The sequence below is a fragment of the Prionailurus viverrinus genome, chromosome B1, assembly GCF_022837055.1.
Source record: "Prionailurus viverrinus isolate Anna chromosome B1, UM_Priviv_1.0, whole genome shotgun sequence".
NCBI classification, from domain to species: domain Eukaryota; kingdom Metazoa; phylum Chordata; class Mammalia; order Carnivora; family Felidae; genus Prionailurus; species Prionailurus viverrinus.
In genome coordinates this window covers 195558357-195702535 of record NC_062564.1, presented here as the reverse complement: position 1 = coordinate 195702535, position 144179 = coordinate 195558357, and positions in this window count along the sequence as shown.

The following is a 144179-nucleotide window of genomic DNA, read 5'->3' as shown; positions in this document are numbered from 1 at the left end:
TATATATATATATATATATATATATATATATATATATACAATGGAGTATTACTCAGCAATCAAAAAGAATGAAATCTTTCCATTTGCAACTATGTGGATGGAACTAGAGGGTATTATGCTAAGCGAAATTAGTCAGAAAAAGACAAATATCATACGACTTCACTCATATGAGGACTTTAGGACACAGAACACATGAACGTGAGGGAAGGGAAGCAAAAATAATATAAAAAGAGAGAGGGGGACAAAACATAAGAGACTCTTAAATATGGAGAACAAACAGAGGGTTACTGGAGGGGTTGTGGGAGGAGGGATGAGCTAAATGGGTAAAAGGCATTAAGGAATCTACTCCTGAAATCATTGTCGCACTCTATGCTAACTAATTTGGACGTAAATTTAAAAAAATAAAATTTTAAAAATGTAAAAATAATAACAATAAAATAAAAATAAAATATCACTGTTGTCCAGTAGACCTCATTCTGTTCCACTAGTCTCCAAATGATCTTTCCCAGGCCACAGTGATTTGTTCAAGCATCGCCATGTTAATGAAGGCTAGCCAAGAGAAGTCCTCTCTGGGACTTTTTCTAAAGTTGCCAGCGAGGGTGTCTCTACTCTGAAACATGAGGTCTCTGTATCAGGTTGGCCACTGACTCTTGTTTTCGTGTGGGGGAAAGTCTACCCCAAAATAAAATGAAGCTAAACAAACAGAGCTAAGAGAGAGAAGGAAATGGAGAAAAAGAGAGTGATAGAGACAGAAACCTGAAAGCATCATTCCATGTGGGTGCCTCAGCCTAAATTTTCTTAAAGATAGCTCTGCCCAGTAGATTTCCTAGTTTTTCATGAACCAATAAATGCTCTTTCTGATTAAGATTGAGTGTCTGTCACTCACAATTGAAAGAAAACTGAATGATACTAGAATTGGTTGGTGTGTACAAGTGGCAGATGCTAAAACATGCAACTGGCTGGTTGAGATGGGGTGTGAAGCAGTGAGTGGGTGACAGTCCCCCAACTCGGAAGCAGAGTTCAACATCCTGTGCTAATGTAGACTCTATGTAGTCACTTCATGATATTTACATACAATTTGGTGTCCTGCTTTTTTCACTTAGCACAGTTATAGTGATAATGACAATAGTTGTAATTATTGAACATTGAGCATTGTGTATTATGCACTTTCCAGGCATATCTCAATTTATTGCTCAGCCCTTTCTATTGGGCAAGTGTTATTATGTTCAGCATTTGTAGGCCTAAATGAAGTTAAAAAACATACTGAAGTTCAGACAGCTAAAAGGATTCAAGCCCTATTGCATGACCCAGAATAAGAGTTCTTAACTATTGTTTATTTATATTTTTAAATTTTGTAACCCTGTGTCTATGGGTTGCTTCTTTCTTGTAAACATTTTTAACAAGAATATTATATTCAATTGAGAACATGTAATAATCTTTTCCCCCTTTTTGTAAAGGACATAACAATACATGGGTCATTGTTTCTGAGACAAGTTTTAAATCTTGGTGACAAAAATGTTGATCTCCCCAGCGAAAGTAGATTGGCTAAAAGTCTTCACAAGGGATTCATCCCCATCCTCCTTCCTACCAGGCCCCAGTAACTCGAACCATTTCTTTTTATCACCACTCCTTTTGTCCTCAACAGAGAATAAGATAGGTTGTAACAGCATAAGAGGCATTCTACAGCTTGAGGTAAGGAAAGGAGGCTACTTCTTCAACAAAGATGTGTTGACCTTACTCTGTGTGACTGGAATTATAACAGTGAACTAGAATAGAAATCCTTGTCCTCATAAAGCTAGCACTCTGCTTAGGGAAGACTGGCCAAACAAGCAATGAATCAACTGAACACACAACGTGAAAGATGCTAGCTAGTAAGTGCTATGAGAAAAATGAGACATGGAAAAGGAGCTGGGAAAGGTTGCAAGTGAACTGAGTCACTGGGGGAGGCCTTCAGTGTGGAGGTGACATTTAAGCAATAACTTGAAGGCTGTGAAGGGCCAAGTAATGTAGACGTATAGGGGTGCATTCCAGGAGTGTATTAAAGCCAACACAAAAGCTCTGAGGTAGTAGAATGTCTCATGTGTTTGAGGAAGAGCCAGGAGCCCAGTGGCGTAGAGGATAATATTAGGAGATGAGGGCAGAGAGGGCACAGGGTCAAAGGCAGAAACTATGGGGCATTGCATGGCATATAAGTACTTTGTTGTTAGCTCTCAATGGGATGAAAGACCATTTGAGCAAAGGAGTGAGATATCTAACCTAGACTTTAATAGGATCCCTTTGGTCTGTGTATGAGGAAGGGAGGAAGGGAGGAAGCTGGATATGAGGAGACTAACTAAGACAGATGATAATGGCTTGCACTAGAGTTGTATGTGTGCATGTGTTGAGAACTGACCAAGCCATGGACAAGTTGAACATAGAGCAGAAAAGATTTGATAATAGGGTAGATGTAGGGTGAGGGAATGAGGATGGCCACTGCGATACAAACACCTCCCAAAAGCATCTTTGTTTGGACTAGGATTGTTGGAAATTAGAAGTGGACCATGGCCATGGCCTTCATCTTACCTGGAAGAAGGAGGTGGGTCGCTGAAGATGGTCCATGCCACACCCCTGCTGCAGTCATTTAATGGAAAGGAAGGTCGTTTTGAAAATATCCCTAGTAACTGGCTTTTCTGATACATAATTGGTCATATTGGAACATTGTAAGGTTATTGGTCATTAAAAATGTGCCTTTCTTAGAATGCTCTGAGTTTTACTTTTCTGCTAGTCCATTTCTTTTTTTTTTTTTAATTTTATTTATTTAGTGTGTGTGTGTGTGTGTGTGTGTGTGTGTGTGTGAGAGAGAGAGAGAGAGAGAGAGAGAGAGAGAGAGAGAGAACCCCAAGTAGGCTCCATGCCCAGCACGGAACCTGATGTGGGGCTGAATCTCATGAACTGTGAGATTATGACCTGAACTGAAATCAAGAGTCAGACGCTTAACCAGCTGAGCCACCCAGGCGCCCCTCTACTTCTCCATTTCTAAATCAGGTTTTGCCAAGTTGTTCTGTTCTGTGTAATTTATGGAAATAACTTAAATGTCAAGGAGTTATTTAGAGGACTGACAAATTGTGGAAGATAACATGAGAGTATATTAAATATTATTGTTATAGTAAAATAATATATAGAGAAATATCTGGGAAGATCTTAGTTGCACATGGCAGTTTTAACAGTAGGTGTTGAAGTGGGGGAGATTATGAATGTTCTTTTTGATTTTACTTTAATGAGTTTCATTACTTTTTAATAAGAAAAAATAAGAGAAATGTAATTAGATGCAATAATAAGAGTATTAAAATAATTCTATTGAAGGTTATTTGGGGTGTTTCAACTAATCTCTTGCTATTGGGCATTAAATTCTTTCACTTTATTATTTTTAATGAATATAGAATCAATCACTGGCTAAAAATATTTTAGAATTGAAAAAGAAATAGAGTAGAAAAATACTCAAAATTCTAGGGAAAGAAAAGGACAAATTTATTAGGAAAGCATTAATATTGTTAACATATTCCATAGAACATGAAAATTACCAATATAGCACTTGGAAAGTAAAAGACTGGGGTTTTAATTTCAACCAAATCTTCATGTTGACCAAACTGTAATGATACTCATTTTGCTTTTAATAAACTTGTCATCTGTCACCTATACAAAAGAGAAACAAAAAACAAAAAACAAAAAAACAAAAAAACAAAACATGAAGGCATGTACAGCCTCATGGAGAAGCCAACAGGTGCTGTGGTCAGATCCCTAAGTTTTAACCAGACACAACATGTTGTTTCCCTATCAACTTTGGAAAGTGTATGATAAATGCATATATGCATGTATGTTTTTTCATCTTAACAGTGCTAATGCTAAGTTTCTCCCTCTTGAGATTATTGTTGTGAAAAATAATAATAATGCACCAAAAGTAGCTCTTCATGCTATTTGTCATAGGGTTAGTTCTCAATAAATGGTGACTGCTTTGTCCTTTCAGATTACTCTTGAACATCTTGAAATTCCCATCTGTCAATCTTCTAGCTTCCAACCTAGGTTGTACTGAGATACTGGGTCCCTGTAGGGGACGTCTTATGTGCTAAACACAGCTTTTTGTGTGTTTGCTGTGTTATAAGGGAATGAAGCAGAGTTGGAGCCAGAGAAGGGCTATTTCCTCACCACACCAGACCCAATGGAGTATTCTGCAATGCTCCCAGGGAGGCACTGCAAACTCTTTGCCCAAAAAACACTGTAAGTAGGGCTGCTATATATGCAGCACATGGCACATTGTGTTATAATTGGTTGTAATGTTTCTACACTTGGTCTGTCTTCCCAACTAGACTGACAGCTCTTGAAACAGGGACTATGGCTTATATCTGCTTTCTTCTTAGTTTCTGGGACAGAGTCTCTTACACAGAGATGCTTATTAAATGATGGATGAATGGGTAAATGGATATATCAATAAAGATACATAAAATCAGTCTTTCTTGGGTGAGTGAGTGAGTGAGTGAGTGTGTGTGTGTTTATTCCCTGGCTTATCTGTTTTTGTTTTTGTTTTTTTATGTAAAGCAAAGAACAAGTCCCAGCAATAGAGTAAAAATAGTCACCTTGATATCTTTCCAGTTCTATAAATGGGGCAAATTTAGCTTTCTCTCAGCGGTTACCAATAGTAATAAAAAGGCATAGAATTGATTTCCCAATTCTCTGACATAATACATCAGTTAATATTGTGTTCACTAGAGGGGAATATAGTCTATTTAAAACTCTAAAAATGTATTTAACTTTTTCTTAAGTGATGAGGGTTTTAATATTACTAGTGGGAAGGAAGGAAGGAAGGCAGAGAACAAAGAAAGAAGGAAGGCTTAGTAAATGCTTAGTAAGGAAAAATCTTTGAGCTCAGAAATATGCCTTTATTGATGCTTCCTTTAGAGTCTTCATCTTTTCTCTTTCAAGTACACATGCACATTTTATGAGGGTCAACCTTACTTGTTTTTGGCCCACCATTTTCAACTGACTAGCCCTCAAACCCCTTCCCTTTCCCAAGCAGATGACCTCACATCCTATCTCGTGAAGATGATGTAAGTAACAAAAACAAATCAACAAACAAAAACCTAGAAACTAACTCTTTTCATCTGCCCACTCTTCTCCCTTTCTCTAACAGTGGAATTGGTGCCTCTTCTTCCATCTGAAGTCCAATACCATTACATTCAACCTTCTTAGGGGTTGAGATCATCAATTATTCCTCCTTTTCTCTAACATACTTTCCAATCTCCTCTTCTACTTATACCCCACTCCCCATCGAGAGGGAAACATTTCAAGTTTGCCCAATTGAATTACAAGCTGTCCATTGTTCTTTAGCATCTTCCAGGCACCATTCTCTCTACATCTTCATATCCAAAGTCTTGAAATACTTGTCTACTTCCACTGAGAAGATATTTTCTGTCTTACTTTACTGATCACTTAGCAATCCATATATCTATCTGTATACACCTATATCTTCAGCCCAAGATATCCCCATAGGAGCACATCTGTGAAATCGTTGCACTTCTTTCCTTTCCAGTGAAGTGACCCCAGATGAGGTCACTTCCAAAACAGCTCCTCACAGGTCCACTTGCTTTCACAGTGTTCCCTCTGACTAATTGTCTATAATGCAACTAGATTTACAAATCTTATCAGGTCTCTGTTACTTACATCATCCAGGGACTTCCAGTTACTCTTTGGAAAAAGTCTATAACCATAATTACACGTGGTTAGTGGGAATGAGTGGGGGTTGGGGGTTCTTGACCAGGAAAGTAGCAATTTTACCCAGATTTATATTTAGTATTGGATGTGGGTCATACTTGCTAATATCTTTGCTAGAGAGTGCCTATTGTTGAATGTTAATAATCCCCATTTTCATCATGGAATCCGCAACAGACTTTAAAAATAACACACACATACTCATACACAAATATATTGATGTATTTCTCCTTTTCCTTCAAAAGGGCCCATAGCCATCTGTCTGCTTCACCCTAACCTTCTCATTTCCCTGTACTCCCCAGCTTGAAACAAACAATTTTTTGTTCTTGATCCTTCCAGCCTTTCATCTATCAGAAACTTTACATTTTTCCCTGAGTTTTCTCCCTTCAAAAGACCTTGTACATACTCAGTTTTATCAGATCTCCACATTTTAGCTTCCAGACTTAATTCAACTGAAACTTCCCCACTTTTCTATAGAACACATGGAATGGAAACCCATTTTCTTTCTTATTTATCTCCCAATCTAGCATAAGAGATGAGAATCTCAGAAAAATGAATAAATGATGTAAATAAAAGAATGAATGGATAGGTGGATGCATGGAAAGATGGGTGGGCAGAAAAACAATGGAAAAATAAAAAACAGATAAAATGAATGGATCTATTTCTTGGAAATCCCTCTAAATTGCAGTGGGGATGAGGGTAAATATTCCTGGTCTCATCTCATTGGTTGGTACATTAAATTTCAAAGATGTTATTATATGTACAAGTGATCCAACAACACGAATCAAAATGAGAGAAAGAATCTATTCTTCCAAATTCATATAAGGAATCTGTGTTCCAGACTGAGATGTACGGTTTTGGCCTGACAACACCACTGGCAGATACCCCTGACTAAACACAAACTTTTCTCACTCCAAATCCTATATATCCTCATACTTCTCCAAAGCACAGTGCTCTGGAAACTCTCTTCTGGGAATTGCCATTGAGTGGACATCTAGTCCTAATAGATCACCTCTCCACTGTGTCAGAATTGGGGCTTGACACCCTCTAAGATCATTCCGGAATTGAAGATTCTGTAATCTATTATAGGCCCTGAAAAGGACAATGGGAGCAATAAATCTCAGGGAGGTATCAGCCCCAATCAGGAAAACAGAAGCCACACTAGGTATTTCACCAGGAAAAAAAAAAAGGTGGTAGGAATTAGTGAAATAAGTGCTTAGGTAACAAAGCAGAAACATAGTTTGTAGGTTCCCAGCTCCAAAATTAAAAGGAAATGTACAGAAAGATGGATTTGGTATTGGGATACTAAGAAATGATAGCTTAATATGAGATAAATACAGTAATCTTGCTTTCTAAAAACTTTGACCCTTGTCAAGGGTTATATAGAAAAGAACAAAATATTCTTTAATAATACCAAGATCTTGTAGAAGAGCAGCTGAATAAGCAAAATGCAAATGGGAGATATGGAAAGAAAAATTAATTTTATATCTTTGGAATGGCTTTGGTAGCCAGTAGAAAGAGACCCAAGTGGAAGATACCAGATTTAGGCAAATTAAAATGTTCATATGACATAAGCTATGTGTGTACATAAAAAACTAATTTACATAAAAGAGAGTAGAAAGAATCTTATTCTTTCCCCAGTGAGGCAAAGCAGGCTTAACTCACTAGCAGGACATAAAGACTGTCAGTTAAGAGCCTGGCCTCTGGAGCCAGAAAACTCAAGTGTTAAATGCTGAGACTGACTACCTCTGTGACTTGCAGAATGTGCTTGACTCCCCTGGCTTGCATTTTCTAATCATTATAATGAAGACATAAGACTACCTTCCTCCTAGTATAAGTCAAATAAGATAATTTTGAGAAGTAAGTAAAATCTGCTTGTAAAGTGTATTACAAACACATTTGGCACATAGTAAGTATCCAATGCATGATAGCCATCATCACTGTGTCTCTCTCAGCCCCCCTACCTTCAGCAGGCCCTTCCCATATTTTCTCAAAAATTAAGAAGGTGACAGGTTAGGACACTTTTGTAGAAGACAATTTGCATGGGAAATTTTTAGAACTGAGGTTCTTGTTCATTCTTGTTCTCTGCCTATACATTTGAAAGTCCCAACTTCCCCCAACCCTTCTCATTAGACAAAGTTAGTCCAGATTCTTTTCACCAGCTCTGAACTGTGTTTACACCCAAGGCCCAAGAAATCACCATCCTTGTCCCCAGCCTGTCCAAAAGTTTCAGTCATGCCCTGCTTTTCCGATGTGACTTCTTCTCACCTCCAAATCAAGCTCATATTAAACCACCTGAATTCATCAAACAACACATGAGTTAAACAAAAATTAGAACAAAACAGAAGAGACTTATTTCCTTCATAAACGTAAAACAGTCTTCAGTTTAGAAGGGTACTACCATCAACATTTCTGTGTTTTCTCCATTGGTGAGCAGTATGAATCTTCCCTTTCTCTACTTGAATTTGAATCATTTTATTTTCTTCATGAGAGGGTTGAGAGTGGAGCAAATGAGCAATTTAGATAAAATGACTTTTGGCATTTGTGTCAAAAATGGACAAAAATTACATTTGTCATTAAAATAAACAATGAGAATATGTGATGAAAAGCTCTGTGAAACCAGATCCAACTATAGAATCTGATCAGAAAAAAATATTTTTTTCTTTTTTTTCTTTCTTTCTTTTTTTTTTGTTTAACAAAACTGAAGCAAAACAAAGCAAAATATGCATTTGGCCCATCTGTTCCTGGTCATTGGAAATAGTGTGGGGCTTACTCAAATTCAATTTGGTGACACAATCACACATTGGACAAAAGCAATCTAATTTTGTCTCCAAAATCAAGTAAGAGTTTGCCATACTAGATTCTTTCCACAAATTGCATTACTATTTTCCCTTATTTTAACTAATTACTGGAAAGTGTCCTTTTGAGGATGAACATTCTATAACGGGTACTTACAGTTGGTTAAATGGTAGACACATAAAATGTTTTCTGTTTTTAGGTTTTGTTTTGTTGTTATTTTTGTTGTTTGAGTTCTGATGACTCTTCTAACATAGACTCAGATTTGAATAACCACAAGTGAAGCCATAAATGGGAAGTATAAATTATATCTCCAGATATGGGGAGCATTTCTCATCACACACCAACATTCTCCTGCCTCTTAATCTAAAAACTACTAAGATGGTTCATGGTTTTAAAGTAAGCTTTTCCGTGCTTGGAAATCATATGAACATGATATGATAATAATTTTTAAAAGATTTGCACTGGAAAAGAAAAGATGATGAGGTGACAATTACTTGGGGATAAAATGTAAATGCCATGTCTTTTTCTAAGGTTAAGATTTTCTCAATTGTTTTTCCTGCAATTTATCCCAGTCCTGTATCTTAAATCCCATATGCAGGATGTTTTTCAGTTCACAGTGCACTCCTACTGTGATTTCATCATTTGGGTTTTATAATATCTGAGGAAGAAATTACTATTATCCCTTTCTTATGGTGAGGAAACTGAGGCCTAGAAATTGAGCAATTTCTGGACCAAGGTCAGACAGCTAGCAAGAAGCAGAGCTTGGATTGGAGTCCAAGGTGGCCTGGCACCAAAACTTATGCCTTTTCTAAAAGTCCTCACTCTCATAGGTCCCTACTCTTTGTCTCCTTGTTAACCTCATGAGCCCTCCTGGAGAATCTGCAATGAAAGGGAAAGGCTTCCTACTTTCATTTCCTGTTGGCTTGAAGGACAGAGACCCATTCTCATTACTGTCTACTCTGCAGAGCCGACAAAAGGTCTGACATCCATTGGCACACCTCTGACTGAGCAACTGAGTTCTCTATTTAACATACATTCATTGAGTCTTGTTGGAAGGGAACCAGGAAACAGAGATGCAGAACTATAGTCTAGTCCTGAGCCCCAGTGGAGAAAGCAAAGGGGAAAAGGGAAGAGGAAGGTATGGAGAATTGGGGGGGGGGGGTGGGCAGAGAACCCATGTGTCCCCAGTCATGACATATGGTGCCCATGAACCCCACTTAGGCTTTGGTTGACCTTGGAGAAGACTTTATGGGACGAGGATGAGAAGAGCTGGCCTAAAACAAAAAGTCATCAGGAGCAGAGTAGCTGGTGCAGAATATCCCTGGATATCAGCAGGAGAAACAGTTAGAGGCAGAGGAAACACAGGTTCTTAAAAATAACTTGTTCTACTCTCACACTGTGAAATTTTATATCTTTAAAGATAGAGAGAGGCAAAAGTGCCAGAGGTGAGGGCGGTGGGGAGATTGGTAAAAATGGGTGAAGGAGGGTGAAAGAAACAGGCTTTCAGGCATGAAATGAATAAGTCATGAGAATAAGAGGTACAGTGTAAGGAATACAGTCAATGATGTCATAGCATTGTATGGTGACAGATGGCAGCTACACTTGTGTGAGCATGGCGTAGTATACAAACTTGCCCAATTACTATGTTCTACACCTGAAACTAATGTAACATGTGTCAACTATACTTGAATTTATATATATATAAACATATACATAAATATTTATACATATGTAAATATTTATACATATGTAAATATAAATATAAATATTTATACACACACTCACACACACACACACCAGAATTTGCTGAGTTAATAATCTGGGGCAGGCATTGAGTTAGATATCTGCCTATCCTGCTTTATTTATTTATTTATTTATTTATTTATTTATTTAGAGAGTGGGGGAGGGGCAGAGAGAGAGGGGGAGAAAGAGACAATCCCAAGAGGGCTCTGCTGTCAGTGTGAATCCCAATGCCGGGCTCAAACTCACCAACCGTGAGATCATGACCTGAGCCTCAATCAAGAGTTGGACACTTAACCGACCGAGCCACCCAGGGGCCCCATATACTGCCTCATTTAATCCTCACAACAACCCTATGAAATAATTACTCTGATTTCCCCTTTTACAGATGAGTAGAATAATGCTCAGAGAGGTAGATAACTTGTCCAAAGTCACAAAACAGGAAGCTTTCTCAGCATAAATGTCCTCCTCTATAAACCAGGGTTTATAACAGCCCCCTCTTGGGGTTGATGGCAAAATGAAAAGAAAAAAATGTATATAGAAAAGAGTCCATCATACAACAAATAACAGGTCTTGAGTCTGTTACTGAAAGCAGAGGATCAGATGTGGTTTGGATGCAGGTGGCTAAATTCCCAGGTTTTATAGACAAATACAAGTGTTTAAATATGTGCTTGAAGATGGCATTTTCAGCTGTGTGGGTTGTCTTCACTCTGTAAGTTGTTCCTGCTTCCCTGTCTCTACCTGTTATACCAGCAATAGAATGTAACTTCCAGAGCTACTGGGAGAGTCAACTGGGGCTGCGTATTTGGTAGGTAGAACTCTACCAGGGCCTCATGATCTCTGCCCTCTGGTGTCATATCCTGTGCAATCCCTTCCCCTTGAGCGTGGGTGGGTCCTCTCACTTGCTTCTGTCCAAGAGAATATGTCAAAAGTGAGAGGCTGTCACTCCCATGATAAAGTTCTATTACATAAGACTTTGTTTTAGCACAGAAACAAACAGCCCAGTTGTGAACTACCTGGGGAGAGGGTTTGTGGGGGGTACATATGAGGGAACTATGGGTGGCATGTAGATTCTGAACATGGCCTTCAGCCCACAGCCAGTAATAATTGTGACCTTCAGTCATAAAGCCACAGTGAAATCATCCGAATGAGCTTGCGAGCAGATTCTTCCCCAACTGAGCCTCCAGTTGAGAACACAGCCCACCTGACACCTTGCCTGCAGTCCTGTGAGTCCCTGACCTACTCAGATTCCTGAAGCATAGAAACTAACAGATAATGTGTTGCTTTAAGCTGATAAGTTGTGGTGATTTTTTATGCAGCAATAAACAATTAATGCATGCATATAAAGCATTTGACACAGAGCCCTGTTTGTGTTAGCTGTTATCTTCTCTATATATCAATCAATAAACAAATGTTTATAAAGATTTTTATTTATGCATAATATATCCCTGCAAAATGATCTGAGTGTAGTTATTGGCTTCGTGCCTTCTATACAGTTAAGGAAAAAAGTATTTTTAGAATTTTAGTAGTTAACTTCTCCCGGATAAGGTATAAAGTTAAAGAATCATTCTTCAAGCCCTTTGCAGCTATCCTGTAACCAGGTCTCAGAGAGGCTGTGGGTGTATAAGATTCAACTACACCTGAAATATTAAGGGCCTCCAAAAAAAGAAGGACTCTGTGGAGTGAGTGGGTGAGAACAGACTTTATATAATAAGCCATGTCACTTCTTTTTAGCTTTTCATCATATTATTAAATTAAATGACAATTTTTGGCAGATTGGGTAATAGTAGCAAACATTCAGTTTAACAGCCATGATACAATGTGCACATGCTTTTAAAAGTCAATCTTACAGCCGGTTGGAATTCAGCCTGAGATGAATTCATAAACACATCTTTTATAACCTGGTTCATTAGCTGTTAAAGGATGAGGCTGGATATATCTAGAAATTATTTAATGAGTCAAAATAGAATACTTTCAGAGTAAAGACTACTCCTTCTCTAACACTGTCAATGTTTGGGGGCTTCTCCCTTAGACCCCAAATGTCATCAGAAAAGCTAATGTCATGATGCTGATCCCATCAACAGAAGCCCTGAATGGCAGGGGCACCTGGTTGGCTCAGTCGGTTGAGTGTCTTGGCTTCCACTCAGGTCATGTTCTTACAGTTCTTGGGTTCGAGCCCTGTGTCAGGCTCTGTGATAATAGCTTGGAGTCTGCTTGGGATTCTCTTTCTCCCCCTCTCTCTGCCCTTCCTCCACTCATGCTTTGTCTCTCTCAAAATAGATAAATAAACAACAACAACAACAAAAAGAAGCACTGAATGGCAAACTAAAAGGAATTCTGTCTTTCCATGCACAGAGCTCTCCTTGGATACAACACTGAGTAAGAACTCTATTTACATAGCCTTCCCATAGCCAGATTTGCCTTTGTTTTTTTTTTCTCATTATATCAACCCCAAGAAGCAGAAACTATTTTTTAATGAACTACCATCTATTTTTTCAACAAATAAATTGAGTACCTCCAATAAGCCAGAAAAAATAAACAGAGAAATCTAAAGAAGTTGAGAAATTCAACTGAGGATCCATGCTTGGAAAGCAGAAGGGTTAAGATTTGGAATCATGGCTCAGCTCTGTTGGGCTACTCTGGACATGCCCTTAGGACACAGCAACACTTACTTGTTTCTGTCATAGTGATGTAAGATACAACTTTAAAGGAAGCGAGATTCAATATGAAAGAGTTAGCTCCACATGACAAATGATGCCTTGTTGTTCTGAAGGGTTTGGTCTAGGACTATAATCATCACTGGGGAGATACAGAGGTTAATGTCCCCAGACAGTGTAGCAGGAAGGCACCAGACCCTTTACTGTCACAATCTTCAGACTGACGAGTCAATCATGTTGGAACTTTTGTTTGTAATTATATCAATCTATTATAACCTGTGCTCTGAGGTACACTTTCCAAATATACCTTCTTTTTATTTGTTTTTGAGAGCGCAAGTGGGAGAGGGGCAGAAAGAGGAGGGAACAGAGGATCTGAAGCAGGCTCTGAATGGACAGCAGAGAGCCTGATGTGGGGCTTGACCTCAGGAACCACGAGATCGTGACTTGAGCTGAAGTCGGACGCTCAACTGACTGAGCCACCCAGGTGCCCCCAAATAAACTTCTTAGAAGGCTATTGGGATGAACGATGGCAACAAAAATCCCACACCACTTATTTAAAGGTCTTTACCATATCCTACTCTCAGTGTTTGTAACCAGCTACATAAATTATTTATGCATTCATTTAACAAATAATGATAGAGCACATCCTATACGGTGGCAGAGTCAGGATGGAATTCATTTCCACTAAAAAAGGATAATCTTAATTATTTCCCCTTGCATCTCTCACCTCTTGCCCTCAGTCTTTGCTATGAATTGTGTCTAGCTTCTGCTGCAGTACCCTAACAAAACCATTCTGTTATTTCCAGATTTTGTACAGAGATTAGCATGCATGGTTACACTGGCCAGCTGAATAGGCTTGAAGAAGAAGCACAAAAGTAGGGATTCCTGAACCCATGGGATGTAAGGAGGGCTGTATAGACAGGTGACTAGGAGGATCCACTCTGTAGCCAGATTACATGGATTTGAAACGGGTGCTGCTAAATAGCTGTGCAGTCCTAGGTGAGCTATTTCACCTGTCAGTTACCTAGCTTTATCTGTAAAGGAGAATAATAATAATAGCAGTAAGTATTTCATAGGACTATTGGAAGGATAATAAGAGCTAACATAAGTAAAGAGCATAAAACAGTAATTGACATTTGGTTAGCACTCAAGAAGTGTTAGTTATTTTTATTAAAAATAATATTAAATATTTCCATCTGAACTCTAAATCCTTTTATACAGCATGTGATTTAGCTTTCCCTAGTACATTTAAAAAAAAAACATCTTATAAAACCCTCCATACCTTTTGGGGGAGTAATTCTAAAGTTGTTACCATGAACATGGATTATTGTTTTATTATTACGGTAAGAAGAAATGTTAGAAATGTTATTTTAGATATGTTATTTCTAAAACTATGATTTAAAACATGCATCGGTTCTCTTATCCTGACTCCTTCTCCTCTTCGGCATCATAGTTAAGATTTGCCGATTCTTTTGTATGTTCCAGGCCCTTGCTAACCACCCTCCCTTTTCACTCTGGTTACTTTTTTCTGGCTCTTGAGCCAGACTACCTGGGTTTGTGCTCTGGTTCTTCTACCTTCTCTCTATGGGAACTTGGAAATGTACTTAACTCTCTGTGCCTCAGTATTTCCATCAATCAACTGGGGGAGAATGTTTGGCTCACCCCTTAGTGTTGTTGGACCAGAATAACACTTTGCATATATAAGTTCCCAATAAATTCTAGCTGCTATTATCATCCTGAGATCTCAGGACAATTTTTATTTATTTATTTATTTATTTTACTTTATTTATTTTGAGAGAGACAGAATGAGCAAAGGAGCAGGGGAGAGGCAGAGAGAGAGGGAGAAAGAATCCCAAGCAGCCTCCACACCACCAGCATGGAGCCTGACACAGGGCTGAAACTCACGAACTGTGAAATCGTGACCTGAGCCCAGATCACGAGGCAGACACTTAATGGACTGAGCCACGCCATCGCCCCTCAGGACAATTTCTGGCCCTGTGGCTGTTCAGTTGGGACTTGCTGAATTTATGTTCTATGAGCAGCAGAAGAAAGACTCAGCAAGAAAAGTGTGAGGTGGCTTGTGAAAACTTCACAAAGCTCCGTGAGGCCAGAGCACAAGTTGCTCTAGCCAGGGAAGCCAAAACTCTCCCCCAGATGTCAGAGCACTCCTGCCCCCAGGCATAACCCGAAAGCCAGGCCTCCCCAGTTCGCTTGGCAACTAAGGCCAATAAGCTGCCTTAATTCGGAAAATTCCACTCACGTTCCTGGTCTCTGGCTCTCCACACGTCCCCAGGGGCTTTTATGCCAGCCTTGAATCTCCAACGTTGAACAGGAAGAAAGGAGGGAATGGAAAAACAAAGAAAAAGGTAGAGGAAAGGTCGGAAATTTAAACTGAATTGTTTGGTAATGGAAAGTCCCTTTCAAGTCCCTTTAATTCTTTATTTGGATTCCATTGAGTGTGTGCCAAGAGGGAAAAAGGAAAGGTTAAATCCTTCTATCAGATCTGGCAAAGGAGCTCAGTCAAGCAGCTTAAGAGACGGATTAGCTCGCCTGCAATGCAGAAGTGTTAATACACAGGATGCCAGCAGGCCCCACAGACGCCTCCACATGGCCTTGGCATCCACCCGCCCTGGGAGGGGGCCTGTGGAGGAAATTGGCCCACAAGGCAATAGTTAGATCCCCAAGGAAGTGCAAAATGGTCCCTCTGCCCAGGGGTGGACCGAGGCCTTAGGTAAATTCACCCTTTGAGAATGTGATAAAGCTTCCCATCCTCCCCCCCGAAAAATACTTACATCTCGGAGATTTTGCCAAAAACCTCAGGGGATTCAAGGATTTCATGTGTCCCACCCACAGACCTTGCCCTCCTGCCCTAAAACTTTGAGATTTTTTTTTTTTTTTTGCTTAGAGTCTTACTGTTTTTCACATGCTTCTTCCTGGCAGACTTCCCTAAAGTCAGACCCTTTTGTGTGTGTGTGTGTGTGTGTGTGTGTGTGTGTGTGTAAGATCAGATCCAAAATTCAAAATGTGCTTGTCTGTGGCCTGATATGTCTGTGCTTAATTCAACAAGCAGACGAATTTAGTGAAAAATACAAAAACTCGGTCCTTGGAGTAAATGCTGGATTCTGCTTTTGGTTCCAGCAGGCCACACTGGGTGACCCTGGGAAAGTCACTATGAATCAAATGGAGATTTACTAGTCACCTGCCAACCTCCTCTGATATTTGCTAGGTCGCATATCTTGTATGGCAAACTGATTTTCCAGGGATAAAAAGGACCATGTGAATAAGATAGGTTGGTGATCAGCTACAACACGACATACTCTGGAGATGCTAAGATAAGGGGACATAGCCCTTCCTTCCCCAAAGGAGCTTTCGTGGAATAAGGAGAGACTCCAAGAAATCAGTGACCACAGCTCACTGCAATGAAGTGTTCCCATAAAGGCTTTATGAGGACTCATGGGGGAAGGATCCACCCCCTCTGAGGAGATCAAGAGAGGCTTCCTGAGGGAGAGAAATATCAGAGCTGAATCTCCAAGGCGGTAAGAGTACCCCACTGGGAAAAGGAAGGATAGAATATTTCAGTCATAAGAATCCCCAAGTTCAAAATCAAAAAGGACAGGTGTGACAATAATTGTTGTGTCTCTCACATCACATGGGCCCAAGCTCATACTGTGTGGCTGAGAGTCTTGGATTAAAACACAAATACTTAGAGGTTAGTTCAGGGCCCAGGAATGGGATTAGAAGGGAGAGATTTTTCCCTCCCCTGACTTTCAGAAACGCAGAGGTTGGCTGTTGAGAATGTTCCTTTTCTCTGCCTCCATGACCCCCCACACCAATGTCTCCAGCTTCTGTGACTCTTTTGAGTGGATATGCTACAAAAGTCCATACTTCCCCTCACGTTTTAGATTCTTTCGCCTTCTTTTGGGCTCTTTCCCCCAATTTCAGATTGGAGGAAGTGCTTATTTCTTTGGGTTCTTTGGGAGCCTACCCCTAAGTGGGGGACCCAGGATGGACATTAAAAGAGACAGCCGAGTTCTCTGGGCAAAAGATGATGGGTTGGGTTTCAGCCTGAATAACATTCTCTGAAGTGCGTGCGTGAGTGTAAATGTATAAAAACATGTAGGATTTGGAAAAGCCAAGACAGCCCCTGCCTAGCACTTTTCCCATGAAGTTTTAAGCTTGTGTGTGTTATAAAGGAAATGCAATCCACATATTTCTGATGTACTTAGGTTGAAAACGCCCAAATACTCCATAATAATTTCTGCCATCCAACTTCTTAGAGCTTGGAGTTTCAGTCAAGTTTTCCCCTTAGAAACAAGAAACTTCAGGCTTTTCCAAGAGTAGAAAGAGCGTGTAAACAGGCACACAAAACTTCAGTTTTTTGTTTGATGCAAGAAAAAAAAATCCCCTAGAATAAGTCCTGCTTTTGAAGCCCTCAGCTGCCCTTTTCGTGTGGTGTTTATACTCACCTTATCCTTCACAGGGTGACCTCACACATTTGGTTGCCCTAGTTCTGGCTCATGCCCTTTTCTCTGGCCTTATAATCTACAGTGCCCACTTCTTCTCCCCAAATATCCTGGTTTGAGGAATGAATAGTACAGTTGCCCTGTACAGGGCAGGGCTTTGACATCCCATCATTCTCTCCATGCTTTCCCTTTGCTAGAGTCCAGACAGAACCACAATGCAAACCATATATGTGGTTTAAAATTTTCCAGGAACCACATCAGAAAGAGTAAAAACAGGCAAAATCAATATAAATAGTATACTTTGTTTGACCTAATATAACTAAGCTATTATAATTTGAAAATGTAATGAGTATGATAATATTCATGGGAGATTTTATATTGCTCCACTCATACTAAGTCTTCAAAACTTACTTACAGTGCATCTCAAAAGGGACTAGCTCTATTTCAAGTGCTCAACAGCCACATGTGGCAATGTCTACATACTAGACCATGCACTTCTCCATTGGGAGCAGACAGGCACAGAGTCCCTTCCAAGTGGTAGCTTACAATTCTGCCTTTAAAAACTTAATATAAGAAATAACATGCTATAGTTCCCACTGTTGAAGTCTAAAGGCAATAATTGAGATTTATTGTCACCTTCATCCATAACCCATTCTAATTTTCTCGTGAAATTGCAACTCAGTTCAATTAATGGACTCTCAGTCTTTGAAATAACTTACATTTTTAAACTGAATGAGATACCACAATTTTCTGTTGTAGGAAGGAAGGAAGGAAGGAAGGAAGGAAGGAAGGAAGAGGGAGGGAGGAAGGAAGGAGGAAGGAGGAAGGGAGGGAGGAGGAAAGGAAGGAAGGGAGGAAAGGAAGGAAGGAGGGAGGGAGGGAAGGAAAGAAGGAAGGAAGGAGGGAAGGAAAGAAGGAAAGAGGGAGGGAGGGAAGGAGGGATGGAGGGATGGAGTGAAGGAGGGAAGGAAGGAAGGAAAGAAGGAAAGGAAGAAAAGAGGGAGGGAGGGAGGAAAGGAAGGAAGGAAGGAAGGAGGGAGGGAAGGAGGGAGGGAAGGAGGGAGGGAAGGAAGGAAGAAAGGAAGGAAAGGAGGTAGGGAGGGAAGGAAGGAAGGAGGGAGGGAGGGAGGGAGGGAGGGAGGGAAGGAAGGAAGGAAGGAAGGGAGGAAGGAAGGAAGGAAGGAAGGAAGCAGGGAGGGAGGGAAGGAAGGAAGGAGGGAGGGAGGGAGGGAAAGAAGGAAGGAAGGAAGGAAGGAAGGAAGGAGGAAAGGAAGGAGGGATGGAGGGAGGGAGGGAAGGAAGGAAGGAAGGAAGGAAGGAAGGAAGGAAGGAAGGAGGGAGGGAAGGAAGGAAGGAGAGAAGGAAGGAAGGAAGGAAGGAAGGAAGGAAGGAAGGAAGGGAGGGAGGAAGGGAGGAAAGGAAGGAGGGAAGGAAGGAAAGAAAGAAGGAAAGGAAGAAAAGAGGGAAGGAGGGAGGAGGGACATAGGGATGGAAGGAAGGAAGAAAAGAAGGAAGAAAGGAAGGAAGGATGGAAAGAAAGAAGGAAGGGAGTAATTATTCATCCATGTGGCCTCTTGCAACAACACAATCATTTAGCCATTGAGTCTGTTGCACATTGTCCTGTGGGGCAAGGTATTCTGAGTACCACTCTGACTTTGATGCGCATATGGTCATGATGTCCACCTTGCTTCAGTAGTTAAGTGCTGCCACCTTGCCTTTGCTATTCCAGAAACCCATCATTTTATTTGATACTAGAGAACCCAGGCCTGTGACAAGATCTCTTGTATTCAACAGTGGCCTAAAGAGATCAGACTATGTTCAGCTTCTCAAAGTTCTCTCCCTTACTAAAACATGTCTTAGTGAGAAGAATGTCCTTAATTATTTGAAATGTAGTCTCACACTAAATTCTCTTAAACATTATATGTATTTAAAATACTAAATATGCTTAGAGCTCTTAACACACACACAAAAATAAGAAACTCAATTTTCCTCAGAACTTCTATAATTTTATTTACTTATTTGTTTGTGTTTTTGGGGGGACAGAGAGAGAGAAAGAGAGAGAGAGAGAGAGAGAGAGAGAGAGAGAGAGAGAGAATCTTAAACATGGTCCATGCCTAACCCAGAGCTCAATGTGGGGCTCAATCTCATCACCATGAGACCATGACCTGACCCGAAATCAAGAGTTCGACGCTTAACCGAGTGAGGCACCCAGGTGCCCCAGCACTTCCGATTTGTAAACTGAGATGTTCTCAGTCTCATACATGGTGTACAATGGGAGCTTCATAAATTAGAGAAGGGCCAGTCTCAAGGCCCTTGTCCTCAACACAAGGCCACTCTCTGATCTACTTTACCTAAGTCATCAGGCTAAGCTTATGATTACATTTTGCATTTATTAAGATAATAAAATGCATTTTTCTGCTAATTCTGTAGACCTTTGAACTTGGTGGGTCCCTACATTCTTTTCATGAGCAGCTGACATCTTGCTGAAATAAGATGATGGAAGTTTGGATCTCCCTTGTGATGTTACCTATTTACTTAAAACATCAAAGGCCATTCCCTGACATCTGCCACTAGAAATGACATATTTTCTCCACAACTGCCATATTTGATTAATAGTGAAGCCAGTTCTCATTTAGTGTCACTTTCTCATCAAAGCACATTCCTCCGTGGTGATGTTCATTACACACACATGTGTACACACACATACACATTCTATTACTAATTTATATGGGCTCTTGTGAATTCTTATAAAATATACATCTTACATGATTTTTTTCCTTCCTCTCCTCCTCTCTTCCTCTATTCTTTCCTTTCTTCCTTCTAAGTATGTACCACTGAGATTGGCATATGATAAACACCCAATAAGTACTTCTTGGCTAACTGATGTAGTGGACAAATTTAAAAAGGAAGCAAGATTTTTTTAATCCCTTAAGAAGAGTCACAGCTGAACATTTCAACACCACAAGAGCAGCTTTGAAACTCTATTTGTCATTACCACCCCGACCCAACAGCATCACACCATTTATAATCTGGAAAACTCTAACATAAAACTGATTCTGTTACATGGTTAATGGGACAAAAATTACAGTGACTGTGAAAACTTTAACACAGAGCCCCAAGATTTGAGGATAATTAAAATCACAGCTTGAATGCTTAGGAATAACTATTTGAATTTAATTTACTATTGTGAGCAATACCAGGGATGATTACTTTCCCCCCAGCATTTTCTGCTTTGATATAATTTCTGTTTTGTGAGTTAAATTGACTTAACTGTCCATATTTTGCAATTCAAAGTACAAATTAACTTTATGTGTGTGTTTTTTTTTCTAATAAAAGCAACATTCAACACAATTGTAAATGTTCTCTTGTTTTGCTTCTGTCAAACACTTTGGACTTGAGTTTTATTTTAAGAAATGTGTGTGTCAGCATTAGCAAACCCAGAGTGTTTCTAGAGTAAGAGCCTTAATTGTCAAGTGATTTCTATCATAACGTTGGGTTTCCTCTTAGACTCCTTGTCCTTTTTAATTTGAGAAGGCAGTGTGGAATAATCAAAAGAACATTGGGTCCATAGAAACTGTCTGTGGGACATTTGGTAAGATGTTTTACTCTAAGTCTCTCCAAAATAATAATAGTAATAATAACAATAATAATAAATAAGTCTTAAATGATTACTCTGTGCCAGGCACTGTTCTAAGTATTTTTGAAATATCTCACTTAAAAATGTTTTCATCTCCCTATTTTGGAAATAAGGCAAAATGAGGCTTAAAAGTGTCAAATAATGTGCTTAATATCACAGTTAGTAGACAGTAAAATCTTGATCCCAACTGATTCAGCAGAATTCCAGTTCCACTGCTACTCCTACTCATTGGACGCTGCAAACTGGAAATAGTAGCACTATCAGGACATAGCCTAGGAATGCTGATTCATGGACCCTAACCTTGAATGGAATGCAATGTTGACAGCGAATCTTTGTAGTCCAGACCTGTCCTAAACTCGTTCTCTTTCTGACCTGAGAGAGAATCACCCAAAACCAGAATGTCGGCTCCCTTTCAGTGGCCCAAACTCCCACAATCCTTCAAACTTAATGCTGTGCCAGCCACTTGGAGTGGTCTGCTTGCCAGGCTATCTCTTGGAAACTTTGCAGGCTCTGGGTCCCAGCTCAGCCCTGTGTGTCCAAGTCTAATTCACTCCACATACGGTTCAAAGAATCAGGGGGGTACATTGCAACCAGACAGCATGACTGGACCTGGAGACAAGGGCTCCAAAAGTTCAACAACCTGTAACGCTCAGGGCAGAACAGGGGCCCTTCTTGCCTGGGCATAGAGACAATACATTTTATTAGTCAGATGTCTAATCATGTAGAGCAGGTCGATCTGAGAAAGAGCGATGGAAAGTCTCGACAGCGTTCACATTCCCAGATTGCCCCCATGCCCTTATACACAGCATGAAACACCTTTGTAGCCTTCCACTAATTAAGCTCATCTATTTTTGCTTAAGCAAATCAAAGACCTTTCTCTTGAAACCAAAAAAATTTTCGAGAATGCACCAGTGAAAAAAGTCATGCTGGTGATTTATCCCGGGTTTGGCTTCAATGCAAAACTTCAGAGGGCTGAACTAATCAAATCAAGAGTGTGAGATCATGAGTTAGGGCAGAGAGGACAGGTTCCTTGTCTGCCTGCCACCTTTTAAAGGCATGACTGCTAGCAAATTATTCCACTTCTTTTTTTGCTCAGTTTACTCACTCTGTTTAAAATCACAAACATACACATCAGCCCTCCCTATCTTTCTTCCTCACTTTATTTCCCCCTAGTACTTTTCATTTCAAATATACTGAATAATTTACTTATTAATTTTGTTCACTGTCTTCCCTGCTTAAGTGCAAACTCCACATAGATGCAGCTAGATTTTCCTGGTCCAGAATTTAATCCAATACATAAGAATTCAAAACATATTTGTGGCAGTTGTTGAATGTATTATGTGAGTTGATTAGACCATACCAGGTGTTACCCTCTTGAGATCCTATGGACACTGCAAGTTCAAAAAGATTGGATTAGGAAAGCCTTAGACTAATTTGAATATTGTGAAAAACATAATGGGGATAATACATTCCAACCATCATGACACTCCTCTGGCTAACATATCTGCCATCTTGTTAAACAAGAGACTTGAATGCTGCTTAAAATTGCTATTTTTTTTATTGCTTTTCACTATTTTTATGAATTATCTTTATCTCTTGTTTAGTAAAAACGATGATGCCATTTGTATGATCAAAAGGGTAGTTTTTTGAATGAGTGAAATAAGGACACAAAGGAAGAAAAAAGCTATAAAAGAATTCTTTGATGTGTGACATTTCTCAAGTTAATTGACATTTCCAAACCATATTCCACTGCCTTAAAAAATGGTAATAACATAATATATAGCACATAAGTAGCCTAATGTGTGCTCAGTGTTAGATCTTTCTTCCCTTTACAGCATAGAAAGTTCTTCTCTAGCCCTGGATCAAGGATTCTGTGTTGCCCCAATTATGCAAGTGTGAGGCTATGCTTAAGTACAATATTAGTCTAGAATTTACAAAATGTTATATTTTCAACATAATTCTTCAATTAAAGACTTCAATGAAAAGCTACTAGAATTGATAAGTGAATTTAAAGTCACAGGTTACAAAATTAATATATAGAAATCTGTTGCATTTCTGTACACTAATAATGAAGTATCAGAAAGAGAAATTAAGAAAACAATACCCCTCAAAAAATTAAAAACAGAAATACCATGTAATCCAATAAATCCACTATTGGATATTTATCCTGGGGAAACAAAAACACTAACTTGAAAAGATATATATAACGAAATATTACACAGCCATAAAAAGGATAAGATCATACCATTTGAGACAGCATAAATGGACCTAGAGGGTACTTTGCTACGTGAAATAAGTCAGACAGAAATACAAATATCATATAATTACAGTCATAAACAGACTCTAAAAATTAATAAACAAACAAAAAGCAAAATTGGAACTATAAATAGAGAATAAACTGATGGTTTCCAGAGAAGGGAGTGAGATATTGGGCAAAGGGGGTGAAGGGGAGAGAGAGACACAGATTTCCAGTTATGGAACTAGCAAGTCATGGGAATAAAAAGTGAAGCATAGCAATAGTCAATGATATTGTAATAGCGACGTAATGGGACAGATGGTAGCTATATTTGTGGTGAATATAGCATAATGTATAACCTTATCAAATCATTAAGTGGTATATTGAAACTTACGTAACACTCTGTGTTAACTATACACAAATTAAAAACAAAAAAAAGATTTGAGCGTTTAGCTAAGTGAGTTGGATCTATCAGAATAATTTCTGACTTATGAAAGATTTTTTTGACTGAACTTAGTTTTTCTTTGATGTAATTCTGTTTTAATGTTTTTGAAAAGACAATCCCATTTCCATTTGAATCAAAAAACAAATAAAATACCTAGGAATAAACTTAACCAAGGGGGTGAAAGACCTGTACTCCATAACCTATAAAACATTGATAAAGAAAATTGAAAATAACACAAATTAAAAGATAGTCCATGCTCATGAACTGGGAGAGCCAATATTGTTATCATCTCCATACCACCAAAAGCAATCTGCTGATTTAATATAATCCCTATCAAAATACCAAAGGCATTTTCACAGAACTAGAAAAATAATTCTGAAGTTTTTATGGAACCACAAAATATCCTGAATAGCTAAAACCAAAAGACAAAAAAAAACTGGAGATATCACAATCCCAAATTTCAAGATACACTACAAAGCTGTATTGATCAAAACAGTATAGCACTGGTACAAAAATAGATACATATATCAATGAAACAAAACAGAGAGACTAGAAATAAACCAGCACTTTTCTGGTCAATTAATCTGCAACAAAGGAACCAAGAATATAAAATGAGAAAAAGACAGTCTCTCAGTCTCTCAGCACAAATAATGTTGGGAAAACTGGATAGCTACATGTAAAAGAATGAAACTAGACCACTTTCTCACATCACACCCAGAAATAAACTCAAATGGTTAAAGAACTAAATGTGAGACCTGAAGTCATAAAATCGCTAGAAGAAAACATAAGCAGCAATTTCTTTGACATCAGCCACAAAAATAATTTTCTGTATATGTCTCCTCTGGCAAAGGAAACACAACCAAAATTAACGTATTGGGACCACACAAAATAAAAAGCTTTTGTACAGTGAAGGACACCATCAACAAAACAAAAAGGCAACCTACTGAAGGAGAGAAGATATTTACAAATGATGTATTCAATAAGAGACTGATATCCAAAATATATAAAGAACTCATATTACTCAACACCAAAACAAAACAAATCATCCAATTAAAAATGGGAAGAGGACATAAATAGACGTTTGTCCAAAGAAGAGATACAGATGGCCAGCAGGCACATGAAAAGATGCTGAACGTCACTAATCATTAGGGAAACACAAATCAAAACAATGAGATATCACCTCACACCTATCAAAATGGCTAAAATCAAAAACACAAGAAATAGTGTGGGTGAGAATGTGGAGGAAAAGAATGCTTGTGCACTGGGAGTGGGAATGCAAACTTGTGCATCCATTGTGGAAAATATCAGACAGTTTCCTCAAAAATGTAAAAATAGGACTACCAAATGATCCAGTTATTCCACCACTGAATATTACCCAGAGGAAATGAAAACACTCATCCTGAAAGATATATGCACCCCTATGTTTATTTATTGCAGCATTATTTACAATAGTTAAGATATGGATGCAACCCAAGTGTCCATCATTAGATGAATGGATAAAGAAGTGATATACATGTACATGTATTTGTTTTGTATTTGTTTTACTTTGAGTGACTTATTTCACCTAGCCTTATACCTTCTACATCCATCCATGGTGTTGCAAATGGCAAGATTTTATTCTTTTTATAGCTGAGTAATATTCCATTATATGTGTGTGTGTGTATAATGTATATATATACACACTGTATGTCAATTATACTTGAAAAAAACTATATATATATATATATACGTATATATATATATATATATATATATATATATATACGTATATACGTATACACACACACACACACACATATAATGGAATATATATAATGTATATATTGTTTTTCCTTTGACTGACTTATTTCACCGGTGAAATAAGTCAGTCAAAGGAAAAACAATACAAAAAGATTTCACTCATATGTGGAATTTAAGAAACAAAACAAATAAACAAAGGAAAAAGAGACAAAGGGAAAAAAAGACTTAAATACAGAGAAAAAAAACTGGTGGTTGTTAGAGGGGAGGTGGGGAGGGGGGTAGGTGAAATAGGGGAAGGGGATTAAGAGTACACTTACTGTGAGGAGCACTGTGTAATGTATAACATTGTTGAATCATCATTTTGCACACCTGAAACTAATATAACACTGTTTGTCAACTATACATAAAAATAATAAAAACTAAAAAGAAAAAGTTTCAACAGCATGTAAGATTCAGTAAATTCCTACTAAATTAGCATGACCTTAACCCTCACAATAACTCTTCAAAATAGGCTGAGAAGATGGGAGCTCAGAAAAGCCCCATGGAGTTCGGTGACAAGTAATATAGGTGAGAATAAAGCTTACCTCTCTGGTTCTCAGAAAAAAACCAAAAAACCAAAACCAAAACAAAAACAGAAAAAAAAAAACCCAATGAGAGATTTTAACTTGACGGTTTGTGATTACAAAATGAACAGTAGATACAGGCGGAAGAATGGTATAGGGTCTTAGATGAAACAGGGAAAAAGGACATTGGAAGAAAGAGTGACAGGGAAGGTGGGTTACCAAGACTAATTTTTGCCTGGGCTGAGGACCCTGCTTATTGCCATCAGCATCTGAGGAGTACAAGAAAAATGCATATTACTTTTTTTCCCATTGGTTGCTAAATGACACCATGGAGGAGGTCAGAAGAGCCAAATACGAAATTGTTAGCTTTTAAAGTTCTCAACATTTCTCATGTTTCTTGAAGGCAGGGACCTTTTCATGTTTACCTTTGTCTAGAACCACGGAGGCTATGCGCTGGGTCTTAGACATAATAATATAACTTAGGAGCAATTATTTTATGCCCAGATGTTACCTTGAAGCTTTACACATATTACTTGTTTAATTTTACCTTTCCAAAATTCCACATTTTGTATAGTATTATTAGTCACACTTTTGGGATGAAGAAACTGAGACTCAGAAAGGTTAAGAGATACTATTAATCAAAGATAGGCTGGAGCTCAGCGCCTGCAGAGGATGGAGTTCTTTGCTGCAGAAGCCTCCCTCTCTTTATTATCAGCAGCCCAACTTAAGGCTCCCTGGCAGCTGTGATACAGCCATCTTTCTAGAGCACCCTCCTTCTCCGAACAGTTTTCATAGAGAGAAAAACAACAAAGTAAAATTACTTTACAAATAAATTCTCCAAATATAGCGGCTTTCGGGTCAAAGATGAGCAGTGATCACGTACCTTCTGAAGCTAGATCAGCACACCAGGAGCTCTAAGAACATATCAGAAGGATTCAGTGTCTTATCTTTCAGGCCCAGTCATATTCACAGTGAAAAGAACAGTAGACTCTTCTGCTCAAAAGACCAGATTTTCAGTTTGCTACCGATGGCCTCTCATGAGCTTATCAGTGGATCTCTGTCAAGAATGTTTGCTTAACGCCAGTGGCCTTGAACCCTTGTTAGCAAGAAGAGAAGCTTCAAGGTCCACCCAAAGTAGGGAGTCTGATAGGAGAGTCCCCTCATTTATAAAGTTGGGGTCTAATCTTAATTTAAGGATGAACACAAAATAATTCCACCCCCCAACCTCTCTCCAGTACCAATCTCTCTAGTATAACACTAGGGAAAGGGGAAAACATTCTTTCAACTGTTCCTTGAAAGGAACATTTCTTTCTTTCTTTCTTTCTTTCTTTCTTTCTTTCTTTCTTTCTTTTCTTTCTTTCTTTCTTTCTTTCTCTTTCTTTTCTTGCTTTCTTTTTTGTTTTAGAGAGAGAGAGCATGAGTGGGGGAGAGGGGCAGAGGGGGAGAGAGAAACAGGAGAGAGAATCTTAAGCAACCCCCATGCCCAGCATAGAGCATGACATGGGGCTCAGTCCCACGACCCTTGGGATCATCACCCAAGCTGAAATCAAGAGTTGGATGCTCAACCAACTGAGCAACCCAAGCACCCTGTCCTTGAAAGTTCTTTACCACAAGTTGGTCCCTAATCATACTTGCAACCCCAAATCTCAGTAACTATGTGGTCTGAACACTGCTAACTGAAAATTTGGTTTAAAGTATTCCCAGAGCAGCAGAACAAATCTTGCCTGGGGGAATCCAGCTTCAAATCAGCCCTCAAATAATTCTTCAGATCAGAAATAAGAAATCAAAGCTTACTATCACCTCTTTCAATCATTGTTTGTCAGAAATCTTAGAACAGAAAGTCAAGAAAAATAAACAGATGTCATGAGTTTATAAAAATAAAATAACAAAACTTATGATTTGTGTATGAAATGATTCACTGCACAGAAAAACTGAAACTGACAGGTTATTTAACACCACAGATATATTACCAGGTATTCTTTTTTTTTAATTTTTTAAATGTTTATTTATTTTTGAGACTGAGAGAGACAGAGTGTGAGCAGGGGAGGGGCAGAGAGAGAGAGGAAGACACAGAATCTGAAGCAGGCTCCAGGCTCCGAGCTGTCAGCACAGAGCCTGATGTGGGGCTCAAACTCACAAACCATGAAATCATGACCTGAGCCAAAGTTGGACGCTTAACCGACTGAGCTACCCAGGGACCCCTATCAGGGAATCTTGATACAAATTAATAGCAAAGAATTAATATATTTTTGGATGCCTGGCTGCCTCGATTAAGCCTCTGACTCTTCATTATGACTCAGGTCATGATCTCGCAGTTCGTGAGATCTAAACCCATGTGGGGCTCTGCGCTGACAGCACAGAACCTGATTGGTATTCTCTCTCTCCCTCTCTTTCTGCCCCTTCCCTGCCCCTCTCAAAATAAATAAGCGTTTTATATATATATATATATATACACACACACACATATGTGTGTATATATATTTAATACATATATTAACATGTTTTAATATACATTTTTACATATATATTTTTAAAGGAAATAATTTATAATGGCACAAATTATCAAGCACATAGGTATAAATATAACAGAGAGAGGAAAGAGCTTTATGGAAAATCTTATAAAATTTTATTGAAAAACATTAACGAATAAAATTAAAGACATGCTTACATCATGTTCATGGACAGTAAGACTGAATGTCATTTCTTAACTGATCTATAAATACATAAAGTCAATGTAATTCTAAGAAAATGCCAACAGGTTATTTTTTAAGAAACTTGACAAGTTGACTCAACCGTGTTATATGGTGCAACAAGGGCCAAGGAACTGTCCTGAGGAAAAGTAATCATGGGATTTGGCTTTCAAAATACCAAGCATCAGTATTATCTGATGGTAATTAAAGCAGGCTGGGGTTGGTGTGCACATGGATAAGTAAGTACATGAGAAGAAAAGAAAAGCCTAGAAGCGGGCCCCCGCATGTACAGAAATCTGATTTATGACAGGGCCAGCATGACATATCAATGGCACAAGATGAACTAGTCAATAAATGATGCTGGAACAACTGGTTATGGACAAGAATGAAATTTGACTCCTATTTCACACCATATATAAAATCAATTCCAGGTGGATTAAATATATAAACGTTAAAAATAAAACTATAAAACTTTTAGGAGAACACTGGAATATCTTTATGACTTTTGGATAGAGCAGGATTTATAAACAAGAAATAGAAAGTACAAATCATGAACAAATGATGATGTGCTCAGCAATATTAAGAACAGCTGCCCATCCAAAGGCATAATATGAAAACTGAAATGACAAACCACAAAGTAAAAGAAGATGTTTGGGCATATGTAATGACAAAATTAGTATTCATACAGTAAACATAATTTACATAATCAATAAATTAAAGACAAACAACTCAATAGGCAAAAAATGTACAAAGACTCCAATAAGCACTTTATGAAAGCAGAAACTCCAATGACCAGCAAACATTTTTAAATGTTCTCAATTTACCAGCAATCAAAGAAATGCAAACTAAAACCCCAAGAATTTACCATTTTTCATCCAATAGATTGGTTAAAATTAAAGAATAAGAGTATAAAGGATTGGCAAGGATTGGAGGCAACTATTAACCCTTATATACTGTAGGTAGGATTGTAAATGGTTATAGTTACTTTATAAAACAAGACAATAGTATCATATAGTAATGTCAAACGTGCTCCAGTCCTATAACCCATGTCTCATTCCCAATTATCTTTCCTTTAGATAATCCTGCCCACACACACCAAGAATTTATATAATAATGTTGATAGAGGCATGATATAATAATAAAAAAGCTTAAAAGGAAGCAACTGTAATGTCCATCAGGAGTAAAATGGATAAGTGAATTCTGTCATATCCATACACTAGTATACTCTACAGTACTGATGGGAATAAATTAAAACTACATGAACAACATGGATACATCTCAGAATACAATGTTTTGTTTGTTTTATTTTTTATTTTTAAATTTTAATTTACTTTGTTTACTTATTAGAATTCAAGTTAGTTAACTTACAGTGTGGTCTTGGCTTGAAGAGTAGAACCCAGTAATTCATCACTTCCATGCAACACCCAGTGCTCATCCCAACAGGCACGTTCCTTAATGTCCATCACCCTTTCAGTCCATCCCCCGACCCACCTCCCTTCCAGCAACCCTCAGTTTGTTCTCTGTATTTAAGAGTCTCTTATGGTTTGCCTCCCTCTGTTTTTATCTTATTTTTCCTTCCCTTGCTAAGCAAACAAAAGCAAATAACAGGATTAATGGCAATGTTATTCCATATACATAGTAAATGTATAGTAAAACCTTGGTTTGTGAGCATAATTCATCAATTCATTCCAGACACATGCTTGTAATCCAAAGCACTTGTATATTTAAACGAGTTTCCCCATAAGAAATAATGGAAGGAAACTCAGATGATTTGTTCCACAACCCAAAAATATTCATATAAAAATGATTACAATATTGTAATATAATACAAAATAATAAAGAAAATACAAGAAATAAAGAAAAATAAACAGAGGGAGGAGCCAAGATGGCAGAACAGCATGGAAGCTTTTTGTGTGTCTCGCATCCATGAAATAGAGCCAGACCAACACTAAACCATCCTACACGCCTAGAAAACTGATTGGAGGATTAACACAACAAGCTGCACAACCTGAACCACAGAATTCAGCAGGTACGCGGCGCGGAGAGCTGAACTTGGGGAGCAAGAAGCCTCGAAAGGTAAGGAACCGCTTTTGCTGGCGGAGAGAGGACGGAGACTGGGGAGGAGGGGAGAATACGGGAAAAGCACCCCTCCCCAAAAGCAGCTGGAGAAAAAGTGGAAAATTGGAAACAGCCGCAGGGACTAAACTAAAAAGGGAGAAAGGAGAAAGGAGAGGGTTTAAATTCCATTAAGACTGTAAACAAGGGGAACGCAAAGGCTGCAACTCCGCAGCTCCATACCTGGCGGTGCTCTGGTGGGAAGGGCGAATCCCCAGGAGCAGAGTGGGGTCCGGGAGGTTCTCAGGCCACACGGGGAAAAGCGGGTCCACCGCTGGAAGGACATTTGGTAGAGACTGTTGAAGCCACCTGGTCCCAGCAGACCCCAGAGAACGGCCACTTTCTCTGATGCTGGAACAAGGTCATTAAGGGTGAAGCTTGGTGCCAGATGTGAGTTGTGATTTTCCATAACCCCTGAAATGCTGCTGCTACACTGTCTCGCGAACATTTTCTGGGACGGGCCGGCACCTGGCCGCAGTCTAGGGGCACCGGCAGCAGCAGGGTCCAGCGGGCATTCCTGGGTGCAGCCAATATTAGGCCACTGCTCATTCAGCCACTGCTCGGTGAGACCCTCCCGCAGAGGGGCGGAGCGGGTCAAAGCCGTCGTCCTCCGGAAGTAAGGGGCCGGGGAAAACAGCCACATCTGAGACAAAACTCGGGAGAGAGGTACTGCCTGGAGCCTGGTCATGGAGAATGGAAAAGCGGAGAGTGGACCAGAGCTGAAGACAGAGGACTGGTGCTCGATTGGTGATCTGGGAGAACAGACTGGGTGGCTAGGTGGCGCCATTTTTACTGCGCATGCGCATACGCACCTACAAGCACCGCAACACTCCACCCCAGTAGGCTAGCAGCGCCATCTACTGGAGAGCAGAGCCATTACACTGAGCCCCCCCCTCCCCGCAACTGGGCCAACTTCGCTCCTCAAGATCACAAGTCTCACTGCGGGCTTAGCAGGGTCATCTATTCAATTTTCTTTCTTTCTTTCTTTTTTCTTTTTCCTTTTTCTCTTTTACAATTCTTTTCTTTTTCTTGAATACAGAAAGAGAAAAAATTCATTTTTATTTTCAATTTTTATTAAAAATATTTTTATTTTTTTATTACTATATTTTTTACTTTTGTGTAATTTTTTTTCAAATCCTACTTCTGTCATTTTATTTCAGTCTACTTCAGTGTACTCACCTTTTCAAATTTTCAAAAAATTTCCTTTTTTTCTTTCTTTTTCTTTTTTCTCCATTTTGTTTCTTTTCTTTTTCTTAAATGCAAAAAGAGAAAAACTTCATTTCTACTTTCAATTTATATTAAAAGTATTTTTATTTAATTTTAATTACTATATTTTTTCTGTTATGAAATTTTTTTTCAAATTCTATTTTACTTCCGGGGTGCCTGGGTGGCTCAGTCGGTTAAGTGTCTGACTTGGGCTCAGGTCATGATCTTGTGGTTCACAGGTTCGAGCCCCACATTGGGCTCTGTGCTGACAGCTCAGAGCCTGGAGCCTGCTTCATGGATTCTGTCTCCCTCTCTCTCTGCTCCTCACCTGCTCATTGTCTCTCTCTCTCTAAAATAAATAAAAAACATTTAAGAAAAATTCTATTTTACTTCCATTATTTTATTTTGGTCTACTACAGTGTATTCACTTTTTCAAATTTTCAATGCTTTTTTTTCTTTTTTCTTTTCTTTTTTTTAATCTTTTTTTCTCTTTTTCATTTGCTTTCTTTTTTCTTAAATACAGAAAATGAAAATTTTTATATTTATTTTTGATTATTAAAATATTTTTCTTTAATTTTTTTCTACTATATTCTTTACTTTTTAAATATTTTTTTCAAATTCTATTTTACTCCCATCATCTCATTTTAGTCTACTTCCGTGTATTCATTTTTTCAAATTCTCAAACGATTTCCCTTTTTTCTCCCCCCCCCTTTTTTTCTCTAATCTGTCAAACCACGTTCAACACCCATACCAAAACACACCTAGGATCTAGCATCATCTATTCGATTTTGGTGTGTGTGTGTGTGTGTGTTTAATTTTTAATTTTAATATTTTTTAATTTTATTTTTTTTAATTTCAATTTTTCTAATTCATTAATTCCTTTTCTCCCTTCAAAATGAAAAAAATGAAGCTTTTCACCCCAAAAGAAAGAGAATGAAGAAATGACAGCAAGTGATTTAACCAACACAGATACTAGCAAGATGTATGAACCAGAATTTAGAATCACGATAATAAGAATACTAGCTGGAGTCAAAAATAGATTAGAATCCCTTTCTGCAGAGATAAAAGAGATTAAAAAAATAGCCAGAATGAAATTAAAAATACTATAACTGAGCTCCAATCATGGATGGATGCAGTGGCAGCAAGGATGGACGAGGCAGGACAGAGAATCAGCGATATAGAGGACAAACTTATAGAGAATAAAGAAGCAGAAAAAAAAGAGGGAGATTAAGGCAAAAGAGCACAATTTAAGATTTAGAAATCAGTGACTCATTAAAAAGGAACAACATCAGAATCATAGGGGTCCCAGAGGAGGAAGAGAGAGAAATAGGGGTAGAGGGTTATGTGAGCAAATCATAGCAGAAAACTTTGCTGATCTGGGGAAAGACACAGACATCAAAATCTAGGAAGCACAGAGGACCCCCATTATATTCAACAAAAACTGACCATCAACGAGGCATATCATAATCAAATTCACAAAATACTCAGGCAAGGAGAGAATCATGAAAGCAGCAAGGGAAAAAAAAGTCTCTAACAGACAAGGGAAGACAGATCAGGTTTGCAGCAGACCTATCCACAGAAACTGGCAGGCCAGAAGGGAGTGGAAGGATATATTCAGTGTGCTGAATCAGAAAAATATGCAGCCAAGAATTCTTTATCCAGCAAGGCTGTCATTCAAAATAGAAGGAGAGATAAAAAGTTTCCCAGAAACAAAAATTAAAGGAGTTTGTGACCACTAAACCAGCCCTAAAAGAAATTTTAAGGGGGACTTTCTTAGGGGAGAAAAGATGAAAATATATATACAAAATTAAACAAATACCAAAAGCAACAAAAGATTAGAAAGGACCAGAGAACATCACCAGAAACTCCAACTCCACAAACATCATAATTGCAATAAATTCATATCTTTCAGTACTCACTCTAAACATCAATGGAATCAATGCTCCAATCAAAAGACATAGGGTAACAGAATGGATAAGAAAACAAGATCCATCTATACGCTGTTTACAAGAGACCCACTTTAGACCTAAAGACACCTTCAGATTGAAAATAAGGGGAGGGAGAACCATCTATCATGCTAATGGTCAACAAAAGCAAGCCAGAGTAGCCATACTTATATCAGACAATCTAGACTTTAAAGACTGTATCAAGGGATGCAGAAAGACATTCTATCATAATCAAGTCTATAGACCAAAAATACCTAACAATTGTAAACATTTATGTGCCAAATGTGAAAGCATCCAAATATATAAATCAATTAATCACAAACATAAAGAAACTCATCAATAGTAATACCATAATAGTAGGGGCTTCAACACCCCCACTCACAGCAATGGACAGATCATCTAAAAAGAAAATCAACAAGGAATCAATGGCTTTGAATGACACACTGGACCACATGGACTTAACAGATACATTGAGAACATTTCATCCTAAAGCAGCAGAATTCACATTCTTCTCCAGTGCACTTGGAACGTTCTTCAGAACAGGTCACATTCTGGGACACAAATCAGCCTTCAACAAGCACAAAAAGATCAAGATCATATTGTGCATAGTTTTAGACCACAATGCTATGAAACTCGAAATCAACCACAAGAAAAAATTTGGAAAGATAACAAATATTTAGAGACTAAAAAACATCCTACTGAAGAATGAATGGGCTAAACAAGAAGTTAAAGAGGAAACTGAAAAGTACATGGAAGCCAATGACATTGATAACACCAGAGCCCAAAACCTCAGAGACGCAGCAAAGGCAGTCATAAAAGGAAAGTATATAGCAATCCAGGCCTTGCTAAAGAAGGAAGAAAGGTCTCAGATACACAACCTAACCTTATGCCTTCAGGATCTGGAAAAAGAACAGCAAATAAAACCCAAAACCAGCAGAAAACAGGCAATAATAAAGATTAGAGCAGAAATTAATGCTATTGAAACCAAAAGAACAGTAGAACACATCAGTGAAACCAGAAGCTGCTTCCTTGAAAGAATTAACAATATTGATAAACCACTAGCCAGTTTGATCAAGAAGAAAAAGGAAAGGACCCAAATAAATAAAATCAAGATTGAAAGAGGAGAGATCACAACCAACCAACACAACAGAAATAAAAACAATAATAAGAGAATTTTATGAGCAATTACATGCCAATAAAATGGGTAATCTGGAAGAAATGGACAAATTCCTAGAAACATATACACTACCAAAACTGAAACAGGAAGAGATAGGAAATTTGAAAAGACCCATAACCAGTAAGGAAATCAAACTAATAATCAAAACTCTGCCACAAAACAAGAGTCCAGGGCCAGATGGCTTTCCCGGGGAATTCTACCAAACATTTAAGGAAGAGTTAACACCTTTTCTCTTGAAACTGTTCCAAAAAATAGAAATGGAAGGAAAACTTCCAAACTCTTTCTATGAAGCCAGCATTACCTTGATTGCAAAACCAGACAGAGACCCCACTAAAAAGGAGAACTATAGACCAATTTCCCTGATGAATATGGATGCAAAAATCCTCAACAAGATATTAGCCAACTGGATCCAACAATGCATTAAAAAAATTATTCACCACTACCAAGTGGGATTTATAGCTGGGATGCAGGGCTGGTTCAATATCCACAAAACAATTAACGTGATTCATCACACCAATAAAAGAAAGGACAAGAACCATATGATCCTCTCAATAGATGCAGAGAAAGCATTTGAAAAAATACAGCATCCTTTCTTGATAAAAACCCTCAAGAAAGTAGGTATAGAAGGATCATACCTCGAGATCATAAAAGCCATGTATGAACGACCCAATGTTAATATCATCCTCAATGGGGAAAAACTGAGAGCTTTCCCCCTAAGGTCAGGAACAAGACAGGGATGTCGACTCTCACCACTGTTATTCAACATAGTATTGGAAGTCTTAGCCTCTGCAATAAGACAACACAGAGAAATAAAAGGCATCCAAATCGGCCAGGAGGAGGTCAAACTTTCGCTCTTTGCAGATGACATGATACTCTATATGGAAAACACAAAGATTCCACCAAAAAACTGCTAGAATTGACTCATGAATTCAGCAAAGTTGCAGGATGTAAAATCAATGCACAGAAATCGGTTGCATTCCTATACACCAACAATGAAGTGACAGAAAGAGAAATCAAGGAATCTATCCCATTTACAGTTGCACAAAAAACCATAAAATACCTAGGAATAAATCTAACCAAAGAGTTAAAAAATCTATACACTGAAAACTGTAGAAAGCTTATGAAAGAAATTGAAGAAGACACAAAAAATGCAAAAAGATTCCATGCTCCTGGATAGGAATAACAAATATTGTTAAAATGTCAATACTACCCAAAGTAATCTACATAGTCAATGCAATCCCTATCAAAATAACACCAGCATTCTTCACAGAGCTAGACCAAATAATCCTAAAATTTGTATGGAACCAGAAAAGACCCCAAATAGCCAAAGCAATCTTGAAAAAGAAAACCAAAGCAGGAGACATCACAATCCCAGACTTCAAGCTATACTACAAAGTTATAATGATCAAGACAGTATGGTACTGGCACAAAAACAGACACTCAGATCATTGGAATAGAATAGAGAACCCAGAAATGGGCCCACAAACGTACGGCCAACTAATCTTTGACAAAGCAGGAAAGAATATCCACGGGAATAAAGACAATCTCTTCAGCAAGTGGTGCTGGGAAAACTGGACAGCGACATGCAGAAGAATGAACCTGGACCACTTTCTTACACCAGACACAAAAATAAACTCAAAATGGATGAAAGACTTCAATGTAAGACAGGAAGCCATCAAAATCCTCGAGGAAAAAGCAAGCAAAAACCTCTTTGATCTTGCCCGCAGCCACTTCCTACCCAACACATCTCCGGAGGCAAGGTAAACAAAAGCAAAAATGAACTCCTGGGACCTCATCAAAATAAAAAGCTTCTGCACAGCAAAGGAAACAACCAGCAAAACTAAAAGGCAACCGACAGAATGGGAAAAGATATTTGCAAATGACATATCAGATAAAGTGTTAGTATCGAAAATCTATAAAGAACTTATCAAACTTATCAAACACCCAGTAAACAAATAATCCAGTGAAGAAATGGTCAAAAGACATGAATAGACACTTCTCCAAGGAAGACATCCGGATGGCCAACCGACACATGAAAAAATGCTCAACATCTCTCATCATTAGGGAAATACAAATCAAAACCCAATGAGCTACCACCTTACACCTGTCAGAATGGCTAACATTAACAACTCAGGCAAAAACAGATGTTGGCAAGGAAGTGGAGAAGGAGGATCTTTTGCATTGTTGGTGGGAATGCAAGCTGATGCAGCCACTCTGGAAAACAGTATGGAGGTTCCTCAAAAAACTAAAAATAGAACTACCCTATGACCCAGCAATTGCACTACTAGGCATTTATCCACAGGATGCAGGTGCTCTGTTTCAAAGGGATGCATGCAACCCCATGTTTACAGCAACACTATCAACAATAGCCAAAATATGGAAAGAGCCCAAATGTCTATCGATGGATGAATGGATAAAGAAGATGTTGTATAGACACACACACACACACACACACACACACACACACACACACACACACAAAACGAAGTATTACTTGGCAATCAAAAAGAATGAAACCTTGCCATTTGAAACTATGTGGATGGAACTGGAGGGTATTATGCAAAGTGAAATTAGTCACAGAAAGACAAAAATCATGACTTCACTCATATGAGGACTTTAAGAGACAGAACAGATGAACATAAGGGAAGCAAAACAAAAATAATATAAAAACAGGGAGGGGGGCAAAACAGGAGAGACTCATAAATATGGAGAACAAACAGAGGGTTACTGGTGGCGTTGTGGGAGGGGGGATTGGCTAAATGGGTAAGGGGCATTAAGGAATCTACTCCTGAAATCATTGTTGCACTATATGCTAACTAATTTGGATGTAAATTTTTAAAAATAAAAAATAAAATTAAAAAAAAGGAAAATAAACAAACCTGCACTTACCTTTGAAAACCTTCGTGGCTGGTGTGAGGGAGACAAGAGAGAGGAGGGTTGTTGTGCAGGACGACTTTCACTATCACTAACGGAATCACTGCTGTCTAGTGGCTAATGGAATCTTTTTCTTTTCGTGCAACTTTAACAAGGAGTCTATCCATTGACCTAGAATGAATCAAAGCATCCCTAAGCTTACTCTTATATGGAAAAGCAAAGGACTGTCAATAGGTCCTTTGAAGTGACCAAAAAAAAAATACATCAGTGCCAGTTGTGGGCACCCTCCAATGTTCTGAAAAATTACTGATTTGTACCAAACGCCGTGGCCTGAGACTGAGCATCCAAAGAGGAGATGATAACCTGTAATCCCGCAGCAAGAGGCAGAGAGAGAGAGAGACAGAGACAGAGACAGAGACAGAGACAGAGGTAAGGAGTCAGAGAGAGAAAAGAGCTCAGTTGTGATCATGTGACATTTGGCTTTATGTACTACTTGTATTGAAAGACATCGCTCGTTTATCAAGTTAAAATTTAGGAGAAATGTTTGCTCATCTTGCAGAACCCTTGCAGAATAAGTTGTATGCAATCCAAGAAAAAATTCTATTGTTAAAAAAGACAAACACAAATGGTATAATGGTAAAGACAGAAAGGGTAGGTTCTACACAAAATTCAGGTTTGCAGTTTCCTCTGAAAGGAGAACAGATATGTGATGAGGGGATACATATTGTGGGTTTCAAAAGCGTTAGGTGATGGTATGTAGGCATCTTTATTGTTATTTTATATAATGTGTGTATTTTTTAAATTAATTTATTCAAATTTAATATGAACATTAAAAAGAAATTGAATGTGCAAATGACTTAATTGTATACCATCTTGCATTGGAAATCATTCACTTATTTTTCCTTTTATGAAGTATTGTAGTTAATGATATTTATAACTAATACTTAATAAACCCTTACTACATGTGAGGTGCTGAGTAAGTACTTTATATTTATTATGTCACTTAATTTTCTGAGACCTTTTAATCTTTAGGTCAGTAATGTAGATAAGTAGACTAAAGCACAAAGGTGTTAAGTATAGTCCCAAGGTTTCATAAATACTGAAGTGGCCCATGTTGGCTTCCTTGAGTTCACCATGCCCTAGTTTTCAGTATCCTATGCAATTTCTAGCTGCTGAATACATATTCAGTAGTCAATGGACTAGCAGTATGGTTCCTATTGCTAAGAAAGTTGGGTAGTCTGACCCAATGATCTTCTGAAATGACCTTTAAGAGTATGACTCCTCCAAGTAGAGACTGATAACTAGTGAAATTCAATAGGAAAGATGTCAACTATCTTGGACACTATAAATAAGTCAATTCATAGAGTGAATCCAAAACAATACAGAAATGCATGGGTTTGTTTTCTAATAGGATTCTTGAAAAAACACCCACGCCTGCTGATCAAAGGAAGAATCAGAGGGAACCCCCAAGTATGGAGCAGTCCTTCCAGGTGATATTCTGTTTCTTTGAGCTCCCTCGTTTTATTTTCACATCCATTCTGCCATGGGAGTATTTTATTTTCTTTTATAGATGAGAAAACTGACACTTAGGCATAGTTTCTGCCTCACCCACAGGGTGCCCCCTTAGCAATGAAGAGATGTGCATTAGAATTCAGGCCTGCCTGTCTCCACAGCATCTTTCCTCTCCAAGATCATATCAAGAAGGAAATACTTGGGGCATCTGGGTGGCTCAGTCAGTTAAGCGTCCACCTCTTGATTTTGACTCAGGTTGGTATCAGGGTCATGAGATCGAGCCTGTGTCAAGCTCTGCACTGAACACAGAGCCTGCTTAAGATTCTCTCTCTCCTTCTCTTTCTGCCCCTCCCCTACTTGTGCATGCATATGTACTCTCTCTCTCTCTTAAAAAATATATAGAAGGATGGGAGCCTGGTTAAGTGTCTGACTTTGGCTCAGGTCATGATCTCATGGTTCATGAGCCTGGGGCCCGCATCGGGCCCTGTGCTGACAGCTCAGAGCCTGGAGCCTGCTTCAGATTCTGTGTCTCCCTCTCTCTCTGCCCCTCCCCTGCTTGCGCTCTGTGGCTCTCTCTCCCAAAAAAATAAACGTTACAATTTTTTTTAATTAAAAAAAAAGAAGGAAAAACTATCAAGCCACTGCTATGTGTCAGTGTGTCCAATGGGTACAAAGTGGATTATCCCGGGACATCCCATGCCATCAGCTTTGGTGTCAAATGATATATTCGGGTTTGAATACAGAATTTACATGAACCACGATCTTTATAATTCTCGTCTGGAAAATTGTAATAATTAACAGTTATAATAATAATAACAACAACCTTACAAAATTGTCATAGTGATTACAAAAACTATTACATATAAAATGTTTGACATCTAGTAGACGTTTATAGGGGTTTATGCTCTTACTCATTCTGCTGTTCTCTGGGTAGGATATTGGTCACCTGGGCTTGGATTTTCCACCAAATAGCTGAGAGGGCTTGATGAATTCATTCCCCTCCTCTAGGGATTCGTCATCAGCCCTAGGTGGTAGACCAGATGACATTAGGAAGATCAATCCCCAAGAGCCTCAGTAGACTAATAAAGTTTCAAACATGAGATGGCAGAGAGGGGAGAAAATGAATCCCAATCTATTCTCTTCTGATACAGCAGGAAACATAACCCTCACCACCCACCTCGCTGGGATCTGGGAAGGATTAATGAGACATAATGCTCAGTGCTCTGCTGGGAGCTTTACTGCCTTACAGAGGGAAAAATCCCATTGTTGCCAGCAAACAAGACTGACAATTTGATGAGGTGTGAATATTTTTAGTGTAACAGTATGTAAACACGGATTTTTTCATCTAAGTCATCACTCTGTGCACACACCCTTATGCATTTTTATGAGGCCATTTCTCCATGGCTGTAAATATTCTTTGCTTGCCCTTTTCTGGGAGCTTGAAGAATGTGCTGACCAGGGGCCCCCGCTGAACCTCTGAGCTGATTCCTAAGGCTCACCACATTCTCTGAGAGAAATGTTAATAGGCATATTCACATTTCATGCCAATGTGTATGCCTTCCCTCTGGCCAATACAAAGTGCATCGTGCAAGGTCAGGCACAAAAGGAGGCCTCTGTTGGAGAAGGTTCAACCATCCTACAGTGATGAATATGGGGAAGCAACACGATCGCCAAGATATAAATGTGGAAAAAAGGCATGATGCCTGATTCCAAATTGTGTCCCTGCCACATTGCTTAATACAGCAGAAAAGCACCAACTCTTCAAACCAATACCTTTTCAATAAGCAATCACACATTCACTCGTGTGCATGAAATTCATTCATTTCCGTGTTACCAGGCAGTAAGTGGCAGATGCTATGCCACTTACTAGGATGTGAAAGTGAATATGAGCCAGCTCCAGCCTTCACAGCGATCATATTTTAGTAAAGGACTTGACAAATAAACAAAGACAGCTCAGAGGGAAGCGCTTAGTGCATAGGTTCTCTTCCATGCCTTCCCTTGGGTCTTCTCACCCCTAGTGGCATCTTCTTCTACAATATCTTGGAAAGAAGTAGTTTGTCTCCTGTCTTCCTCAAAGGGGTACCCTTGGCAACTGTTTCCCACCTGATATTTTCTCCCCAGTTCTCACTCTGTGGCTAGTTATATCTCAGGCTCTAGGTCCATGGCTGTCTGTACTGTTGATGGGTTCAGGCACTGGGTGAATGAAGGGCAGGTCAGCTTTTGCCTCAACACCATATTCCCTACAGTACCACTGTGCAAAGCCATTTGCACCTATCTAATGTCACTGAAAGGTAGCATGCGTGGAAATCAAAATACAAAACTTGATACTAAAAGCAGCAAATCCAGCCATGTCCACCCCCAAAACACCCCGAAACCAACCGCTTCTCCTCACTGCCAATGAAATCACCCTAATCCCAGCAACTCACAATTGCTTTTAATTTGACTAATTCAATAGGCTCCTGATTTCTCAGATTCTACTCTTTGTCTTCCTACCCCAAAAATCTATTCCCCCTTAACAGTCAGAACAACTTTTAAAAATATAAATTAGAACACATCTGTATTGCATAAACTTGCCAATATTTCTATGACACTTAAGGGTCACAACCTTCACTGTGGTCTTCAAGATCTGGCTCCTGCTGTCCTCTTCCAATCTCTCCCTGACTTCCCCCCACCCCTTACTCTTTAGATCCAAGCCACACGTTGTTCCCTATTGCTTGAAGATGCTCAGCTTATTATCCTGCACCCCATGGGGTGCTCCATAACAGTATCCACTTATATTTCTTGCATAGCTGTCATTAAGACCTAAATGCATCTTGTATATTTCTTTTTTTTTTTTTTGTATTTACTATGGTATGTCTTGCCCCACCATGTTTCTAAGTCTTTCAGGAAATGCATTCTGCTGCCTACATTCTCTGTATCTCTAGCACAGAATACCTAACAAAAATCAGTGACTCAATTAATAAGTGAATATCCTTGGGGCACCTGAGTGGCCCTGTTGGTTGAGTGTCTGATTCTTAGTTTCAGATCAGGTCATGAAATCTGAGTTCAAGCTCCACATCAGACTCTGTTATGACAGTGCAGTCAGCCTGGGGTGTCTCTCTCTCTCTCTCTCTCTCTCTCTCTCTCTCTCTGTCTTTCTCTGCCTCCTCCTCTTCTCTCTCAAAATAAATGAATACACTTTAAAAATAAGTGAATATCCTTATAATGCAAAGGAAAACTATAAGCAAAGTTGAAGTGCTAATATTTCTCAGACTACTCACTAAACTGTGGTTCAGAATACCATCTTCTTTAAGCCTTCAGCGCCAATTCCTGACCCTTACCCACAAGGGTTGGTCTGTATAGAATTTATGCCCTGCTAAGTGCCTGATCTTTTACTCTACCCCCAGGAGCTCTAGGACACACAAGCATCACACAGCAGTACACTTTCCAAAGTCTGAATTTTTGTGTCCAAAGTTGCAGCAAGATACTCCAAGATGAGCCCTGGCCTTCAACATTTATCATAATAGTTCAGCCCCCTCAAATTCTCTTTTCCTGAGTGAGGTACAGAAAAGTCCCCCTCATTCTTCATAATCATCAAATGAAAGACACTAATTATACCAAGGAAATAAATACACATTTTCTAGGGATAAGCATTAATTTCCAAACATAACGCTATCTGAATCCATCTTAAGTAAGGGGGACATTTTCCTAACAGGAGTGACATCTGCATAATTGGTATTGCCCATTAGTTAGAGCACCTTCCAATATTATGGAGAGCAATGGCCACTTGCCTTCAGACAATGTCCTCGGTCCTTTGTGATTTATGAGAATAAGGCTCCATATAGAACCATCTGTTCCCCTTGACCACCTCTTAATTACCAATAAGCCAGTAGAATTTTCGAAGCTATTTTAATTTTTTTTTTTTTTATTTCTTGCTCCTTGATCCAGAGCATTTCTTTGGTAGACTGTTTTCCTGTTATCTCAGAACACAGAAGGCTATGTAAGAATCTATATATCTGCAGAAGTTGGTGGAAGGGGGCTGGGCTATTGACCCTATTTTGTTTGAACCATTTTTCTTTTTTTTTTTTAATGCCACCTACAAGAAAACCACTTTATTTATTTATTTATTATTAATTAATTATTTAATTAATTAGTTTTTTAAAGATGATTTATTGTCAAGTTGGCTAACATACAGAGTACACAGTGCGCTCTTGGTTTTGGGTGTAGATTTCTCTGATTCATCACTTACATATAACACCCAGTGCTCATCCCATTTTTTTCTATATTTGACTTAAAATCATATTGTTTTCGTGATATTTTAAAAATATTTAGCCCAATGTTCATTTAAAACATATATTATGAAAAAGAAGAAGTAGGATGGGATGCCTGGGTGGCTCAGTTGGTTAAGCATCTAACTCCAACTCAGGTCATAATTTCACAGTTTGTGGGTTCGAGCCCCACAATGGGCTTCATGCTGACAGTGTGGAGCCTGCTTGGGATTCTCTCTCTCTCTGCCCCTACCCCACTCATGCTTTCTCTATCTCTGAAAGGAAGAAAGAAAGAAAGAAAGAAAGAAAGAAAGAAAGAAAGAAAAGAAGGGAGGGAGGGAGGGAGAAGAAGGGAAAGAATCTGTTGTCCAAGATAGAGAGAAAGACTATTTTCCCAGGAAGGAGTTGTTCTTCTAAGTACAGATGACAGGGGTAAACCCTGAGTGCTTTGACAACTTGGAGGGGAGGCCACTGGCACAGCTCAGGAGTGACAGCTGGGTGTGGCAGAAATGGGAGTAGAAGGTTAGAGAAGGATTCCCAGGCAAGCGGTAGTGGTGCAGCCCTAAATAGTGAGTAGTTTGTAGGCATGGAAGAAAGAAGAGAATTTCATATAGAATCTTGCATGGGCAAAATCCTGAAGGCAAGTGAGAGCATGACACATGCTGAGAATCAGGGACTTTCACGCAGCCAACGTACAGGGAGGCAGAAGCAATGACAACAGATGTGTCAGGAGAAGTGAGAAAAGCTCATGACTAACCCAGTGACTACTAATAAGGCCGAATACTTCTCTGAAAGCCAAAGCATAAGAGTGAAAGGCTTTTAAGCAGAGGAGAGTGGAGTTTGGATTTCAAGATTTCATTTTGGCACTAGAGCTTGCTAAGACAACACCTGCCCCTCCTTTGCTGGTGGGTGTCATGCCAAGCCCTGTTCTCTGCCTTGTTGCCCTATACCTGAGCACTGACTCATCACCAGGTACTAGGATTTCTAAGAACATCAACCACAAACCATTACCTGAGAAACAGGTTTGTGTTCATCACCATGGAAGAGACCTAATTGAAGTTCACAGTAATTAAAATAAGCAAATGTTACTTATATAATGGATTATTAATTAGACTGCTTGTATTTCCGAATGTCTTGTTGAAAAAGACCTTGATATTTAGAGGGGATTTTCAATGTCAGAGGTGTCTTTCTTGTGCCTTATGCGAGACTGTTGATCCTTATCCAAAACAAATTGAGGTCTGCTGGCTAATATTTATGCAATACACCTGACATTTTCATTCCTAAGGTTATTAATCAGTGGCTGTATACCAATTCAGGTTCATGTAAAAAAAAAGCCTAACATATTATCCACATGTATTTTTCAAGCCTTCTAAGTATTGTGTGTGTGTTTAACCAGTATCCTTCTGCATAATGTTCCCGGCAAGCCAAGCAAAGAAAAGATTGGTGCTTTTTGTTGTGCTAATCTGTCTACACTCACCACACAATTAAAATACAGCTTTATCGTACAAATGGGAAAAAGAGTGATACACAGTAATTACAATATCAGTTGCTGAACTTTAGAGGCCCTGCCTGTTAGAAGAATAAGCATTAAGCCAGGGATCAAAGGCCTCCATTTTCACCAAAGCTTTCCTCCTGGGTTATTTTGTTACCTTGAATAAACTCCTTAGCAAAATGGGCAGCACGAATGGGGTCATCCAGGGAAGCTCCCCATCATGGTTGAGAGCAGATGTCCTAATGAGGAAAAAGTGCTTGTCATCACCACCATTACTCTACTGGATTTTTTAAGATGATTATTGGAGGCCAATTTTTTATAGTGTTTTCATTTGCCGTAAGTAGGAATTCGGGATTTGTTTCATTTTGCCTTTGACAGGAAAGAACACTGTATTAGGAGCCAGACAGAATGAGGCCCACACTCACCAGCTGTGTGTCCCCAGCAAAGTTAAGTAATCTCTTGTAGCCTCTATTTTCTCCTGAGCATGATATCCTCTACCCCGAAGAACTGTTATGCTGATGAAAGACACCTCTGCACAGGGCTTGGCGTGTGCTAATGCTTAGTCTCTGTGTCCTATGGAAAAGCTCTACTGCAATTTGCCACTGGAACAAGTGAGTTGCCTTCAAGAAAGGCAACAGAATCAGGAAAGATGAGCAATCCCTCTCTCTGGAGGCCTTTCTGGACCCTCCATCTGTCCTCTTAAGTGTTGCCTCTGGACACTCAGCTTCCCTTAGTATAAGGCTAGTCATGTCATGTTGTAGTCTACTGTTTATCGGGTCATCTCCTCAACTGGACTAATAGTTCTCTAAGCAACTGTAAAATAGCTGTATTTTTGTCACCATTGTCCCCTCAGGACCTTACACATTGTCTAACATGTTTATAATAGTATTGACTGAAGATAACATAAAAGAAAAGCACTAAAATTCCTATGATGGCAAATTGCTGAGCAAGAGACTCAGTGGGTTGTGAAAACACACTTCCCAGGCCCTCACCAGGCAACCCCTCTCAGGAGCAACCATTGGTTACGACAGCTCACTTTCATGACTTGGGAGCTGTTGATTCACTGGGAGTGTCTCTTTGATTTCTCTTTCTTTTAGTAGATAAGCTGACCTACATTTTCATCCCATTTGATGGTTACTGTTAGCCACCTGGAATTCAGCCCAGGCCTAATAGTTAAATAAAAAGTGAATTAGAACTGGGGGTACCTGGGTGGCTTAGTCAGTTAAGCGTCCAACTCTTGATATCAGCTCATGTCATGATATCGAGGTCATGAGATCGATCCATGCATTGGGCTCCACACTGAATGTAGAGCCTACTTGGGATATTCTCTCTCCCTCTCTTTTTGTCCCTCCCAGTCTCTGTCTCTCTCTCTCTCTCTCTCTCTCTCTCTCTCTCTCTCTCTCTAAATAAACTTAAAAAAATATATTAGAACTAAAAATAATTCAAATAAACCATCCATTCCACAAAAAAAGAAACCTTTCCCTACGTGATAACCATAGACTTCTGCCATCATCTCTCCCTACTTCCTTCTGTCAGAATGGCTAAAATTAACAACTCAGGAAACAATAGATATTGGCGAGGATGCAGAGAAAGGGGAACACTTTGGCACTGCTGGTGGGAATGTAAACTGGTGCAGCCACTCTGGAAAACAGTATGGAGGTGCCTCAAAACATTAAACATAGGGCTACCCTACAACCCAGCACTTGCACTACTAGGAATTTATCCAAAGGATACAAAAATGCTGATTCAAAGGGACACATGCACCCCATAGTTTATAGCAGCGCTATCATCAATAGGCAAATTAAGCAAAGAACCCAAACGTCCATCGACTGATGAATGGATAAAGAAGATGTGGTATATATACACAACGAAATACTACCTGACAATGAAAAAGAATGAAATCTTGTCATTTGCACCAACATGGATGGAACTAGAGGGTATTATGCTAAGTGAAATAAGTCAGTCAGAGAAAGACAGATATAATATGATTTCACTCATGTGTGGAATTTAAGAAACTCAACAGATGAACATAGGGGAAGGAAAGGAAAACAAGATAAAAAGAGAGAGGGAGGCAAACCATAAGAGACTCTTGAATACAGAGAACAAACTGAGGGCTGCTGGAAGGGGGGTGAGTGGGGGGACGGGTATAATGGGTGATGGACATTAAAGAGGGCACTTTTTCGAATGAGCACTGGGGGTCATATGTAAGAGATGAATCACAAGGTTCCACTCCTGAAGCCAAGCCTGCACTGTATGTTAACTAACTGGAATTTAAATTTAAATAAATAAATAAATAAATGTAAGTGAGTAAGTAAATAAGTAAGTTCATGGACTACTAGGTGCTAGAGATACAATGGACCCAGCTGTGGGCCTAGCCTGACTAGAGATTACATGACCCAAATAATCATACAAGTGTATCATTGCACATATAGATAAGCGCTGTAAAAGAAAAGTATTGAGTACTATGAAAGCATGTAACAAGGTAATCTAGTCTCTTCTCTGAGGTCAGGGACATTTGTTTCTGTGAAAGTATTGCTTAAACCTCAGTAAGTACAAACATCATTTGTATGTGCATGCCTGGGTGTAGGTTGATATGACAGAAGGAGGCTAACATTCCTAGGAAAGGATAATCGTAAAAAAAAAAAAAAAAGAAAGAAAGAAAGGATAATCGTATGTATTCATAACCCCCTGGCATAAGAAAGGATGTTTCTTGAACACTTAAAAAATCAGGCCATATTCAACAAACATTTAGTGAGTACTTATTGTGGGCTAGGACTTTCAGACAATAAGAAGAAGGCAAAAAATAAATACAAAGTCTCTGATTGATGAACAGAATAATAGGCATATAACAGTCATAGGCAACTGAGATAGAACAGTCATGGAAAGTAACACCAAATTTGTTTGAATTAATGTGTGCTCACCACATGCCAGATAGTGCTATAAGCATATTACGCCAGGGCATTATTTTATTTTCATAATAATTCTATGAAATAAATTCAATTTTTAATCCCAGCATTATAGATGAGAACGCCAAGGTTTAGAGACATTAAAGATATTGTCCAAGTTGGTAAATGGACATGATGAATGTAAGAGGCAATCATAGAAATATTTGAGTTATAAGCTATTGTCAGAAGCGTGGAACATACATTCTTCCAATGAATATTAATAATGGATACTGTGCCAAGCATATTGGTTCTTAACATTACCCTCAAGAAGCTCACCTATATTCTAGTGGGAGAGACACACATAAACCAAGATATACATTTGTTAATTATTTCCATCAATTAAGTATAATTTAAATACAACAAAAATATACCAATATTAAATTTAAAATTAAATAGGTTTAGGCAAATAAATATAGTCATGTGACTACCATGACCCTCATGATTTAGAACATTTCCATTGTTCCAGAAAGCAACCTCGTGTCTCTTTTGAGTCAATTACCTACTTTACCCCCACGGCTCCTAGCAACCAGTAACCAAATTTCTGTCACTATAGTTTTGCTTTTTTTTTTTTCGTTTTGTTACTTCATTTAAACAAAATAGTACAATGTATAGGCTTTTGTGTCTAGCTTCTTTTGTTTAGCATAATGTGTTGAGGCTTCTCACACTGTTGCGTTTATCACTAATATCTTCCTTTTCATTGCTGAGCATTATCCCATTGAGTAAATGCACCATAATCCGTTTCTCCATTCGCTAGTTACTGGACACTTGGGTTGTGTCCAGTTTTTAAGTTATGAATAAAGCTAAAATGAACAGACAAATATTTGTATGAACACATGTTTTCATTTCTCGGGTAGGCACCTAGGAGTGAAAGGGTTGGTTGCATAATTAGAGTATATTTAACTACCCAAGAAATTGCCCAGGTGTTTGTCAAAGTGGTTATTCAGTTTCACATTCTTGCTAGTGCTCTCCCTCTGGGCCTGTCTTTCATCCATCACCAAATCCTTCCCCACATCCTCAACCTCTTCTACATGCCGGTCACCTTGTTCCACCAATGTATACTATAGGACGAAAGGGAGAGGTAGAAAATTCTGTTCATCCCATTGCTCTTTCCAGACCATTTGTCCTCACTTGGCCCCCAGAAACTCCAGTTCCTCCTGAAGTAAAATCTTCCCAACAACCCTGGTTTCTTCAACATACCCACATTGCTCTCACTAACGCCCTCTGTTATCACTGCTCCTATTCCACTAGAGGTGTTAGAACATGCATCCCTGTCCTCCTTACCAGTATTCCTTTCGCCATACATATTCTACTCAACAAATATTTATAGAGGGCCCATTTTGTGTCAGGGAGAGTTCTAGCTATTGGGGATAGAGAATTGGACAAAAAAAAAAAAAAAAAAAGAAAGAAAGAAAAGGTAAAAATCCCAGCCCACGTTGAGCATGCCTTCTACTTAGGAGATATATACAGATACATACATACATGCACATGAGTACAAATACTACACTCTCCTCCATACTTCTAATACATATATTCTATGTTCTATATTTTTCTAATATGTGCCCTTATTTTCATATATATGAAACACCTTAGATGCCTTGGCCCATTTCTGTACAGAACGTTAATGGCGCCACCCATTGTTTGCTCATGAAGTTCACTTTCTCCTCCTCCTCCTGCCATTACACTCCACATTGCAAAGCCCTGGTCCTGTTAAATCCCAATTCCCCACTACTCTGTTACTACCCCTGAATATCGCTGGTGAAAAAGTCACAACGGACGATCACAGATATTCAATATCCACTCAGCCTTGCTTGAAACCCTAATTTATGTCCTTGATGACTTGGCTTGCTCACTCTTTGGGATGACCATTTTATAACTTCTCAGATGGTTTCAAGTGTTAATTATTCCTTTCCTCTCTTCTCAGTTGATGGTCAGGTTTCTTACAAAACAGAAACAGATGCGAACTTCCTCATCTCTGTAACCTTAAATCTATCACCCTGCTTATATCTGTACCTATTTTTACTTGTCTCCAGTTAAAGAAGATGAATATCTCTGTTCCTTCTGGAAACCACTTCTCTAAGCTGTATTCTTTCTCTTCTCATCTGGTAAGGAATTTTATTCTCATAATTGTGTTTTTCCCATCTGAATTGTTATTCCCTCATCTACCAGACTATTCCTAATAGAATGGGAGCATACCATAATAAAACTCATCCTAAAAAAGTGCCCACTATGGGACACCTGGGTGGCTTAGTCAGTTAAGCATCCAAACTCTTGGTTTCAGCTCAGGTCATAATCTTGTGGTTCATGAGTTCAAGCCTTGTGTCAGGCTCTGTGCTGGCAGTGCAGAGCCTGCTTGGGATTCTCTCTCTCTCCCCTCTCTCTCTGCCCTCTCTTGCTCATGTTCTCTCTCTCTCTCTCTCTCTCTCTCTCTCTCTATCTCTCTCTCTCAAAATAAATAAATAAACTTTAAAAAATCCCTACTTACCCTGTAATGGTGAGAGTGTGTATCCTTGTCTTGTTCCTGATCATAGGGGAAAGGCACTCAGTTTTTCCCTGTTGAGGATGATATTAACTGTGGGTCTTTCATCCATGGCCTTTATGATGTTGAGGTACATTCCACCTATCCCTACTCTGTTGAGGGTTTTTATCAAGAATGGATGTTGTATTTTTTCAAATGCTTTTTTTGCATCTATTGACAAGACAACATAGTTTTTATCCTTTCTTTTATTAATGTAGGGTATCACATTGATTGATTTGCAAATATTGAACCAGTCCTGCAGCCCACTTGATCATGGTGAATAATTCTTTTAATGTACTGTTGACTTCAATTTGCTAGTATCTTGTTGAGAATTTTTGCATCCAGTTTCTTCAAAGGTACTGGCCTGCAATTCCCCTTTTTTATTGGGTGGGGTCCTTGTCTGGTTTTGGAATCAAGGTAATGCTGGCTTCATAGAATCAGTTTGGAAGCTTTCCTTCCATTTCTGTTTTTTGAAACAGTTTGAGAAGAATAGGTACTAACTCTTCTTTAAATGTCTGGTAGAATTCCCCTGGGAAGCCATCTGGCCCAGGACTCTTGTTTGCTGGGAGATTTTTTATTACTAATTCAATTTTGTTGCTGGTTATGGGTCTGTTTTCTATTTCTTCTTGTTTCAGTTTTGGTAGTTTGTGAGTTTCTAGGAATTTGTCCATTTCTTCCAGAGTGCCCAGTAGGTTGGCATATAATTTTCCATAGTATTCTTTTATAATCGTTTTCATTTCTGTGGTGTGGGTTGGAATCTCTCCTCTTTCATTCGTAATTTTATCTATTTGGGTCCTTTCTCTTTTCTTTATCATAAGTCCAGCTAGGGGGTAATCAATTTTGTTCATTCTTTCAAAGAACCAGCTCTTGGTTTCATTGATCTGTTCCACTGAGATTTTTGTTTGTTTGTTTGTTTGTTTCTATATTATTTATTTCTGCTCTAATCTTTATTATTTCCCTTCTTTTGTTAATATTAGGCTTTATTTTCTCTTCCTTTTCTAACTCCTTTAGGTGCAAGATTGTGTATTTGGGACCTTTCTTACTTCTTGAAATAGGCCTGAATCACAGCATACTTTCCTCTTAGGACTGCCTTTGCTGTATCCCAAAGGGTTTGGACTGTTGGACTGTCGTGTTTTCTTTTTCATTTGCTTCCATGTATTTTTTTTTAATTTCCTCTTTAATTTCATGGTTAACACATTCATTCTTCAATAGGATGTTCTTTACCTTCCATTTATTTAAGGACTTTCCAAATTTTTTCTTGTGGTTGACTTCAAGTTTCATAGTGTGATCTGAAAATATGTTGAGGGCTTATTTGTGACCCAATATGTGATCTATTCTGGAGAATGTTCCATGTGCACTCAAGTAGAATGTGTATTCTCCTGTTTTAGGATGAAATGTTCTGAATATATCTGTTAACTCCATCTGGTCCAGTGCGTCATTAAAAACCATTGTTTCCTTATTGATACTCTGCTTAGATGACCTTTCCATTGCTATAAGTGGGATGTTAAAGTCCCTTACTATTATTGTATTATTATCAATGGGTTTCTTTATATGTGTTATTAATTGATTTATATATTTGGGTGCTTCAAGTTGGGGGCATAAATATTTACAGTTGTTAGATCTTTTTTTTTTTAATTTTTTTTTAACGTTTATTTATTTTTGGGACAGAGAGAGACAGAGCATGAACGGGGGAGGGGCAGAGAGAGAGGGAGACACAGAATCGGAAGCAAGCTCCAGGCTCTGAGCCATCAGCCCAGAGCCCGACGCGGGGCTCAAACTCGTGGACCGCGAGATCGTGACCTGGCTGAAGTCGGACGCTTAAACGACTGCGCCACCCAGGCGCCCCAGTTGTTAGATCTTCTTGATGGATAGACCCCTTAATTGTGATATAATGCCCTTTTTCATCTCTTATTACAGTCTTTGTTTTGATATCTAGTTTGTCTGATATAAATATTTCTACTTTGGCTTTCTTTTGGCCTCCATTAGCATGATAGATTGTTTCCTATCCCCACGCTTTCAATATGCTTGTGTTTTCAGGTCTAAAATGAATCTTTTGTTGGCAGCATATAGATGGATCTTGTGTTTTTATCCATTCTGATACCCTATGTCTTCTGATTGAAGCATTTAGTCCATTTACATTCAGAGTGATTATTGAAAGATATGAATTTACAGGGGTGCCTGGGTGGCGCAGTCGGTTAAGCGTCTGACTTCAGCCAGGTCACGATCTCGCGGTCCGTGAGTTCGAGCCCCGCGTCAGGCTCTGGGCTGATGGCTCAGAGCCTGGAGCCTGTTTCCGATTCTATGTCTCCCTCTCTCTCTGCCCCTCCCCTGTTCATGCTCTGTCTCTCTCTGTCCCAAAAATAAATAAACGTTGAAAAAAAAATTAAAAAAAAAAAAAAGAAAGATATGAATTTACAGCCATGATGTTACCTGTAGAGTTGGTGTTTCTGGTGATGTCCTTTGTAGTCTTTGCTGCTTTGTTTTTTTTCCCCCTCCGCTCAAAGAGTCCCCCTCAAAGTTTCTTGCAGGGCTGGTTTAGTGGTCACAGACTCCTTTAGTTTTTGCTTGTCTGGGAAACTTTTATCTCCCCTTCTATTCTGAATGGTAGCCTTGATGGATAAATTCTTGGCTGCGTATTTTTTCCCATTCAGCACATTGACTATTTCCTGAAATTCCCTTCTGGCATGCCAAGCTTCAGTAGTAGGGTATGCTGATAACCTGATGTGTCTACCCTTGTAAGTTAAGGATCTTTTGTCCCTAGTTGCTTTCAAATTCTCTTTCCCTTTGTATTTTGCAAGTTTCACTATGATACATTGTGGTGTTGGCCTGTTCTGTTGATTTTGAGGGGAGTCCCACTTACCCTACATTTCCATCTACCCACTTCCCTATTTCTTTGCTTCTCTTTAAAATACAGCTCCTTGAGAGTTTGCTTTGAGTGATTCCAGTTTCTTACTGTCGTTCTCCCTCCAACACATTTTGTTAGAAACTTCCCCACCAAACCATAGAAACCACTCTTGAAAATCATTATTAACAATATCCATCTTGCCTAATTCAATGGCCAGTTTTCTGCCTGATGTTCCTCAATATCCACAGCATTTGACACAGTTGGTTTTCCCTCCCTCTTTAAAACACTTCCTTCCTTTGGTCTTCAGAGCACCACCCTTTCCTACTTTTTCCTCCTACCTTGAGATGATGACACCTTCTCAGTCTCTTTTTCAGGATCTACCTTGAAGTACCTCAGGCCTCCTCTCTCTCCACTGGCCCCCTTGGTGATCCCATCCTGCCCCAGATACCACCTATACACTACCCCAAGTGTACCACTTCCTTCCCAAGTGTTCCCAAACACCACAATTATTTAGTCCCTTAGTTGCTTATTAGGGGTCTCCAACTGTATGTCTAATAGGCATCTCAGCCCAAACAAAGTCATAACAGAACTCCCGATTTCCCACCACTACCACCATCCCTACAACCCAACACACACATCTGCCTTAGTCCCGGTCTTCCTTTAATAAGTGACACCACTACCCACCCAATTGTTTTAATAGATTGCTAGACCTACCATAACAAAGCATCACAGACTGGATGGCTTACAACAGAAATGTATTTCTCATAGTTCTGGAGGCCAGATGTTTGGGTTCAAGGTGTCAGCAGATTTGGTTCCTTTTAAGGTTTCTCTTCTTGCCTCACAGATAACCGCATTCTCATTTGTATCTTCACATGTTTGTCTCCCTGTTCATGCACATGTTTGATATATTTATGGGTGCCCAAATCTCCCCTTCCTATGAGGGTGCCAGCGATGTTGGATTAAAGTCCACCCTGAAGACCTCATTTTAACTTAATCACATCTGTAAAGATCTTATCTCAACATACAGTTACTTTCTGAGGTGCTGGGGTTAGGACCTCAACATTTTGTGGAAATAAAATCCAGCGCGGAAGACTCGCCAAGTCCAGAACTTGAGTTTTTAAACCCTATTCCTCTGTTTTCCTACGCAGTCTTAGTCTTCTCACTTTTCAACCATATTTCAAATATAAACACGTATAATCTCTACTTCTAGACCCAAGTATAAGTCATGCCCATTACTCTGCTGGATATTAGAGGCTGGATATTGGAGTTGCTTCCTAACTGGTAGTCATGCTTCCACACTTGCCCACACACAGGAGCCAGAAAGATAATTAATTAATTAATTAATTAATGCATTAATTCATTCCATGTTTTCCTAATGCACTCAGAATAAATTCCAAACCCTTGCCATGGGTTGTGTGATCTAGCCACTGCCTCCCTTTCATCTTAGCACCCATCCTGTGCCCCCTTTATTACTACGTTCTACCCACACTGGGATTCTTGCTGTTCTTTTAACACACCAAATTAGTTCCAGTATCAGGAACTTTACATTGTCTTATTTCGCTGTGTGAAACACTCTTCCCCTCTATTTCTGCATGGTTGACCTCATCATTTAGGTCTTTGTCCCCCAGTGATATTCCATCCTTCTTACCCTGTCTTATTTTCTTCACAGTACATATCACATTCTGAGTTGTGTTTATGTGTTTACTTATCTGTTGTTTGTCCCTGCCACTAAAATGTAAGGTTTGAGAAGACAGGGACAATCCTGTCTTACCCACTGCTATACCCACAGTGCTTAGAAGGATATAGCACAGGGGTACCTGGGTGGCTCAGTCAGTTAAGGGTCTGACTCTTGATTTTGGCTCAGGTTATGATCTCATGGTCATGAGATTGAGCCCTGTGTTGGGCTCTGTGCTGAGCGTGGAGCCTGCTTGGGATTCTCTCTCTCTCTCTCTCTCTCTCTCTCACTCTCTCTCTCTCTCTGCCTCTCCTCTCTCTCTCATAAAATAAATAAATAAACAAACATTTTAAAAAGACGGATATACCACTGCTATATCCACAGAGATAACTGCATATATTACATGTTCAGTACTTAGGAAATAGATGAATCAATGGATGAACAAATGATTATTATATTTCCTCCCATTTTGTAGCTTTGAAAACTGAAACTCAGAAATTTTAAGCAAGTTGCCCAAGGCCATATAGCTTTCAAATGGCCATTCCAGAACAGAAATACATTTAATCTGAATCCATATCTCATATATTCTCACCACAGCCCAATGTATAGCTGGGATTTACAACAGCCATCTTGGTTAAAAGGAAAAAGGGAGAAGGACACACTTGATACTAAATTATTGGCACTTCAACTTCTTTTATGTTGCCTTTTGACAGGCAAGTCTTTGCATAACACCAGAATGAAGACACACAACTTATACTCCTGCCCCCAAAACAAAATCCAAGGAAATCATACCTTCCAGAGCAAAACAGAATTACATAGACTTTGAAAGGGCCCATCCTTTTCCCTCTAGTGTCCTGTCCAAGCAAAGAGAAATTTTTATCGCAGGGGGAAATGTTGTGGATTGGCATCTGCTTTTGTTTTCAACATTTTTTTAAATATATAAATTCATAAGACTGGATTAGCTTAGAGCACTGGCAGTTAGGTGTAAACAGAGCAAACAAGATCCCTGCACAAAGTTGCCTAAATTCCAGGAAGAGAAGTGCATTCCTAACAGAGACAAGTGCACATGCCCTGACAGAGAACAAGCTGGACAATGTATCAAAGGAGGGCAAGGTCCCCTATAACTCACTTGCATAAGAACCACCTAGCCTCACTTCTAAGAATAAGCTACCCACTGTTTTCCAAGAACTGTGGGGAATAACTATTAAAGGAACTAATGCTAATCGAATATTTACATCTTGAAAGGCATTGTTTCAAGTATTTTTCCCATGTGAATGTATTTATTCCTCATAACATCCGCATGAGCTGGGTCCTGTTACTATCCCTATTTTACAGGTGAGGGAACTGAGGCACAGAAAATGTCGGAACATGTCTAAGGATACAAAGCTAGATGGTAAGACCAGGATTTGAATTCAAGGAGACTAGTTCCAGAGCTCCTGCTTTTATGGAACACATTATGTAACCTCTATATATGAAGAAACAAAAACATAGTCCTTAGAAGCAACTCTGGCAAAATGTTAACAATCGTTGAATCTAGCAGTGGGTTTATGGGTGATCACTGTTTTATCAACACTTCTGTACACCGAAAAAGAGTTGAGGAAAATATGGTTTTTGAGAAGTTTCCAACAATGTGATTAAAGAGCGCGCATGCACACACATGCACACACAGTCACAGTAATGTTATAGTTCAGTAAAGGAGAGTAAATGCTAAGTACCTAAGGCAGAGTAGGATTTATCTGCTGGCAGGTCTGAGTGTACCCTACTCCCAGTTCTAAGCTCTAGAGGGTAGGAACTGTGTCCTGTGACCACTGTATTTCCAACACCTAATACTAGATCTAGAACATGGTTGGTGAGCAGTGCCTGAGTGGCTCAGTCGGTTGAGTGACCGACTTCAGCTCAGGTCATGATCTCGCTGCTGGTGGATTCAAGCCCTGCCTTGGGCTCTGTGCTAAATGCTTGCTCGGAGCCTGGAGCCTGCTTCAGATTCTGTGTCTCCTTGTCTCTCTGCTCCTCCCCTGCTTGTGCTCTGTCTCACTCTGTCTCTCAAAAATAAATAAATGGAAAAAAAATTTAGAACATGGTTGGTGATTAATAAACGCTTAATGAGCAAGCAAATGAAAGAAAGGGGGTGGGAGGTACAGTCTGCACAGGTAGGGAGGAAGTACAACTACGATGTATCAGTTTCCCAAGGCCACTGGAACAAAGCACCACACAGGGCAGCTTCAAAGAGCGAACATTGTGTCCCAGTTCTGGAAGCTAGAAGTCCAAAATCATGGTGTCAGCAGGGCCATGTTTTTTCTGAAACCTGTACAGGGGAGAATCTTGTATTGCCTCTTCCTAGATTCCAGGAGTGGCTGTCAATCCCTGGCCCTTCCGTGCTTGCCACTGGATCACACCAATCTCTGCTTTTGTCATCACATAGCATGGTATTCTCGCCATGGGCCTCTCTGTCCTTTTAATATAAGCACAGCAGTCATACTGGATTAAGGGCCCCTCCTACTCCAGCATGGCCTTAACTGAACTAATTACATCTGCAAAGACCTGGTTTCCAAATAAGGCACATTCTGAAGCACTGGGGGTTTGGGACCTCAAATATCTTTTGAGGAGTCATAATTCAGCCCATAATGTAGGTATTGGGAGAGAAGCGTGGAAAGGGAGCATCCATCTTGGAGTAGTTCACCTCTCTAAAATGTCCAGAAGGACACAAATCCAACCCGAATGTTCCAGCGTGCAAGGTGGAGAATGAACTTAATATATATTCATTGACAATCCTGACATTGCAAGGAATTTTACAACCTCCGCCAATCGAATGCCACCAACAGCTGGCTTCCCCCCAGAGCCAAGTCAGCTTTCCCTAAACAGCTTATGACTGGCTTCTCAGCGGCTGTTTATGTTTTCAGAATATTAAGCAGTGTTTAGTCACTTTCTCAGGAAGGGCTTCTCAGTGCGGTTTCTAAAAATGTGCTGAATGCGTTTGCAGAGAGGAAAGGCGCCAGAGGGCCTTTGGTGGGGCATGCTGAGCCTTGTAATCACAAACAGATGACAGAGCTTCCTGGCTCTGACTCCAAGGAACTACCAAGGGTCTTGAACACCAACTTACCATCAGGCTGGATAAAATCCCCAGGGTTTATCTTAACAAAAATTTTCAATTTCCTTGATTCCTCAGTTCTATCAAGTCCCTGACCCTCCAGGGGACTCAATTTTCCTATATGGTAAGGAGACCCACTCTTCCCAACCTGACAATTGAAAATCCAAAAAAGAAGAGCCATGGCTTTCAGTTGAAATAAAGAGATCCCCAAAGGATTGCACACTGAGCAAAGCCAGGGCTTTGGCCCCACACTTTCATGGGACCCACTGACACTGGTGAGATCTTCTTTCCACTAAGGCTCTTGGAGTACGAGCAACAGAATCTGACTCCTTTAAAGCGAGAGAGATACTTCTTGGATGGACACCGTGGGAAGCCCGAATAATCTCAGGCCTTAGGAAGACTGGAACAGGGAACATATTAGGGCCCGAAGCAATGAGAGAGTTTTGATTAGAGCATCCTCATAGTGGATGATCCAAGAGTCCTGGGTGCCTGGGGGTGTGTGGTCAAGATTCCTATTCCTAACCTAGATGGAGTCTTCTGCCTTCCTGGGTAATGAATAACTTGGGGCTGGGGGGTATGAGGTGGGGAAAAGCACTCTTAAGATGAAGAAGTGCTGTTTTCAGAAGAAGGAAGAGATTGAAGAACACTGAGCAGGGAGAGGAAGCAGCTCCCGTGCAGTGCAGAGGACTCACTGAGTCTGGTTCCAAGGTAGGTCTACTGCAGCCTGCTTCTCAGACCACATTGCCTCATAAACACAATAGGCGCTGAGTCTCTTATGCACCCAAACCACCAACAATAAGTCTCAGATGAAGAACGACCCAAAGAGAAATATATCTAGAAGGAATTTCTAAAAAAGAGCCTACTGAACAAGATCAAGGCCCTTTACTGTCCCTGTTCTACCATCTAAACCTATCACCTGCAGAAAGCAGGAAGCCCAGGGATCCCTGCTGTAGTTCCTACAGGAGAAAGATCAGCTTTCTTAGTCTGGCTTTGAAGACCTTCTCTGACAGCAACTTTCTAAACCCAGGATATTTTGCAGAATGTGCCCTTGGCTTTATTCTGGGCTTCCATAATACCTTGAACCTGGGATCATCTCTGCCCTTAACACAAAATGAGAGGGGCCAAGCCTAGGAGCACTCATCAGATGCAAGCTTCCCCAAGCAAGTAGAAATTCCCCTGATTCTCCAAGTAGTAACCATTATATGGGCAAAGGAGGGAAGGGAGTTTGGTAGGCAAAGGAACAGTACAGTCTGGGGATCACAGTACAATTTCAAGATCACACAAGAAATATCAGCAACAGAAAGGAGGTGTAATAACGGCATTGTGTTTGTTCAGAGAAATAAGAAAATCCTTAGCCAGATTTAAAACTATAAAGTATTTTTAAAATAATAATAAATGTGGGTCACCTGGGTGGCTCAGTTGGTTAAGCGTCTGACGTTGGCTCAGGTCATGATCTCACGGTTCGTGAGTTCAAGTCCCATGTCAGGCTCTGTGCTGACAGCTCAGAGCCTGGAGCCCACTTCAGAGTCTCTGTCTCCCTCTCTTTCTGCACCTCCCCAGTTTGTGTTCTCTCTCTCTTTCAAAAATAAATAAACATTAAAAAAAATAAATGTGACCATAATAAAAAAAATAAAAACCAAATTTTTAAATACCTCCCACTAAAAATCCACAAAATTAAGACACAAATAACAAACAGGAAAATAAATACATGCAGCAACTACATCAAAGGGTGTTATTTTTTTACTCTCTAAAGAGTCCATTCAGACTAATAATAAAAGAAACAATTGCACAACAGTTTATTTAATTGTTCAACAAATATTTATTATACATCTATTATGTGCTTAGTTCAGAAAAAGAAAAACAAATCCCTCAGAATGATATGAACAGAAGCTTAACCTCACATAGTGATTTAGTAAATGCAAATTAAAACAACAGGATATTGTGTTTATTTTTACTTAACTGATTGGCATAATTAAAAGGATTACAAAACATGGCATGGGCAAGATTTTGCAGAAACAGATATTCACATGGTGGTAATGGGAGTATGTATTGGCATAACCTCTTTGAAGGTCAATTTGGCAAAAGGTCAATAACTATTACAATATACTTTAGCTCAGAAAGTCCCCTCCAACGATTTTTTTTTTCCTATAGACATACCCACATATGCACTCAGTGATTTATGGCTAGGGATATTCATCGCAGTATTTCTTGGAAAAGAAATAAAAAAAATTAAATGCTGGAAACAATCTACCTGTTCATTAATAGGTGATTATGGATATAGATTAAGATGCATTTATACAATGAAATGCCTTGAGCCATGAAAAATAACATGCTATAATGACATAAAAGGAATAGTATGTACCAGTATGAAAACTTCCACAATATATATGAAGATAAAAGAAATGGGAGGCACAGAACAGTGTTTATAGAGCCCTTTCATCTGTGTGAATGTATCAGATGGGAAGATAGGGTTGTGAGTGTGTCTGCATTCTAATTTATTTGCATAGGAATCATGCATAATACTTTCTATTTCATTTTGTCTACTTTCTATCAATTGTGTGAAATCCATGTCTTGAAATCTACAGACCTGATTACTTTGCTTTGGGATCATTACATACTTGTAGACTATTTTGCTTTCTCTAGAGCATCTTCTTTTTTTATTTTTTCTCTTGTTCCATATTTTTTATACCCTCACATCGTAATCCAGCTCTGAAACATACTACACATCCTAATGTTTCTTGAACAATCCAGAAAGTGGCGTTCAATTTGTGATTTGGTTGGTTTTTTTTTTTTTTTTTTTTCATTTAAATGAAAGGCCTTGTATTTGGAATTATTAAGTCCAAGGACTGGATGCTCTGACAGACAGAAACATCAAGATGGCCTAGAGAACTCTAATCCGTGTACTCTAAGCCAACCCTTGTGCACAATACTCAATGAGCAAAATCCCCAAAGTCACATTGGCTCTGTCTATTGGGTCTGGTCCATTTTTCTGATAAGCACACCGCAGGAGACGAAGAAAATATGGTTGGCCATCAGGTGCAAGCAGGTCACTGCAGTCCTAGAAAAATACTCACCAGAATTCAGAAAAAAAAAAAATTAAGCATCCGAAATATCCAAAAAGAATATCACACTCGGTTTGTTCTTCTTCCACATCAGCTCAGCCTCCCAGGTTCAACTATCAGTTCACAGTTCACACCATTTACACGGGACACCACAGACCATTTGTTTCAGAAGTTAGGGAGCTCCCCAGAGGCTGGCAGTCCTGATGGGAAGACAGAGCAGTTGGACAAGGGGCTGGCGTCCAACAGCCTTCAGAGAACCAGCAGACAGAGATTCAAGCACCAGAACCACAGAGACATTGTCTGAGCTGGTGCCGGAAGTCATGACTGCAAATTACATGTTAGCTGTCTTCTCAATCGTGCTCTTACGAATGGCTACGAAACATTACAGCAGTCGCCCTGCATCACCAACAAGCCTTGTGAAAGATGCTATTAGCGCACCCAGCAGACAGTTGTCCAATTAGAATCATAACATCCCCGCTCGGCTGAGATTTTGGAAATCACAGTGGCAGGGAGCACACCAGCAAGCAGCATGTCCCGGGAACCACACACAGGACACAGGCACCCTGGAGGTTCATTATGCCTTTTCCGGTGGAAGCGGAGACCTTGCCACAGGTCGTATATTGAATAATAAAAAATAACAACAGCGACAAGCACTTATGTTGTGCTGCCTGTGTGACAGGCTCTGTTCTAAGTGCTTTTGGGTGATGCTCATTTAATTTCACAATAGCTCCAAAATCCCTGTCCCCATTAACGCCAAATGTCAGGCAGGAGGCTGAGGCCAAGAGAGACAGAGCCACGTGGCAAAGGCACACCGCTAGTCAGTGCGTGAAGGTAGGTGACACTGGAACTCCAGCAGGATGGTCACCCTGACCATGAGGCTCTATTACTTCTCTATAACTTAACTACATGGCTTCATCGAGGCTCCCCTTCCTCCTCGTCTCAGAGCAAGTACAATGGGCACCGACTGAGATTTTACCTATTGCCTTGATCACTTTTGCATAACGTAGAAAGATCACAGGCTGTGGAATCAGGCCTCTGTTTGGAATTCTCTCGGCCCCTTGCTCACCGTGGGACCTTGAGCTGGGTATCTGTTATCTTTGACTAAAGTTTCTTCGTCTGGAAAGTGAGAAAAGGAATACTCACCATACATGGTGTCAGAACTAAGTGAGGTGTTTGCAGTGGTCCTCGGTGCATACTGGTTCCTTCCTCTGTCTTAGCTCTTCCTGCTTCAAAACCCTGTCTCTTACTCACCTCAGAATAGAGACAGTAATAGAAAACCTCCTTTTTTTTTCAATAGCACTTGGCTTGAAATGTCAGCATCTCAGTCTCTGTCTCCATGGTCACATGGCATTTCCTCTCTCCTGTGTGGCTCTCTCTTCAAGTGGTGTTCCTCTTTATATATATATATATATATATATATATATATATATATATGAATACGAGTCACAACTGGATTAAGGCCCATCCCAACGAGTTCATCTAAATTTGATGACATGTGCAAAGACCCTATTTTCAAATAAGGTAACATTCATCAAGGCTAGGGGTCAAGAATTCAACATATTTTGGGGGGAACACACTTGGACCCAAAAGAGGGACGTAGACATGGCAAATACAGACTAGCACAGCATTGTGCCGGGGTAAACAGACAGAGAGCTAAGGCACATGCTTGGAACTTTTGGTAGACTTGCTTCTCTCAATCAGGAAACATGAATCAGCAACCAACGCATTTCATGGGGGTGGTAACAATGGATCAGGAGACCAGAAGTACAGGAGGAGTAAACTCGCTCCCCTCATGTCTACTATATACTGTTCCCCTCCACACCACCGTATTTAATCGTTCCAACACCCCTAAGAGGCTGGAAGTCAGGGAAGTAAATTGACACTCATAAATGATTAAGCAACTTGTTCAAGATGAGACCACTGGTAACTTCAGCCCTAGAATGTAAACCCAGCTCCGCCTGGCTCCAGAGCCCGAGAACTTGAGAAAGCCACTGGAGAAAAAGTCCATCATAGCTATTCAGTGTTATGTATACATAAGGGATTAAGATAATTACAATATCATTGTGGGCCTGTCATTACTACTGCCACATGGAAATGGCAACCACGAGGCGTGGATAAGCTCACCAAGGGGACCCAAGATAACTTATTTCATTGACCTGATTTCTCTAACCATCCTTCATCTTCCTCCCTTACCCTCAGATCCCATCTTATCTCTGGGTCCAGATGGGGTAATCCCTGAGGCGTTTGTGCAGTTGTATCCCATTGAGACTTCCATAAATTGGCCACAGGGTGGAGTGCTAAGATGTTTTGCAGAGTCTGAGTCTAACCACACCTGAGTTGACAATCCTGCAGTCCTTAACTAGCTCTGTGAACTTAGGCAAGTGATCTAATATCACTGAGTGTTTATTTCCCCATTTGTAAAATAAGTACAATTATGCCTAGTTGTAGGGTTATTGTGAAGAATAAATTAAATGTGGCAATACATGAAAGACACGTGGTATAGCACCTGATACCTAGTACATATTCAACTATGGTTGATATCATGACTTTCTTACCTTTATAAGCCAATGGGCTCTCCCACATTTTAGTTCATTGCACTAGACTCCTGTAATCTGACCCAAATGGAAGAGTGGAATGAAAGAAGACTGGAACTATAAAACACAAACACAATGAGATTTTGCCCAAGGGCAGTCATACTTCGAACCAGGTGGTGCAGGGTACAAGAAAACACAGGAGTCATTAGTTTCCTAGGGCAACCATAACAAAGTGCCACAGACTGGGAGAGTTAAAACAACAGAAATGTATTGTCTCACAGTTCTGGAGGTTGGAAGCCTAAAATCAAGGTGTCGGCAGGGTCATGTTCCCTCTGAAACCCCTAGGAGACAATCCATCCTTGATTCTTCCAGTTTCTAGTAACCTCAGGAGTTCCTCAGCCAATAAATGCATCACTCCAATGTCTGCATCTATCTTCACATAATCTTCTCCCTGTGTCCCTGTGTCTTTACATGACTGTCTTCTTTGTAAGGACACCACTCATATTGGATTCGAGGCCCACCCTACTCTAGTATGATCTCATCTTAACTATTCACCTCTACAATGACCCCATTTCCAAATAAGATAAAATTCTGAGATCCTAGAGGTTAGGAAATTAACGTGTCTTTTGTGGGGGACACAATTCAACCCAGACAGACCATGCAAACCAAACTCCAAGAAGATGGAGTTTCTACCTTCCCCTCCAGGGTGCAGGCTGCAGTCTGGCTGATGAGATCACTGAATCCTTAGATTCAAGAGACTCCTTGTGTGAATCTCTTTCCAAGTCGACATTCAGACAAGACTGATGAAACCAGCTATGGTGGGAGTATTCACACTGATGACCAGCAAACACTGCTTAGAGAGTCTGTTGTTTAACCTTTATCAGCCCACAGCTGCCTGAGGGAGTCCCTTAGTTCCTGTGGTATAGAAAAGAGCCAGAACCCATGGGTTTCACATTAAAGTGGACCAAAGTGAGGAGAAGTCTTCTATGGGAACTGAGAAAGTCAGTTCACTTCTCCAAGGAAGTGTGTAATGGAGGTCAGGATATTTTCCATGCTACCCCATAGCCCTATGGTAAAGATTATAGGATTACCATGTTGTACTTTTCTGGTAGAGACTTGTCTTATTCACCTCGAAAAAAAAATAAGCCTTAGGCATGGCACATGGTGGGTGCTCAGTATTTGTTAAATTGAAATCCTATCATCCCAGTCAGAAAAGCAGGTTTTCTGCACCTTGCTCCAATTTAGCTTTGGTAAAAGAATAAGTAAGTCTAGGATACTGGCCAGCTGCTAAGCCAGAATAACTTCTTCTAGAAAGACCTTATCAGCAATTTGCCTTGACAACAATTCACACAGCAGTGGCCAGTGCTTTCTCATCTGTCTCCAGCTGGAACCTGGAACGGAATATCCATCCCCTGTGTTCTCTCCTTCATCCACCCACACTCCCAACAACCTTGTGCACAGCCCCTGTTCTAGGGCCTTACTTGGACTGTGGCATTATGACATCAGTATCACAATAGGTCTTCCGGGCTTCCATCTGCTCCACTTACTCAACCATCTTTCTACCCTATGCCTGGGCTGCTCTTTTTAAACATACATCTGACCGTTTCATCTTCTAACTTAAAACCTGAAAACGATTTCTGCCACCCTCAGATGCAACCCAAACTCCCTGGTGTCGGATTCAAGGCTTTGGGGCTATTATTTGGTTTGGGTATGGGTAGGATACCTTCTTCTCCTTTTGTAAACAGACCCTGACCCTACCAAACATAAGGCTGGCAAGTAGAGCCAACCAGATGTTCTCATGTCCTGGTCACTGTGATTGGTGATCCAGGAAGGTCACATGACTCAAACAAAGCCAACTGGTGTTCCCTGGGACTTACTCTTTTTTAACAGAGGAGTTCCTTTTACTTAAAGTCATTAGGTTGCAAAGAAATAAACCTAAACTTATATATGACCATGTTCCTTATCACACGAGGAAATTCCATCTTGGCAATAAGATGCCTTTAACCTCGGGTCCAGTTTCTCTGGGGCCAAGCCCTTTCTTGCCCACACACAAGCTATGCCACATAAACCCACCCCCATTTCACTCCTCTGGTTGGGTTTCTGTGATGAAAAAGAATCCTGACTAGCAGGACAGCCCTTGGCACTCTGTCCCAGCTTGTCTCTCCAGCCTCACCCATCTCCCTACCCCATGATATCACCAGCAGACTCCTGGTCTCAGATCATGCCATGCTCTCCACATTTCCATCCTTTGGCACAATCTGATGTCTCTTTCTGGAATTCTCTTGTCCACTGGTTTAACATCTGCTTTTTTTCTCCTGGTTATTTTGTTTTCTTTGTGTGCTGTTTGTCTATCTTTCCCAGTGTAGATAAACTTCAAAAAATAAAAGTATAAATTCACTGCTCTGTCCCTGCCACCTAGCCAGGGCTGGGTACATAGTACATGCACAATACTTTGTTGAAGGAATGAATGCATTTATCCTCAAGATTGGAGATAATGTGGTCATAATAGAAGATCACAGACTTTGAGGTCATAACCTTGCTAGACTTTGAACTTGCTGAGGATAGTCCCCAAGTATTACCATTTCTAATGCCCCAGCCCTGCAGACAGTGCCTAGCACAAGGTGAGTACCTAGTAAAACTAGACCAAACTTAGCTTGTAAGCTTTTGTGGCCTGAGCCAAGACTCAGAGTCTCCTAAAGACTTGAGGGCACTCACTAAAGCTGTGTTTAGATGTGGGTGACAATTAATCTAACTTCTCTACTTTCTCACCTTTTTGGAAGGAATAATAAATTACCTTATTGTTGATAAAATAACTTACATTTATTTTTGTCTTACTAAATTCAATGTGTTTTATGTCATTTAATCCTTATAAGAACCAAACATCATAGCTGCTATGTTTTTTTCCCCCTTTTTACAGATTAGGAAGCTGAATGTCACAATTGTCAGGCAATGTGCTGGGAAGTCCATGGCTATAAGTGTCAGAGCAGGACTGAAACCCCAGGTCCACCTGACAACACTCCTGTGCCCTTGATCATTCCACCATCACCTTCAGTTAGCTGAGACCCTGTGGAAGGTTCCATGCTCATGACGGACAGAAAAGTCAACGGGACACCACCCTGATCTTCAAAGAGCTGGGGACTCCTGGAAGAACAGATAATGACATGAAGGTAGGCATATAAAAGTAAAGTATAGGAAACAAAGAGTTAATCCACACTGAGGGAAGACTGAGGGGACCAGGGGAATCAGAAAAAGCCATTGAGACTGAATTCTAAAAATGAGTGTGTGTTAGCCAGAAAAGGAAGCAGAAAGGAATACAGAAGAAAGGAGACGGATAGCATGTGCCAATGAGAAAGCAAATGCCAAGGGCTGAAAACAACAGAACATAATGCAAAGAACTCACGATACACTCAAGAACTCATAATACACTCAATATTTGAGACAGAGAGTGGGGAGAAGGAAGGACCAGATCATCAAGATACCAAAATTATGGGCTTCTCACCAGGAAGTTAGCCTATCTTGAAAATTCATACATGGAACCAATATAACTCAGTGTCCTGGGCATGGGCTTCAGAATCAGACAGATCTGGGTTGATTCAAACTGTGTTCCATAGAAAGAAGAGCCAAAAGTAAGGGTCTACGTGACATTTCTTTATTATGATCTAAGAGAGCAGAGTGAAAGAAAAGGGAGAAAATAGGAGGGTGGGCCAATTAAAAATACTTTCTCAAGTTGGCTGCCACAGGTACAACTGGTTGTCTGACACTGAGAGACTGTCCTCCAAGAAAATATAAAATATGAGCACCGCACAGCCTATCCCAGGGAGTAAAAGAGGTGGAGGAACATCAATCCGTCTGTTTCCCTCTCGCACAAGTCAAACGTTTGCCCTATGCGGCGTTAATTCCCAAGTTCTGAGCTATGTATGCCCAGGTGACTAGGGGTACCGTGGATTCAAAGCCACAGAGCGGTCCCAGGACAGGAGACAACAAGCACACTACAGAGGGTGCCCAGTGTGAGGTACTGGCAGATCCCACCTGCCAGAAGTTGGTGGAACTGGTGCTGAGCTGGTTACTGTAGTAACCCCTGGACCAAAACTCAGGTGAGGCCTAGAGGATCTGAAGAAGTACACACATCTAATGAAGACTTTCTCATCACTTAACGGCTGTTGTATCTCATGTGCTCACTAAAGACCACTCTATACTTCAGTTTTCTCTGATGAAATGGGAATAATAATTATCTGACCGGTGAGAAAATTCAAGCACTTAGGATTGTGTTTGATATCTAGAAAATGCTCAATGAATGGAAGCTATTCTTCCTATTACTGCCATCACCACCAACAACCACTTTATTGAATGACCTTTCTTTGAGATTTCTACCTTGAGTCACTATGGGTTTTTAACCTACTATTATACACATAGGAATATATCATGGAAAAAAAAAAGCAAGAGTAACCTTGATTTTTAAAAATAAAAAGCAGCACTCTATTTTAAATCTTTCTGATCTCTTTCCCTGGAACCAAATTGATCCTTCTCTCTAGAAACCTGACTAGAAAGCACTGTTTGGTGAGCTCCCAGAAGATATGGACCCTGGTTTCATCCTTGCACACGAGCTGCATGTTCTTGGACAATTCCATTTGCTCCATCCCACTAAATGCACTGACTCTGGGCAGACCCTGGGCTTTGCCCTAGGGATCACAGACCCATCTGTTTTGGCCTTCTCAGAGCTCACAGTCTAGCAGGCAGATAGAGACCCTAAACCAGCTGAATGTGGTGTCAGGCAATAAAGTCTTTATAAGCATATAAGAATCCCAAGAGGCAAACAGAGAATCACACTGGACCTCTGGGAAATTGGCTTTCTCATTGGTCAACAGAATGCACCAGTGTGTCCCAAAATGTATATCACAGACTTCTAGTAAATTGAGATGAGTTAGGTGGTACACAGGACATTAAATTATATTGAATAGTGTAAGGGAAAGCTACTCTTTTTGCAATCCTTCTGTTTCATTCAGGAGAGATCCATAATCTGTGGTTTGCTAATCTTCATTTTTTAATTTTATTTTTTTAGAGAGAAAGAGGGCAGGGGAGAGAGGCAGAGAGAGAGGGAGAGAATCTTAAGCAGGATCCACACTCAGCACAGAGCTCAATCCTACAACCCCAGGATCATGACCTGAGCTGAAGTCAAGAGTCGTACCCTCAACCAACTGAGCCACCCTGGCACCCCTGAAATTTTTATTTCTAAATATACATATTTAAGTTTTAAAAAGTAAGTTGATTTAAAAACACATTATGTAAAAATCATATAGATGGTATGAAATGTAGGGAAATAACTTTTTCACTACATGATTGACTATGAAGTAATTGCTTGGATGGATGACATTGAAGTATAGTAAAAATCATGAAAGAGGAATCAGAATGTATAAAGGTTGGGAAACAATAGAGTAAATGACCTACAAGTTCTCCTACTTTTTAAATACCCTATTGTCTACTACACAAATATCTTATAGAAAACATTGCTTGAAAGACTCTTCAAGGGGAGCTGACTCAACTAAGATGACTTACCTGTTTTATCCTTCTGTGGCTTGGAATAAGGATATGATGCACAGAGCTAAAGTAGCCATTTTGGATCATGAGGTGGTCTTGCAGATGGATGCCAAGGTCTTGGAGCAGAAAGATGCTTGGGACACTGACGAATACAGAACAATAAAAGAGGTCTTAGGCTAGCTACTGCTAGACTTCTTTTATATGAAACTAAAATAGACTTCTTTCTTGGGTATGCCACTGTGATTTTAGAATTTCTGTTATAGGTAGCAGGACCTAATCTAAAACAATGCAGAATTTAGTTCTTGAGAGAGAGGTACTATAAGAAACAGAATCTAAAATATGGCATTAGACAACGCACCAGAAGCAAACAGGAAGCATATTGCAATTCTTTTTCTGCTGCTTCACTATTGGTGTATAGAAATGCAACGGATTTCTGTATGTTTATTTTGTATCCTGCAACTTTACTGAACTCATTTATCAAAGGATATTGCAGCCAAGAAATCTGGCACCCCATGCCATGTGGTGGCAAAGCATTTGGACAACTTATTGCCTACTGGTAGTTGGAACACAGACCATACACTCACTGAGGCTGTAACATTTAAAATAGAAAAAAAGGAAAATTCCAGAATATTAGTGTACTAATTCCATATTGCTGCATAACAATTACCCACAAAATTTAGCAGTTTAAAACAGCAAATGTTTATTATCTCATATTTTTTGTGAGTTAGGAACCCAAGCCCAGTCGAACTTGGTCCCTTTTGATCAAGGATTCTTTTAGGATTGCATTCAAGGTATCATCTGGGACTTCAGTCTCACTGAAAGGCTCAGTTGAGATCCATTACATTTCCCCGCCCTCCTTGCGGCTAGGTAAAACAAGGTGACTAAGTTCTTTTCAATGAGATATAAGTTGAAATGGTGTGGAGAGCCTCTGGGAAAACTCCTTAAGGAGAACTGACTCACCTTTTCCCCAACACCCTGTCTTCCTCCTGATGCCTGAGAGAGGAATCTGATGGCTAGAGCATCATGGAACACGAGGTGACCTGGAGTACAGAAACTAGTACTTGAATAATGAAGCACTTGACACTGAAGGAGCCTAAGTCTCTGATGACCACAGACAAAGAAACTTCTACCTTATCTAGGCCACTGGTATTTTTGCTGTTTACTGTCACATGGTGCCGAACTGAAGCAAGTGTCCAGGTCATGGCCATTTCTATGAACAGAGAAGCTCTTAGAACAGGGCCTGGCACACAGCAAGTGCTAATACCTATGAGATGTCATTACCACTCTAATGCCACACATTGGTGGACCCATTTGGCCGTCCCAACAACGCTAGAGCACATGGGCTTGATACGATCTTCACTTTCCATGTGTGAATTCTGAGGCACATTAACCCCAGCGAGCCAGTAAATAACAGAGTAGAGATTCAACCCAGGTATTTAGGCAGCAGAATGCATGCTCTTCAGCATTGCCCCCTGCAATGCCTCCTAATCAAATTGAGCTGTCACTGTTTTCACAACCTACATGTCCATAGATCCATCCTACACTTTTTCTATGAACTATAGTGACATTAATGTGCGGTCAGGGGCTCTTTCAACTAGCTGAATGTACTATAAAGGGTTAACAAAATACGAATTGTAGGAATGTGTTTCCTGCTACGGTGGACGACACCTTTCTGCACACATTCTGTTTCCTACTCCTGGTAAAACAGGTACTCATCTTTCCTTTTGGCCAGTCCAGAGCCGGCTGCATAGAGCTGACCTCTCCTTTCCCCACCCTGACCCTGACCTTTGGCTATTAGAAAACCAGAGGCAGGAAAAGACAGGGAGTGGCTGTTAAATTGCTACTAATCTAATTAGGTGTCAGGGTGGAGGCCATGTTAGTGTTGTTTTAAGAGAAGAAGGGGGACACACAGTCCAAACAGTAGAGGCTCTGAGAGGAACTCCTCCTTGGAAGCTGCCACCTTATATACACTTTTGTGTCAACTGTTCTTCTTGGTGAATCCCCTTGCATACGGCTAAAAGGGCTGCGTTGTGGAAGCAGCTGAAGTAAAGCAGGAATTATTGGAGATCAGAGGAAGAGACGGAAGCTTGGGACAACTAACTCAAAGGCCCTGGGTGAGCAGCTTCCAAAGGGAGTGGAAAAGCTTAAATGGACACACCCTGCCCACTGTGTGGTATTTTTGATCCTTAATAACAGTCAGGAAAGTAAGGGGTCCGGTTAAAATTTCAGGACTGATTTGGAAGTCGGAAAACTATGTTCCTCCAGGTTGAGGCCATCAGTCTGTTGTGGAGAGGAAAACCAGAAATGGGAACCTCAAGGTGAAAGTATAGAAGGAGAGAGCAATCCTCAGCACAGCCTGACAATTCGAAAAGCAGGATGATGATGATCGTGACTATGACTGATTACGTGTGAGCACTGTTCTAAGCACTTCACATATACCATAATCACTTACCCTTCTCAACAAGGGACACCAGGCATCCCCATTTTACAAACTAAGAAATTAAAGCATGGGTAAGTTAAATAACTTGCCCAAGGTCACATAGCAGGATGCCAATCAAAACATTCAGTCTCTAGGGACCATGTGCTTCATTACCAGTTCCTTCGAACCAAAGTTTTCAAGTCAGCAAGATGGGAGGAGGCGAATCAATTAATGAATGACCAAATTAATGAATAAGTAAATTACTGAATGAATCAATTTACAGACGAATGAACTGAGTAAGTGAATAAATGGATGTACCACTTTTGTGAGGATTACATTGGATTTGTTAGTTCTCCTTAGGCTTTAGCTCGAGAATACATTTTCCAAGAAATCTTTGAATCTGAATTTCATCAAAATTTCTATGAAGGGAAGGCAGGCTGTTAAGGTGTCTCTGTAGGTACAGTAGGGGAGGGTGATCCAGTGTAGGAGAGAGAAGGGAGGCCATCAACACAGCTTTATCTTTCCCTCCAGGCCCAGCCTTGGTGTCTCCCATTTCTCAGAAGCCAAATCACCTGTCTGTTACCTCCCAAACAGATTATATTTTTCTCCTCCCAAATACCATTATAATGAGATTCATCCGAGTTTCACAAAATAACACAGGCTGGAAATGTGCTATCAACATTCATACTTCATCATTCATTTATTTATTCATTAATTCATTTGTTCAAGATTTATTAAGTCCACCTATGTGATCTGTGTGGACCCAGCCCTTCACTGAGAGGAGAGGAGAGTCATTTTCCTAGCTTTGATTCTCCCAGAACTCTGAGGCCCAGGATGGGTATGCAAGAGGTTTTATTTGGAGGTGATCCCAGGACAACTGGTAGAGGAGTAAGGGAGTGAGACTGGCCAGAGAAGGAAGGTAATATAGACCATGTTACTATGCTGGTAAATGCTAGGCTCAGCCCCACCTGAGAACTCAGGCACGTGTTACAGAACTTGCCTTCAAGTGATCCTACCAAGGGGTGATAAAGTTGGGCTATTTATCACCTTAATCTCATTCAACTTTGGTTGAGATGAGGTACTCTCAGGGACTATAACCCTCTTGAACTTCTGGATTTCTCTGCCTGCAGATGCAGAAAAGCTACTCGGGCAGAAAGTTGCAGGTTCCCATTGCAGTATGCTATGGGCATGCACTAGAATAGTGTGTGCCAACAGGTTATATATAGGTGGGGTCCTATGGCATCTGCTACAAATGGACATGTAGATGATTGATGAAATCAGGAGCTCAAATAGAAGCATGACCAAGGGACTATAATAGCAGACAGGAGGGAACCATAACTTCTTCTCCAATGGGTTTCCCTGATTACCCTCCATCACTCATTCTCTCTCTCTCTCTCTCTCTCTCTCTCTCTCACACACACACACACACACACACACTCACACACACCAACTTCAAGGCTGATTAAACACCTTTCCTGGTTTCTTTCACAGCTCACAAGCATTCCTTACTAGAACATTTAACACAACTATTCCTTTTTCCCTTTTTGCAACAACAAAGGACCTTTGAGACCCCCAAGCTTGGAAAAAATCATAGTCCCTTTTCTTCTAATACCTAACTCAACATAAAATCACTCCTATGCATTAATATATGTAGAAAAGTTCAAGACCGTTATGATATTTTCCCATGCTGATAACACAGCTGTGTATACGTAAAAGTATCAAATTATGTCCTAACAATTTCTTGGTATTCCTTCTTTGTTGGTTCCCAGGCACATACTTTGTCAGCTCACTGGGCAGTCTCTATGCTCTTCCCAAGACTTAAGTAAGCATCATGAGGAAGAGAGGGACCTTAGTAACCAGTTTAAAATCAATGGTATCCTCAAGATTCGGTAACATCACGCACAAAGTAGGAAATCATCAAATACTGTATGGATGGGTGGATGGGGAAATGGGTGAGTTCTGTTTGGATAGAGAGAAGTACCAGGACATGCCAGAGGCTTGAAAGAAGAAAACTCTGAGCCCAACCTTGGAGGATGGCCAGTGGAAGTCCTCAGACAGAGATTCAGGTGGCAAACAAGCATATCTTGACACTTATTCTCCAAGTATTATGAGCTACCATTTAACTTAACTGAGCTCTGCTCACAGGTTGGAATCCCTCAAGTCCCTGGGGTTAGAGCCTCTTAGGTCCTTCTAGTCAGCTTGACATGGAAAGACCTCATGGGTGGTCTCTGAAGTTGTCAGCAGCTTTGGCCACTGCCACAAATAATTTATTCCTTCTGCTTGGGCTTTTGCTACTGAGAGGGACAGGCTAATTGGGTCTTCCTGGCAATTCACGTCAGCTAGAAGCTTCCTGCTAAGATCCCTCTACCTCTTTTCCAACCTTTCTCGGTGCCAAGGCATAAAGAGGAGGAACATTTATAAAGCACATGCCTGCTGAGAATACCCTCTAGTGATTGTTTTCTCCAATCCAAGCATTCCCTGCCAGCTACTTCAAAGGCTTTTGAAGTCACTGCTAATTTAAAAGCAATAATAAGATTGACACTGAAATGCTTCCCAGCTGGTTTTTCTGGGCAATAACTCTCACCAGTTCCTTTACAACCTGCTTTCTGTTACAATTTGGGGTTTGCAAAACATGACTTTTAAAACACATTCAAACAGAGCAGAACAAGTTTCTAAAACAAAGAAATAACATGGTCCTAGCATGAATGTAAACATGTTCTTCTCCATTTAGGACATATTTCTTAATAACGAACCTCACTGAACGCACGTTTTAAAGGCAGTGAATCCTAGGCTCAAAACCAACTCTCCCATTTATTAATCGGACAAGCTATTTAAGTTCTCTGAAATACCAAGTTCTTCTCCAAAAATAAGGAATGAAAGTACCTCTCTTGAAAGCTGGCCAGGAAAATAGAAGCCCTGGGAATGGAAAATGCAGGTAAAGGATGCAGATCAAACCTGGGGTCAAATCTCAGCTCTGCCACTTTTCAGATGGTATCTTAGGCTTGGTTAATTCACCCAATCTGTCTGAGAATCAGCTTCTTTATCCATCAAATGGAAATGATAAGATATATCTCAAGTGGTAGGGATAAGGATTAGATTTTATGACATATAAAACATGGCTGAGTAAATGTTCAATAAAATGGTAGGTTTTGTGGATGGGGAGATGAAGAAAAAGTGTGCAAGATGCTGGTGCATGGCATTGCACAGCACGCTTAGCCAGCATCATCTATTAAAAAAAAAAAAAAGCTGTTGTCATTGGAGTGTATCAACCGTTGCTTCATAATCAATCACCCAGAGCTCAGTGATTGATTTTATTACTCTTTTTATTAGTTTTACAGTGTTTCACTATAAACACTTTATCAATGTTTGAGCCCAGGCTTAAAACAACAGTTAAGCGTGGCTCATGATTCTACACTTCACCTGCAGGTTGGCAGTTCTCCTGATCTAGGACGGCCTCAGTTGCAATGGTTTGTCTCCACTAAACATGGTTTCTCATCCCCTGGCAGACTAGCCTCAGCTTGTTTACACAGGGGCTGGGCAAGGTCCCAAAAGAGAGTGAGTAAAAGCTTGGAATTGGCACTTCACAACTTCTGCCACATTCATTGGCCAAAGCACATCACCAGGCCAGCCCGGATCCAAAGACTGGGGGAAAGAGTGTACCTTTTAATGGAAGGAGTTGTAAAATTACATGCCAAGGAAGGGGAAAGCATGTCCACTTTTACAATCTACCTCATTTCCCCAAAATAAATTATAGTGGACATTTTACAACAAGTTTATCATGAGAATTCATAAGCTCTATCTTCAGGCATAGGCTCAGAAACAGCCTTTCAGAAATGATCAGTTACAAGATTTCCTTTTGAAAAAAAAACTTGTCAGGCAAGTGGTTTGCATCATATGTCCTTGGGAGAATTAACCTGGCTTTACTCACATGTTGTCAGTAAAATAGTTTACCATCTGATGGCACCTTCCAATGCCTGTGGTAGGACAGATACATTGTCATTGTGCAGCTCTTACCAGAGCTAGGAGAGGATAATGGACAGGATGCAGCTCCTGAATTCCAACCTTGTCACAGGCCATCCAATTCATGGTGGGTAGCTTTGCCCAGGACCTAGAACTTGTTGGGGCTACAAGAAAGGCTAGAGCCAGTGCCTTCAGGGATGGGAGGGGATCAGTCATAGCAAGAGTAGAAATTCCAGCTTATTCAAGGAGGGAGAGAAAATTGCTCTTAAAGTTTTGTCTCATTTCCAAGGTTTTATAGAGAATTTATTTTTCAAGAGCACAGAATTTAAAATTAGAATTTGGTATGAATCCCAGTTCTGCTGTTTATTCACTCTGTGACCTTGGACAAATTGCTTGCCACTCCTGGTTTCCATTCTTCCCAGCTCTAATATGGGGACAACAATACTTAATTTATAGTGATGCTATAAGGACCATATTAAGGAAATACCAGAAAGGGCCTGACATAAGCTGGGCTTTCAACAAATGTTTGGTCCACATTCCATCAAACCAGCAGCCTCCCAAAATTAAATATTAGTAGCAAAAATCAGAAATGTTTGAGTAATGAATGTTGCATATCTTCTTTCTCACATAGCATGACTGTGCACCAACTAGAGATAGTGAAGAAGAAAGTGACCGAAGTTGAGACTTCAAAAACCTGGGCTCCTAAAAATACCACCCCTACCTTTCAACCCATTCATCCCCACCTGTGACTTCTTATTCTTCAGTTTTTCTCTTCTAAGTTGATCTGGGTAGTCAGCTTAGCCAGAATTACCTGTACAACCTTGAAGCCAGAGAATAATGGGAAACATGGGATTCTGAATCCCAGCCTTCTGTTTCTATATCCAGCCATTCAGAGAGAGGTCAAAGTCACCTATCATGCAGACCAAGTCCTAGAATTTGATCTATCACAGGCCCAACCTCAGTCATCCATGGCTGGATGTTACTCTGGAACATAAGTTGCATTCAACACAAGTGTCAATAATTTACTGAATATGTAATATGTGCAAAAGTAGGCGTTATAACAGTATTAATAACTAGTACTTACTTGGTGTCTACCATGTATCACACACATGAAATATGTAGATACATATTTAGATATAGGTATTCTAGTTCTTACAATGATCCTAAAAGAAAAGTGTTGTATAGTTAGGGTGAGGTTTGGCTAAAAGTTAGGGAGACCAAAAACTAAGAGTGCCTTAAGACAAAGTTTATTCCTCTTTCATCATAAAGTTTAAGACAGAAAGTGGCAAACTATGTTGACTTTGCTCCAAAAATTTCTTAGGAACCCAGGGTCCTCTGGGTGTGGCCTCCATTTTCAAAGTCTCCTCATGGTCCAAAATGACTGCCTTAGCTCCAGTCATTATGCCTGCATTCCACCCAGCAATGGGGAGAAAGGGAAAAAGTAAGGGCAAAAAGTATACACCTAGCTGTTTTTTTTAAAATCCAAGTAGAGACTAGTGACATATTACCATATACTGTATATCACTGGACAATACTTAGTCAAAAGCTGTGAGAGTTGCTGGAACATATGGAAAATATAGTCTGTAGTCTGGGTGATGATTATTTCTAAGGAGGAAGGGGAGAATGGATATTGGAGAAAACTAGCAGTCTATGCCATTGTTATTAAAACCCCTTTATACAGAGAAGGAAAGACCCTCAGAGATGGTGTCACTTGCTGAATTGGTAAATAGCTAACCCGTATTTGAGCCCAAGATTGCGCGAGTTTCTACATCCCACTCTTTATACTAAATTATATTGTCAAATTCTATTATTCTAGGGGAATCAAGACCCTAGATCATGTCATTAATGAGGAGATTAGTGTAGTGTAGTTCCATAAATGCCCCATCCAAGACTTTGTACCTCTTCCTTCCACTGCCATACAGCAAAGATAATGTTTAAGGATTATTGCTTTATGCTGGTGAAACCATTTACTAGCTGAACAATTTTGGAGGAAATTACAAAAATGCATTGCTCTTTTGAGTTTCCTCATCTGTAAAATTGATATAATAATACCTATCTACTAAAGTAAAAATCCAGGGTTTTAATATATGTGAAAGCAATATACAGATGAACACTACAAATAGATATTAGCACTTTTTTATGTAAGGCATTGGGGATGTTATTTTATTTAAGTGTGTTCTCAGAAGTGAGGAAAATTTACTTCTGCTTGGGCCAACTTTTGTGGATGTTGCGGCATTTTTATTTATTTGGCGGTCAGGGAAGTGGAGAGGAAGGTGCTCCAGGCAGAGCCGCCCATAATATAGGGACATAGAGTGTTTGAGGAAATGAAAGGAGAATGAATCTCCATGGATGTTTGGTGAAGGTCAGTTAACCTTGCAATTATGTGGCCACACTGTGGATGACCTTCCACAAGGCCACCTTGTGGTCATGATATTAGGTGGCTGCCCTAGCCACCCTGGTCACCATTGTTTTGTCCAGGGCATCTTTTGGAAGGAGAGAAGGCAGGAGGAAGTTGGCAGAGGTTATGGTAACTCTGGATCCAATTCCCAGAAGAACATCTAAGAGATGGGCCAATGAGGGATTAAAAAAAGACCCCGGAAAGAGGACATCTCACCCCATTTCCAAATCAGCAAGGGCCAGGATTATGCAATAGATGCTCTTAAATTAGCTCATACCCTGAAGATCCGAGACTTTGATATTATTATTCTTTTATCTTAAATCTAACAGTAAAAAATCAGAAGAATGCTTGTGCTTCTTTAGCAACATGATAGTAGGAGCAGCCATGGCATCATCCACAGCAGCCAGAACATAGAGTACCACCTGCAGCATGAAGGAGGGGAAGCAACAGGTAGGAGCAGGCAGGCTGCTCGTAGAAGCCAAAGGATAAGTTCATAAGAGTCACAGTGGGTTTTCCAGGGCTGGAGCCCCTGAAGTAAGCCTTGGCCTTCTCCCTTAGCTTAAAGCTAAGATTCATAGTTCATTCAAATACATGTCTACACTTCTTTCCCAATGCAGAGAGAAGGCTTTGGGCTGTGTAGGGCTTGAGGCTTATGCAACTCAGGAAACCTCTGTGAGAAATAGAATACAGATTTAGGATTATCGACTTAATTTTGCAATAGACCTGTGCAAAGAGAGTGAAGGGGAAAATAAGGTAAAGAGAAAACCAGTTGGTAAGGAAACATTATCATGGGATTGGATTTTAGACTTGGCTCTAGAATCGCTAACCATCCATGGGACAATAGATGGGTCACTTTCTTCTCAGAGACTCAGTTTTCCTTCTGGAAAATGAAGGTGTCCCCCAACCCTACCACTCCATCAGGTAGGGTCACGGCAGGAAACAAATGATTCCTTCACAATGGGTCATAGCAGAAGGATTCAGTTGGGGAGAGCTGGGTGAGGATAAAGCATAAAATGTGTTGGTAGAGCAACCAGGTTTTGCATAGCAGACAGTTGCCACCAACAGTAGGTCCAGAAAGACAGGCAACTGAGCCACATAAAAGGTCAGTAACTGCGTGGAGACAACCTTTCAACGGTGTCCTCAGAGATGCAGCCCACACTGAGTAACCTTAAGGAAAGACACTGGGAGAATAAATACCCCATCATCATTCACCTACCACCTACCACCTGCCAGGCCTCCTTGTTGGAGAAACCCACTAAGAACTCAGAAGATAAGGGAACCCATCAATATGGTCCAAACAGGTCAGTCTTCTGAGGCACAGGGGAGAAAGAAAGATGGACATGGTCTGGAGGAGCAAAGACACCTGCGAGAGTTCCTGGTCTCCTCGTATCTGACATTCTGGTGGGCTGTCTGTACAGAAGGTCTCCACACATTTGCTGGCTTAAAACAGAGTTTAAGAGCTTTATCTCCTGATTTTCACTCTCCACCATAAAAATGGCTCTGCCCAAAGATAATAAAGGCAGCTATAACATGGTGTCCCATACCTCCTGAAAATGGAATGCTCGAGCTAGACTTTAAATTCTGGCTTTGGGCCCATCATGCCATTTCTTAGAGCCTCAGTCTCCTCATCTGCTTCATGAGATCATTGCAATAACCAAGTCAGATCATGAGGTCTGAGCTTTCTAACCTATAAATCAGCATGCTTGGTCTTTTCATCAGGTCCTATTCCTGCTACGATTTTATCCTCTGATTATATCAAAGGGCCCACCTTCTCTGAGACTGGCATTTACCTTTTGCCTTTGGGCCCCTGCATGCACCATTCCCTCTGCCTGGTTTGCACTATTAATCTCTTGAGATCAAACTCAAACACTGTAAGCCAGTTCCAATGTCCCTGCTCTGCCCCCAGACGTGACCAGTGTTCCACTGCCCCAGAGCTCCCTACATCCACTATTATAGAGTTTCAGAGGGTGACCACTTACCCATGTCCCTCTCTCTGCTCTAGATTCTGAGCCCATGTCACATACCTCCTGGGCTGAGCCCATATCTTGGCATATGATGAAGGGATTCTAGGGGGTTGATGAAAGATAAAATAGGAAGCAAAGGAAGGAAGAAAAGAGAGGAAGGAGAGATAGGTTGGGTCACCTTATGCTGCTGTGGATCTGGGTTTCTAAGGCTACAGAGTTGGTTCACACTAACCCCCTGATACAAAGATTCTCCCTTCTTAGATTTTGTCTCCAAAAGTTTGTGAAAACACAATCTTCCTGGCTGTTTGGGCTGAACCCATATACTTCTCCACTGAAGTGAGGTTGTATTGTGGGCTTGCAGATGGTGATGTAAGTCAAGAACATTTATTAGCCTCAGATCAGTTCTGGAAAGCATCTGCCATCTTTCAAGCCACCAGGCAAAAGATTGTTTCAGAGCAAAAACACCTTCTGAACAGCAACCAAGCTTTTAGGATTGGCTTCCCTAACATCACAGGTGGAGGGGCTGGGGAGGAATACAAGACAGGAGCACTCTCTGAGTCAAAGTTGGGGAGTACATTTTTACCTATAAAGTATGAGTTCACTTCATTTGCATTGCGGATGACATCTTCTATCTGTCTGTGTGTCTTTGAAGCTATAATCGCCTGTCGCTGTGGCTTTGCATGAGACGTTTGATGAGGATTTTGTGAACTGAGAGAAGTCAGTGCTGAAACAATGTGAAGGATGAGTACCTACCACCTCTCTATCACTGAGATAGGTACTGTTGGCATTGTCATTCTGGGGAGGCAGTTGAAGGGTCTAGGCCCCATAGTTATCAGCTATAAGTTGTTCCCAAACAAAGACAGGTCCATGACCTTACCTCCAGAGCCTGTGAAAGTGACCTCACTTGGAAGAAGTGTCTTTGCAAATGTGATTTAAGTCGAGGATCTTGAGATGAGAGGGTCTCTGGAACTATTTGGGTGGGACCAAAATCAAGTGACAAGTGTCCATATAAAAGACACATAGAAGAGACACAGGGGAGAAAGCAATGTGACAATTGATCAGAGAAGTGGCCACAAGCCAAGGAATGCCAACAGCAGCCAGAGGCAGGGGGAGGCAAGGGAGGACTTCTCCTCTAGAGCCTCCAGAGAGAGTGTAGACCTACTGGCTCCTTGATTTCAGACTTCTGGCCTCAAGAACTGTAAGAGAATACAATTCTGTTGTTTGAAGCCACCAAGCTTACAGTCATTTGTTATAGCAGATTCAGGAAACTAATACAGTGTTGAAGCCAGGACTCAGACACAAGTCTGCCTGGCCCTGCTCCATAACTTGGGATTTACATTTCAGAGACCTCATTTCCTAAACTGTAGAAGGGAGCTACAGCAAAGATTAAGCAAGGTAATGTGTTCATGTTAAGTACCTGATACACTGCTTAGGAGGGAGACCTCCGCCATACCTTAGTGGAAATTTATGGAGCCAGCGGGGCACAGAAGGAGACGAAACTCAGGAAGCCTCAAAGCTTGGGTTCAGAAGACCTGAGAATATTTTCTGCCATTTCTTGGCTGTGTGACTTTGGTCAATTTCCTTAACATCTCTGAGCCTGAGTTTCCTCATTAGTAAAATGGAGAAAATATCTACCTCCCAGGACTGTTCTAGATAGCAAATAAGAGCAACTTGAAACATGGCATAATAAAGGTTAGCACAGTGCATTTTCCTTTCTTCCTTCTTGGTTGCTCAGAATTAGTAACATAAGCCAGTTTCTCTGCTTAGGACATGTTAGATATGTATAAGGGAAGGTATGCCTACATTGTTTTCAAATATTCGGTGAAAAGTCTAACTCTTAAAACCTCAGATTGAGTCCACACTAAGCTAATCGCTGGAAATACAGAGTTGAATACGGATGAGCAGAATTCATTTCACCAACTTAGAATTCTCTCAGAATTCATGATTTGAGCACTCTGAACTGAACTTGAACTCTTTGGCATTCGAATTGGCTTATACAGTTTTGATTGCAAGAAAAGAGAATTTTAAAAAGTCATTAAACAAGGTGAAAACCCTTATTGGACACGAATTGGCTCTTAAAGAATATTACAATGATATAAAGCTCAAATGGGTCAGAAATTTATGAAAGTCATTTCCCTTAAATAAAACATGATTTTAAATATTCAAGGGAGAACACTTTGCAAAATGTACTTGGTGTTTAAAACATCTGAAGAACTGCAAGAGTTTTTGCTCATTCCAAAGACATTGTTCTGGATGTCAGGACAGCTGCATCAGAAGTAGGGCTCTACTGGGCCACAGCCTATGCACCGAGCAACCTGCACGGTCCAGCTGGTCTCAGGAAAACCACACTAGGCACTCTTTGTCTGCCTAACCCAGAAGGTCACTTAAAACCTGGGCGCTGGATACACAGATTGGAGCCCCCATTAGTACTGGATATACTACAATAGAACTGCCTGCTTGTCAAATAGAATGTGCATTTCTTAAGAATAATTAATTGGCCCTTTTCACTGTTACATTTTCCAACACTTAACAAAATAAGGTAGTCAATAAGTGAGGGATAGATGGCTGAGTGGATGAGTAATTAAAAGAAAGGGGGGGATGAAAAACAGTTATAGATAGATAGATAGATAGATAGATAGATAGATAGATAGATACATCCATACATACATACATACATACATACTGGGATGTATTATGTACGTATGTATGTATGGATGGACGGATAGATAGATGATAGATGATACATACATACATACATACACACTTTGACGTATGAATGGATGTATGGGTGGATGGATAGATAGATAGATAGATAGATAGATAGATAGATAGAATAGATGGAGTAGATGTACAGAAGGATACATGGATAAAAAGATGGAAGAATGGATGATGAATGGATGAAAGGAAGAAGAAGGAAAAGATGGGTGAATGGGTGGACAAAAGGATAGATGAAGATAGTGCCTACCCAGGAATTGCGGCTTGAATGAACTAACAATACCACACTTGAAGATTCTAGTTCCAAATTTTTATTTCACTTCCAAAAGATCACATTTATCATTTAAAATGGTGCTCTGTAATGCTTTAATCCCCAAATAATACATGACATCTTCTAGTTGCTCTTTCCAGTTAACAAAGAACTTGTAAGTGGCAATGAGGAAAAGCAATTTGGTGGTCACAGAATCTATGCTCCAATCTAGAACCCGGCACCCACAAACCAGGTGGCCTTAGCTAGGTCACTTTACGTCTCTGAATTCTGTGTCATTATTTCTAAAATAAGGATGGATCCAATACTATTAGTTGAGTATCAAACGTCCCCCTTTTACTTGCTAACAGTATTTTCATTTGATTCAGAAGCAATTTTCCCAATCCCAGAGGGTAAATCATGACTGGTTTATGTCACAGAATCTCATTCACATTTGCCAATTACCCAATCCTGGCCAATGAGAAATAAGAGGAAGTCTATAATTTCTGGGGATTTAAAACCAAACAAACAAAAACCAAAAATCAGCTGACTGAGGAAAATAACCTGGACCATCATCCCTCCCCTCCCTGTTTTGGGTTGTGTTGTATGAAGCCTTGAAGCTTGGAGCTCAAGCAGCAGCTATTTTATAACCATGAAAAAAAAAAAAGACAAGGAATTTCAACAATTCTGACCCATACTTTTTTTTTTTTTTGAGAGAGAGAGAATTCACATGCATGAGCAGGGAAGAGGGGCAGAAGGAGAGAGAGAATCTTAAGCAGGCTTCATGCTCAGAATGAAACCCAACATGGGACTTGATCCCACAACCCTGGGATCATGACCTAAGCCAAAATCAAGCGTCAGAGGCTCAACCGACGGAGCTACTCAGGCGCCCATACTCTTGACATTGTTGGAGCTGATAATTCAAATTCAGAATCTAGGGATGTTCACCTTCTTGCTGTCCTAGACCTATAAAAAATAGGTATCACATATCATACTTTCCATATGTCAGCTAGTACTGTACATAACAATTAACTTATTTACCCCTCACACCTACATCTATTATTACACCTGTTTCACAGATGAAAATAACAAGACACAAAGAGGTTAAGAAACGGGCCTATGATGATGGCTAATAAATGACAGAAGTTGGATTTGAATGAAGACAATGGTCATCATGTAAACATCCCATCATACTGCTTTCTCTTGTTTGCTGTGTTTAAGTTTGGATGCAGCCAAAGCCATACCAAGTAATACAAAGCCTATCTTTCTATCTCGCATGATTGTTGTGTGCCAGTGTACAAAGTAATCTTGAAAGCAACTTTAAGACATATCTAATATTATTCTCAAATGTATAAATTAGGAAAATGTCAAAAACAAAGGTTGAATCATCTGCCGAAGGCCACACAGCAGGTAAATGGCAGAGCTGGGATGGAAGGAGTCCTGGTTCCCCTGGCCCTGAAACTGATTCACTTTCTATTTCTGTGCCCTGCCTTCCTATGAGATGCTCATTTCTTTGCACAGTGATAAGCAGGCCCAAAGGAGTCGTCAGCGATGCTAATGAAACCTGAGTCCTAGGTTGAAAATAGTGCAGCAGGCCAGTGAGGAGATTTGGGAGCAAATCCCAAAGGGGTGTTTAATACTCTCAAATGCTCCTACAGTCTACACTCCTCTGATCCAACTCCTCAAAGGTCACTTCTTGCCCCTAGCTCTATAATTTAGAAAGACATGTTTATCCTTGGGGACTTAGCACTTACAATTTCAGAAACCATGGTTCTTCCTCAGCATGGGTCATTTCAGTCTTAATGCTGAGAAACACTACCAGCACCCATGTCATCTATAAACCAAATCGGTTTTCACAGTGCCTTGCGATCAGCCTGTTGTGTTTGGAATGGACTGTGATGGAGTTAGAGAGGGAATAAGTCAAAGGAGGACGCAAGGCATGATGAGTGGCAAGAATCAGAGACCTTGTGACCTAAAAAGATGCAAAGATCATTTGGTCTAACACCTTCAATTTACAGGTGGTGAACATGAGACTCGGAGGCATTCATTCATAGTTGCAACTATCATCCACACACCATCCACTGTGGTGTTTGAATTCATTTAATCCCTACAAAAATCTGAGCAATAGGTGATATCTCAAAGATAAAACTAATGCTCAGAAAGAACAGGTGAATTAGTCAAGGTCGCAAAGCTAATAAGTGGCAAAAGCATACGATGCAGGCAACATTTCTATCCTCAGACAATTGCTTTTTGTAGTTACTGAGCGTGTTGAAGCCCCTGAGGAGGGGCTGACATTCACAAAAGAAATCAACGAGTGATGAGGGGGAGAGTCTAAAAGGACACTGAGAATGGAGGAGGGACTCAGGGCTGGGCTTGCTGGGATGTGTGGTCCCCAAGAAATGCATGCACAAAGATGTGTGCCGGTGTGCATGACTGGAGAGGAGGAAAGGGACCAAATCTTTAGCTTTAGCGGATTCTCACAGCCACCTATTAAAGTCTGTTAAGCACACTGGTTTGGTGGGATTTGGTGGGAGCAGCAATTAGGGAATCTCTCCAAGTCACAGGACAAAGTAGTGATAAATGAAATTACCACTCTGTGCGTGTGTGTGTGTGTGTGTGTGTGTGTACCCTTGCTTTTCCAGTACACAGTCTGTGTTTTATTCTAGTCTTCCTCACGGTGTTCAAAAAGTTCTGAAAAATTATCTGGGAAAAGAAGGGAAAAATAAATTACAAACAGAAATATGGCTGCTGTGAATTTCAGAAGGCACCGCTGTGCATTAGTCGTGTATGGCAAGTAGGCTGAAGAAAACACTATTTGGCTCTTGGTACACCCTTTGGGTGCCTTTTGGTGCTGATATTACAAAATAGTCAATCCACCTGTGAGCTTCCTTCCCGCTGAATTAAGTTGGCAATTAAGTTGGCATCCCAGCCAACTTTTTCTTCTTGCTAAGACAAGTTTAGCACGGAGGAAGACATGAGTGTGACAGAGTTTGAGATTTAATTATAACCTTTTAGATACTGTTCTTCCACTCCCTTGTGGTGATATTGGTAAGCCATGCCCTGCTCTGAGGTTGTTTTTCATCTCTAAAGTGGAGACAGATGATAACCATATCTGCTGCCTTTCTTTCCTCTTCCCTTCAGCCATGCTGGCTTTCCAGTATGGTCAAGCATGCCTTCCGACTTCAGCCACACGACGTGGGCAGGCACTACTCCTTTGGTCTGGAATACTCTCCCCAACACTTCCCTTATCACACAGTTTCCTAGATATGTCTCTTGACCCTTGTAGACCCACACAAGTTGTCCTTTTACGTTTATCACAGGAGCTTCTTGATGGCATCTCTCATCCATGAAGACTGAAACATCCCCCAAGATAAGAGGATCATGTCAGCTTTTGCTTGTCATTATAAGGGCCCATGCCCTATGCCCTTCATGGAGTGGGCACTCAAAAATGCAAGTCAGATTACTGAGTCTCTTTCAAAAGGTTGTCTTAAGGATTGAAGGATTTAATGTATCTAAAGGAGCTGTGTGAAACTCTTCCTTTTCTCATTTTTTAGCACCAAAACAATGTGAATTTTGATAATTATCTTGGAGAGAACATGGATACAAATGCAGAATCATATGGTGTGGGGGTTTGCCATGAGCCTGCCACTCTCTCTTCCCATGCCTGGAGTCAGATGTGGAACATTCCAGTCCTGCCTCTTTGACCTTGAGCAGATGAGGCAAACTGAGAGAGTGCCTGAGAAGTCATGGACCCTCCATGATAGTTCTCTTTTTGTCCATTTGGTTTCTGGGATGATTGTGAAGAAAACTTCAGATGATGGTGATGCAAATTCTTTAGAGAAGAGCTATCATTTGACATGACTGTTATTTTCTGAGGACATGCCAGACTCCCTTTCCCTGATTTCACACGATTTACCAGAGACCATGCACCTTCTTTAGCAGATAGAAAGACCCCCACACTCTGGTTTCCTTTTCCACATTCTCTCACATAGTTGCTGGCAGTAGTCCATTGGTTTATTGGGTGGAGCTGATCTACAATAGCCTCAAGCCCTGGGGATTTGGCATCTCTCTTCCCTTCACAATCTGAACCAGTGAGAACAGTAATTCAAATTAGGGGATCCAGCTTGCAGACTCAAACGTCACCAGGGGGTGCTACCCCAAGCCCAAGACAGGAGTCGGGAGTTAGCAAGACCATTTTCAACCTCCCTCTAACGTAGGTTCTTCTGCACAGACTATCAATAATAAATCTAACATTTTGGCTCCCTCTCTCTGCTGATTCTTTTGCCTTTTTCTCAACTGTTTCAAAACTCAGCGAAGAGGGGTGCTGGTTCTGGACAGAATCACAGACCACCAACACTGCCCCTACCCCCTGTATCTCATTGTCTAACACAATGCTGGGCACACAGTAACCAGCATGTTGGGGAATGAATGTTGGGGAATGAATAATAGTATCTAACAATTACTGAAGTCTTATCATGGGCTAGTCACTGTTCTGAGTGCTTCACATATTTTGCTTTGCTCTGGTTTTCACTTAATCCTCATAATAACCCCTTGAGGCTGATTTTAGTATTAGAATTCTCATTATACAGAGCAGTAGAGGCAGGAACAGAGAGTTTACATGACTTGCCCAAAGCCATACCACAAGTAAGTGTCAGGTGTGGGATTTGGGTCTTGTCAGAGCGACTCCACAGAACGCACACTTAGCCACTATACTCTTGAGTGCTTGGTTAAAGACCACATATAACAATGCCATTTGCCTTCCATTGTAGTGCAAAGAACCTGTAAAAGTGCTCAAGGAAAAAGAAATGTTTGGTTTTTCAAAGAATCACAAACTTGATGACTCAGGAATGGGGGGTGAGAGTGGGGTATCCAGTCATTTAGTATACATTTAATTATTTAGCCTGACATGATGAAAAATGGGGTAGTTGAGAATAGTCCCTGCTTTACACTCTTTTATTTAAAAGTCATAGGTAGAAATAATAAGTATTAGGACAAGTAAAGTTATCCCCACATCCCAGAATAACTGAGACCAACAGAAGTGGCTTGCCTGACAGCACCCTCTGGCTCTGCTCCTCTCTGAGACCGCATACTTTGAGCCTCACCCAAAGCTTGTCCTGTGCTTAAGCACATCCATGCTGAAAACCCCAACAGCAGGCCTGATCACTTTTAGACAAGGGAACCGTAGATGATCGGACTGGTTGTCAGCCATGCTTTGTCCTCTTGCTCCCCCAGGGTTTTTATCTCCCTAGGACTCATTCATTTACACCACACCTGGTTCAAATCAACCTTTTACAACAATCTAATGTTGAGGGCCTGTCGTTTTATTACAGGATTTTAAAAATTAGAGGTGCCTGGGTAGCTCAGTTGGTTAAGCATCCGACTTCAGCTCAGGTCGTGATCTCACAGTTCGTGGGTTTGAGCCCCACATCAGGCTCTGTGCTGATGGCTCAGAGCCTGGAGTTTGCTTTGGATTCTGTGTCTCCCTCTGTCTCTGCCCCTCCCTGCTCACACTCTGTCTCTCTGTCAAAAAGAAATTTAAAAAAAAAAAATTTTAAAGTTTAAAAATTAATAGGTATCTAAAGCCTCTTATAGCTCAGGAGTTTAAAATTAAAACCAGCCATTTACTGAAAAATACCTACTACATGCCAAATATCTATGATACATTCATCTTACTTAATCCTTATGATAATAATAATAATAATAATGTATTATTCCAATTAAGCAAGTGAGAAAACCAAATCCCTAGATAGTCACATGACTTGCCCAAATTAACACAAAGGCAGGATTTGAACCCAGATCCTTTCCTGACTTTATGTCCCTTCAACAGTATGCATTGTTGACTAGATAGGCAATGACTTGTGTTCTGATTCAATGACCAAGGATAACCCTGCAGTTGCTAAAACAATAAATGACAATCATTTCATTCAGACAAGCCTTGTGGCCCACAATGTTATCACTGGCTAGCATCTGGCTTGTTGGTTAAAAAAGCAGTCACATGACTTCGTCATTAAACCTCATCTAGGATACCCGGCTGCCTATTTTCCAAGAGTGCGGCTGCAGTCAGCTCCACCTGATAGTCAAACAAGGCTCAGCACCACTCTTCTTGTCATTAAACCCTTGTGTCATTAAACCTCACGGTCACCAAGTCTCATGAGCTGAGGAGCATGTGGCCCTGGCTGATGGAGAGTTCCAGCTAACGAAATACCAGATGACTGAAAGCTGATTGCACGCTGCAGACATGAAAAGCCTACAGAGAAAACTGATACTCTTAGTGCTAGTGGGAGCATAAGAACAGTTTGGTCAAACGGAGCAAAATTATAAATACAAATACGTTGACCCATAAGATTTCTCTTTCAAGAATTTACCTTATGGATAACACACATGGGCATGGAACCACATACACATTAGCATTCCTTGTGAGAACAAACATTGGAAACAATGAAAATGTCCATCAGTAGGGGCAGTTTAAATGAAATAATAAATGTCCACAGTTTCTTACCCAGAACCCTCAGAGTCAGTTTTGACTCAGAATACAGATTCTTTTTTTATCTTAGTAAAGTTATACAACCCAGGTATGTTATATACGCCCATTTCCAGCAGACTCTTAGCAGCACCCAGCTATTAAATATACTCATTCTCGGGGCGCCTGGGTGGCTCAGTCGGTTAAGCGTCCGACTTCGGCTCAGGTCATGATCTCGAGGTCCGTGAGTTCGAGCCCCGCGTCAGGCTCTGTGCTGACCACTCAGAGCCTGGAGCCTGTTTCAGATTCTGTGTCTCCCTCTCTCTCTGACCCTCCCCCGTTCATGCTCTGGCTCTCTCTGTCTCAAAAATAAATAAACGTTAAAAAAAATTAAAAAATATATATATACTCATTCTCCCGAAGCATACCCCAGGAAGCCAAGTGGGATTACCAAAACGATAAATATTTTCATATCAGCTCAAGTTACTTTTGCTGCTAGATAAGTTTGGGTGTCAAATATGGGGCGAAACTAAGTTTTCAGGGCTTTGGGGATTTGGGAATTAGAGGTCATTGTTGTATACCTGTGCTGGAGTGTTGTAAAACCAGCTAAAAATAAGTAGGGCAAGTCTATTACTGATATAGAAAGTTCTCCAAGAAATCGTAAAGCAGAAAAGGTTATATGTCAGGCAGTATAGACAGAATGGTATCACCAGTGTTGTTGTTGTTGTTTTAATGTTCATTTCTTTTTGAGATAGAGACAGTGTAAGCTGGGGAAGGGACAGAGAGAGACGGAGACAAAGAATCAGAAGCACGCTCCAGGCTCCGAGCTGTGAGCACAGAGCCCAACGCGGGGCTCGAACTCATGAACCGCGAGATAGTGACCTGAGCTGAAGTCAGACGCTTAATCGACTGAGCCAGCCAGGCACCCTGGTATCACCAGTGTTTTCACACACAGACGCACAGGATCAGAAGATATCTCTGCAAAAATACACAAAGGAACCAATTTTGGTTTTTGTCTCCGGAAAGGAGACTGGGGAATAGGAGTCAAAGACAGACCCTCTTTTGCATTGCTTACACACTGGAGTATTTTACAGTTTATGGGGAGGGCCTGTGTTTCCAAATCAAATTAAATGCACACATTAATTCTCTTGACCATCTCTGAACACCCACCCCCCCACCCCCCCTGCCATCATGCTCGGTCACAGCCCTGTGTTTTATTTTCTTCCTAGCACGTTCTACCAATCACAATTTCTTCTTCGCTTGCTCATCTTTGTATTGTGGGGATCTCTCTATAAAAGGAAAGTTTTTTAGCCACCCCGTTCCCAGGATCTAGATAGTGTGTGCTGTTGAGGAATTATGAGGCACTATGAATCCTGCACCAAGGGGCAGGCTGAGGTTCAAAGTTCAGGGTAAATTATGCCAGGTTGCATAGCAAAACCTGCCTTTGGTATGCAGACAAAGTTGGCCTTTCTGGTTGTCCTTAAAGGACACTTTTTAAATTATTTTCCATTAGAGATGGAATCTGGAAGGCTAGCCACGTTCTCACCTATGACCCCATTGTAACCCAAATTTTGAACAGGTCTCGTAAGGCTAAGAGGTTCTAAGCACATCCCTCTGTCTCTCCCTGTCCTCACAGAAAGAAGTCCACACATCAGCACCTGCCTACAAACCTCCGTGCAGCCCATCTGCCAGGAGGTCCATTCACAAAACCCTTTGCCTTGAAAGACTCCACACCCCCATTTGTGCTATATGGGCCTCCTCCCTGCCCCTTCTGCTCCTGAACCATCTGCCCAGCAGGCCCTTCAGCAGGACCTGGTCTTTCCTTTAAGGTACAACTTGAAACACCATTTCCACCAGGAAGTCCTCCCAAGTCCCTAAGAACAAACCAGTGACTTCTTCCACTGTCCCCCCAGGCACTGGGGTGGGCAGCTCACTTTAGCTCACCTGACCTGGCATTAAAGTCAGCTGTTCTCAGGGCACCTGGGTGGCTCAGTCCGTTAAGCGTCCAACTCTCGGCTTCAGCTCAGGTCATGATCTCCCGGTTTGTGAGATCGAGCCTCAGATCTGACTCTGTGCTGTTGGCAAGAAGCCTGTTTGCGATTCTCTATCTCTCCCTGCTCCTCTCCTGCTAGTGTGCTCTCTCCCTCTCTCTGTCTCTCTCTCAAAATAAATAAGTAAACATTTTTTTAAAAAGTCAGCTTTTCCCATGTAAACATCCCCAGGAGAGTCTCGGAATGCAAAAACCCTATCTGAAGGGACAGTCGTCTCTTTATTCCCAGGGCTCACAGTTAAAATTGGCACATTCTTAGAACACCATTTGTTTTAACGTGTAGGCCAGGGAACACAGGCCAGACAATAAGAATATTCAAAAGCAATAAATAGCCCACGTTGTGAAAAAGAGTAAATGCTTTGGAATTCATTAAACTGATTTTCAATCTTCGCTCTGATACAATTCTGTAACCTCAGCAGTTCTCTTAACCTCTCTACACCTCAATTTCCTTGGCTCTAAAATGGGCCAATAAGACCTACTTTGCAGGAATGAGGCAGAGATTAAATGACAGAAATGTGACAGAAGCTGCTTAGAAGTTTATTTAATTTGAAAGACAGAGCCCGAGCAAGCACAAGGGGGGAAGGGGCAGAGAGAGAGAGATAGAATCTGAGGCAAGCTCTGCACTGTCAGCACAGAGCCCAACACAGGGCTCAAACTCATGAACCATTAGATCATGACATGAGCCGAAACCAAGAGTCAGTTGCTTAACAGGTTGGGCCACCCAGGCGCCCCTAGCTTCTTTTATTAGATGAAAGAAAGAACAGATGAGTAAATGATCATCCATGGAACAATAATAATCTTGATGTTTACTGTTATATCACGTTCATAACTGGGCCACAGACAGGTTCAACTTTTGGCCTCTTTCCCCTAATCTCAGGTCCAATTTCAGTTTGTGTAGGATCACCGCCATTTAAAGGGATTGAATGGATCCGGAGGAAGAGTGGATGGCCTCAGCTGCCTTGCGCACAACCACTGCTCCCACAGATGCAGCCATGAAGCCTCTGAGCTTTCAGACCAAAAACGAATTCTTCTAAAATCCCAACCAGACAAACTTAACATGTCAAGATTTCTCCAACCTTTGAGGAAAACCAAACGTGGGACGGCAACTGTCCCACTTTTGGGGACATTCTTTTCTGGATTCTGATTCAGACTCTGTTCCAGATTCTGATTCTCTCTCCCACCAGAACCAGGTGAAAGTTCAAGGCAGACTAAAGAAAGAGCCCTGCCCCAAGCAGCGTCCCTCAGCATCTCTGGGAGGTTAGCATGTATTTCTTCTGTTTATATTGTGCTACCAGCTTGTCCATTGACCTGTCCCTTGGTCCCTGCTCTTTCTGCCTTCAGTTGAGTCTGAGGGAATCTGGTCCTTTACAAATGAGAAACATGAAAAAATTGGAAGGCAATTAAATGACCCTGCGCTTGCCTAGTCCTTCTTATTACCAATCCAAGAGTCCGCCTGAGTTGCCATGGACATGAAGAGTTGCCATGGACATGAAGAATTAAGTCAAAAGTACCTGCTAGATACACAGATAAACTTGACTATGTGGGTCTAGAACTCTCCTTAGTTGTGAAATTTGTGACATGTCACAATGCCTACTTTGAAAACAACATGCAATTCTAGCCTGACCTTCTTTGGACTTTCTCCCTGGGGGGGAGGGAAGCATTATCCTTCTGAGGCTCCTATAGATGCACCACTTCTTAACCTTTAAAGGATCTTAGGCACTCTTATTTTCAGAGGCCTCCCTGCATACTTCATTACAATAAAATATATCCACAATATAGCTATATTGATTCATCTAAGAAAATACTAAGGATTATAAAACTACTTCTGAATTTGTTTTAGTATAAATTATTGGCTTTTTTCCTTGTTGTTTAGTTATATATATATATATATATACATATATATATATATATAATGCATGCATGTATACATGCATATACACCCAGATATGCATACACACATATGTATACACACTATATCTATAAGCATAAATATTTTATATGTGTATATTCATGTGTGTGCTGAATCACACTAGGTCAGCTGACATAATGTAAAGTTTTATAAATATTTAACAGCATTTATTTGTTTTTTTTTATTTTTGAAGTTTTCTTTTTGCTCTTAGGAGCTGTTTTGTTTTGTTTTGTTTTTTCTCAAATTTCAGATATTTGTATTTAAGTCCATGAAAAACTCACAGGTCCAAGATTCCCTGCTCCAAGCATCCAACGAATGAACTGGGTCAGACCACAGTCCTTTCCCCCTGGTATGTTGGAGGAAAGTCCGTTTTCGTGGAGGTTCTCCATTTGACTGTCAATCTCTCAGGACAGGGTTTTCTGTTATATTTGCAACATCTGTAGATTCAGGGGGCCTCCGCAGAGTGGGAGGCCTTTGGACACTGTTGCAGAACTGAGATTCACCCAGAATGTTCCTCTCGCATTCTCCATTTGAGATCCTTTCTAGTTTTCACCAGATGGGAAGCATCGCAAACCTTGCTACCTGTGTCTTTTTTTTCTCCTTCACCAAAAACTTCAACTCAAATGCCACTTCATGGTAGACTTAAAATATTCCTTTCAATAGGGCTGGAATGTGAAGGTTGATACAGAACTTCAAACTTGGAATGTTATTTTCTGGGGCTGTAGCTCAGCCATGAAATTTTGCTGCAGGCAGATTTCAACATGCTAGGTCTGAGCTGGAAGATGAATGTTTCATACCTTTATTTCACTTTAAAACCAGAAGCTTTTTTAAATATATTATTGTTTTGTACATAAAGCTGGGCAAAGATTGTTCTACAAGATTCTCTCTCAAAATTGGGTCCAATGGAGCAGTTTAGAATCTTTTTTTGTGGGAATAAAACAGACTTTGTTAAAGAACTATTACGTATTAGGCACTGGGCCGAATGCTTTTCATGTATGTTAGTGCCTTTTTAACCTTGTAACAACCTTGAGGAGGGTAGATAGCATTGTTCTCACTTTACAGATAAGGAAGCTGGAGTTGGGAAAGGTTAAAATCTTGACCAGAGTCAAACATCAAAGACTCATCAAAGCCTGCATTTGAAATCAATTCTTGCCACTCTATGATTATACAAAGCGCCTCAAGAGCTGATCGAAGAAAACAAGACATTAAAAGGAAATATATTCTGTATGTTGTACCTGCGGTTGTATCAGTTCTGAGAGAATTTTCCCATCAAGAAAATGAAGACAACGTAGGAGGCCCAGTAGATGGTGACTCCAGTGTCTGCATTCATGCTGGAGAGATTAATTCTCCTGATTGTCATTGCAAACCCTTCTCAACTCTCCCTCCCTTTTTACTCTTACCCTTATTTCTAGATTTTTGTTTTAGTAATTCTTATGGTTTTTATAATAGCTTTGATTCCCAGTACTTTTTCCTTCCTCTGCCTTATGTCTTTTTTAGATGTCAATGTTAGATCGGTCTCCCTACGAAGAGGACACTACCCAGATGGAACGGGGCAGTGGAAGTCTTGCTATCCCAGCCTGAAAGTGCTGAGGGCAGATGCCTGTATCCCTCAGACCCTTCAGAGATGCCTCAGCTACAGAGATACCACCTCAATCAAGTCTTCACCCCTTCCTGGGGGCCCCACATTCAGTGACCGATTAAGGTGAGATCACGAAACCTCCCAGCCATGTTGGCCTAATTCGGAACAACTCTGAAGAGTCATTCTAGCTCCAGAGCTCTTTTGAGGGGTGGGATGAGGGTGTCATATAGCACAGGTCAACTTGTCCCCATGCCCAGTCCTGCTCCCTTCCTCTCTCTCCTCCAGGTGTTCCTCCCAGGAGAACTCTTCAATAATCACGGTGTATTGAACTGTCCTTCAGAGCCAGCGTCCCAGAGAGCCCAGCCTGCAATGCCTTAGCAGGGGAAGGGGAGAAGGGAGAACTGAAGTAAGCAGGATCACTCATTCTCATGAACTGCATGTTTTCTCCTTCCAGAACTCCCAGAAACCCCACTGTTGCCACTATTTTTAGTGTTAGACCACATCTTCTCTAACCATTCATCAGTCAAAAGACATTTGGGCTCTTTCCATAGCTTGACTATTGTTGATAATGCTGTTACAAACATTGGGGTGCATGTGCTCCTTCGAATCTATATGTTTGTATCCATTTCTGATTACCACTCATAAAATTATTTAGCCAGGTGTGGCAGAAAGAGGAGTATCTGTTCGGACCCAGACTGGATCATTCTCCCATTTTTCCCTGACCAAGTTCTGTGCCCTTCTGTATCCTCAGGCTTCCATGTCCCTCTACCCTGTGATGTCCTTTCCTTGTTTCAAGGCCCATCCTCCCAGTTTAGTTCCAATGTTAGTTTATGAGTCATCGGAAACAACTGCGTTAGATAACGTGGTCTGTGCAGTGTTGGACAAACCTCTGAGAATGGCGGTTCCGTTTGCATGGTTTTGCAGCCCACTGAATGCATTTGTCTCTTTGATTTGAGCATTTCGTGTTCCGAGTGCTATCTCTGCGCTGCATGCCACACCTTTGACTTCTACACACACACACACACGACACAAGTTGAAGCGACTCACTGCTGGAGGTCTGAGCTCATGACGAGTCCTCTATAGACAGAGACAGATGGCATGACACTTTCTTGAGTTTCAACACTTGCATCCCCTGGCTGTTTAGCTGGGGATTAGCTTAGTCTGGGGACTGACATTTAGGAACTCACACTCATGATTGTGCAGGTTATGCTGGTTTGTTTTTTCCCACTGATCATCCCAAAGCACATTGACTCTGTTTTGCTTTCCTAATTTCTCAGCATGAATCTTCTGTTCTTCAGACACTAGGACTCCTGGTATTCATTGACCCATGCTTTTCTATTCAATTTAAATGTGATCCTACAGGGGTTCTTAAGAGGACTCAAGAGACAGCTACCCTCTTCCTTAAGTTCCAAATTAATGGATAAATAAAACAAAGGAGGCAGGCAGAGGGAGCCAAGGTTTGATCATTATTAAGTTAGTATTAGAGAATTGGGCTTATATCCACAGTCATTTGAACCTCCTAACACTGAGTCCCGGAACCAGTCAGCATTATCCATGCATCTCTGGGCCAGGGCCAACCTGAATCTGGAGGAGCTGAGTCACACACATGTGCTCCAATGAGCCCCTAAGAAGAGAAGCTTCTGTGCACAACCAGATGCTCCCTCTAAACACTACAATGAGGGGTTACTCCTCGGCTCTGGGAGAGAAGGTCAGGTGTGATACAGCAATCCATGTTTCTCCACATCAATTAAAAACACCAAGAACAGCTAACACTTGTATCTAATAACTGACCCTAGATGTATCCCATGTGACAGGCACTATTCTAATCCCATTACGTATTTTAGCTCACTTAATCCTCGTAATAATCCTGTCAGTTAGGGATTATTTCTAACCTCCACTTCAAAAGATGAGAAAACTGAGGTGCAGAGGCTAATAAGCTTGCCTGGGGTCACTCTGACAGTAAGAGGTAGAGCCAGGATTTGAACCTGAGAAGTCAGATTCTACAACCAAGACTCCGAACCGCTGAGCTGTGGTGGGTTCAAGATCCACTAGGCATGCAAATTTGCTCTTTCCTAACCCTTCCCTTCTCTACAGTCCAACTCTGCCTACCTTCAAGGAAAGGTACGAGCCCGCATGCCTCCAAAAGTCTTCCCAATAAAGCAGCTCCTGAGGGTCTCCATTAGGCTTGCAGGACTTTGGCGCCCCATGAACAGCCTTCATCTTTAAGCCCATTCCTCACAGCCCGAACACTGTAGACTTTGTTCAAGTGTGGATGAAGCCAGGGATATAGGGGTGAAGCCGAGAGATAAGGTTGATTTGTTCTGATCTGTTATTAGATAACAGGTGAATGAAACGATATAGAGAAAAAAAACAGCAAGGAAGTACAGTCTGGTTTGTATCTTGCAACTTAATTGTGTGCTCGATATTCTACCACTTTGTGGCATTTGTATGAGTGCTGGCTCTCTGCTGGGCACTGTTCTTCGACCTGGGGAGAGAGAGTTGAAAACAAAACACACAAGCAAGCAAGCAAAACCTCCCTGCTCTCAGGGACCTTACTGTTGGGTCAGGAGGCCAGTTGAATTCTGCAATCACATAAGCGTGCTACAGCACGCTGGACTAAGTATTGGGAAGAAAACAAAGAAGAGGTGAAACCACCATGTCTGGGGCACGAGATGTCAAGAAGACTTTCCCCGGGAGCCATTTAGCTTACAAGTTGAAGGATGAGAGGCCACCCATGGTTTGAGTAGAGCAGGGGGCACGTTCCAGGCAGAGGGGACAGGGGGGCACAGAGATTGGGGATCAGCGGAGAGTGGAAGTGGCAGGCAGCTCTGGTGGCCAGTGCCCAGTGGAGGCAGAATTAAATGAGGCTAGAAAATCATGGAGACCATATGAGGGAGCTTGGGGTTTATTCTAAAAGCAACGAGAGGTTTTGCTTCATGTGTAATTCATTCACTGACTCATCCACTCAATAGATATGTTTGCAAAATCTGAAAGGTGCCAGAATCTGTGCTGTGGACATTACAAAAGCTGAGTAAGACAGAACCCTTCTCTCCCTCTCAATTTGTCAGTTGGGGGAAATAGATAAGGAATGATTAAAATACATTTTATTATGTATTTTACATAATACCTCAAGAACACAAAATGGAATTTTAACCACATGCACTAAAGGAAATCATGAAGGGTGACAGGGAACCAACCAGGCTGTGCCCAGGAGAGGGAAGGGCATATGCCCCAAAGAGCCCTGTGGGTCAGGAATCTCAGTTATGAGTAGGTGCAGAAAACAGCCATGGATGACCTTCAGGTGAATGGGAATAAGAAGGAAAAGGCCATGGCATGCCATTCTGACGTGTCCAGACTTTATCTCCTCGCATTAGCCTGTTTGGGCTGTTACAACAAAATACCACAGGCTCAGTGGCTTAAACAATAGTTTATTTTCTTACAGTTCTGGGGCCATGAGTCCCAGGTTAACGTCTGGTGAGAGCTCTTCTCCTGGCATACAGACAGCCGTTTTCTCACTGTGTCCTCACACTGTAGAGAGGGGGCTTCTTAGAGAAGGTGTCTTCCTGGAAGGCCAATAATCCTACTGGAACACGACCCCATTATTTTTTTAATGTTTTTTTAATGTTTATTTATTTTTGAGAGAGAGACAGAGTACAAATGGGGGAGGGGCGGAGAGAGAAGACACGGAATCCAAAGCAGGCTCCAGGCTCTGAGCTGTCAGCACAGAGCCTGACACGGAGCTCAAACTCACGAACCTTGAGATCATGACCTGATCCAAAGTCGATGCTTAAGTGACTGAGCCACCCAGGCACCCTGACCTAAGTACCTCTTTAGAGGCCCTACCTCCAAATACAATCACATTGGGGGTTGGGGCTTCAACACATGCATCTGTGGTAGGTGGGAGAGGGGGGCACAATCCAATCCACAGTGCTCCTGATGTGCAAAGAGCCACTGAAAGATTTTAAGCGAGAAAATAATACAATCAAACTATTAATTTAGAAAAGTCGCAGTGGTCACTGGGTTGAAACTGGATCAGAGCAAGGATAAGATTTGGGACAGGGAGAGAAATTGTGGCGCTATTTCTCATCTTCTAGGAAAAAAAATGAGGAGGACATAGGGATGGAGAGGGGAGGCTAAGTTGCAAAATGGCTAAGGAGGTGTCCTCAGCAGGAAGCGGCGACTCCCAGGTTTCTGGTTGCAGTGATGGGACAAAAGTGGTGGCCCTCACTGAGATTAGTCGCACCGGAGAAGCAGCTCTGGGGACAGAGGTGAGTAGGAAAGGAGTTCAGGCCTAGGAATATTGACTTGGGAGCAAAGGTGGATATGCACAACATTGTAAGCATCCATTCTGATGTCAAGATCATTATTGAGTATAATTTTTTTTTAATGGGGATTTTGTTGGTCAATTGAGAAGTAAACTTGAAATTCATAAGGGATAGAGACTTTGCATTTCTACAAAGAATATCTCAGTCCTTAGTCCGGATCCTGATTCTTGGTTCAGCATGGCCTGGCCTCTTCCTATCGAATTTCCACTCGTGAAAAGTTGAAGCTTTTACTATAGGGCACTGCATTAACACTGATTGTATTTCTTTCTAAAGAGCATTCGGTGGTTCGGTTTGGAGAAACAAAACTGCAGTCAGCCTGGGTACATGTGCCTTTGGAAAAGATATTAGTCACCATTTACTGAGTTCCCAGCACTGGACACTTCCCTTCAGTTAGACATACGTCTGCAGAACAACTCTGTCATTAGTTAACATATGAACTCCAAGATAACCAGCAGGATTATGAGCATCTTAATCAGACAGCCTGGATATGGCATTTTATAGATGAGAAATCTGAGACTCTGAGGAATTAATTAACTAACCTGCCCAGATCACAGAGCTGAAATAATGGAGTCAGGTTTCAAAACCACATGGCTTGGTTCAAAACCCATGCTCTTCCCCTTTCCCAAAGGAACCGCACCAGTAGAATTTTCACTCTCTTGTTTTATAAGATATTTGTTACCACTTTCCCAGTTTGGACTGTGTTTTCCTGTGCTTGGATGGGGCCCTGGGACAGGGCCACCTTTACATGCTCCACTCCCCCAGTTCTTGCCCCTCCCCCCACCCATGCACTACCAAGCATATTGGTTTCCTATGGCTGCCATAACAAATTACCGCAAACTTAGGGGCTTTAAGCAGCACACATTTATGATCCAAGGTTCTGCAGGCTAGAGGCCCAGAACCTGTCTCATTGGCTAACATCAAGGAGTCAGCAGGGCTGCAGTTCTGTCTGGAGGGTCTAAGGGAGAATCTGCCTCCTCGCTGTCAGCTCCCCCTGCCTCCTCTCGGGGTTCCTCCATCTTCAAAGCCAGAAAATCAGGTTGAGTGCTTCTCACAGGGTCAGTTTCCTCCACTTTTAAGGACCCTTGTGATTATCTTGGGCACCTGTGGCTAATGCAGCCTACTCTCTCTCTCTCACTTAAAGCCCACCCGATTAGCATGCTTGGTTCTACCTGCAGCCTTAATGGTATTTTGTCCTGTAAGCTAACATATGCACAGGTTCTGGTGTGGACATCTCCCAGAGTTCTTGTGCAGACCACACCAACTACCTCCAGGTTCTCTGTTGGCTGAGGCTGTGTCTGAGGATAGGGACCGTGGAGATGGTTCTGATTGACTTATTAGGAAAAAAAGGGGGGAAGGGGGAGAAGGGCTACCTAAGGCATATAGGATGGGCATTGTAGACAGGAGGGGAGGATTACCCTTAAGAAGATATCACGGAATTCCTGAGACCAACCAGGCTTCTTCAGAGTCTCTCCCCAGCCCTGTCAAGCCAGTTTGGGTCCTCCTTCCCAGAAACCCCTGTTGGGTTTCTGAATGTGATTTGGGGAAGGTGCCTGCCTGCCACAAAGAAGGGCATAGACTTACTGCTGGATAAAGAAGTGTCTCTCACATCCCATCAAATGCCTCAAGGGAATGATGGACGGAAGAAGAGATTTCAGGCTGTCATCACAACCCCTCCCCACCCGTGTTGCTCCTTCCCACTCTCCAACACCCACATTGTCCACCCAGAAATCTCCCCTAACATGTTTGTCACCAGAATCTGATTCGGGGTCACTGTGAGCACACGTGCACACACAAACTCAGACACCCCAGGCTATTCCTGTATGGAATCTTTCTTCCATTACAGGTTCCCCCTGTTTCCTTTTAACCCAATTTCACTCAGCCATGTGTGCTGTGGAGAGAGAAATGTGATTGCACTCACGCTGACTTACTGAATTGAGCCTCCACCCACACCCCTCTGTCTAATCTTTAACCTCCCTGGGCCTCAGTTTCCTCATCCGGAGAGTAGAAATAATAACACCCAATTCACACATTTCTAATACATATTAAATGAAATTCTATATATGCAATTGTTTAACCCAGCACCCGACACATATTTGGTGTCAGTATCTCATTGTCTTTAGCTTCTGTTCTCATCCCCTACAAGATTCATGAGATGATAATACTTAGAGAAATAACTCAATAGCAGCAAACACTGATTATGTGTTTCTATGTGAGAGGCACCACCCCACATGCTTGACATGAATCATCACATGTATGTAAGCTTATATGTGTTGCACAACCATCCGACAAGGTATGAGCCTGTTATACTAAAACCCAGAGAGGCTGAGTAACTTCTCCAAGGTCACAGGTGAAGGAAGGTGGAGGGGGATTTTAAACCCAGATGGATCAAACAATGAGGATGGCATTCTTAACTTACTTAGGAAGAGCCTGGCTTACAAATATGACAAAGGAAAAAAAGACTTTAAAAAACCTTTCAAATTTTCCATGCCTTTTCTGGCCTTCTGTCTATAATTAGCACTCCAACTTCTGGCCACCAACCAGATTTTTTCTTCCCCAAGGTTTTCTACCACCTGGATTCCACAACCCAGGAAAAGAGGAAGCATGCTGGCCTGAGTAATCTGGATGGTCCCTGAGCCTTCTCCCATCAAAAGGCTGGCTTTCCAGGAAGCAATTAACACCTAATTCACAATTGCTGGTATCTCTGTATCTGTTCTCCAGACCTGCTGACAGTTCTTCAGCATTTTATTGTACATATCTTCTTTGGAGGCCTTCCCGGGTCTATAGTCTGCTGGAAAGAGCAGTTCTGTGCTAACAGGCAGGGAAGACAACCCCTCAGAAGTCCTGTCTAAACTCAGTCTGGCAGAAGCCAAGGAAGCATCTTCAACCTGGGAAGGAAAGTGTATAACTGATTAGAACCCAAGATTGGCAGAGCAGGTGAGTGAGCCCCAATAACCTTGAGCACCAATATAGACTTTGGTTTGGCTGCATATTAGAATAATCTATGAAGGTTTAAAAAAAAATACTAGCATTTGGGTCCCAACTCAGAAAACTGAATCAGCATCCCTGAGGGTGGGCCCAGCCATCAGCAGTTTTTGAAATCTCCCCAGGTGATTAGTGTGTTGCTAGAGTTAAAAGCCAATGTCCTACTGCCTCTTTCACAGATGAAGAAACTGAGGCCCAGAGGAGTCATCCTTGCCTCAAAGTGACAATTGCCACCATTTGAATTGTAGCTGCTGCTCACTAATGTGTAACCAACCTCAGGAAGCAATATATGATGGGAAAAAAATAAAGTTAAATATGAAAATTAGAGAAACCAAAGTACCCTCTATAAGAAGATGCATTTGCAAATAAAAGTACTCTAGAAAGCCCTGCATTTAATTTTTTTTAATGTTTATTTATTTTTGAGAGAGAGAGACACACAGAACATGAGCAGGGGAGGAACAGAGAGAGAGGGAGACACAGAATCTGAAGCAGGCTTCTTGTGAAGGTGGAGACGGAGATTGGAGTGATCCATCTAGAAACCAAAGAATACCAAAGACTGGTGGCCACCACCAGAAGCCAGGATGAAGCCAGGAAGGAATCTTCCCTAGAGCATTTGGAGGAAGAATGGTCCTGCTGACACCTTGATTTGAATGCCTAACTTTCAGAATTAAGAGAATTAGAATAAAAAAAAGAAATTTCTGTTGTCCTAAGCCACCCGGTGTGTGGTACTTTGTTATGGGCAGCCCTAGTGAGCCAACATGGCCATTGACTCAACAGCATTCCTGAATTCATCTTTGAAAGTGAGTTCTGGAGACAAAATGTTGGGGTTCACAAGACACCCCCCTTCTTACGAGCTGTGCAACTTTGGACAAATTGTGTAAGTTCTCTAAGCCTCAGTTTAACTACCTGTAAAATGAGAATAAAATAGCACCTACCTCACAGAGTTGTTGTGAGGATTGAGTTAATATATCTGAAGTGCTTAGCATAGTACTTGTTCTATAATACGTGTTTAATAAATGGTAACTAATATTGTATTGGTGACATCCCAGATCTCCAATACAATAGTTGCCTGGTAATACCTCTCAATGCCTTGTGGCATTTCTGTAATAGTTAGCCAGGGCCTCTGGACCACATGAAGTGTGATTTCACTTTCTAAGGGTCACGTTTTATCCCATCAGTAGATAGGAAGCTCTTTGCTGCTAGTGCCTCACCCAGGTCCCCTTGGCCCACCCTCGAAGCCACCTGTAGACAGTTCAGCACACACTGAGGGGTCATATGTCTCTTTGCCTGAGGGTGTTCTCTAGCCACAGAGCATGCCCAACACTCCTGAGGCGGGTTAGATGGGCTTAGGGTTGACCAGAGGGAACCAAATCACACTGACGGAAGGGATTTGTCAGATAAACAGGTCAGCTCTTTTGCTCCTCAGTAGGACAGATGGAAAAACGTGTATTTCCAGTGACTCTCCAATGTGACTGAGCTTCAGTTGTCCAGAGGAGGGATCTTCTAGATCAGGGGTCCTCCAACCATGGCTTATAGCCCCAATTCAACCAGTACCTATTTTTATAAATAAAGTTTTATTGTAACACATGTATCTGTATGTCCTTTTATATGTCATCTATCACTGCCTTCAGGCTACAAGAGCAGAGCTGAGGAGCTGCAACAGAGATTGTATGGTCCACAAAGCCTAAAACACTATCTGGTCCTTTACAGAAGTGTGCTGACCCCTGCTAAGATTCATTGGTTTCCTTTCCTTCCCTGACTCACTTCCCCACTTATTTGCATTGCTTACAGAGCTCACCTCCAAAGTAAGCTGTGCCCAAATCCTTGTGCTGTGGTTGGCTTTTGGAATAACCCAAACCAGGACCTCTGTTAAAATAACTTCCCCGTCTCAACAGTCAACTCCGTGCCGGCATAGAGCTCTCAAAATGTTGTTGTATAGATAGATGGATGTTGTTGTATAGATAAATGGATGGAAAATATTAAGAGGCTGCAAGGTCACCAAATTAAAGAAGCCTGTGAAAGGGGGTAACTATTTGCCAGGGGCCCCTTCCCTGCTCAATTACCACCCTTGGCTTCTGAAACCCCAAGATCTCTACATCGTAAGCAAACTTGACCCTTGCAGGCACATTCTCTGAAAGGATAAATACTCCTCCCAAGATTAGGCATGTGGTGCACAGACCCTAAGTTTGGACCTCAGCACAGGTGCTTTGATAAATTCATTGCCTAAGCAAATGACGATGACTGGAAGTAAAGTGGGGAGGGTACAGAAAGAAGAAAAGCCAAGAGATGTCACATGCTCAGCCCTCACTATGTCTGGCATTGATGTCTTATCAGTTCCCTTAGTAGATAAAAATATTTTTGAACACTTGCCAAAAGGAATGTCATATGACCAGGATTTGAGGGCAGATATGCTCTTTCCTTCATACTCGAGCCCCTTCAAATGTTTCTTAAGTGTCTTCCTCTGTGCCACTACACTCAGCATCTTCTCATACCTGGCCAGTGTGAAGGCTTTGTTGCTTCCTTTTGGTGTAGAGGGATCCTGCCTCCCAAGTTTGGGGGATGGTATATCACCTCATATCCAAGAGGTGGAGAGTCACTTCTGTGCTGGGAACTGTGTAAGGCACTATGGTGCCATGAGGACATACATACCTCCTGAAGCTAAAGCTGCTACACCTGAAGTCCCCCTCATTGACACTGAAGACACACCCCTCACAGGCTGCCTCTCCACTATGACAGAGCCCTGTGTGGACTCTATGCCTGACCCCTTTCTGGAGACATGGGTTCTGAGACTCCTTTCCGGACCAGCTTAGGTGCAGGACTTCCCTGTGACTTGGTCAACCCTCCCTTAGACTAAACAGTAGTCTTGGATGCTTCCATACAACCTCCTCGCCCCTTCCCCTTTATATCTGAGGCTCTCCTAGCCTTCCCAAACTCCCTCCCTATTTCCTTTCTCACGGGAATTTCTCCCAATAAAATCTTTGCATGTTTAATCTCGTCCTGGTGTCTGCATCATGAAGGACCTGAACCAACTGGGTTGGCTCATTTAAGTCTCATGATTTCTATCTCTAGTTTTTATTAAGTCCTGAGAAATTAACTAGCCCACAGTCAGGTGGTCAACCAGGAAAGGCTTTGTGCTTAATCTCAGTTTCTCCCAACTCAAACACATCACAGTCTACACCATTCACCTTCCAAAATGGACAGTCTCCTTCCTGCCCAGAAATCTTCATGGAGATTGGCATCAGGCACTTCCTGCATTACGCATGATAAACACAGAAAATAAGAATAAAATACACAGAGCCTTGAAATAATGGACAATGAGGGTAAAAAGACAAGATGAGAGGTTTACCATGTATTGGGCAGGATTCTGTGATGGAGGGAAAGAAGACAACCAACACACCCACTAATGCAAATGACACAGTGACTGAAATGCTCAAAACTATTTTGGGGATTCTGTTTAACAAGAAACTGTAAAAAAATATCTGTACATTTGATGGAAAAGAAAACCTTAAAACACCATTTTTAAAAAGCAAGAGGGGCGCCTGGGTGGCGCAGTCGGTTAAGCGTCCGACTTCAGCCAGGTCACGATCTCGCGGTCCGTGAGTTCAAGCCCCGCGTCAGGCTCTGGGCTGATGGCTCAGAGCCTGGAGCCTGTTTCCGATTCTGTGTCTCCCTCTCTCTCTGCCCCTCGCCCATTCATGCTCTGTCTCTCTCTGTCCCAAAAATAAATAAACGTTGAAAAAAAAAATTAAAAAAAAAAAAAGAAATAATAGGCAAGTGGCAAGACTGGATGATAAAATACAGAAAGCGTCTGTGGAGCTTTCCTGTCTCATCCCCTAAGGCCCCTGGAAGCAGCAATGGAAAGGTTAATACACGGCAAAACTAATCTCTAGGAAACTCTCCAGCATCTTGACCAGAACCTACTCTGATTGGTCCAGCATCACCATAAATAGGAAATTGTCTATCAGATCATCTTCTACAGAGAACCTTCCTGACCCCCTGAATGGCATCAGCTGCCCCTCTCTCTGCCCCCTGCCATAACTCCTCTGTTAATTTCCATCACAGTCTATGCCAACCTGTACTGGCTACACACTAAGAGCACACACGCATACACATGCGCGCACACACACACACACACATACGTGGCAGGAATTATATCTATGGTTCCCTTGCCTCATGTTTGGCACATCATAGGAGCTCCATTTAGCCTAGCTGAATGGTTAAATGTGTAGGTGGAAGGAAGACCTGATGTATCACTGGAAATGGCACTTTTTTTTTTGTTTGTTTGTATCCTGACCAGTATGACCAAACCATTTTCTGAAGTGGTTATTATACATCTGGATGCATCTTTCCCACGTAGTTAAATATAAAACTCTTGTCAATACACCTCGTTTATGGCCATACCCATACTAGTTTTGAGTCTTAGAGCCAATGACTTAACCTGTCCAAATATCACAGAGGCCATGGTATAATTCAGACTTTACAAGACAGCTCACATGCATGTCCACTAACAAAGTCACAATGCAGCCACAAAAGACAGGCCATAGCTAAAATGCCACTACACTGGTTTGGGAGCATTTGCTGAGTGCCTGCCACGTGCCAGAGACTTTTCACTTAATCACATTACCTTATCCTCATAACGATGCTATGAGGTAGTTATCATTATCCCCATTTTACAGGTGAGTAAATGGGAGCTTGATAAATCTTACCCAAGGATAAACAGGTAAGCATGACCAGGATCCCGATCCAGGACTGCCGAACTCCAGAATGCCTTTCCACCTAAACCCTAAACCAGGTCTTCTGACTCAAGGCCAAAGTATGGTCTTCTCCGTGACAAGTCTGTGGCCAGGGAACTCAGACTCTCCTGAATATTCCCTGAGGGGTGTAGAGTTGCAGTTCTGAGTGTGCAGACAGAATAGAAGAGTGTAGGATGATTCTAGGAGATACCACCCAAACATACTGGGCTGGAGACTAGCTGCTCTCATTTGCTTGATGTCCAAGAAATGCCCCCAACACCTTTTGCCTACAGCCCAGAGGCATGCAGAGTTCAGAGATGCGAGAGCACATACTCCCTGAAGACCGGGACCATGCCTTGCATCCCTCTGTCATAAACACCAGGCTCAAAAATTGTACATGGACTTCAAACAAACTATATTTTAAAGCCAGTGCTTTTCAATGTAAGCGCATTTTTCTAAGCAATAAGGAAATGGGAGGAGGGAAAAGAACAAAAACTATGAAAATTGGAGAGGGTCCAAAGTGAGTATGAAGAGATTTATTTAAGAGAGAAAAATGAAAGGAGCCAAAATGCATGACTTGGCTAGCAGACAAAACATAAAGAGTGTAAGAGCCTAGAGATATTGGGAAGGCACAAACAAGAGAAGCACCATTTCATATTTTGTATTCAAGCACAATAAGCATAGTGTTCTATTAGTTTCAGGTGTACAATCATATGGTTTTTAATGTTGTGGACAGTTGGGAGTAACCAGGGTAAATGGTCTGGGATAGGAAATGGACTAGCCGGCAGGGTCCAGAAACAGAGAAGTGGTTTGCAATGGCAAATTTAGAATCCCAAGCTTCCCGATTTAATTCTCAACATGATCTTGGCAAGCCAATGCACTCATTCATTCATCCATCTAACAGTATTCATTGAGCAGCTGCTATGTACCCAGAGCTCTGCACATAGCGGCCTGGCTACCTGCCCAGTGAAGCTCGCCATCTTCCAGAGAAGAGACACATTAAGATTTAGCGGTGGTAGAGAGTGGAGAGTTTCACTGTGAGAGCTGCAGGAGCACATACAGGGGTTTACAAGACACGGAGGTCTCCCTGGGGAAGAGATGGTTAAACTGAGACTACAAGAATGAGGAGACGTTTGTCAGTGCAGATAGAGGTAGAAAGGATTCCAGAAAGAAGGAAATGCATGTGAGTGGCTCCTGGGTGGCTCCGTTGGTTGAGCATCCGACTTCAGCTCAGGTCATGATCTCACAGTTCATGAGTTTGAGCTCCGCGTTGGGCTCTGTGCTGACAGCTTGCAGCCTGGAGCCTGCTTCGGATTCTGCGTCTGCCTCTCTCTCTGCTCCTCCCCCGCTCAGGCTCTCTCTCTCTCCTTCAAAAATAAATAAAAACATTAAAAATTTTTTAAAGAAGGAGATGCATGTGAGAAAGTGCTACAGATGGCATGTTTATATCCTCCCCAAATGCATATATTGAAGCCCTAGCCCCCAACGTGGTGGTATTTGCAGGTGGACCTTTGGGATGTAATTAGAATTGGATGAGGTCATGAGTATGGGGCCTCCGTGATCTGCATAGGAAGAGGAAGAGACCAGAGCTCTCTTTCTCTTGCTACCATGTGAGGACACAGTCAGAAGGTGGCCATCTGACAGCCAGGAAGAGGGCTCTCACCAGCATCCAACCATGCTGATACCCTGATCTTAGACTTCCAGCCTCCAGAACTAAAAGAAGATCAATCTCTGTTGTTTAAGCCACCTGGTCTGTGACATTTTGTTGCAGTACCCGAGCTGGCTGAGACAGAAAGGAAGGAGGTGAGAGAGAGAGAGAGAGAGAGAGTTGCTGCTAGAGAATTGAAAGGTTAGCATGGGGGGGGGGGGTGGTAGGAGGGGCTGGTGGGGTGGGATTCAAGAGAGGGGCAGGCAAGGGCCAGGACTAGCCTTTTATGCAAGGAATCTTAAGACCAAAAGGGAGCTGGTAAAGGGTGATGAGCCAGGTTGCTGTAGGATCAGATGGATATTCTAGAAAGTTCTTTGGGGCAGAAATGTGAGGAAAAGATTGGATCAGCGTGAATGGATCCAGGAAGAACAGACTAGAAGCTGTTCACTAGTCCATGAAAAATAATTTAAAACCTTCCCTGTGACAGTGACACATGAGCTGAGTGCCAACAGATGAGTAAAAAATTGTGAAGGGAAATCCTGGCAGCCACACAGCCCAGGCAAGGCAGGAATGCATAAGGGACAGAGACCATCAGAACAGCAAGAACCTCTTGTGGCTGCAGAGTGGCATGAGTGAGCAGGAGTGACAGGCCAAGACATGAAACGCCTTGTGCATTAAACCAGGGGGTAGAGACTTTCCACTATAAGCCAGGAGGAAGGAGCAGAAATTTGAGACCAGAAATACCAGGGTTCAAATTACAGCTGTGCCACAGCCTGTGTGCTCATGACCAATTGACTGACTGGGCCTCAGCTTCCTCACCTGGAAAATGGGAACTCTGTATTGAGCAAAAAGTTAGGTGCTCACGGACACCTGAAGACATGATTGTGCTTCTAAGGGGTCTAGAGGACACATATAAGCAGGGGACCACATTCTGGGTATTCTCTGGACATCACATGAACATACTTCTGCTTGTCTTCTCCAGAGAGCCCAGAGCAGTTAATCTTGGACCTATCCAAAGGGGTTGAGTAGCCAAAGCCCCCAAAGGCTCATTTCATGTTAAAATGTAGTTTTTCTTAGGACACAGAGTTAAGCAATGTGAAAGCTCTGTGGGGTCTCTGATTCTCTGTCCAATGTCTTCTTGAACTCAAGGTGCCTCAAGGTATCTACCTGGAAACAACAGGTCTCTTCATACTCAAGTACCATCCTATACCCTGACCAACACATGTCATGACCTACATGAGAATGTCAGCAAGGAGACTGGCGACGATTGGGTGCGCCCTTTCAGCACTAAGTTCCTCTTCCCCCTCTCCCGGGATTCCTGCAGACAGTGCTCTTACTTGACCCACCAAGCTCCAACCAGGCTGGGGCCGCTGTGACCCAGGAAAATGTACCGTCTATCCTTGGCCTCCAGCAGGTGTGAGATGGATCCCAGACGAATCCAGGGTGCCTACCCCCGGACCACCCCACTTCTTCACTGCATGTCCTACAGCCTGTGGCCAGATGATTTACTGGCCTGCCAGGGAGGGCCTATGGCGAAGAGGTAACCTTGGAATTCTAACCATTGTGAGTGATCAAAGCCCATTCCACTGAGCAGGTGTGTGATCACCCCGCACCCCCCACCAAGTTACTTTCTCTGTGTCTGGTTTCCTCATCTGCAACATGGGGATAATAATCCACCTCATGGGGTGCCTGTGAGGGTCGCATGAATTAACATGTGTAAAATATTTAATAAATGTCGACTATCTCTATGATGACAATGGTGATGATGATGGTGAGTTTGGGGCCACTAAAGGTTGAGGAAGCCTGATTCTCCTTCTTTGGAAGAAAGGTTAGTGGGTTGTACAGGGGCTCCCTGCCTCACCGTGTTTCACTAGTGTTCACACACTGGAATATCCGGCCTGGGACCCCAACTATTTAAAGTCAAGCTAGTGCAAAAGGCAAATCTCTACAAGACAGTCATCCATGGTAAGTTTCCCTGACCTTCTGGGAAGTCAAAACATCCAAGCAGAAAGAATGAACCCACGCTGATGTCCTGATCTTAGAGGAAGGACATCTAAGGCCAGAGAGGGACAATTAGCCAGAGAGGGCTAATTGTCAGGACTCTTGACAATTAGCCTCATGGCCACACAAATCTGTCATGAAGGGACCCACAAAATTACCAGAATTCACTGAAGACCTACAATGCACCAGGCCCAGGTAAGAGGGTTTGACATTCACGATTTCATCACATCCTTACAACGAAACTGAAAGTGGATGCCATTATCCCCGTTTTTGTGTAAGGAAATAACGACCAAAGTCATAAACCCATACAAATGTGCACTACGGGCAAGTCCTCTTCGTGTGTGTGTGTGTGTGTGTGTACTCATTTGCTCATTGGATGCTCATAACACCTTGAAGAGGCACAATACTGTTCCCTTTCCACATAAAGACACTGAGGCACAGAACATTAAGTAGTGTGCTCGTATAACAGAGTCTGTGAGTGACAGATTTCAAAAGCGAATCCTGGAAGCTGGAGAAATGAGAGATCATTTCTCAACCGAAGGGGGACATAGTCCTTTACCTTGCCTGCATAGAGTCATGATTCAACTCAAGCCCAGATGATTCTGAGAACCTGGGTCTCCCATCCCTCCACACACATTCCTGGCCCCTCCTGGTGTCTAGCCATGTCTGAGGCTCTGAGATTATGTAATGGCATTTCTAGGGGTTTCTTTGAGCAGTTGAGCCCGGAAGAGGAGCCCTGAGAAATCTCCAGGGCTGGGAGCCTGCCGAGTCCAGTGGGAACCGCATTGGGGATTAAGAGAAGAGAACACGATTTTGTTCCTGCCTGGCCCCTGGCCAGGATCCTGAGATTAGCAGAATAACTGCCAGATGGGTTCCTGAATTTCTGTGCATTCCAATTACCAACATCTAAAAGCCCATTTCCCATTCCAAGCCCAGAGCAACTCGCGGCAAATGTCATCCTTGCTCTGAGAACGCTCACCTCGCCGGGTGGGTCACTTCAATTTCCGAGCTGGCACATTAGCACGGTGGACTCTTTCTTCCTCCTCTTCTGGCTCTTTATCTTTCTGTTTTCACTGAGCTGAGCTCTGTGAGATGAGGGGCTGCTCCCAACCCTGCCCGTAGCCCCAAACCCCCTGCCCGCCACACAATGGACAAGGAACAACAGCCCCCCTATGGGCAGAGCCCGAGGCGCGGTGGCGGGCCAGGAAGCCTGTGCAGCAGACCCACACGCCAGCTCCCGCCGCTGGCCAGCTCCCCAGTGTGCCAGCTGGGGCTTTTCACTAATGTCAAAGCACAGCACCTCTTTATAAAGCAGCGCCCCGCCCAGTCTGCAGGCCCCCCCTCAAACCTCAGAAAGGCTTTCTTCTCCAATGGCGCCAGGCCCATGCCACTGCACTGGGGGCCCTCAGACACTGGACTCCTGGCCTGGAATGATGGGGGACTCTTTGTCATTTCATTGCAACAAACACTTACAGCATATCTACTAGGACTTGTGTTTGGAGCTCTGGGTGAAGAGAAGCCAAGGAAAACAGTGACTTCAGAATATCCACTACCTAGGAAAGGAAGGGTGAGGCAGGGAGGGAAGGGGGGTCCTCACAGAAAGAGGCAGGACAGAACAGCCTGAAGTTTGTTTAAATAAAAAAGTAGTGAGAATCATAATCTATTACAAGGGACCACCAAGCGCAGTGCCGCAGGTGGGAGTGGGGTGCAAATCCAGTCTGCCACTTATTTTTATAAATAAAGTTTTATTGGAACACAGCCATACCCACTTATTTACATATCGTGCATGGCCATTGTTGCCCTACAATGGCAAAGCTGAGAGACTGTATATACACTATAAGCCCGAATTATTTACCGTTTTGCCTTTAATAGAAAAATTCTGGGGCGCCCGGGTGGCTCAGTCAGTTGAGCGTCCGACTTCGGCTCAGGTCATGATCTCACAGTTTGTGACTTCGAAGCCCGCGTCAGGCTCTGTGCTGACAGCTCAGAGCCTGAAGCCTGCTTCAGATTCTGTGTCTCCCTCTCTCTCTGCCCCATCTCCACTCATTCTCTGTCTCTCTCTGTCTTAAAAGTAAGTAAAACATTAAAAAGAAAAAAGGAAAAGAAAAATGCTTCTGATCCTCAATCTTCCTGGGAATTTTCCATGTTTAACTCCACATGAGAGTGACAACAACCCCATTTTGCAGATAGACGCATAGAGAAGTTAAACAAGCAACTGCTCAAGGCACAAAGAAATGAAGAGAAGTATCTGTACTTGACCCAAAGGCATTTGCTTTTCCTCCACACCCGTGGGCTGAGACTTATGTTCAGTCTCTAGGTTAGCAAAAGACTCTGATTAATGGCAAGGGGTTGGAGAAAACATACCCAGTGAGGAGGAATGGCTTGGGGGACAGCAGAGTGGCAGGAATGGGCACAGCACTAACAGGGGAGAACTAGAGAAGGAACATGAGAATTGCAGAGCCAGAAGGAGCCCTCAAGGTCAAGCTCATAAAAGTCTGTCTGAATCAGCTTGGGCTGCTGTACCAAAATACCATAAACACTGGTGCTTAAGTAACAGACATTTATTTCTCACAGCTCTGCAGGCTGGAAGTCCAAGATCAAGGTGCAGGCAGCCGGTTCCTGCTGAGAGCCTGCTTCCGACCCTCTCCCTGTGTCCTCCCACAGGGAGGGGCTCCACCCTCAAGACCTCACCTAAACCCAATCACCTCTCAAAAGCCCACCTGCAAGTATTATCACATTCTGGATCAAGGCTTCAACATGTGAATTTGGGTGGGGGTGGAGGTGCACAAACATTCAGTCCATATACCCTGTCAAACTACCAAGGAGACTAGAGACCAGAGAAGCAAAGCAATGGACCCAAGGTCACACAGAAAAAAAAAAAAAGGCTACGAAATAAACTCTTAGAACACTCTTAGAACTTTGCAGAGTCTGGGTCCTTTCTGGGCCAAGCATGCCTCCCTATCAGAAGTCCTATGTTTACTCTGAGCCGGTCATAGTCCCCAGGAGCCCTGGAGCCACATGCCCCTTCACGCTGTTTGGAGTCATAATCAAATTCGTTGCAGCCTTGATGTTTGTTTTAACTGTACACCCTCATGTGACAGTAATTTCTGTTTGGCCAGGCACAGAGAAAGGACACAGGACTGGAAACCAGCAGACCTGGCATCCTGTTTGCCTCTGGCTTCATGTGTGACCGTGGACGAGTCACTTAAACACTCTGGCCCCAGTCTCCTGCTATGGAAAACGCGGGGGGCTGGGCCAGACAACAATTTCCCTTGAGCTCACATTCTTCCTACTGAATGAGATTGATTAATACAGAAGCCATTAACGGGGCTCCTGGGTGGCGCAGTCGGTTAAGCGTCCGACTTCAGCCAGGTCACGATCTCGCGGTCCATGAGTTCGAGCCCTGCGTCAGGCTCTGGGCTGATGGCTCAGAGCCTGAAGCCTGTTTCCGATTCTCTCCCTCTCTCTCTGCCCCTCCCCCATTCATGCTCTGTCTCTCTCTGTCCCAAAAATAAATAAACATTGAAAAAAAATTTTTTTAAAAATACAGAAGCCATTAAGGAATCCAAAGACGCCACACCACTTGAGTGGCTGGCCTTGTCAACTGATGTCACCAAATCAAGAATCAGGATTGTTTCATTTGAATTTGTGAGACGTAAAATATCTATAAACCAGAATTCAGGCATTCATTCCACCAAAAAAGTATTTATAGAGCTTAATTTTTATCAGGATTCGCACTACATGCTAGGATGCAACTGTGAATAAAACAGAGGGGCGATGGTGGAGCGCCAGGTGGTATGACAAATGCCACACACGAGAGGCGGTTGAGAGTCGCTGCACCAAGTGTCTCCAGAGCCAGACAACATGGGTTCAAAACCTGACCTCACCTACTTACCCGTACGGCCACAGACAAGTTATTTAACTTCTCTGAGGCAGAGTCCTCATCCGTAAAACAGAGATCAAAACGGTGTCTGCGTCAGGGTTGTGGAGGAAGATCAACTGAGTTAGCTCTTGTAAAATTCTTCAAGGAGTGCTTAGGTGAAGCCCCGTGAACAAGAGCTATGATGATGATGATAATGATGGAGATGGAGATGCCGTAGATGACAAAGGAGAAAAAAGAAAAGCACCTATGCGATCCAGGACAAGAGTGGAGCGAGGTAAGCAGTGAAGGCTTCCCAAGGAAGGGACATTAAAACGAAAGCCCAACGATGAGTCAGAGTAGAGTTGGGGGGTGAGGTGGGGATGAGAAGTCTTCTGGAAAGCGGCAGTGGGGTGCACAAAGGCCCTGAGACAGGAAGAATGAGAATTTGGGGGAAACATCAAGAGCACTTACAGGTTAGGATGGGGTGATGAGCCCATATCTGCTCATGAAAGCTTTAGAGCCCCCTCTCCCATTCCTGCTCTGGAAATAGACATGGATAACCCATCACACAATTTATCTGTTTAGTCATGTGGAAAGCTCTGGGGGAATTCCATCCCTGCCTTAGGGACCAGGCCAGCTCTGGGGGTTGGGACTCAAGTTGGAATTTGATCAAGCAGGACATTTGCCAGAAGCTGCCGGGAACAGAAGAGCCCAGGGTGGGCGAGTGCTGGCTGCACGCAGTGAGGTTCATCCTGGGAAGCCAAGGGCCCACTGTTGGGGCTGAAAACAAAAGCAAGAGGGCCAGAGGGAAGCCAGCTAGAGGTTAGAAAAGAGGATGGAGACATATTGGGATGGAGAAGCCATAGCACTTGAGACAAATGCCCAAAGACAGCCCAAACTCCAGCAGCCTGTTTGCATGGGTCTGCTCACAAGGTATATGGGGGGCCAGCCTGGTTTGACTGACAAGGCTCAGGATGGATACCAGGCATGCTTAGACACTAACAGGTTGAAAAATGAGGAGTAGTTTAGGTAAGGTGAGCACACAGAAGATCTCCATTTAGACTCATGACCATGCCCAAATCCTCCCTCATCCAGGGCTGAGGTGAGGGTCATTCCATGGGATCATTTCCTCCATTCTCATCAGTGTATCTAGAAGGGAGGTACTGGGAGAAATACAGCTTTCAACAGCCTCTGCTCTAAAGAAAGAAGGTCTATAATCACGACTGTATTTCCATCTCATTTACATGTAAGTAGAATAAGAATAGAACTATCAGATTATATTTTACGAGGGCTACATGAATTAATATAGGCAAAGCATTTAAAACCGTGCTTGAAACGGAGTAAGTGCTCTGTCTTATTACTTGGTTTGGTTTCACTCTACTCATTCATTTAAGAAAAGATATCAGCACCTACATTCTAGGCTCTGTGGTGTCTGCTCAGAATACAAAGAAGAAGAAGGCATGGTACCTGCACTCCAAAAGCTTACAATCTAATGAGTACAATAGGCCAGTGAGTGGATGAGTAAAGGTCAGGGGTATAGCATCTGTGGTGGAGAGAAGCCAAAGATAAGACTGAGGATAGTAAATGGAGAATGATATGTCTTGATTGTTCCCACTTCTAGACACGACCCAAGGAGGAAAGAGGGGTAAATTACAACAAAAAATAACAACTGTGGACATAAAGTGGTGGCAATGCCCTGAGAAGGTGCAGGGCTGCCATATTGCCAACTCATTGGCCGCCTACTGGAGAAGCCACTGCTCTCCATCATTAAGGAGAAAAGGACGCTGATGCACAGCACTCTTGTGGCTCAAAATAAATATGTATTTCAAAGACTTATCAACAACTTGTGACCAAGTCTCCTTTCCTTCCTGATTTTCAGGCTTCTGGGTTTTATTGTTCCAAATCAATTTATAGAGGCAATAAAAATAAATACGAGAAGCAATGGATTTGTCCTATGTAAAAAAAGAAGGCATCAGCGAGTTTCAAATACATTCAGGGCTTTTATTCCTACTTGAAGTTCCATGTTTGGAAAATTAAATATACTAAGGATTAGGCCAACTATAATTCTTAGTAGCTCCGACATTAAAATATTTAAAGCAAGGAAAAAGGCCTTTGCCTATAAAGTAAAATGAGAATGGAAGTGGTTACCAGGATAATTCAAGGATCCCTAATATCTTTTTTTTTTTTTCATTTTCTGCCAGTTTTTTGTAACTGTGACAATTTGATTCAAATTACATCTTTATGGATCCACTTTTCACCTCCTCCCAGGAAGACATTTGAGAATAAATGTGTATGTTTTCTTCTGACTGGGATACACCAAAGTAGTGTTGGAGCAAACTATTTTTTTTATAAATCTGATTTTAAAACCAGAAATTTTTTTGGTGGGAAAATTTGCAAGTATAGAAAAACATAGAAAATAAAATGTAACATAGAAATCCCATTCCTTGTGGCAATCACCATGAACTTTGGAGTATTTCCTTCCTGATGCCTTGTTTTGATGCATATTTGGTTGTTTGTTGTTTATTTTAAACAGGTAAGACTATGCTGTTTATCCACATTTGTGCCCAACCTGTTCACTTACTGTAATGCTGGAAGCTTTTTTGAGGATGTTATTATACATGGTCCCCACATGTCTGATGACTGCACTGTATCATTTTCTCTGAAAGGCAATTCAGCTTTTTTTTTTTTCTGTGCCCTGAACCAAGCAGAAATGGAAAAGGTAAGGGAAAGCAGGTTTTAAGTTTTATTCAGAAGTAGTGGGCTCTGGGATGAGGTTCCCTTGAAACCTTAAAAAATCTTGACTCCTCTCCAGCCATGGCAAGGGCTAGACCTGAAAAAGCTGCAGGGCCAGCCCAGGCAGCAGTCACATGGGAGGAGGTACATGGTTTAAAACATAAGACACAGTCAACAGTTCCTGAGAGCCAGCTGATGTCAGATCCTCTGAGAATACCTCCAATTGCTCCGTCCTTGTCCAGCCTGACAAGTAAGACTGGTGTTTCCTCTTCAGCCACTGTATGGACATGTCCATTAGTACCCCCAACCTCACCACACTCACTGCACTGAAAATGAAGAGGGTCCTACTTCAAAACTCCAACGAAGGCTCTCTATTAATCAACCAAGATAGGAGTTGGCAAATATTTTCTCTAAAAGACCAGAGAGTAAATATTTTAAATGTTTTTTTAAGTGTCTTTATTTATTTTGAGAGAGAGAGAGCATGCAATACTGGGAAAGGAACAGAGAGAGAGGAAGAAAGAGAGAATCCCAATCAGGCTTGAAGCTGTCAGCCCAGACACCCATGCAGGGCTCGAACTCACGAACCCTGAGATCATACCCTGAACCAAAATCAAGACTCCAAAGCTTTACTGACTGAGCCACCCAGGTACCCCCAGAGAGTAAATATTTGAGACCTTGCAAATCACTGACAGTCTCTATCACATACTCTTCTTTGTTTTTGTTTGTTTGTTTGTTTTTTTTAATGACCACTTAAAAATGGGGGAAAAAATAAAAAAGCTTCTTAGCTCAGGCTGTATAAAGCCTTCTCAGCACAAGCTAGAGTGTGTGGACCCCTAGACAGGAAGTTCTTTATTTTCTTATTAAAAAATAACAAAATAAAACAAGCAGAGATCCTGAGAATTATTCCAAAATTTCTGAGAAATGTTATACCAAGCCTCATCCAATCTTAACTAATATCCTGAGAAAAATCAGCACAAGGAATTAAATCTCTGTGACCATGCCTCCAGTTCCCACAGGAGTGATAGAGAGTGCTAAAGAATTCTGAGACCACAGACATCAAAATGTTCTTTACATATTTGGAAACTCACAACTCGTAAGTGTTTAAACGATGCCTTTTCCAGAAAATGCTGGGGCACATGGGTGGCTCAGTCAGTTAAGTGTCCAACTCTTCTTTTTTTTTTAAGATGTTTTTAAATGTTTATTTATTTTTGAGCGTGAGAGAAATAGAGTGTGAGTGGGAGAAGGGCATAGACACAGGGAGACACAGAATCCAAAGCAGACTCCAGGCTCTGAGCTGTCAGCACAGATCCCGACTCAGGGCTCAAACTCACCAACTGTGAGATCATGACCTGAGCTGAAGTCAGATGCTGAACCAACTGAGCCACCCAGGTGCCCCAAGTGTCCGACTCTTGATTTCAGCTCAGGTCATGATGTCACAGCTCATTAGATCAAGTCCTGCATTGGGCTCTGAGCTGACATTTTGGAGCCTGCTTAGGATTCTCTCTCTCTCTCTCTCTCTCTCTCTCTCTCTCTTTCTCTCTCTCAAAATAAACTTAAAAAAAATAAACAAACAAGAAAAGAAAATGTTATCATCTCACAAATGATTTCTAATACTTATGAACCACCAGAAAATAAATCTGGAAATATCTATAGTTCCATCTGTTGTTATCTTTATTAAAAACACAAATCATAGGGGCGCCTGGGTGGCTCAGTCGGTTGGGCGTCCGACTTCGGCTCAGGTCACGATCTCGTGGTCCGTGAGTTCGAGCCCCGTGTCGGGCTCTGGGCTGACAGCTCAGAGCCTGGAGCCTGTTTCAGATTCTGTGTCTCCCTCTCTCTCTGCCCCTCCCACATTCATGCTCTGTCTCTCTCTGTCTCAAAAATAAATAAACATTAAAAAAATTAAAAAAAAACACAAATCATAATTCTGGGCATACTCTCTTGACTTGGAAAACTTTTGAGTTCAGTTGAATTGAGAATTTTACACAAGTAGTTAATGAGGATAAAAGACTAAATATATAAACAGACAATAGCCAGACCATACATAAAAACAGAATTCTGACCCCAAAGCTGCCATGACTAGCCCAGGAAACTAAATTCTTATCTACAGTGACCAGCCCAGGAGGGCAGCCTACTATAAGTCACACTTATAGGAAGTCAGACTACTATCTCTAGTAATACTCTAGGAAGCCAAACTATTAACAATCAACCCCAAATGGCCAGTATTTGATTAATAACTCACAGATTAACTAATCTTTGCGCCTGTTTCCAATTTAGGATCAACCAGAAAAAGTCAAAAATGTACCCCAACCAATCACATAGGATATTCCACTTCTAGTTACCCCTCTACAGTTTCCCCATGCCAACCAAACCCTCCAATCAGGACATACCTGAAGCCTTCTCTGTTTTCTACACTAAAGCTTTTCACTTTGCCTGCTTTTGACTCTGCCAAACTCAATGGGCTGATTCCCATTCTATAGCAGGCTCTGAATAAACAGCCTTTGTTTTTCTCATATGGTTAGTCTTCTTTTATTTCAACAAGGTTATATCCTCTCCCTTCTATTTTGCCATATTTATATCATGAAACGTCACCAACTTTAATGCCCCTAATTCATTATTACAAAGAATGTAGAAAATAATGCAGGTGCTCTTTAACTTGAGACACCAAGTTATACAAGGAAAGTAACCCACAGAGATTTTTGATCCACTGTTGCCTTCATAACATCACATTGCTTGCCTGAAGGTGAGCTCATTTCACACAAGGCTGGGCTGAGGGCTCTTTCTGTGAAATAGAATACAGAACCCAGTGAATTGGTTGAGCAATGTTTGTTTTGCTAAGTACTTATTATGTGTCCAGTGCTATGGTGGATATTAAGAGTCATATACAGTATGAGCAAGAAACTTGAAAATTAACAGAAGACGGGGCTCCTGGGTGGCGCAGTCGGTTAAGTGTCCGACTTCAGCCAGGTCACGATCTCGCGGTCCGTGAGTTCGAGCCCCGCGTCAGGCTCTGGGCTGATGGCTCAGAGCCTGGAGCCTGTTTCCGATTCTGTGTCTCCCTCTCTCTCTGCCCCTCCCCCGTTCATGCTCTGTCTCTCTCTGTCCCAAAAATAAATAAACGTTGAAAAAAAAATTAAAAAAAAAAAAGAAAAGAAAATTAACAGAAGACAATCATAGACAAAGAATTGGGAAATTACATAAGATGCACAAAAAGTGAGAAAATTATATACAATGCCATTTCCAAAGTGTATTCCAAAGAGTGTTCATAACTACTAAGTGAAAAAAATAACTTCTATATCAAAAGCATTTGGAAATTATAATTCCAGCAAGTTGTTTTGTGGGTATCAATAAACTGATTCTACAGTTATATGGAGAAGGGGGGGGGTGCCTGGGTGGCTCAGTAGATTGAGTGTCCAACATCAGCTCAGGTCATGATCTCACAGTTTGTGGGTTCGAGCCCCGCGTCGGGCTCTGTGCTGACAGCTCGGAGCCTGGAGCCTGCTTCAGATTCTGTGTCTCCCTCTCTCTCTGCCCCTCCCCCACTCATGCTCTGTCTCTGTCTCTCAAAAATAAATAAAAATGTTTAAAAATTTTTTAAGTTATATGGAGAAGGAAAAGCTTCAGAATAGCTGATACAGTATTGAAGCAGAAGAACAAAGTTGGAGGACTAATACCACAGAACTTGAGGAGTTAATATAAAACTATAGTAATCCAGACAGCATGATAATAGATCAATAGGACAAACTTGAAAGCCCAGAAATAGACCCTCTAAATATAGTCTATGGATTTTTGACGAAAGAGTAAATTCAATACAGTGAAACAGAGATCGGATTTTCAACAATGGTGCTAGAATACCAAGACAACCACATGTAAAAAATAAATTTAACCACAGATCTTACACCTTTCACAAAAATTAACTCAAGATGGATCATAGACCTAAATGTAAAACACAAAACTCTAAAACTCCTAGAAGGCAACATAGAAGAATATCTAGATGACCTTGGGTGTGGTGAGACCTTTGTAGATACAACACCAAATGCATAATCCATGAAAGAAATCATCGTAAGCTGAACCTCATTATAATTGAAAAATTCTGCTCTGGGAAAGACAATATCGAAAGGATGAGAAGACAAGCCGCAGAGTGGGAGAAAATACTTGGAAAAGACACATCTGATAAATGACCATTATCCAAAATATACCAAGAACTCATAAACTCAACAATGAGAAAACAAACAACCCAACTGAAAATGGAACAAAGACCTTAGATACCCCATTAAAAAAGATATACAGATGGCAAATAAGCATATGAAAAAAATGATTCACATCATATGTCATCAGGGAAGTGAAAATTAAAACAACAATGAGATATAGCCAAAATCCCAAACAGTGACAATACCAAATGCTGGTGAGGATGTGGAACAACAGGAAATATCATTCATTGTTGTTGGAAATGCAAGATGGAAGAGTCAGTTTGGAAGAGAGTTTGGTATTTTCTTATAAAATGAAACATACTCTTATGAGAGAAACCAGCAATGACACTTCTTGGTATTTACCCAAAGGGGTTGAAAACTTAGGTCCACACAAAAACCTGCGCTCAGATGTCATAATGACTAAAAATGTGGAAGAACCAGGATGTCCCTCAGTAGGCAAATGGATAAATAAACTCTGGTACATCCAGACAGTGGAATGTTATTCAGCACTAAAAATAAATAAGCTATTAAGGGAAAGAAGCCAATTTGAACACCCTACAGACTGTATGATTTCCACTATATGACATTCTGACAAAGGCAAACTATGGAGACAGTAAAAAAAAAAAAAATCATTGGTTTCCAGTGATTGTGGGGGAGTGGAGTGGGGAAGAGGGATGAATAGTAGAGCACAGAGGATTTTTAGAAGAGCAAAAATACTCCACTATTATACTATAATGGTGGATACATGTCATTACACATTTATTCCACACCCATAGAATATACAACACCTAGAGTGAACCCAAAGGTAAACTAATGGACTTAGGGTATTTATAATGTGTTAATGTAGATCTATCATCTATAACAAATGCACTCCTCTAACAGGGGCTGTTGATTATGGGGGAGGCTATGCACGTGTGATACCAGGGGTATATAAGAGATTTCTGTGCCTCTTTCTTAATTTTGCCGTGAACCTGAAACTGCTCTAAAAAATACAGTCTTAATACTTTTTAGTTATTTATTTAAAAAAGGCATTCGGAAGATGCTGTGTGAAACCAAGTTTAACACAGTTTTTATTGCAAAACTCTCAGAGCATCTAGTTTTCAAAAAGGAAGAGAGTGGGTGATGGACCTTCAGGAGGGCACCTATTGGGATGAGCACTGGGTGTTGTATGGAAACAAATTTGACAATAAATTATATTTAATATAAAAAAATGAAATGAAATAAAATAAAATAAAACAAAATAAAATAAAATGTATTTCCAAAACACAGTGAATCCTAGAATTTGTTCCAAGCTGAGCATTTGGCCCCAGAATATAAGGAACAAACACATCTTGGGAAATGTGATTGTAGGAGGTTGTCTAAGATGTTTTTGACATCTTAAAGATTGAAGCCTCACTGAAAGGGAAGTAACTTATGCAAAAGAAGATGCCCCTCACTTCCCTGGTAACATGTAAGAGTTTAGTAAGGACTTACCAAATCTAGGCATTGTGCTAAGTTATTTACATGTATTATCTCACTTAGGTGTTGCAACATCCCCATGAGTTGGGTACTATTATTATGTTTCACTGATGAGAAAAGAGGGGAACTGAGAATTTAAGTAACTTTCCCATGGGTTGCTTCCCTCAGGAAGAGATCACCAGTTACCCTGTCATCTCAAGGGGTATTGTTCTCCTTTCATGCTGTGACTCAGGGAAGGACCAAGGACCCATTTCCTCTGTTTGTACATGTGAGGCAGGACTCAAATGTTCCTTTTGAAAGACTTTACCAAAAAAAGCTAGCATCAGCAAGATACAGATTCTAAATACTCCAGTTGGGTGGCTCAGTCAGCTAAGTGTCTGACTCTTGATTTCTGCTCAGGTCGTGATCCCAGGGTCATGGGATTGAGCCCTGTGTCGGGCTCCTCGCTGAGTGTAGAGCCTGCTTGGGATTCTCTCTCTCTCTCTTTCTCTCCCTCTGCCCCTCCCCCCACTAGTCACTAGTGCACACTCTCTGTCCCTAAAATAAAAAATAAATAGAGACAGACAGACAGACAGACAGACTCTGGCTTGTTTAGAAACTGCTAAGAGTATGGTTTGGGGGTAAAAATCACAGGATTCAAATCCCATTACATCTACTTACTAGATGTGTGAGCTTGGGAAAGTCATTTAATTCTTCTGAGCCTCCATGTTCTAATCTGCAAAATCAGGATAAATGTAGCACCTACTGATCTTTGGGAGTTGCTGTGAAAGTGGATGACATCACTCACTGACCAGGGTGCCGGGCATACAGTGGGTGTTCAATCAGCATGAGCTACCAATTACTAGTAGCATCCACCTGCCCGCAGGTGACAAAGCCTGTCTTCAACTCCCATTACTTGACAGTGACCTCATAGTTACCTGGATGCTTCAAATGCAGGTCAAGAATGAAAAACAAGAGCCAACCCACTGTCCATGCAAGCCACCCACCCCTTTCTTAGTTTCTCACTAGAGAGCCAACCCAGGTGGTTGGCACTAGGGAATGCCAATATGTTCCCTACTATCAGGGCGTATTTAACCTTGACCATCTAGCCTACATGTACCATACTGGCCACACCAAGAGAAAAAATACACACACTCGATACAAGGTAGGGAAGTGGCTGGTTTCCTCTTTAAGCTAATAAAAAATCAGTTTTGTTCATCAAGGTAGGCAGAACTGTCAGTTGGTAGCATTTTTCTTCAATGTACCACATAATAAGCTACTTCAATTTCTCTCTGGAATGCTAAGATTTTAATCTGCTACCTGACCATTGTGAGAAGGCAAATGGAGAAGTTTCCTCTGGAGTTGTTAGCATGTTCCTAGTGTCTTTCTGGCATGCTCCAGGCATGGAAGCTCTGGCTCTGGTTCTTTTTATATCATAACTGAAAGTAGAAGTGGGCCAAGAAGGATGTTTCACCTCAGTCACATCCGTGGAGTAAAAACCCACTGGCCAGTTTTGAGAGATGTCCTAATACATGTCCCAAAACTAAAATTTTCAAGCTATTAGTGAGGTCCTGGGATTTGTTCAGTTAGTTCTCTTGAGAGACTTTCAAAGTAGGTTAACATCTCATTATATGGAACCGAGTTTGGTCCAGGTGTGGCACTGTGTTTATGGAAGGCCAAAACACTAATAAACTCATTTTCATCTTATTAGTGATTGCTAACATATCTTCACGCATGCTATTTGCTACACAAGGTTTTTCATTCATGCAACAAATATTTATTGAATAGCAGCTGTGTACTAGACAGCAAGTCAGAACAAATGTTCAGCTCTTGAAGTGCCTATGTGGCTCAGTTGGTTAAGGGTTCAACTTTGGTTCAGGTCATGAAATCACAGTTCATGAGTATGAGCCCCTCCTGGGGCTCTGTGCTAACAGCTCGGAGCCTGGAACCCGCTTCAGATTCTGTGTCTCCCTCTGTCTCTGCCCCTCCCCTGCTCATGCTCTGCCTCTCGAAAAAGAAATAAACATTAAAAATATGTTGAGCTCTCATAGAGCTCGTATTCGAATTAGGGAGATAGACAATAAACAAAAACATTCATCGTTAAGTTTGAAGATGATAGAAGTTAGAGAAAGATAAATCATGTGAGGGGAATAATGAGTGGTGAGTCCAGGGGTAAAGGGGAGGGGGTGCGATTTGAAAGAGTGATCAGGAAAGTCCCCACTGAGAAGAGGACACTTGAACAAAGATTTGATGGAGAAAGTGAGGATGTTTATCTTACAGTTATTATCACAGTATCCTTCTACTGGATATCATGATTATTCCCATTACATAGAGGGGGGAAGTGAAGCAGAGAGTTTAAAGGTCTTACTCAAAGTCAAAGATCTTGAAGTAGCTGGAAAAGTCAAGATTTGAACCCTGGCAGCTTTGGATTATTTTAAGGCCAGAACTCTTAACCTCCCCTATGAAAAAGTGCCTCCCAGAGATCAGAAGGCTGGATCCCCTTGTGTTTATGCCATTGTTTCTAGGCTCCAAATAGACCCTTTTATATTCTCCTCTTGGGAAAGTGAGGACTAGGACTCTGCAAACCACAGTTCCCCTTTGCCAGATGACTTATTTATGAGTCTGCCACACCAGAGATCTTGAGAGAAGTTAGGAGCCACAGAAGGAGGCAGGGACCACTAGCTACCTCCCACCAGCAAGAGCCTTTACCACAGCAGCAACCAGCCTTGGTCAGTCTCCAGCTGTAGAATAGTTCCAGAACTAACAGTGTGCAGAAAAATGGACTCTCCAAAAGAAAAAACAAGTCTTGTTTTGTAGCATTCAATCCACCCTCCCAGAAACATCGAGACCAACGTTTGATCAAACTGGGCTCCATAGTCCAGTCAAGATGACACGTAAAATTAACCATCCCAATTGTAAAAGCTCACTGCACAGTGCTTAAAAGTTTACGTGTGGTATGGAACGGTATCGTATGGTTTGGTCTGGCCAGAGATACCCACATGCAAACTGGACTTCCCCCCTTTGTAGCCTGTGAGACTAAGGCATGTGGCCATACTCTCTAACCTTTGTTTCCTCATCTGCAAAGTGGGAATAGTTGTGCCTGCCCCTCAGTCCTATCAGGAGAATTAAAAGAGCTCATATGGAAATTGCCTATCACATTTTTGGGACCAGAGCGAAGGATCGAGGTGTGTTTGTTGAGTGCACTCCTGCCACGTGAGAAGGAATTGTGCTAGACATGCCCCACATGTGGGCTTACCATAAATGGCCTTCTCTAGGGCTTCTGGTTGGACGTGCAATTATTTCTTGACCAGGCTAATCAGCCAGTTTTCTGAAGAGAGTTTTCCAGATTATTCTTCACTTTTTGGAGGCCAGGAAACATCGCAGCCCAAAGAAAGGAAAGATTCCCGCCTGATGGGTGGGGCGGGGGGAAAGAACATGGTTCTCCACTTAGGATGGAGTCAGAGAAACGGTGCTTAGCCTTCAGTTTCTGATCAACATAAGCTAAAGTCCAGCTGGGATCTCATAAACAGCCCACGTTGAATCAAAGGCTCTCAGTCCTGCCTTTGACTTAGTAATTGCCCCCAGTTGCCAAAGAGGGAAGATCTGCAACTCTCTGCTGTCCTCTCGACACTGAAGGGCAGTGGGTGGATTCCTGGACCCCAGGCACTCTTCCCCTCTGGTGGGGCAAGGACAGGTTCTTTCCTACTCACCTGCCAAGGATTCGTCCCCATTCACACTGGAAGCAGACCTAGGGTGAGACTTGGCTCAGCCACTGGGCTGTCTGACCTTGTTGGGTAAGTTGTTCTATTTTCCAGAGTCTCAGTCCTTTCCTTTATAAAATAAGATAAGTAATGTATGTTTCTCAAAGCCTTATTAATACTGGAATTCCCTGAATTCTTACCATGTCCTAGGCACAGCAATTATGCTAACAACTTGAGGAAGGACAGCCTCATATCGCCTAGGTCCCTGAGCCCAGAGGGGCCATCTTGAAATCCTAAATAACTTTTGAACAAGGGGCCCAACATTTTCAAGTAGTGCTAGGTCTTACAAATTTTGCAGCCAACCCTGGGTCTAAGAAGCAGGAATTATCCTCATTCTCCCTTTACCAATGAGTAAATTATGGCACAGAAAGTTGTAGTAACTTGTCCAAAGTCACACAGCTAGCTACTGGCAGAACAAGGAAGTCTCCTTCTGACCCATGCTTTTAACTACTTCTGGGTAGGATGTTAGAAGAGAATTCAATTTAAAGCCATTGGTTGGTAGTTTATAACCCTGATGGGCTTCCACCTCCTGCCATCCTCAGGCTAATAGCCCAGAAGCTATTAAGAAATGACCCTGTGTTGCAAATGCATACGATTCCTGAATACAGTGCCTGTGTCATGCTCTGATTAGAGTGAGGGACCTCACACAATAAAGTCACTGCCCTGCAAGTTGGGTTGAGGCCGAGTCTCTTTATATTAGCCCGGTGCCTCCTGGTTCAGCGCATCTAGCTCTCTCGTTTGCGCACAATCCCCAGGACACCTAATTCAAACACAGGCTCTGACTCAGGAGGGCCGAGCGGGGCCTGAGACCCTGCGTCCTTACCAAGCTATTCATCCGCAGAGGACGCCTGCAGCAGCAAAGTCCCAGCACACCGCCAGCCCCCTCGGCTCTGCACCACCGTCAGCTACGTCCGGCTGTAGAGCCGCGAAGAGGAGAGAATCGCCAGCCTGCTATTCGCAGAGAAGAATGCATCCCTTAAAACGAAGCCTCGGAGAGCTCTTGAGGTTCTCACTGCAAAGTGAACAGGCTGGAGGAAAGAGAAGTAGTACATCTTCGTTGACGGGTTTCGTTCCTCTTTCATGAAGTCGAGTGTGTTTGCAGGATCCACCAGAAGCTCCCGCCTTTCCGTGGTCTCTGAAATCCCCACCAGAAAGAAAAACTACCGCAGTTTATCAAGACAACATTTCCCCAGGAATGTCCCCCTCAAAACGGTAGTTCCAAGGCGCTGATGCCACGCAAAACTTGATGCGATGCAAAAAAAAAGGAGTGTGTTCTGTGATCCAAGTAATCAGGAAAACACTCTGACGCCACAAGAAAATTGCACATGTTACTTTCCTGTGGGAATCGCCAGAGCGTGCTCCCTGTGAATAACGAAGATAGGAACATGACAGGGCGTTTCCTAGACTTGGGTGAGTATATAAACATCGCTGTTTCTCTCTGTCTCTAGGTCTCTCCCTCTCTTCCTTTACTAGCAATTAAATGAATGCCAATTATATCAACGAAATGCTGGGGGTGGAGAGTTTCCTTATTTTGTTTCAGCAGAGAATTTTTTTTTTTTAAGTATTCAGTATTGCTGGGCAGTGAAATGAACACACTTGTACTACTGGCCTGGGCTGAAATGGGCGTGAGCACCTCACAAAATGCTTTGACATAATGAAGGAAAAACAAAAATATTTATAAACTTTAAAATTTTTTTTAATGTTTATTTTTATTTTTGAGAGAGAGAGAGAGAGCGAGCATGAGCAGGAGAGGGGCAGAGAGGGAGAGAGACCCAGAATATGAAGCAGGCTCCAGGCTCAGAGCCCAATGTGGGGCTCGAACTCACGAGCCGTGAGATCATGACCTGAGCCGAAGTCGGACGCTCAACTGACTGAGCCACCCAGGTGCCCCTTATTTATTTTTTTTATGTCAGAGAGAGAGCATACAAGTCCGGGGGAGAGGGGCAGAGGGAGAGAGAGAGAACCCCGAGCAGGCTCCACACTCAGCACGGAGCTCAAGGTGGGGCTCGATCCCACAACGCTGGGATCATGACCCTAACGAAAATCAAGAGGTGGACACTCAACTGACTGAGCCACTCAGGCTCCCCTCGAAATTTTTATAAACTTTTAATTTCTGTGATTCTAGACTAAGATGTTATTAGTAAGCTCAAATAGAAAGGTTTTCTCCCCACAAAACTGTGTGCTGTATCCCAGAAAACAAAATGGAGAATCCAAAATGTCTTAAACTATGGAAATGTTTAAATTGTCTGTGATGGTGCCACTCAAGGTAACACTATAAAGTCATTAAAAAGTCTATGAAGTGATATAGAAGTGTGCTTCTGTTATTCTGGGGGACTGACTGCAAACTCTAGACAGTTCTTCACCACCCCCCCCCCCCCCCCCCCCCGTCTATCTCTGACCATTGCAAATGAGGAGGGATCCCATGGAGCCATGCGGGCTATCCCTACAGCCCTTGTGATTGTATTAGCAGTAACTGCACTGTCACGTTTCCTCCCTCTCTCTCTCTCTCTCTCTCTCTCTCTATCTTACTACCACCACACATCCAAGCCCCAAATGGCCTCCTAGAGGATAACAGACCAAGTGTAGAGTAGCTGTGAACCCCCAAAGAAGTTAGATTACCCTGCCACTATCACCTGATGGCAGACCCATGAGCAAGCCCAGATGAGACCAGAACGGAAGAACCTTCCGGCAAACCCCTGGACTCATTAGCAGTCGTAAGTGGGTCTTATTTTAATCTGCTGAGTCTTGGGATAGCAGTAGATAACTGATAGAGTCATAATGTAATAGAAAAGGGGGGAAAGCCACAGAATACAAAATTGTATCAACTAATATGAAATAATTACAAAATAATTGTGACAAAAAAGGAAAATAGTACACATGAAAATTTAAAGACTGGTTGCTTTAGGGCAGTAAACCCGCTGAAATATTGATACATTTTGCTTTATCCTTCTACCTTCTGCATTTCCAAATTTTCTCTGCTGAGTATAAACAACTGTCATGTTGGCATATTATAAAACTTGTTCACTTGCAGTGAATAACTCTGAAGTCTTATGTGTGTTTGTCATATGCCAGATACTCCAGAATCTAGATTAGTCCAAGGGAAAGTATAAGTGTTTTGAAAATCGTAAAATATCTTAGAATCTCTAAGATGTTCTGGTTTTTTATCATCGTCCATATTTTCACAATTGTGAGATGCTCTAAGATGATGCAGCTCTTTCTGTCCTAAAATTGGTGGGGGTTTTACATTTTTTTTAAAACTTGAAGTAAGAATGTAAGTATTAATCCTAAAGAGCCAACAAAGTGACAGCCTGAAAATTGGAGCCACCTTCCTTCCTTATCACTAAATAATTCATAATAGCAACAATGAACACATTTCCTCCCTGTAGCATACAGCCACCTCTCACGCTAAATAAAGCTGGGCTTTCATCTCCAATGGTCGCTTTGGAAACACAGCAAGTAGGGAGCAATCCTTGAACTGTTGACAGAGACAGTAAAATGAGGGACACATCCTCTCGGGATAAAAGCTGTTTTATGGTATATAAAGAAAGTCCCTCTTTGGAAGTGCAGCTAAAGTTGAGTAGGAGACTTTGTAGTGCAACAGCAACTTTCATCCAAGCATCTGAAAGCATTTTATTGACATATACCTTTAATCTATACAACCCCCCGAGGGTAAGTAGCAAGTGTTACCATTCTTATTTTACAGGTAGGAAAAACAAGGCAGAAAGATGCTAGAAAAGGGTATGTATTAGTTAGACGTCTTTGGTTGCAAGCAACAGAAAGCAATTGGCCAATACAAGGGGGGAAAATGTGTGTGTGTGTGTGTGTGTGTGTGTGTGTGTGTGTGTGTGTGATGTATATGTCTATATACATATAGATATGATATGAGTAAATGCACAATGAAGAAAGGAAGCTGGGCAGCACCAGGGTCTTAAAGTTCCAGGAACCAAAGGAAAGTCTCTTCAGAGTGCGGGACTCTAGATGAAGCAGGTTCAGACATTTCTCATTACCATGTCCCTCCATTCAAAAGCAAATTCTAGAGAGAGTTGCCTGGCCACTCTGGTTTGCATCAGAAGCCAACCCACTGTGAGGCACCTGGGCGGCTCAGTGGGTTGAGCCTCCGACTTCAGCTCAGGTCCTGATCTCGTGGTTCATGAGTTTGAGCCCTACATCGGGCTCTGTGCTGACAGCTCAGAGCCTAGAGCCTGGAGCCTGCTTCGGATGCTGTGCCTCCCTCTCTCTCTGCTCCTCCCCCTCTCACACTCTGTCTCTGTCTCAAAAATAAATAAACATTAATTTTTTTTTTTTTAAAAAGCCAGCCCTATGAGTGTCACACCACATGGCTAAGGAGTAATTCCCAAAAGATAAGATCAAAAGAAAGAAAATGGATGTTGGACATCCATCAAAAAAAATCTACCTATGAATCTATTATAGGGCAGATGGAGAGAAAAGGAACCCTCTTAAAGATTTCTGCCTGCTCATCACTCTGCCATTCCTGGAATCAACCAGAAGCTTCTAGAAGCTGGGGGGAAGGGGGCGCCCTTGAGCCCAGCTCCTGGTCTGCCACAGAGTTATGTTCAATAAAAAGACACTGAATGGCTGAATGAACGCATGAACCATTTGGTGTCTGTGCAGTCTTTGACAAAATATTGAGTAGTGACATTTGACCCCTCACTTCTTCCCACCAGCGTCCACATACTTCAACATCCCACACCATTTTCTCTGTTTCCAGGTTCCTTGCCAGTGGACAGTGAGTGTTTTCCGACCCCCTGAATCCCACATCCCCTAGTGCTGGTTGTTCTCAGAGAGGTGTTGAGAGCTAGTTCCAGTGTTGCTCACCCAGAATCATCACATCTTCAAGCCTGAGGACTCTTCTGCCTCAATTTTCTTACTTGTCAAAAGAAAATAAAGAATAATAATAGTTATACCTCATAGGGTTGTTAAGAAGATTAACAGGATATTTGTAAATGGCTTAGATCGCCTTGGCACAAAATAGTAGCACTGTCTGTCTGCTCCCATCATCACCTTCGTCATCACCACCATCAGCATCTTCCCATTATTCTTGTTAAGGAACACTACATATTTAATATCAAGAATTTCCCATTATTGCAGGTTACCCTCAGGGTCCCCAATGTTAGCCTTATTGTTCTTGTTTAATCAATAGAGAAGCAAAGCTTAGAGATTACAAGTTATCAGTCCAGGGCCTATCACTATTAGGTAGTGTATTCTACTCCTTGCCTCCAAAGCCCGCCTTCTTTCCACCATATCATGTGGCTTCCTAAAAAGAAAAGGCAAACAGCTTATTCAAAAACTGTGACCTTGCAATGGTGGCATTCCAGGCCCATAGAAGGAAAACACCCCTCTGGTGGCCTCTAGCTCACCTTGGATATGAGACTTTCGCTGGCTGTGGGGAAGACCCATCTGTGGGAGACCCAACCACATGCCTCCCGTAAGTTTTAAGCTCCTTGAGAGTGGAGAGGTACTCTCCCAGCACAAATCATAGCTCCTGGCACTTGGAATACCACGTATGTATCCAAGTCAAGACGCTCGGTAGGAGAAACACATGTGACATTCTCCAGAATATTTATATGGTTTGGATCTTTTAGAGAATCATCTTTTCTCCTCCCTTCTTGCTATTTCTTTTTTTCTCTTCTCCTCCTCAGTGAAGGAACCCTTATTATTTTTACTTCTAATATGTTAAGCTTTCCTACTCATCCCTCTCCCTAATCTGGTCTTTTCTCTGAGCCAAGCCTGTCTTTCAGATGGCCACTTAACATGTTCCGTAAGCAGTCCAAACTCAACATGCTTAAAATCACGTTTATCATCTCCATCCATTTATACTCCTCCCAAACTTGTCCCTCCTCCTGAAATTGCTGGTTTTTCCGGAATGCATCATCAAGCAGACCAGAAACCCCAGAGTCATCTCCTTGTTCTCTGTCCTGCTTCCTTCTCCATCCACACGTGAAGGCCTGGCAGTTCTGTCTCTATAAAGATTCTTGTATCCTCTCTCTGATGTCCATTTCTATCACCTAAAAAAGAAATCATGGGACTGAGTTTGGGGTGGGGTAGGCTGACTTTTTTTTTTATCACAGAAGCCCCAGAAAGTCCATTAATTTCCTTCATTAAGGGTAAAGAAAATTCAGATTTTCAATAACACAGAAAGAGACATCTTTCCTTCAAGTCCAATGAAGCCACAGTGACATAAAAAGAGAGCCAGGTAAGTTTCACAGTCATCCTGCTATGTCACCCATCATTTCTAACACCTACTACATGGTTTGTATGAACAGGGTCTTGTCCCTTGAAAAGCTTATTGCAATGTTGAGAAGATAGATGATTAAATAGAAAAGCAGAGTTCCAGGAAGTGCAGTGAGGGCTGGGCTAGAAGGAAGCCCAAGAAGTGTAACAGAGCAGGAGCCTAGCTCAGCCTGGCAAATCAGAAGAGGTGACAGCAGAGACCAGGAGAAGTGGGGCAGGTGAAGTAGGGAGGCAGAGGGGGAAAGACTGTGTGTGTGTGTGTGTGTGTGTGTGTGTGTGTGTGTGTGTATTTCTATTTAAACCATAAAAACATTCTTCCTCTTGTTAAACAGAGGTTAAAGGGAAGTCATTAAAGATCCTAAGCATGGGAGTGACATGACAATGGGGCAGGCTGGAGGGATGCCAAACCAGAGGCAGGAGGACCGGTTATGAGGCTCATTCTCTGCTTTCCTCCAGGATGAGCTATCTACTAATTATAACCTGCCTGTAAAGCCACAGGCCCAGTGGCCTGTGATGAACCAGCACTAAGGGGGTCCCTGCTTTTGCTGGTCCTACTAATAAGCTGCACTTGACTCAGGACTTGGCTTCCCCAGTCTCTAATTCTTTTGCAAAACCTAGAATTCACCCAAGATCTCAGCCCTGGAGCATCTGTGACCTGACCTCTGATCCAGGAGTGTCCCCATGACTGACGATCCTCTCAGGGTGGGACCAAAGAGGGAGCAATTAGCTAAAAAGGAAAAACCCACAGAGGCATGGAGTTCGCCTTGGCTGAAGGAGAAGGCGTGTGCCAACCACAATGGTCTGGCTTAAAGAACTATGGTGCTCCTTGACCTTGAAGGATTGGACTTAAATTTATAGTTCTTTTGAGACTGTCAGAGCCAGACTGACTCATGGGAGGGGCAGCTGATGGGGTATGAGTCACACTGGAGAGGAGGATTTGCTTTGCTTGGGGCTTGAGAGAGACCTGTAACAGATGGCACTGCTGATGGTGATGGTGACGGTGACAGGGTCTTCTGCTTTCTCGCATGTTTCCTTTAAGATAGGAGCTGATCCGGGGGCTACAAAAGAAACTATACGGTGGCTTCTTCCAGAGACTAGATGATTAGAGGAGAAAAGAAAAACACAGGCCAGGAATAGGGCTGGCCCAGGGGAACCAGAACTGTAGGACTTTATAGAAAAATTAATAAATGAAAAGTCTTTTTTTTTTGTCTTCCCTTCAGAAAAGTGCAGCTTAATAGCACCACACAGTGTAGGAAGAGCCTTGAGTGATCGTTGGGGCCACATGGGTCTGTGTCAGGCCCCTGCCCTGTCTGCCACTCCTTAGCCTCATAATTCTACAGGCAGGTTGCTGAATCTCTCCCAGGCTTAGCTTCCTTGTCTGTCAAATGGATTTAAGCAGCAGTAATAACTGAACAGGCAACAGACTTGGTGTGGTACTTACATCCTCTCAAGCAATCCCCATCCTAGGGCGCCTGGGTGGCTCAATCGGTTAAGTGTCTGACTCTTGATTTCAGCTCACGTTATGATCTCGTGGTTCATGGGCTCGAGCCCCGCATGAAGCTGACGGTGCAGAGCCTACGTGAGATCCTCTGTCCCCCTCTCTCTCTGACCCTCCCCTGTTCACTCTTTCTCTCTCTCAAAATAAATTAACATTTAAAAAATAATAATAGTCCCCATCCCTATTTTATAATAATATATTCATTTTAGAGTTGCCAGGAGGATTAAATGGGATGATGCAGTGACAGGGTCTAACTCACTGCCTTGCACAACACAGGGGTGAAATACATACCATCTTCCTTTAACCTGTAAGGAAGACCTAAGACCTTCAGACCTAAGTTTTCCCTGGACATGTTTACCTGAGTTTAGATCTGTCCATGTCTCCCTTGGGAAACATAAATAAATAAAACAAAACAAAACAAAATCTGCCTTTTATTTTGCTCTCTCTTGTACCTTATGTGCATTTTTTCCCACCACTGTTAACTTCACCCACATCATCCTAACTGGTTCTGATTTGTAATGTGTGATGTCTTAGAACCAGCCCAGGACATAATAGGGGAAAAAGTCAATCTGTTTAAGCAACAAAGAGACTGGGAGTAACATTGTTTTTAACTTACCTATTCTTTGACCTTGAAGTCAAAAGGAGACAGCTTGTCTGGCTTTGCTAAACTGACCTTCAGGTTGTCCAAATGAAGTCCATTTTGGCACTGGAAGCCATGCTTCATTCATATTCCAGCAAACAGGAGAGTGAGACAAAGAGGGGAGAAGTCTCTCCTTTGGCCACCAGCTTCCTCCTTCTCAAGGGAAGTAAGGACTTCTTAGGAAAGTCTCCTTTCTCACAGGACATAAGATTCTATAATAGTTTAAAGCTACGGCTCCCTAAAGGCAGGAATGGTGGAATCGTTCTTGGTGAATTGTCCATGAGTACAGAAATTGCTCCACAAATTGTTGATAAATGAAGGCGGGGACAGGAGAGGTGACTGGATTTCACCTGAAGACCAGAATTGCTGCCTTCTGTCTACCCTGGAGCGGAGACATGTACAAAGGGCACTGGCTTCAGAATCAGACAGCCCTTGGGTGAAACCCAAGCTCTGTAGCTGACTGACCTTGGGCAAGGCACAGCACCTCTCTGAGCCACCATTTCTTCACCTTTTTTAAAGTTGTCATTTAATTTTTTTTAATATATATTTATTTTTGAGGGAGAGAGAGAGAGAGAGAGAGAGAGGGAACGAGTGGGGGAGAGGCAGAGAGAGAGGAGACAGAATCAGAAGCAGACTTTAGGCTCTGAGCTGTCAGCACAGAGCCAGATGCAGGGCTTGAACTTACAAACCATGAGATCATGACCTGAGCCGAAGTTGGACGCTTAACCACCTGAGCCACCCAAGTGCCCCTAAAGATTTTATTTAAATTCTAGTTAACATACAGTGCAATATCAGTTTCAGGTATACAATATAGCAATTCAACACCGTATATAATTCTCTCTCTCCCTCTCTCCTGTTTTCTTTTCTCCCTTCTCTCCCTCCCTCCATCCCTCCCTCCGTCTATGGATAGATGAGACCCTATGAGAAATTTCACTCCTTTATCAAAGATGACATCTGTTTTCTTCTTCTTCCTCCTCTTCCTCCTCTTCCTCCTCCTCCCCCTCCTCCCCCTCCTCCTCCTCCTCTTCCTTCTTCTTCTTCTTCTTCTTCTTCTTCTTCTTCTTCTCCTTCTTCTTCATCATCCCACACTCGTACGTTCAGTGCTTCACAGAGTGTCAAGCCTCTGTTCACACACCCTCTAAGGCCAACTCTGATGATGGACAACTTAGGGAGTCAGGACACTCCAGTGGCTAAGAACCTGGGCTCCAGAACCAGAGAGGCTGCACTTGACTCATGTTCCGGAAAGGATTAGTTTTGGGACCTCATAAATTAGTGAACTTCTCTGTGCCTCAGTTGTCTCATCTGCAAAATGACGACACAAGTAACATTTCCCTCCTAAAGTTGTTAACGCTTTTCCTAAGTAAAGCACTTAGAATAGTGTCTGGCTCATGGCAAATTCTCACTGAATCTTATCTCATATCCATATTGTTGATCTCATTTTACAGAAGTGTAAATAGCTCAGAGAGGCTGTGACTTGCCCAAGGTCACACAGCAAGGAGCAGAAGAGAGCCTACATCTTCTGCCTCAGCTGTGATCTCTTCCTGGTCTACCACACCACAAAGGGTGGGAGAAGGAGCAGAAGGTTCACCATGAGGTCTGTAAACAGGGACGGCTTTGGGAAAGAGAACCACGTGGAACCCTTAGATGGGATTGCTTGCAAGCTTCTGGAACACAGAAAGTCATCTTAATCCATTTCATATTCTGCAGCACAATGTCTGAGGCAAAGTAAGCACTAAGGGAATATCTGTGGAAAGAATTGATTAGGAAATCGATGAGAAAACCTGGGGGTGAGAGTAATAATGGTATCGAGCCCTTTGAACCCTGGTGAATGAGCCAGGTCCATAGAGTGGAGCCAATCTCGATTTCTAGGGAAAGAGGGACAGGCAGTCCTGCCCCAGGAAAACACAGCCCAGTTGCAATGCATTGAAAAGAGAAGGGGATTCCATTCTTGGTTCTGGAGAATGGGTCCATTATGGGGTATGTCCACGGCGAGGGAAGTATGTGGCCAAACTCAGAGCTGTCTACAAGGCTTCACCTCTGACTCATCCTCCCTATGCCCACCTCCACTCCAGTCTAGAAATGGCTGGGTAGAAACCGAGCAGAAATCAAATGGCTGGTCAAGAAGAGAAATCGCCAAAGTTGCCCTTGTGAGAAGAGTTTTCCATGGAAACACCTAAGTGCAATTCTCATGCCAAGTCATAATCATCACATCTCTGCTTCCCAAGGTGTTTTCCTGTGGGTGATCTCACTGTAACCCTTCAAGGCTGCTACAGAGTAGGAAAGGCAGCATCTATTATCCACATTTCACAGATGCGAACACTGAGGAAAGCACAAGACACCTGCCCAGGGTCACTCGGGGAGTTGGGGCCAGAAATAGGCCATGACACAAGAACCAAATCCACACCGCGGCCTCCCCACATGATTCAGCCACGTTCTGGATGCACACATAGCAAGTCCCACAGCCCCAGTGCCTCGTGGGACCACACAGTTCCCTCCTCTAACCTCATACACCACCCTCTCCTCCCACCACTTAGGTGTAAGGATCAGGGAGGGACACTGGGTCTCTGTCTTCCGAGGCTGGAGGAGGTCTTGCTATGACCACAGCTGTCATGGCCCTTTGTAAGCTCTTGGGCCATCTGAGGAGTTCAAGTGGTCAGGAGGATGGACCCCAGTACCTACCTGGATTCAAATCCATGGCAGCCCCATACTGTTTGAATGGCCTTGAACAAGTCACTCCAGCTCCCAGGAGCTCAGTTTCTTCATCCTCATAATGAGAAAAGCATAGGAGATTTTAGCTGTATTTAGAGATTTCTCTGAACAGATTACAAGTTTCCATGATGGATCAGGCTGCCCCATCAGGTAATAAGTCCCCCATCACTGGAAGTCTACAAGCAGACTGGTGCGTGCAAGGGTCCGCTCGTAGGGAGGGAGCTGTAAAGGGTGAGGCAGGTAGTGCACGATATGTGGACAGAACCCCTTGCCCACACTACCGACCACATCAGTATCACCCAAAGAACACGTAGAAAATGCAGGTCCCGTAGCCCCGCCCCCGGGTAGTCTGACTGCAAACATGTCAGATGTAGCTCAGAAACCTAGATCTTTCTTGGAAGTATCCCGAGGTTTTCGTTTGCTAGGGCTTCTAACAAAGTGACACCAACTGGATGGCTTAACCGAAAGAAACTCTGTGACTCACGTTTCTGGAGCCCAGAAGCCTGAGATTAAGGTATCAGTAGGATTGGTTTCTCCTGAGGGTGTTAGAGAGACTCTGCTCCAGGGTCTCCGTGAACTTCCGGCGGTTTTCTGGCAATCTTGGTTATTCTTTTTCTCACAGGCCGTCACTCCAGTCTGCGCCCCATGTTCACATGGCATTGTCCCTGCGCGCATCATGCCTATCTCTGAGTCCGCATTCCCCATTTTTAGAAGTCATATTGGATTGGAGCCCCAACAACACTGCTCATCTGCAAAGACCCTATTTCCACACAAGGTCTCACTCACAGGTACTGGGGGTTAGGACTTTCGACATTCTTTTCAAGAAGGCAAGTCAATCCATAACTCCAGGTGATTCTGACATGCGGCCAGGGTTAGGGACCCAGCAGACTACAGCTCTTCAAATGGCCTCTAAGCCCCCTGGGAATCTTGAATGGCTGCAGCTTCTGACTCAGTGGGTCTGGAAGGCCCCAGACTCTGCTTTCTGAACAGGAGGTCCTGATATGGCTTGCCCACGGACTGGTGCTCTCAGGGAGGTCGCTCCCAGCACAAGATGCCCAGGAAATCCAGAAATGGCTACCACGCAAATAGAAGCTCTCTGCTTCATTTCTCCTAGGACAAGGGTTGCTTTCTTCTTCGGTCTCTGAGGGCATAGGAAAGAAACCCTGCCGGTTCGCCCCATGCCCCTTCAGAGCCATCACCCTGATAGGGGCATGGACCCTGGGAGGGGATGAGAAGACTGGGCTGCCAAACTCTGGGAACAGCTCTGATGCTCATGCTCCCTTGTCCGTTTAATTTTACACATTCGGGACTCTTTTGTTGTTCCCCTTGTTTTGTTCGGTCCCACACCCGTTAACTCCGTGCCCAGCCTAAGCGCGCGCTGGGTGCACCTGACTCCCAGGAAGTGACTGCCGCCCGCCCACCTGCGCTGGCCGTCAGGGGCCAGAGACTCGCGAGCCAGCTAGGCCTGCCCGGGATCTCTGAGAAGCCCACCTTCCGCACTGGTGTCAATCCCAGAGGCCTGCCGGAGGAGGTGCGCCCCGCCCCACGTGCACAGCCCCTCCCGCCCTGGGTAATCGGGCAATGGGACAGGCCTGGCCGGTCACAAAGGCGACAGCTGCGCCGAGGGGCAGCCGCCTTAATTTATTTATAGATGCGCTGGCTCTTTATGTGGCCTAGTTAAGGACGCCTTTCCATAAATACATAGAAACGGATGTTATTCTAGAACCCACCAATAATAGGCACAGCTGTAGAGACTGCTGCTGGATTAACAGCCCCACCTCCCTCTCCGCACCCCCCTCCCACCAAAATAGAAAATAAAGTTAAAAATGCACGTGGGATTTTTTTTTTCCAGTGCGTGTATGCAAAAGGGAAATTCTGTCAACAATGAGATGTTTCTTTGAGAGCAAAGGCAGAATTTCTTAGGAAACAGAAAATTACGAGCTAAGGCTACCTCTTGCCAAGCAAAGACACAGCTCTCACCTTCCCCCTCCCAGGATTGTGATCGCCGCGCCCCAAGCTTTCACCCGTCCCGGTGAGCTTCTGTTTAACCCGGACATAATCCTCTTGTTCCAGAGGCCACGCGCGGTTTGTTTCTTTGCAAAAATATAATTTGCCAAATGCCAATTCTGGCCCTTTCCTTGGCGATCACTTGTTTGGGGCGCTGGACCAATGAGGGGTCTTTGGAGTCAAGGGGGCGAGAAAGAATGAAATCATGACGGCGTTGTGAGGGAGTCCTCCGCCCTTATGCCTTTGTTATTTCCCCCAGTTCGTTCTACAGACCCTTAATTCTATTACCCAGCTGTAATTTGGCTCTGTGTCTCTCCAGCATTCTTTCCTTTCTTCTGCCCCCTTTCTCTTTAATCGATTGATTCATCTGTAATTGGATTTTCTCTGGCTCTTACCAGCTATTAAAAGTAGCTACGTGTGTGTATGTGAGTGAGTGTGCTTTCTAACTAGGCCACGCTTTCGAATGCCTTGCAATCCTGAACCTTGTTCGGGTTTCTTAGTATGAATTCAATTCCCTGGCTCCTTTTGAGGCAGCGGGGAGTAGCAGAGAACACAAGGCTTGGAAGCCTGACAGAATGATACTGTTTTGTTTTGTTTTGTTTTTTGCTTTGTTTTGTTTGGTGGAAGGCTGACATTTATTGAGCTCCTACTGCGTCCCAGGTGTTCTCCCAAGCCCTTTGCAAGCATTACTGACTCTCACCACATCCTTGTAAGGCAGGTACTGCTATTACCCCATTTTGGGGTAATGGAGACAGACGGAGGTTAAGTAACTGGCCCAAAGCCACACAATGAGCTAGTTAATGGCAGAGCTCTTGATCACAATGAAATTTCCCTAAATTCTGCCTCTTCCTATCCATGTAAGTTTCAGCATGGCTTATTTCTTTCTGCCTCAGTTTCCACATCCGCAAAATGAGTAAGGGTCGGTATCTCTTGCAAGATGACTTTTAAAACGTACTGAGAATATAGTGCCTGACTCACTGAGGCTCACACACACACAGTAGATTCCAGTAATCCCTGTGCTATGGATGAGACCAAGAACTAAATACAGGAGCCCCGTGAGCACGGACAGCAGAAATAGAGCACTGTCCTCTGAGGTCTGCTCACTCCACCGCCCCAGTCTCTGCTTTGGACAAACAACCAGAATCCAAGCAGATCATTTTGTAAAATCACAATAAAGATTCTGCTGCTGGGGGCTCCTGGGTGGCTCAGTCGGTTAAGCGTCAGACTCTTGATTTCAGCTCAGGTCATGATCTCAGGGTTTGTGAGATGGAGCCCTAACTCTGGCTGTGTGCTGATAGCATGGAGCATGGCTTGGGATCCTCTCTCTTTGCCCCTCCCCCACTTTCTCTCCCTCTTTCTCTCTCTCTCAAAAGTAAATAACTTAAAAAAAAAAAAAGAAAAGAAAAGATTCCATTGCTGGTAAGCAGTGTGTCTTCAGTGAGAATTTCCTCTTTCCAGTGTCCGTTTTCCCAGATGGAAAATTATGGGGTAGAGTTGGGGGACGACCACCACCTTTTCCGTGGTGACCTCGGGACAGGCTCAGTGCTGTCACCTCAAGGCTGGACCAACTTTTCCATGGCAATAAAACCCTTGAGCACTTATCAGCTTCACTTCATATAATTATTTAACTGTCACCACATACAGTCAATACTCTTATCTCCATTACACAGATGGGGAAACTGAGCCACCGAGAGGTTGAGTAACTTGCCCAAGGTGGCACGGTATATTCCAGAACCACGACTCAGACCACACTCTCTCCATGAAGACAGGGGACACCCCTAGTTTTTCTCCCAGGTGTAGGGCCTTGGGGAAGATCTGCTGAGCTTGGCTTTGTCATTGAGATGAGGTGGGGCAGGGTGCAGGGAGTGAGTCAGGTGCTAGCAAGGGGTAAATTACCGAGGGACGCTGGACAGGCCAAAATGACTCCAGAATAACTTGCTGCTTGACCATCGTTTAGGCGGTGCAATACTTCTGACCTCTATATCTTAAACAATCGCAGGGGTGATTTCACAAGGTTGTTGAATGAAATAATGCGCATGAAACACAGCACCACACCTGGCCTTCAAAGACTCGTGACTTCCTAATTCATGGGAGTTATTACAATAATTATTATTATTATGAGAATGAATTTTGAATATTTAAATATGGTCCCCCTATGCACATGTATGTATGCAAGATTTTTAAAAGATAGTTACCAAATTGATTTTATATCAGATTAAGTTCTATTGTTCTTAAGTCAAATTTTATTTTATTTTGTATTTTTAAGTTTATTTATTTATTTTGAGAGTGAGAGAGAGAGAGAAAGAGAGAGTGCTAGAGGGGCAGAGAGACAGGGAGACAGAGAATCCCAAGCAGGCTCTGTGCTGCCAGCGCAGAGCCCAATTCAGGGCTTGAACTCACAAACCAGGAGATCGTGACCTAAGCTGAAACCAAGAGTCAGACACTCAACCAACTTTGCCACCCAGGTGCCCCTAAAGTCAAATTTTAAAAATCCCTTCTAGGGGCGCCAGGGTGGCTCAGTTGGTGAAGCATCTGACCTTGGCTCAGGTCATGATCTCTTGGTTCATAAGTTCGAGCCCCACGTCAGGCTCTGTGCTGACAGCTCGGAGCCTGGAGTCTTCTTCAGATTCTGTGTCTCCTTCTCTCTCTCTTCCCCTCCCCCACTTGTGCTCTGTCTCTCTCTGACTCCCAGAAATAAATAATAAAAGTTAAAAAAAATTTTTTTTAATCCCTTCTAGAAACTAAGAACAGAATTGGTCCTAGCCCATACCCTTCTGCCTACCCCTCTTTCTCCTAGGTCCTAATGCTGCTCAGAGAGACACAAAACAAAACACAACTTTGTCACTCAAGGAGGGGGAGTCAGGAATTAACCTCCACTGTGAAACTGCAGAGTAATATAATTTCACAACTTCCAACGTCTGGCAAACTCCACAGACAGTATTTGCAAAAGCAGTTTTGCAATGACCACCCTCGGGAAATCCCCAAAGAATGTTTATAAATACTGCAGATTTAGAGATTTAATTCTAAATTTTCCCAAAACCACATCATCCAAAAATGTAACACTCCTTTTCAAATTAAAATGGTGTGTGTGTATTAACTCTAACACAGCTCAGATATAATTTAATTGGACCAAAATTTCCAGACTGATCATGACAGTATTGTTTGAAGTCATACATAGTTGTAAGCAATTTATAAATCCAGGGGTGAGGAATCAGTTCAATAACTCATGCCATCTCAACAGCACTGGTTACTACTAGCCAGGAGCTGGAGAAAGGAGGGAATGGGGAGTCACCGCAAATGACTTCTTTTGGGGGTGATGGAAGTGTCCTTGAATTACAAACTGTTATGATTTCCCAAACCTGTCTCTAAAAAACACTCAATTGCATACTTTAAAAGGGTGAATTTTAGAGCATGTGAATTCTCTCAATTTAAAAAAAAGATAATGGGAAAAGATGGGTAGAAGTCTTTGTAAACTGAGTCAATAGACAGATAGAAAATCTGGGGGAAAAATATGTTCTAGAACTATACCTATTGACATAGACTAATGGCCTATACAGAATAAGATTCAAAATATCAAGTCGGGAGAAAAAAAAAATCATGTCCCAACTGACCATATGACCTATTTTGATGAAAAAAATAATATCTGTGTCTTTGAAGGATCTAGAAGAATATACACCAAATCATTCACCGGTCATTTCTGGAATTACAGGTGGTTTTATTTTCTTTTTGCCTCTCTAGCGGCATTATATATGGTTTTTAATAAAGGGAGGAAAAAGAAGAAACCAAATCTGGGAGGGTAAGTAGGGTAGATGACAGATGGAGATGTTTTACTTTAGACCTTCAACTAACCCAAAGTAAAGAAGCTTCAACGTGTGGGTTTGCGGCGAAGTCCACGATATGTGCTGTGTCAGAAAACAGCCATCGAGGGCCAGCAACACAGAGACAAACAAACAATGCTTCAGTGTTTATCAGTCGGCAGTCCTCCCCCACCTCTTCCATTTTGATTTACAAAATGCAGGGACTGTTCTGATCGAAGTTACAAGCAGAGCCAACATCGCTTACCAACTGCGTTTTGATAAACGTAACTGCGTTTCGTTTATTATTACGGAAACCTTATTCAGCCTGTTAGGAGTTAGTTCTAAGTTGGTCAATTCTATTTTACTGAAGTCATGTACACCATAATAGCTGTTGAGAAGGACTGGCGGGGGGGTGGGGGACCT